General features: G+C 48.1%; 5 protein-coding genes and 1 long non-coding RNA gene across 19 annotated transcripts in view; 4 read left to right on the top strand and 2 right to left on the bottom strand.

Moving 5' to 3' along the window:
* The window catches only part of L3MBTL2 (L3MBTL histone methyl-lysine binding protein 2), a 17,620-nt gene extending 1,247 nt beyond the window's left edge, over positions 1-16,373 (top strand). The window contains exons 2-17 of one of the 2 annotated variants that reach the window (XM_076337183.1): positions 478-745; positions 991-1,124; positions 1,492-1,615; positions 2,616-2,695; positions 3,607-3,724; positions 4,075-4,209; positions 4,914-5,002; positions 6,659-6,890; positions 7,629-7,708; positions 8,308-8,412; positions 9,619-9,766; positions 10,653-10,735; positions 12,571-12,805; positions 13,577-13,642; positions 14,587-14,709; positions 15,575-16,373. In XM_076337183.1, coding sequence (XP_076193298.1) covers positions 478-745; positions 991-1,124; positions 1,492-1,615; positions 2,616-2,695; positions 3,607-3,724; positions 4,075-4,209; positions 4,914-5,002; positions 6,659-6,890; positions 7,629-7,708; positions 8,308-8,412; positions 9,619-9,766; positions 10,653-10,735; positions 12,571-12,805; positions 13,577-13,642; positions 14,587-14,709; positions 15,575-15,684 — 2,130 coding nt within the window. In that variant the 3' untranslated portion in view covers positions 15,685-16,373. The remainder of the gene's footprint in view (positions 1-477; positions 746-990; positions 1,125-1,491; positions 1,616-2,615; positions 2,696-3,606; positions 3,725-4,074; positions 4,210-4,913; positions 5,003-6,658; positions 6,891-7,628; positions 7,709-8,307; positions 8,413-9,618; positions 9,767-10,652; positions 10,736-12,570; positions 12,806-13,576; positions 13,643-14,586; positions 14,710-15,574) is intronic. The other variant, XM_076337194.1, reaches the window with a different exon arrangement.
* A 1,861-nt stretch (positions 16,374-18,234) lies between these two features.
* CHADL (chondroadherin like) lies at positions 18,235-21,598 on the bottom strand. Its single transcript, XM_076328703.1, has 4 exons — positions 21,440-21,598; positions 19,688-21,349; positions 18,809-18,975; positions 18,235-18,460 (listed from the first exon to the last, which is right to left on the bottom strand). The coding sequence occupies exons 1-4, from the start codon at positions 21,596-21,598 to the stop codon at positions 18,235-18,237; spliced, it is 2,214 nt and encodes a 737-aa protein (XP_076184818.1).
* Positions 21,599-27,245: 5,647 nt separating this feature from the next.
* Positions 27,246-49,363, bottom strand: RANGAP1 (Ran GTPase activating protein 1). Its single transcript, XM_076337168.1, has 17 exons — positions 49,291-49,363; positions 48,439-48,476; positions 46,700-46,837; positions 45,318-45,445; positions 44,326-44,385; positions 43,466-43,645; positions 42,022-42,156; positions 40,665-40,823; positions 40,362-40,475; positions 38,725-38,824; positions 37,903-37,987; positions 37,330-37,486; positions 36,719-36,832; positions 36,270-36,372; positions 35,434-35,522; positions 32,659-32,780; positions 27,246-28,140 (listed from the first exon to the last, which is right to left on the bottom strand). Exons 3-17 carry the CDS (start codon positions 46,809-46,811, stop codon positions 28,071-28,073), a joined length of 1,728 nt encoding a protein of 575 aa, XP_076193283.1. The 5' UTR covers positions 46,812-46,837; positions 48,439-48,476; positions 49,291-49,363; the 3' UTR covers positions 27,246-28,070.
* Positions 49,364-53,010: 3,647 nt separating this feature from the next.
* ZC3H7B (zinc finger CCCH-type containing 7B) lies at positions 53,011-104,140 on the top strand. Of its 10 annotated transcripts, none has more exons than XM_076337075.1 (23): positions 53,011-53,436; positions 59,911-59,971; positions 61,889-61,922; positions 62,303-62,500; positions 63,391-63,549; positions 67,495-67,575; positions 69,135-69,194; positions 70,599-70,641; positions 74,727-74,992; positions 75,905-76,253; positions 77,221-77,330; positions 78,015-78,177; positions 78,264-78,425; positions 79,279-79,484; positions 83,001-83,101; positions 83,797-83,978; positions 87,744-87,829; positions 93,400-93,533; positions 94,809-94,914; positions 96,332-96,440; positions 98,163-98,296; positions 99,100-99,263; positions 100,052-104,140. In XM_076337075.1, exons 2-23 carry the CDS (start codon positions 59,919-59,921, stop codon positions 100,242-100,244), a joined length of 3,093 nt encoding a protein of 1,030 aa, XP_076193190.1. In that variant the 5' UTR covers positions 53,011-53,436; positions 59,911-59,918; the 3' UTR covers positions 100,245-104,140. The 10 variants fall into 10 exon arrangements, with proteins under 10 accessions (XP_076193190.1, XP_076193270.1, XP_076193206.1 ...); XM_076337155.1 differs by having other exon boundaries at positions 53,012-53,436; positions 69,138-69,194; positions 74,727-74,986; positions 77,224-77,330; XM_076337091.1 differs by having other exon boundaries at positions 53,012-53,436; positions 69,138-69,194.
* Positions 104,141-104,640: 500 nt separating this feature from the next.
* Positions 104,641-108,910, top strand: LOC143155742 (uncharacterized). The gene is made up of 3 exons (XR_012994465.1): positions 104,641-104,707; positions 107,472-107,590; positions 108,542-108,910. It is a non-coding gene; the product is annotated as an uncharacterized LOC143155742 (long non-coding RNA).
* A 4,231-nt stretch (positions 108,911-113,141) lies between these two features.
* On the top strand, positions 113,142-136,493 carry TEF (TEF transcription factor, PAR bZIP family member). 4 transcript variants are annotated; one of them, XM_076337045.1, is made up of 5 exons: positions 113,144-113,382; positions 124,282-124,608; positions 126,080-126,300; positions 126,958-127,169; positions 129,143-136,493. In XM_076337045.1, exons 1-5 carry the CDS (start codon positions 113,280-113,282, stop codon positions 129,162-129,164), a joined length of 885 nt encoding a protein of 294 aa, XP_076193160.1. In that variant the 5' UTR covers positions 113,144-113,279; the 3' UTR covers positions 129,165-136,493. The 4 variants fall into 4 exon arrangements, with proteins under 4 accessions (XP_076193168.1, XP_076193160.1, XP_076193152.1 ...); XM_076337037.1 differs by lacking the exon at positions 113,144-113,382 and adding an exon at positions 118,214-118,400; XM_076337062.1 differs by lacking the exon at positions 113,144-113,382 and adding an exon at positions 120,519-120,618.
* The last annotated feature ends 1,682 nt before the right edge of the window (positions 136,494-138,175 follow it).

Raw genomic sequence — 138,175 nt, 5'->3', positions numbered from 1 at the left:
TTGTCCTGTTGACATCCAGGCTGTACTGGTCTTGTGAGCTATGGTGGCCAGAGTGTGCAGCTTTGTGCTCTGCACTGGAAGTTTGTGGTGACTTTAATGTTGATGGTGTTTGCACTGCTGTGCAGTTGTTGGGAGAGACAGTGCCTGGAAGGACACAGTCTCCTCTGTCTTCGTCAGCACGGCAGTGTAGTTCCCTGTATTCTTTCCGTGTTCCTCAAACTTTTTTCTACGTAACTGCAGCTCCGTGGCTGTTCATTTGCTTTTAGGAAGCAGAATGCAGCCTGTAAAGGGCTCTGCTGCAGGGAGGATAGCTTCCCTGCTAGGGAATCAGACTCCTGCCTTTGGGGTTGTTAAGTGGACTCCTTGCTCACCTCGAGGCCTCTCCCCATTCCTGGAGGCCCCCCAGCTGTGAAGGCAGGCTTGTTGTGGGGTGTGGTGTAAAATCTCTGTTTTAAAGCAGACTGGCTCTTTTTTCAGTTGGTGTCTACTTTCTGCCACAAGACTTCATCTTTGGAGCGGATGGAGGAGGGAGGCGATGACGATGAGGAGGATGATGAATTGGACATCTTTGGGGGTTATGACAGCTTCCGGAGCTACAACAGCAGCATGGGCAGCGACAGCAGCTCCTGTCTGGATGAGTCTAGTGATGATGAGGTGGCAGACCGGGAAGCTGGAGAGCTTCCGACCTCTCCTGTGCACCAGCCGTCCACAGGCCGGCTCACAGAGGACAGCGGCTCCGAGCCAGGTACTGCACTGCCTGCCTGTTCTACCTAAAGCATGTGTGTGACGGAAAGAACAAGGGCTAGGGGAGCCAAAGGATGTATGACTGCACCTTTAGTATGCTTTGGGAGCAGCACTGGATTGAGACTGCATTTTCTAGGCTGTGTGGGGGAGCTGCTATGTGTAATGAGGGTTACCTGGGCTCAGCTCTGTCCTTGTAGTGCCTCGACATTGCCAACTGCTCACGTTTTTGTGCCTTCCTTCTCTCAGCTGTGTGCGAGATGTGTGGGATTGTGGGCACCAGGGAGGCTTTCTTCTCTAAGACCAAACGTTTCTGCAGCGTCTCCTGTTCCAGAAGCTACTCCTCAAACTCCAAGAAGGCCAGCATCCTGGCCAGACTGCAGGTGAGTCAAAACCCTTCCTTCTTCCAAAACCCTTCCTTCTTCCCTGGGGATGGAGCAGAATGTGCGTGTATGCAGGGGTGCATGGTTGCTCTCTAGTTAAAGATCAGACTGCCATTACCAGTGGCTTGTTCTTCCTGCCTGAAGTCCACAGAGAACGCATGCCAGCTGAAAGGTGGTGCTCCCTAGAAGCTGCGGAAGGACACATCGATATTTTATCTGCTGTTTCTTCTTGTTCCTGTGAGCATTAGTAAAAATTGTAGTGACCTGAAAATCGCCCCAAGGAAGAGATGCATGCCCTGCTGGCCATTTGCAGGGACTGGCTTCCTCTCCTGTGCCACTACTGTTCCTAATGTTCCTTCTTTTGCAGGGGAAGCCACCAACGAAGAAAGCTAAAGTCCTGCACAAGGCAGCCTGGTCAGCCAAGATTGGGGCCTTCCTCCATTCACAGGGCACAGGGCAGCTGGCAGATGGGACACTGACAGGCCAGGATGGTGAGTGTAGGAGGCGTGAAGAGAAGCAGCTATTAGAGCCACAGAAATGGGGACACCTGGAGGGCTGTAAGGTCTACAGTCTACGCTTCCTCTTCTCTGGTACACTGTCTTGTACTGAAAGGATGTGTGTGGATCACTCTGACACAGGCTGGCAGAATACGTCTCTCCCTGCCAGTGCTAACAGAGCCCTGGTGGGTTCCTGCCCATCCGCTGTCGCAGCCTCATCCTTGCTCCTGGTGCAACTTGGCCTGGAGCATAAGCTCTGTAGTCACAGTCCCATGAGGTGCTGACTTCTGTTGGCAAAGTTGACTTAAAGGTATCCTGCTGCTCCCAGCTGTTCGCTGCCTAATTGCCTGTGGAGTTATATTTAACCTGAGTCACTCACTGATCAACTTGACGAACAACCAGTCACTGTAGCTGAAGGAGTAGCAAGCTGCTCTGTTAGGGCAAAAGTGAGCCCCAGGGGGTGGCAGCAGGAATTGATCCCTGAGCAGACTGCTGCTGGAGCAGAGCTGTAGCCTTGGATCAGGAGTGACTGTGGGATTAATATCCCAGTGCTTCACTCTGATTTTCCTAGCACCCTCTGGGGAAGCAAGCGCTGCTGATACGACCCTGCAGTGTTGCTGCTGAGAGGCAGAGCTGCTAAGTGGTTTAGCGCTGACAGGATACAGCCTCCACTCTCCCTGGAGTGCTTGAGCCCTGGGCTGGATTTGACCCCTTTTTTTGCCCCTCCTGCCGCCCCTTCCCCAAAAGCAAGTGACAGCAAGGATTGATTAATAATATATTGTGCCTCTTGCGGGGGCTGGTTCCTGTGCACTCGTAGGATCTAGTTCCCCACCAGGGAAAATGCACTGGAACGCAGAGTCCCTGTGTGCTGAGGCAGAGGGCTCTGTCCCAGAGCAGGCCACAATGTGGCTGCAAGCTATAGTCCAGAGTTATCTGAGCACTCTGTGCCTTTTCTATATCTCACCTGATTTTCTTGTCTCATGTCTGCTTGTAGCACTCGTCCTGGGCTTTGACTGGGGAAAGTATCTGCAGGAGCACGGCTTCAAGGCAGCTCCTGTCAGCTGCTTCAAACATGTGAGTTCTTCTTTGCTGTGCCTCGCAGTGCGCAGGCATGGGGGCTCTCCTGTACTCCTGTGACAAGCGGTGGGGAGAGACCTGGGGAGCTGGTTATTAAGCCCTAGCTGATGCAAGGAAAGAAGTTGGGGCCTCTTAGCTAAGAATGGGAGTCCCGCAGAGGGACCTGGAGTTTTGGGGAAGGAAGCAGAGAGGGACTTGGTAGAAGCACTGCTGGTGGTGATGGCCCAGTGCTGGCTGGGGACAGAATTAATTCTGAGTGGGGGGTATAGTGGAAAGCTCCCAGTTGCCTTTGCAGTTTGTGTGGGTGAGCACAGCCCAGGGTGATGTGCAGGGAGGAACTCAGCTTATGTGGGCCTGGCAGTAGCTGCCCCTCCAGCGTGTCTGGTTCCTGTCATGCTGATTTGCAATCCTTGTGGGCCAAGTAGCCGAGGCAGATATGTGGAAGAATGGCAGTTCTTAGGTATTATAGCAGCCCCAGCCTCTCTGTGTATTAAGACTCACTTGTTATGTTCCTTTTGAGTTGTGATCTGTGATAATACTAACAAAATTTTGTTTTTATTGAGGATAGGTCAGGAAGACACGGCAGTTTGATGGTTAGGGATTTTGATACCAGAGAGGAATGGCAGCAGCTACTTTGGGATAATAGGACAGCTGGCATTGAAATAGTTAAGTGTTGCTATACAATATTCTGCCTTTTGGGATCCTCTGTGAACACCCCAGTGAGATGCTGGGACAGTTCGGTTGCATTTCAAACTGTTGGCACATATAGGAAGGGTGAGGCATGCAAACCTGGGCCTAAGGTGAAAGTGTAGCTGCCTAAAACATATCTCTCAAAGCTAGAACGAGGGCCTGAGCCCTGCTCTAACTGTCAACGTCCCTTTCCCAACATGGCTGCCTCAATCCTTCAGGTGCCACTCTTTGATCAGTGGGATGATGTGGTGAAAGGTATGAAAGTGGAAGTGCTGAACAGTGATGCCGTGCTCCCCAGCCGCGTGTACTGGATTGCATCTGTCATCCAGACTGTAGGTATGTCTCCAATGTAATTCCCAACAGCTGGGGATGGCTAACCTCTGAGGGAAGCTTTAGAGAGCCCAGTGTAGCTGGTCAAGTAAAACATCAGCTCTTTGGAGCTCTGCAACTGCTGAGAGATTTTGGAACAGGAAATACCATGGTGCAGGGGTGGGAGGAAACCAGCATCTGGTTGCTGGGCTCTTTGCAAGGACGGTTCTGCCTCCAGGATGGCTGGAGAAGCTCTGATAACCTATGCAGAGCTCTGAAGGCCATGCTGTGGGGACTAAGCCTGTGGTGCCCAACAGAGAGAGGAGAAATTCTTGGCCTCTAATGCCTTTCTCTGGTTGTCTGCTCTGTCCTGGCAGGGTACAGGGCCCTTCTGCGATATGAGGGCTTTGAGAATGATGCTGGCCATGACTTCTGGTGCAATTTGGGCACAGTGGATATTCACCCCATAGGCTGGTGCGCCATCAACAGCAAAATCCTGGTACCACCACAAAGTGAGTGTGGGGCGAGAGGGGTCAGCACGTGCCTGGGCATGGGGGAGCCTTGGTTTATACTCAGCATAGTGGGACAGGTGCTCCCACTGTACGTGGGACCACAGCTCCATTTGTGCTCTGAGTTACAAGGAACAGTTAGTTCTTTGGGAAGCTGGAGACTGCTTGGACTGCTCCCTCTGTGTCTCCTTGTGGTTGACCCTGGGGGTGCTGGATGCAGAGCTGGTGTCAGACCTATGGACAGAGGCTAATGCAGGTGGCTGTTCCTCCTTCTGACTCACACGGTGGCTAGGCTTAACCTTTGGGAGAACTTTTTGGTCCTACATCCTGGACAGTGTCTCTGGGGAGCGCACTGGATCCAGTCACTGCTCAGCTAGCAGTTAGGAGAGGGATGCCAGTTTAGCAGAATTCCAGCAAGCTGAGGTTTGCTTGGTATGACTTGCATGTTCTTGCTCTAATACCACTTCCACATCTAGAGCAGTGGAGTTGGGTGTCTGCTTGGCCCAGTCCATTCTGTAATGGTGATCCCTTGCAGCCAGTTGTGGGGGCGAGCTTGCAGAACAGGGTCTGCCTGAGAGCAGGTACAGGATCTGAATGTGAAGAAGGCCTTTTAGTGCAGATGGACTCTTGGAGAGGAAGAAAGGTGTAGTGTGGTGCTGTAATTCCTTCAGTCATAAAGATGTGCTTTTTCCCCTGTGCGTATCTAGCTATCCATGCCAAGTACACTGACTGGAGAAGTTACCTCATGAAAAAACTGGTTGGAGCCAGGACCATCCCAGTGGATTTCCACATCAAGGTAAATGTGGGAGGCTGTCATTTTATGTGTGGAAATGAAGCCGAAGCCAAGACGTGTGCGCAACATGTCTCTTCTGGTTCTGATCTGTGCAACTCCTCTGTGTGTCCCCTCGAAACCTGGGCAGGACAGGGGCAGTGAGACACCTGTCATGATGCTGTAGGTAATGGCACAGCCCCTATGCCCTGTCAGCACAACTGTTTCTCCTTTGGGTCATAGATGGGCTTTAAAAGCTGCTGTCACGTCAACCTCTGCTGGAAAATACTGGGGTTGAGTTTGTTTTTTTGCTGGAGGGAGAGGCCAATGCAGCTCCAACCTGGCCTTTCCCTGCCCTGTTTCAGTGCTGGGGAATGGCTCTGAGAGTCAAAAACCTTTGCCTTCAGCATTGGTAGCACAGCAGTCTGTGGGGATTGAGAGGGGTGCAGGCTCCCTCAAAATGCATGGAAGTAGCGGTGCCGTGGCCTTGCCAGCTTTATAGCTCTTGTGGTTGTTTTGTGTAGCCTGCACTGAGGTTAGACCTTGTCAGGGAGAAGAGACTCTTTTGTCACTGGTAACTTTGTAAACCACAGATAAGGAAGACAGTCCCAGAGGCAGCTGGCAGGGAAGGCAGGTGATGGGTTTTCCTGTGTGTGAGGTAATTGGTGACACAGAGCTGGAGACCTTGATGTAGCTGGTGTTTCCCTTGTTGCTTCTCAGAAAGTTGAGAGGATGTTCGTAGCTAGGCCACAGCTTGTAGCTGAGAGCTCATGCCATGGAAGGGAAGTGGTAGAGGGAAACAGATGTTGTCAGTAGCTTTCTCCCCCCAGCATCTCCACTCCCACCTAATGAACAGGAGGTGGAAGGGGAAAATCGTCCCTTAAAAGTTCTTCTGGATTCAGATGTAGGCTATTTTGGATGTCTGCGTCTGTTTTGAGCTGTGGCTCTTAGTTGCTGTACAGCATTCTGGGATCTCCAGTGCCAAAATGTCAGGTGTCCTATAAACACCTTTGGGTATTTGTGGATGAGTAGGACTAGGCTGTATCAGCAAACTGAAGGTCTCTCAAAAAAAAAAAAAAAAAAAAAAAAAAAATCAGAAGGCAGCCAGTGGCTCTTTTCATGTGCCTGCACCTTTGGGTCAGTCTGCAGAGTAACTCTGGCATTGGAGGTGGAGTTGGCAGATAGATCATCATGTTGCTCAACCTCTGATCAGAATAAAAAGAGCCTGATCTCTTTTGAAGTCAACTGAAAATCCTGTTGCCCTTTGAGAAGCTACACCTCTAACTGCTTCCAGCCTTGAAACCCTTATGGTCTCTTTCATGACAAAAAGGCACGCAATTCCTACTCAGTTCCTGCTGAACAGAATTGACATCTGTTTCTCACACTCAGAACATTCACACAAGGTACTGGCTGAGCACGGCTGCTGGGCAAGGGTGGGGGTAGCTGTTACAGGCCCACAGGACAGGGGAGACTTAGGGTGCATGTGCCGAACTGTGCTGGCATGTGTGGGGCTGGCAGCTCCCTATCCTTCCATGCATCCCTTCCCAGAGGTGTCTCCCAGTCAGCTTTGGGCAGTGTAGGGGGTTGGCCTGCATGTCTGTGGGGAAAGCTGTTCTCTGAAGTGTTTGGATAAGGAAAACATCAACTGCGATTGATCTCACCTCCTCTGTTGGTTGTTGCCAGATGGCAGAGAGCATGAAGTACCCGTTCCGGCAGGGCATGCGGGTGGAGGTGGTGGATAAGAACCATGTGTCCCGGACGCGCATGGCAGTGGTGGACACGGTGATTGGGGGCAGACTGAGACTCCTCTATGAGGACGGCGACAGCGATGATGACTTCTGGTGCCACATGTGGAGTCCCCTCATCCATCCTGTGGGCTGGTCACGGAGAGTGGGCCACAGCATGAAGAAGACAGGTAGGGATCAGGCCACCACAAGCATCTTTTAATTTGCTATGAGATGCCTGGGCCCTGCTGTTGACACCAGTCTTGACATGCGGGGAGCCAGGCAGCTGCCTCAGGACCTGACAGATAAGGTCTGCGCAGTTGTGTTGTCTGCTTTTCCCCCACATAGATAAAAGCCCAGCGATCTGCTGCCACAGGTTGGGACGGGGGAGTGTAGGGTTTCTTACCTGAAGCAGGTAGTCTATCCCCACAGTGTGAGAATGCAGAGTCTGCAACATCACAGGTGTTTCTAGTCTTTTTGAGGAAATTCATGCTGGCTTCTGTAAGACAGGATGCTGTCAGATTGTGTTTTTTCTGGACTTTACAGAGAGGAATTCTTGATCAGCTTAGACTGGCATAAAAAACAAGACCTGCTGATCCTTTTGATTGTGTCTCCCTTCCTTGCTGCCTCTCCCTGGTGATTACAGCTGCATGTAGAGGTGTTATCACTGGTGTTATCACTAGCGCTCAGAAAGATCATCCATCTGCTTTTAAGCAAGCCCTGCATCACAGCCCATGTTATGGAAAGGTGTAGAGGGACTGACCTGTTTGGGGTTTGTTTTTTTTTTTTTTTTTTATTACTCTTGTCATGGTCTCTGATCTAGCTCTTATAGCTGCTAAGCTCTCACCAGATAATTAATAGCCAGTGTGTTTTCTTACTGCAGTTGCTGCAGGTTTCTTACCTCTCTTTGTTTCTTCCATTCCTCACAGAAGAAAAACGCAGTGACATGGCAAACCATCCCACCTTCCGGAAGATTTACTGTGATGCTGTCCCCTATCTGTTTAAGAAGGTAGGACGCTTCTGCCTTTCTGTGTTGGCCACAGCAAAGGAAGCAATGATACCACTTCCTTCCTTGGGTATATATGCTGCTGTGTGGGTTGTTGAGGATGGCTCGTTTGTCTCTTACAGCTATAGGGCAGTAAGGTGTTTGGGGTGTCAAGGCTGTGGTTGGGCACAGGCAGGTCAAAATAGAAAGATGGAAGAACTAAAAGACAATGACAGATTGAGGTACTCAATTGAAGGGCGAGCAGTTGCTTGGAACTTTGAGTTGGAGAGGGAAGATGATTGCATGGGAGAGACCGGTTCAGACAAGAGGCTGGATCATACTGGTAAGGACTGAGATGAGAAGAAGGCTTGCTTTGCTGTGGAGCAGTGGCTGAGTGCTGGGCCTGGCTCTCTGACCAGAGGCTTGGCAGGAGATTGCTGACACAAACACAGCATTGGTTTGGCTGCCTCTTCGTATTTCTTGTCATTTTTCTTCTTTCCCCTCCCAGCTTGGGTTGAGCCAAGTAAAGAAGCTCTAATCCTGTTTGCACTTGGTGTGGCTGGTGTCGGGATGGGGCTGTCCCATATGCCTGACAGCACATAGTATACCAGAGTCTCCCTTAGGTACGAGCTGTCTATGCTGAAGGTGGATGGTTTGAGGAAGGCATGAAACTGGAGGCCATTGACCCCCTGAATCTGGGCAACATTTGTGTGGCCACTGTTTGCAAGGTAAGTTCAGTGGGCAGAAGGGGGTCTACTGTGTTTACCTGAGATAACCCAGTCTCTCCTCAGGCCTTTGCAAATGACTAAGACTGGGTAGGATTTTGCATGAGGGAGAGGAGAGGGCTGTTGAGAGAGGCAACTGGTGTGTGGAGGGAATTGGGGCATTACCTCAGAGGTCTGAGAAGCTGATGAGACCAGCAGTTGTCCACATGTGCCTAAGTGGACAGCATGAAGATGAGCATGCTTGGTCTGCAAGCTAACTGTCCAGTGTGTGTGACTGGCAACCACCCTTCCTTCACCCTTAGGCATGCAGTAGGGAAGACTTGTTCTCCAGTTCTTGGAGTGCATAAAGAGAGGCCTCTGTATTGCTGCCCTGAGGAGAGAAAGGAGAGGGGAAGAGTTGTGGGGTGACCTCTGTGTGGGGAATGGGGTCTATCTGTATGGGCAGCATTTACTGGTGTAGGAAGCTGAGGATGGATGTGTCTCCTGCAATCTCTCTTGATGAGGTGGTAGTGACTCCTGTGCTAGTGGTGGGAAGTAAATTGCTTGGTCAGGTTTCCTCAGTGAGGTGTGTTGCATGTCCTAAAGCATAGCATCGACTTGGGCTTTTCTTGCTCCCTCAAGAAGCTGGTTGCCCTCGTGGAACCCGATCAGAGGACTTTGACACTTGGGGTTTGGCAGGGGGATGCTAGGAAAGCTCTTTGTGTCTGTAAAATGTTCCCTTCAGCCTTTGCTTGAAAATGTGAAGAGGTTGGGGCAGACATGCCTATCGCATTTGGTAGGCACCAATTACCAGTGAGTGACAGGATGGGACAAGTCTTGTTGCTGTTCAGGAAGTGGCAAATCTGAAGGTGGTGCCCTTCCCTTCTGCCCAGTAACAAATTCATGACCTGGCTGGTGTAGAGGGTCTCTGGGCTGCCAATAAAGTCTGTTTCTGAGGGAGAACAGAGCTCCTGACCGTTTATGGCTGAGTCCTTTTCACAAGGCTGTTAGTGTTGGTCCCAGTCCTGCAGAAATTGCTGCTTTGGGGATTAGCTTGTGTTGACTAACATATCAGGAGAAGCTACTGCATGCCCTGGAGCATATAACATTGCATTTTACTATCTAGTGGCAATTGTGATCCATCTGCGGGGACTCTTAGGAGGATCCTTTGAGAGGAGAGGCTTTAGAGCAAGTGAAGCTCTACACTCATGCCCTTCACTCCCATCTCAGGTCCTCTTGGACGGGTATCTCATGATCAGCATTGATGGAGCCACGTCTGCTGATGGCTCTGACTGGTTCTGCTATCATGCCTCCTCACACGCCATCTTCCCTGTCAACTTCTGTCAGAAGAACAGCATCGATCTGACCCCTCCAAAAGGTGAGATTTGGACTCTGCCCTGTGGTACAAACCTGCATGCAGAATCTGCTGGGCTGTGCTTTTCTGAGGGGTGTCAGGTTCAGATGAATCAAAACCACAAGGTGCCAATCTACCTGTTTTTCAGGGAGATAGGGCTGGTTCAGAGAACCAGTCCATTTGAGCTCTGGCAATATACCAAGTCTTGGTACTTTATGTTCCTTCTTTATGGAAGGAAGTGACATCTCCAGAAGGCATTAATGGCATGGTGGTTAGCTCCTGGTGGATCAGTGGGAGAGGTGTATGATCCCCAGACTGAACAGAATCAAAGGTTTAAAGGACAAGGAGGGTGGAAGGGATAAATAGAGCCATTGCTGCATGACTCGGTGCTTAAGTGGCAGGAGTCACCTCTATTCTTCTTGTATGAATAAATCTGAGACCAATATTTCTGCAAAATCCTGAGAGGCAATCACCCTAAGAGGGTTTTAGTACCTCATCTGGCCGTACCCAAAAAGGCCTGCTCTGAATTTCTGTGTTGCAGCACTTTTGTGCAGTGCTATTCTGTCTTCCTTTGATATTCCTGCTGGTGGGAGAAAGATTAGTCTTAGTGGTGTGTTTTGAACATACTTCTTCCTGCGTGCTGCTTCTCCTCACCTTTTTCTGTGGTCTGGATATGTCACTGGCACAGGTGTTCAGAGTTGCAGCTTGCACTTTTCAGTATTTGCCCGCTGGAGGGGGGTGCTGGACTGCCATGGAATCTGTGCACTAGATTTATGTCAAAGATCAGGCTGGTTAATGAAACTGTTTTGCAACCAGTTGCTATGCCTCCTTCATGCCTATTCTGCCTTTTCTCCCAGCTGGTCTGCCCAGTGACTGCCTTTTTCCCGCTGACCATTTCTTCCTGTTGCAGGGCAAGATGCACAGACTTTCAACTGGGAAAGTTACCTGGAAAAGACTAAATCAAGACCTGTTCCAGCACGGCTCTTCAACACAGTGAGTGCTGCCAGGAAGAAGAGGTGTAGGGATCCTTGCAGTCAGCAAGGAGGAGCAAAAGAGCTCTGGCTGTCACAGAACGGTTAGGTGGAAGGGACCTCTAGAGGTCATCTTGTCTAACACCCCTGCTCAAGCAGGGTCACCTAGAGCTGGTTGCCCAGGACCATGTCTTTTGAATATCTCCACGGATGGAGACTCTACAACCTCTCTGGGCAACCTCTGCCAGTGCTCAGACACCCTCACAGTAAAAAGTGTTTCCTGATGTTCAGAGGGAATCTCCTGTGTTTCAGTTTGTGCCCATTGCCTCTGGCCCTGTCCCTGGGCACCACTGAGAAGAGCCTGGCTCCATCTTTGTAACCTCCCTTCGGATATTCACATACATCGATAAGATCCCCCTGAACCTTCTCTTCTCCAGGCTGAACAGTCCCAGCTCTCTCAGCTTCTCCTCATATAAAAGATGCTCTAGTCCCCTCATCATCTTTGTGGCCCTTTGCTGGACTCTTTCTAGTATGTCCATGTCTCTCTCCTACTGGGGAGCCCAGACCTAGACACAGCACTCCAGGTGTGGCCTCACCAGTGCCGAGTAGAGGGGAAGGATCACCTCCCTTGATCTGCTGGGAACATTCCTCCTAATGCAGCCGAGGATACCATTAACGTTCTTTGTCCCAAGGGCACATTGCTGGCTCATGTTCAACTTGGTGTTCACCAGGACTTCCAGGTCCTTTTCTGCCATGCTGCTTTCCAGCCTCTCAGCCCCCAGCATGTGCTGGTGCCTGGAGTTGTTCCTCCCCATGTGCAGGACTTTACATTTCCTTTTGTTTAACTGCATGAGGTTCCTGTCAGACCATTTCTTCAGCTTGTCAAGGTCCCTTTGGATGGCAACACAACCCTCTATTTTATCAGTCTTTCCTCCCAGTTTTGTATCCAGCAAACTTGCTGAGTTTGACAATACACTCTGTCATGTCATCCAGATAATTAATGAAGACGTTGAACAGGGTTGGACACAGTATTGACCCACTGCTGATTACTGGCCTCCAGTTCAACTTCATGCCACTAATCACCACCCTCTGGGCCCAGCCACTCAGCCAGTTTTCAATCCACCTCACTGTCACCTCACCCAGCCCATACTTCCATCAGCTTCTCTATGAGGATCTTATGGGAGACAGTGTCAAAAGCCTTCCTGAAGTCAGGGTAGATGATATCCAGTGTCTCTACTGGGCTGCTCTTTGCTTCCAGTCAGCACTTCTAAGGAGAGCCCAATGCACGAAAGTGTGTGCTCTCCAAGTAAAGCCCCTGTTTGGCTGCTTGGGACCAGCAGTGTCATGCCTTTGTGGATGTAATGATACCTTGGTCCCTCTGAGCATGACCTGTGATTCTCTAGTGTTTCCAGGAGCTCCAGGCTTCTGGTGGGTTCTGCACTGCTTATTGCCTGTGGACATGTGGCTGGCACTTGGGTGGAGGGGGTCTGCTTTGCATCAGCAAAAGTGCTGCAGCACCTGGGCCTGTGCCGATCTTTCTGATTTCCCAGGGCTATCTCAGGTTAATGGGGTTGATTGGGTGTCCCTTAACTGCTGCCTGCTGCTTCCCTGAGGTCAGGATCTTGTTTCTAAAGGCTGGGCTGAGATTCACTAAGGACACAGCTGACCTTGGATCTATTCATGTGTGCCCCCTTCTGTTACATGACTGGTTGGTTCTGTTGCGTGACTGTGGGCTTGTTCTCTCTCTGCTTGCTTTAAGCTGGAGGCAAGCCTGTTCTAGGCTGCTGGTGGCCGGCTGTGGGTTTGGACTGGGTGCAATGGCCTTGGGTTTTCTTTTTTCATTTTTTCTGCACCCAGGACTGCCCAAACCACGGCTTCAAGGCAGGCATGAAGGTGGAAGCAGTGGACCTGATGGAGCCCCGGCTCATCTGCGTGGCCACGGTGAAGCGTGTAGTTCACCGTCTCCTTAGCATCCATTTTGATGGCTGGGACAACGAGTATGACCAGTGGGTGGACTGCGAGTCTCCAGACATTTATCCTGTGGGGTGGTGTGAGCTGACAGGCTACCAGCTTCAACCACCTGTTGTTCCAGGTGAGTGAAGATTTGACCGTGGTTTCTAACGCTAGAGGCAAAGGTTTCCTTCCTCTTGCTCTGTGAGTGGCTCCTCCTTTTTGGGCCTTGTAGGGAGGAGAAAATTGCCTCCTTGATTTGCGCTAGCTACCATAAGTCTCCCTCTGCTGCCACACATTCTAGCAGCTGGCAGAGGGAGGAGTCTGTGGTGGGGAGAAAACAGCCTGAGATTTGAGGTTGGCTCTATTTTCCCTCTGTTCCCCCACCTGCACGCCAACAGAGAATTGCTCCTGATGAAGTCGGGTAGAGTTCCAGGTGGTCCTATCCTGCACAGCTCCCTTTTACTAAGCGTACCTACAACCTCAGCCAGGTAGCAGGGGGAGCTCGGCCCCTGCTCCCTTTTCTCATCAATTCTCTGACTTTGTCTGTAAAAGGTAAGAGCATCCCTCTCAAGAGTTTATTCCTTCCCGTGTTGCAGGGAGGCCACTGCCTCGCCTTTGCAGATGTTTTCCTTCTTATCCCAAGCTACAAATCTTGTTTCTTTACTGCCCCTGCCAAATCTCTACTGGGCCTCTCTCCCCTATGCTGCCCCAGCCTGCCACCCTGGGCCCTCGCCTGGAAGCACAGACAGCAACTGCGCTAGAGCCTTGCTTTCCCCTCAGCTGGTTGTCTCGGGAAGAGGGCGTTGGCTCGGGGGGACGGGTGTATCTTGTTTCTCGCTTATGTCACTTCATCCCAGTTACCTACTGGTTATGGGACTTGGCTTTCGTTTCCCTCTCGTCTCCATGACAGAGCCCACAACTCCCGTGAAGGCCAAGGAGGTGCCCAAGAAGAAGAAGAAACCCTATGGAAAGAAGAGTGAGTGATGTTTGATTAGTGCCCTCCCGCTCGCTCGCAGGCTGGGCCCAGTTAGAGGAACCCTGTCCATGTCCCGTCAGAGCAGGAGAGAGGCCTTGTCTTGCTGTGGATGCCCTCAGGCAGCTGTGGGTTGACAACACAGCTTCATCCTTCTTAACTGCCCCCATTGCTTAAGAGAGCAGAGAGCTGTGTGTGTGGGAAGGATCTGTTTTGCAGTCTGTTTTCTGTTGGCCGAGGTATAGATGGCGCTTGCTTCCAGGCGTGAGGTTGTGCTGCTTTCCCCACTGTGTCCGTGGTCGGAGGGAGATTGTTTGCTGCAGCTGGAGGGTAGCTGGAGAGCAACCCTGCCTGCTTTGTGCTGAGGGAAAGAAGGCCTTAAGATGGCTGAAGAGGCCAGTAGTGGGGCTGGACCATGTTATTGTTTCATCTTGTCGTTGTTGTCGTCATTGTTGCAGTAGCTGTGGCAAATCATGTGTAGAAAGGCAAGAAATTCCTTCCTGGGGGGTGGAGAGGAAAGGACAACTAAAGAATATAAAGACGTTCAACCTAAATAAAAACGTCAGCTAAAAATGAAAACACTAATGCTACAGTGTCCATGCCTTGGAGCCACCATGCCCATTGCCTAGGACTAGACCCAGACAGGTAAGCAAAGCTGACTCTAGACTGATTCCAACAGGACCCGCTCCTCGGAAGTTAAGCACACGCTGAAGTGCCTTGCCTTTAATGAAGGAGAACACGGAGGAGCGTATTTTGAGATGATGACTATAGAGTTTTTCTCCAGTAGGCCATTTCTGTTGAGTAACCAGTTGGCAGCTAATGACCATGTAGCTTGCTGGTCAGTTGTGCTGGTCCCTGGCCTGTGGTTTCTCAGTGGAGCAGGGTTGCTGATTTTCCAGGGGAAAAGAAACACACTTTTCCCCATGCTCTGTTATTTCTTTGTTAAGGAAAAAAGTTGCCTGCCAAAACCCGCAACATCAAGCAGACTGTCAAGAAGCCTTCCACCGCGAAGACGAAACGAGAAGCAAAAGCTGCCAGCAAGGCTTTGCCAGAGCCAGCACCTGATGAGAGTAAGGGAGTGAGTTACTCTACCCAGCAGCCACATGCAACTCTCTCGCGTACGCCCTGCATGCCACCGGCCGTCACGAGGCCTGTGCTGCCTCTTGGCTGTTAAGTCATGGGTGCCCCCAGGCAGGGAAAGGCAGTACGTGACAAATGCCCTTCTCCACTCCTCCAGAGACAGAGAGAGTGGAAGAAAGCCTTTGCCGGCTTTCCCTGGGAGGTTTTGCCTCCTGAGGTTTGGTGACACCAGTATAGCTGGGTATGTTGATACTGCTGATGCCTGCTGAGGGCCTGGCTGCCCTGCTGAGCAGTCTGGTTGTGTGAGATCAGTTAGGGAGGAGAGTCAAGATGGACATGTCAAAAGTGTGCTGTCACATCCCGGTCCCTATAAGGGCTGTCACAGCATGTGCACACAGCCCATCGTGCTGAGGACCAAGAGGTGTGGTGACCAGAAGAGCATCTAGCAGCTGGATCACCTGCCAACCCTAGTGGGTGTTGGGGAAGAGGGTGGGCGAGGTGCTTTGTGCACGTGGGGATGGAACCTCATGAAGTTCCCCATTGCTCACAAAGGTTTAGTGTCCCCTGTGTGGACCCAGGCAGGCAGAGAATGGACCACACTGGCTTTTCCTCCCTCAGCCGTAGGAGAAGCTGTTCTTGGGAGCAGGTAGCTGAATGCTGCCAGGTTTTAGTCCCATCCTGATTGCTGCTGTGACCATGGATAGATTTGTGCCGGCAAGACAGGGCTGGAAACCTGGGGCATTTTGAGTGTCTGCATGAACAGAGCTGGTTGTGGGGTGCTACAGGTAGAGCAAGGCAGCATGGGTTGATTTTACTTACTTATTTTTTCCCCTCTCTCTTTCTGTCTTTTGCTAGTCATTGCCGTGCAGGTAAAGGAAGAAACCATCGACCCCTCGATAGTAGAGTTTGGAGCCACAGAGCTTCCCGTTCCTGTCAGCAGCATAAAGCAGGAGGTCACAGACTGATCGTGGAGTACCCCTTAGCTGCCCACAGCAGCCTGCGCTTCACCTTGTGGCTCTTTGGGGAAGGTCCTGGCAACGGACCTTTTTGAGGCAGACCACCCTGCAACATCACAACTCTGCTTTCCTGGTGTGCAAGAAAATTTCCCCCAGACTTGTAATTTTAAGCCCTGGGAAACGGACTCCAGAAAGGCTGCAGGCGTGCTGAGGAGCATGACCAGGATGGCTGCTGGGGTTGTGTGTGCCTGGCTTTGAAGGCACCTTTCCGAGCAGGAGCTCCCAACGGGGAAAGAGGCTGCCAGGGAATGAAGGGGCAGTTTGGGTTCCCAGCCATGGCTGGAGGTGGTGAGCTGTGCTCTGAGAATGGTGTGCAGGTCACATGCATCAGGAAATCGGCTGCCCTCGTAGGACATCGGTGCTGTGCTCCCTGGTCTAGGCCCTGCAACCCCCCAAGAAAGTCAGGACAGGAAGAGTGGAAAGAGGTGGAAAAAAAAAAACCACCAAAAAGGGGTGATGGTGCCTCTTGAGGGAGCAAGAGACCTTTTCGAGTGTCATCATTGCTTGCTTTTGAGCCCAGAATTGCAGAGGACATGGTGCACAGTTTGACTTTTTAATTTTTTAGCAGTCCTACTGTAAATTTGATCTACAATCTGTACCCTAAAGCCCTGTGAATTAAACTTGAGGAAGAGGCCAAAGGCTTGTGTATTGTTTTACGGGTCACCAAAATACCAGGGTTAGCCAAGATGGGGAGGAGAAGAGGGCTGTAAGTGGGTGGGTATAAGTAAACAGTGTTCTGGGTGTTGTTTTGAGGCATGCAATAGGGTTTTTCTGTGCACTCACCCCTGTCTACTTGCCAGTTCTGCGTAAGGGCTGAATATCACAAGAATGCAATAGATAACTTAAGGTGGGGGGTGCCATTTCCAGTTTTAGGGCAAAACTTAACATTCCTCTCTTTCCCCAGACTGGCCATCAAAGCTCAGGACAGAAATCGTAAAGGTCAGTATGGCAACAGTGATGAAAAACAGTTTTAAATCTCCTGTAGCCAGTTCCTGTGAACTTTCTGCAGGCGAGGAAGTGCCCTGCCTGTCAGTGCCACTGCGGGGCCCAGCCGGCTGTAGGGCGAGTGCCTTGTCAGGCCCTACAGGGAAATGGTGGCTGCCCAGGACACCACTTTGGCCACGAAATGGCTGCCTTGGCCATGCTCCCTTCAAGCTTCCAGGCCAGAGCTTGTGATGCCAAAATAGTTCCTGCTTTGCACAGTGGTTCATGACAAAAAAAAAAAAAAAAAAAAAAGTTGGCAAGCTGTCTAGAAAACCCTGGGGAGAGACTGGGAGTAATTAACGCGGTCTTCCTCTCTTCCCTTCTAAAGAGGCAAATGGAGCCTTTAACTGGAGCGGGAAGAAAAGGCCGTTGGGGAGCAATGAAACACAAGCAGAAGTGTGGAGGGTCTGTCAAACTGGGCAGGAGAGCTGTGCCATCTCGGCCCATCCCTAACTGACCCCGGGGAGGGCCCTGGGCTCCTGGGGAAACCATGATGGGGTGAGTGCGGCGGGGGGTGTGGGATTTTTATTGAAGGCACGTAAGGGGGTTCCCCTGCCCACCTGCCTGTGTCTGCTTGCCCGTCCTGGCAGCTCTGCCCATCACCAGCTTGCAATAGATGTCTTAATGTGGGAGGATCCCATTTCAGGGCAAAGCCACTGCGTTTCTCTCTTCCCCTCCCTCCCGGGCTGCCACCTTTCCCCAGCCTTGTCGAACAGCTGGGCTTGTAGGGCCACCTGTCTTTATAGGATGGTAATTTCCAAATGCCTTTGGCTTTCTTCCTCCTGTTTTTTTGCTGTAACAGTTCCATGCCCCACATGGTCATTTAACAGCTAGAAGTGTTTACCTTTTAAAGCCTTCCCAATTCGAACAAACTTCTGACTTTAAAAAGAAGAATCGCCTTGTGTTCCCCCCGGGCTGCTGTGGGGAATAGGTTGGGTACATCGCTTATGAATGGGATGTGGGAACCACCGATCAAATTTTGCAGGAAATAGAAAGCTTTTGATCTGCTTAAGTTTTAATTCTGAGGAGCTGCTGGGAATTCAGGCAATGTTTTCACTGATGATAATTAAGTTTTCTGCTCTAAGATTTGAGCCAGTGTAGAATCTTGCGTCGGTGCTGTTTGCAGTCCTGCTCAGGGCTCCTTAATTGTTTCTGAAGCTGTGAAAGCACAACGCTCTTAAAAACAAAAACAAACTTGTGGATTCCAGCTTTTCTGTGTGGCTGAAGGGAAGGTTGGGAAGAAAAAGTAAGTATTTGGCTTTGTTGTTCGAGTCATCAAAGTGCGTTGCAAACACTACGGAAGCTTTTTGCACTAGTTCTTTCCAGGGTAATGTGCCTCTGTGTGTCCTGCAAAAGCAAACCCCGCATCTTTGGCAAATTGGCATCACTCTGGTGGCACCAGGCTCTCTCCTTTGCACCTTGTGCAATATCCACGTCGCTGCGGTGGGGACAAATCCAGCAAAACTGCTCTCACCAGACTGTAGGTACGGCCTTGTTGTGTCCTGCACATGTTTCCTAAGCTCTGCTCTTCTTGAAGCCTCTGGCTGGTGATTTTCCTGATCTCTTTTTCTTGCTGGGCTTGCTTGCAGCCTTGGTCTTGTTAGGACTGGTTCCCCCAGCCTTGCCTCGGCCCCAGCCAGGGCAGGTTTGGAAAGTGGTGGAAAGCTTCACCTTCAGCCCCCGGGCTTCTGCAGGGGACCCACAGGTGGCCCCTATGCGGAGGTTGAGTTTGTCGATCCACCTGGAAACGTGGCAGGAGATCAGGGAAAGGAACGGGACGGGGCGAAGGGAGGGGCAAAACTCCATGCCCATGAGTGGGCACGGGTCACTTCAAAGCCAGGCCAGGTTGCTCAGGGCCTCGCCTGGAGGAGCTGTGAATATCTGAGTATCTGCCCACCCCAGCTTGTGGCCGCTTTCCCTAGACCAGGAAAGCCCAGGCTACTTCCATCGTTGCACATAGGCATGTGCTCCATCTCCATCACTGTGGGAGAAGACCTGAAATGGCCAGTGTGCCATGGGCTCTGGCGTGGCAGGGTCCAGCTGTCCCCCGGGTTGTCCCCTGGGGCTGTGCCCCCCTCATGGCACTCACCTGCGCAGAGGAAGGAGCTGGCAGTCGCAGTGGAAAGGCACATCCCTCAGGTTGAGGATATCCAGCCCCGTGAAGTTGCTCATGTCGGGGATGTGGCTCATTTTGTTGCTCTCCAGGTAGAGGCTTCTGATCCTGGGACCAAGGCCAGTGAAGGCACCGGGGGAAATCTGCAACGAAGCGAGGGTGAGTCGGGGGGTCCTGACGGAGGCAGGGGAGCAAATCTCTGCCCTTGCACTGATAATCAGCCTGAGGGGCTGAGAGAGCCTGTCCTGAACCTGGTGGCCCAGTGAAAGAGCTGTTTTAAACAGCAGCACATGTGCTTGGGGACTGTTAATTAACTCAACCCGTTTCAGTCACGTTTTGGGACTCACTAGACCCTGCTCAGTCTTCCTGGGAAGAAGGTGACGCGCAGGAGGTCTTAGAGTGATCCCTGGGCGCTGTTAAAGGTGGATGGTCCTTATGAGAGGTGCTAACACTGCTTTCTTTAGAGGATGGAGGAATTCAGGGTAATAGCAGTGAAAAGTCCCACAGGACAGCTTGTAGTAAGAGCAGGAGAAATACGGCCAGGGCTGGGGGAAGGGGGTGGTTTGGGGAATGGACTGGACCCCACTGAAACTGGGTGTCTTTAAGGACCAGGGGGAGCAAGCCTGTCCTGGGGCAGCTGGGGGATAGGTTTGAGCGAGACAACACTCCAGCCAAGCCCAAGGTAACGTCTCTTTCTGGCCAGGCTACGGAGCATCTCCTGAAGCCTTGGGAGTTCGGGGACATCCATTCAGAAGGCCCTGTGGAGGCCACCAGCCCTGGGTGCTGGAATGAGATGGGACCTATGGCTGTGCCCTGCAGTGCCCCTGCCCCTCGGAGGTCCCCAACCATGCGCACCTGCTCCAGGCCCATGTTGTCCAGGTAGAGGTGCTGCAGGCTGGAGGCCACCGGCAGGAAGGCACTGTCCCCCACGCGCTTGATGGGGTTTCGGGACAGCTTCAGCTCGCTCAGGGCAGGCAGGCCCCACAGGGATGCTGTGGGCACCTCTGCCAGGTGGTTTCCCTCCAGGTGCAGCTTCTCCAGCATCTTGGCAGGAGCCAGGGCGGTGGGGGCGATGCGCCCGATGGCGTTCCCAGCAAGGTAGAGCCAGCGCAGCCCTCCGGCCCCAGCCAGGTCGCCCTCTGCCAGCTCCCTGATGGCGTTGTGCTGCAGGTGGAGGGAGATGAGGTTGGGCAGGAGCTGGAAGGCACCCGTGGGCAGGCGGGCGAAGGCGTTGCGGTCCAGGTCAAGGTAGGCCAGCTGCGGGGCCCCTTCGAAGGCAGTGGCCGCCAAGGTGGAGAGGCGGTTGTCGGTGAGGTAGAGGTAGACCAGGCTCTCCAGCCCCCGCAGCGCCCCAGGGCGCAGCGCCCTAATGCTGCAGCTCTGCAGGTGGAGGGACACCAGCTCCTTCAGGCCAGGGAAGGCGCCCGGCGGCACCGTCCCAAAGGCATTTCGGCGCAGGTCGAGGAGGCGGGTGTCCCTGGGGAAGCCCCAGGGGATCTTCCGCAGGTCCTTGTTCTCACAGGACCCGTGCCGGAAATCGGGGGAGCAGGCGCATCCCTGGGGGCACTGCCCACTGCCGGCCGCCCTCGGCTGCTCTGGCGGCGTGACAGGGCTGGGGGGCAGCCGGGGGTGGCCACATCTCATCTCGGGGGGCCTCAGGGAGTCAAGGGGCCGGCCACGGAGGGCAGGGGGTGCGGCACAGGCCCCTTCCACCTGCACCCGTGCCCTTGCCAGCCAGTCGTGGAAGGGGCGCAGGAGGCAGGAGCAGAGCAGGGGGTTCCCGGCCAGGCTGACCCTCACCAGCCCCCTGGCCCCAGCCAGGGGCGGCAGCCCCCGCAGCTGGTTTTCGTGGAGGTCCAGTGTGCGCAGCTGGGGGCTGTGGGCAAAGGCATTGGGCGCCACATCCTGGAGGGCAGTATGGTCCAGGGAGAGGTGCTTCAGGGAGGCCATGGCCAGGGCCTCCTCGGCCACGTAGGTGATGGGGTTGTGGCCCAGGTCCAGCCGGGTGACCCCATCCAGCCTGGCCAGGGCCTCGCTGGGCAGTGCCTGCAGCTCATTGTGGTCCAGGCTCAGCCTGCGCAGGGCGGGCAGGGCAGTGAAGGCCTCGCTGCCCAGCACATGGAGGGCATTATGGGACAGCCGGAGCCACCTGAGGACCTGCAGACCCTGGAAGACCATGTCTGGGAGGTAAACCAAGGCGTTCGCCCTCAGGTCGAGGACAGTGAGGGACCCCAGATGGCCAAAAGCACCCGGCTGGATCTCCTCGATGCGGTTCCCCTCCAGGATGAGCTGCTGGAGAGAGGACAGCCCATCCAGGGACTCCTGGTAGAGGAGGGCTATGCTGTTGGAGGCCAGGTTGAGGTAGACCAGCCTCCCCAGCCCCCGGAAAGCACCTTCCTCCAGCCTCTCCACCTTGCAGCGCTGCAGGTCCAAGTGCGTGAGGTACGGGGTGGCGAGGAAGGCTCCCACGGGGATGACCGTGAAGCTGTTGCCCTGAAGGTCCAGTTTTTTGGTGAGCTGTCAGTCACACAAGTAAACACTGAGTTACCCCAGGGCTGCCATCCCTACCTCCTCTTCCCCCAATCCCCTGCCTGTCCCTTTACCCACCTGTGGGATGGTGCTGGGGATGGCCATCAGGTTCCCGTTGAGGCAGAGGACGTGGGCACGGAGGTTGTCGCAGACACAGGGTGTGGGGCAGCGGGTGGCAGCTGTCCCCTCCAGTGCCAGGGCTGCCACAAGCAGGAGAAGCGCCCAGGACAGCCTCATGGCAGAGAGCACCTGCAGCCAAGGAGAGATGGCAGTGAGGCCAGGAGAGGGGCCAAGCTCCCATGCACCCCCACTGGGTGCCATGGGGGCCGTTGCTGTGAACTAGTGGGGCAGGTCTCACCATCTCTTGCTCTCACACCGTGATTTTACAGGTTATAAATGAGGAAGAGAGCGGAAGAAGGAGAAAAGAAATATTTAAGAATGAAAAGTGAAGGTCACTTGGAAAGAGCTTTTACACTGGTTATCTAAACTCCCTGAGGGAGGTTTGGGAGGACCTGCGAGGGGCTTGGCAGGAGCACAGGGTCACTCGTGGGGAGCTGGCTTGGAGCAGCCCCCCCCCCCCCCCCTTTTCTTCTTATAACACTAGCATAAAATTGTCTTGATCTATACAGAGTATCAATATCAATAACTGAGGCCTGTTTTTTTGTAAGACAAGCAGGTATAGCTATCCAGGGGATGTGATCACACTGGCTTTCTGAGCTGCCACCTTTCTTTTAATTGCAAATGTCCCATCTCTGCCACCCTGGTCACGTCCCAGCTCTAAGCCTCCTACCCTGCAAGCTCCCTGCTTCCCCCTGCCCCCCTCCCCCCCCCCCCAAAGCTATTCATAGCTGGTTTTGGAATAGATCTCCACTGTTTAGCTGCAGGAAGGACGGGTTGGTTTTGGCTGGGCAGGAGCGAGCCCCTGGGGTGGAGGTGCCAGAGAGGGGCCAAGGCTGGGGCGACCACAGAGAGGGTGGCGGGGCTGCAGATATGACCAATACACCCCCCACACACACACCCCCCACACACCCCCAAGCTCTGGGAGCAGCAGCAGTGGGGTCTGCAAGGCTCAAACCCGTGGAGCCACGGTGGTGCCCATCCCCTTGCCCACCATGGCTCATCATCTCCCCCATGGTCCCATGCCCCAACTCTGCCCTCCCACTGCCACTACAGCCAGCCCTGCCTCGGCCCCCCCCTCCCGCCAGGGTCACCCGCCCTCCTGCGCAGCCACCAGCGAGTGCCACCAACATGATGCCCCCAGCTCAGCCCCCATCCTGTGCCTGGGCACCATCCTGCCACCCCCTCCCACACACCGCGGGGGGGGGGGGAGGTCACGCACCCGGGGGCTGGGGTACCTGCTCCTCAAGAGATGGTAAAAAAAGAGGGGAAAGCGTGTCCCCCCCGTCCAGCGGCTGCCAAGCTCCTGCGCCGGTGTTTGCTCTCCTCGCAGAAGCAAGAGCTGAATGGGCCCCGTTGTGTTGCTTTCCCAGCAGCACTCACCGGACGGAGCCAGAAACAGGGGAGGAGGAGAAGCTGGGGGGGGGGGAGGGGGGGGGGGAAGGAAGGGTAGAGCACCCCTGGAGAGAGGGCAGTGACCCAGACATCGCCTCCCCCTCGCCTCGCAGGGGGCCAGGAGCACCGGCGCTGGGGAGCCAAAGCCTGACATGTCACAGCGCCAGCCCGGCCAGAGCCCGTGTGGGATTTGCACTGTTTCCCAGGCTCTGCCTTTCCTTCCCTGGCTGTGTAAGTCAGCCACAGGAGCTATGGAGGTGCAGGGCAAAGAGGTGACATACAGCCAAAATTGTACTGGTGGCAGTAAGCCTAAGCAAAAGGAAAGAGGCAGCTGGCAAGCCGGGCTGCAGGGCTGTACTGCATTTACAGCCCCCAGTTCTCCTAATTTTGCTTTTCTGCTTGTTTCAAAGAGGTCAGGGGTGGCAGTGCCTGTGTGAAACATCATTTGCTTGCAAGCGGCCATGGACGACTTCATTTTTCCTCCCCGACTCCGTCATTTCCTTTTTTCAGCTCTATGTTTTGCTTTCCTAGGGAACACTAGCAGATCTGTAGCCTGACAAAAATCTGGAAGATTTGATACAAATGTGTCTCTCTCTCTCTCCCCTTCAAGCCCTTCCCCTGTGCAGCAAGCTCAGCTGCCAGAACTAGTACGTCCCGTCCCGGTGCCACCTGTGTGTAATGGACACGCTGGCCAGGGTTCGCAAGCCTCCCCACAGCCGGATGGCCAAAGCCTCCTCGGCCGCCGTCTTGGGCCAGCATCCCCTCCGTCCCCGCAGGCTCCCGGGGTGCTTAGCGCTCTGAGACATGGGGTGAGCGCCCGACTGCACCAATGCGGAGAGGGAGGGCAGCTCGGGGGAGCAGCGGCTCTGATGCTCGTCCCCGCTCTGCTGTGCAGGGAGGACCATTGGGATGTAGGTCTCGAGGGGATGAACCTGACCCAGGGTTGGCAGGAGTCGCCCTGGGGAGCGCGCTGCCTGCACTAAACCACCAAGACCCATTTTGGGTTCATGGCTGGCTGACCAACCCCCCCCCCCCGCCCTCCTCCCCCCAGCATCGACTTTGGGGTGAGCTGGGGAGCAGCCCCAAAATTAAGCAGCTGGGAGCCAGGTGGTTGCATTTGCTTCCAACCTGGGGTCTCCACTGCTGCCCTCCACTTTCTCCTGGTCACCTGCAGCCTTTCTCCCTGCACACAACAGGAGGAAGCCCCTGGCTCAGGCTTGGCTCCCTCATGGGCTGCAGTCGGGAGGAGGAAAGTGCCCGTAGAGCCTCGCTGAGCTGGCCTAAGTCATGTTCAGGCATGGGTGATGATGCTCCCATTAGGATGCTTCGGGTTGGGGGTTGTGACAGCAGCATCGGGCTGCGGGGAGGCAATCTGATGGGCACTGGGAAATGACTGCGGCCGAGAGGGTTTTGTCCCACGCGCTGGTCCTGAGCGAGGGGTTCTTGAGGGTCCCTGCTCCCGGCACACGGCCAGCAGCCCTAAGGCTGAGCAACATTTGCTCCTCAGCACAGCCCCATCCCCTCTCGCTGGGCCCTGAGCACTGCTGTGATCCCTGAAGTGGGAGCGAGCTGATGCCAGGCTGGGGGGGGGGGGCTGGCAGCAACCCCATGGCTCTGTCAGCAGCAGGAGGAAAGTGGGGTTTTGCTCGGGAACGTGAGCAGGGCCTCAGGGACAACCAGGTGAAGACGGGCCCTCATGCCCCCCGAGTTGTTCCTGCTCTGTCTAGCAGTGCAGCCTGTCCTCGTTGCCCGCTGACCCCCCCCTCCCCCCCCCCCCCCCCCTCCCCCCCCCCCCTCCCCATGCCACCACAGAGCGGGCCCTGCAGCACCACCTCTTTCCTGTACTGGGGGCTGGCTTCTTCCTGGATCTGCCAGACATCACTGCTCTCCATCTGAGGAGCAGCAGGGTGGAGGAGCTCTGGCCAGGGATTTTCGGGAGCCTAGGGGGGACCTTGACCACCTCCACCTGAAGTACAACCTCCACCGCCCCACTGCTGGCCACCCTGCACTTCAGTGGCATCCCCATCCACCAGCTGATATGGAGCCACCGGCCACGACCCCCCCAGTCCTGGCCACTGTCCAGCCTGCCCTGCTCCCCACTGCCCAGCCCACTACCCCCTCCCCAAACCCTGCCTGTCTGACTGCGTGGGCAGCAACACCTCCCTCGTGTTGGCCTGGGCTCTGACGGGGGACCATGGGGAGGTCAAGACGCAGTAGCAGGTGCCCAGGCACTAACGCATCTGCCCTTTCCCCAGCCTCCCCACAGGCTTATTAGTTTGTTAATTTACCTAGCAACGATCTCGCAGTCTTTGGCATCTACTGAGGCTACAGGGAGGCAGCCAGACTTTGCTCTCTCCGGTGGGGCATGGGGCATGGGACATGAGGGCAGCACACTTGAATTTCCACTTGGTGGGGTTTAACCCACCTCTGCCAAGCCAGATACTTTTGCTTGCCATTAAAGAAAAATGTTTCACCTTTGCCTGCAAGGAGCCTGATCCCATTACTACCTCTACAGGGATTCACTGCTCTCAGATCCCCCCAAAACTGCCCCACGCAGCCAGAGCACTTCATCCCCACTGCTTTGCTGGACTAATGAAGTTCAAATTAAAAATACTTCCAACAACTGTGATGCTTTTGGGGTGAGATGGTTGCACAAGACAGGCTGAAGCAGCACTGGAATGACCCCACATTCCTCCAGGGCACCGCTGGGAAACAGTCATCCTCTGGCAGTAACTTCTAATGGAAACCAGAATTAGCAATTCCCATCCTATATTTTTTTTCCCCTAATCCTGAGGCATAAGCCAATTTTAAGGGACTTCTGACTCCATGTCCTACCTTGAAGCAAATCTGTCGTCTGCAGAGACTTTTACTGCTACCCTCACACGTACCTTTTTCCTATAGACATCTAATCTTGACACCGAATACCAGGACCAGGAAAATCCTGTTTCTAAATGTTATTTGCTTTTTAAGGAAACTTAGGGATTAACATCTCATACTTATTCTGCTACTATGGCTTGGCTACTCAAAGCTTCCTGCACAGGTTCTCCCCACGACCCGGCCCTCAGGCCTTTGCGCAAGAAGCAGCATCCCTCTGACCTTCGCAGGCTCTGTCGGACAGCCTTGCACACACAACACGCTCCATGGGACCCGCTGCAGATGTCCTCCTGCAGAGGTTAACCCCTTGGCTTGGTCTCTACATCTCTGTTCCGCATCACGTTCCTTTTCTCCACGACCCTCCTCCAGGGCAGGGGGGCCTGAAGAGCAGCAAGAGGGCAGGGAGCTCCAAGGAAAGGTTCAAGACTGACAGAAAATACAGATTCTTTTATGTCTCAATTTTGCCCTCAAGCTTGTGGCAAAACTTAACAGATTTGCTTTTGCAACAGACAGCTGAAGGAACAGGATGGGATGAGGTGAAGGAGGCAGGGCTTGGCTTGCAGTGATTGAGGCTCCTTCTGTAGGTGCAGGTACCTTCACTCAGTTGATTTTACCAATTTGGACATAGAGGAGTTTCAGCTTCAGTCACAGAAACTGGGAGAAAAACGCATTTTGCTCTTAGCCTTAGGGCAGCCTTTTTTAATGAGGGGACACTGCTCTTACGTGAAGGCCAGCACCTCCCTTGCCAGGGTGACGAGAGACACTGCTTTCCTGACCCTGCTGGATCATAGCCACACAAAACTTCCCCCAGCCACCCGTTTCACCAGTGGTTGCCTCAAACAGGCCCACAACTTGGGGGAATTTAAGCAGAGAGTGCATGCAAGTAGATCTTGCACATACCACACACTCTATTTCAATCCAGTGCCCCAAGCCCTGTTTTCTGTCCATGCTGCCTGCACACCCTGTGAGTTAACACCAGCTTTTCCTGCATTTAGGCCAAGCACATGCCCCCTGGCAGCTGTGGTACACGTTGCCTCTCACAAGGAAGGGACAGCTAACTCCATTTCCTTGACTTCTTCCTGGCACTGGCCCTATTTATACTGCATGTCAATTGCAAGGTCGGGTAAGTGAGGGTGAATAGTCTCCTCCAACTGAGAACAGAGAGGGAAGGAACAACTCTTTGCTACCTGAAGAGAAAGAGATGTGTTGACTCTCAGAGGCTTGAAAGAAGAGGGAGCAGGACCAGCCCGTGAGCTTGCATGCTCAGGAGTGGTACAGGTAGGTACCACAAACGTGTAGGCACATGGACAATCCTCCATACAGAGATTGAGGGGCATCTGCTGCTACTCCTTCAGTGCAAGAAAAAAGCACAGCCCTACCTGAGGACGATCAGCACAGCCCTAATTCTTCATGCTCTTACACATGCTCAGCTTTCAAACATGTGAACAGTGCACACAGTCCCAGTGTTTTGTCAAAGGGAGAAGAAAGGGAACACGTATTCCACAGGGATTTCATGTATTGTATTCATTTCCAAACCAAGCCTATTTAATTAGGAAGAGAAGGGAAAGGGACAGGGAAAGGGCAGGAAGAGGGAACAACACAGGCGATGGCAAAAAAAAATTTACAATAAAAATATGCTTGCTCCCTTAAGCAACGGCCACCAGGGTCAGCCACACTACACAAATATTCCAAGCCACAGCAGCAGGGGAGTAGTATATTAAAATACAAATCAGCCACACACTGCCTTCGACAAATGGACTTGAAAGAAGAAACAAAGGGGAGCACACCTTGCCACTCTGACCCAGCAGCAGCAGAAGGGGGTCAAGCACTCCCCCAGCCTGGAGAAGCAGGGGCAGCAGCGTAGCCTCCCTCCCGCACAGTGCTGAATGCTATCAGGCAGGAGTCACAGTCCAATAAAATAAAATAAAATGCACAACTGGATTGATCCTGATGAGAGCACTTCTGGGCCTTGTGTTAGTATTGGCACGCCCTTGCCAATGCAACCGAAGTAGAGGACTCTTCTTTTTAATTCATGCAGAGCTCAGAGCAGCACTGACTTATTCTAGTATAAGCACCTGCCCTGCAGACCAGGGAGTCACGTCATGAGGAGTAGAAAAAAAATTCAGCAGGATTTGTCCAAGTTTATGAAAGCAGAAGGAAGGACAGGCCTCCTACAGGGGAGGGAAAAAACCCAAAAAAAAAAAAAAGAAAGGACAGCATGTCTGTATGGGCTCTGGGATCCTCTCCCACTACGCAGCTCTGAGTTCTCTGCTGACAACAGTCCTATGAGGAGGGAAGGGCACAGCAGCACATCTCTTGTCTCTTACAGCTGGTGGAGGGTTTGTAAGAGCATGTGGCAAGCAAATGAACAGGAGTCAAGAGCACGGTTTGGTCTGTGGAGAGAGGAGAGAAAGATTAAAAATGCTAAATTTAAGAACTGCTTTGTATCTGACTTTGAATGAGCAAATAAACACTATTTCAAACGCACTGGGCTTGCGTGCCCAGAAATCTACATCTTTTCCTCTTGGTCATCTCTTCTGAAACCATTCCCCAACCTCTGCACAGATCACTGCTTCCCATCAGAGCTTGCTGTTGAAAATTCTCTCTCCTGTTGCTGAACCCAAGTCAGGAAGACAATGGCCAAGAATCAGAACATTTATTTCCACAGGTACAAAAATCAGCAGCCGACTGTTGATCTCTGCAGCCCAGTGTCTCACTTTGGGTAGCAGAAGTGTGTGTGGGTGGAAGCCCCTTTCCCTCCCAGCAATGGAATTTTCCATATAGATTCACCGTTTAGGGCCCCAAAACACAGAAGACAAGCCTGCTCGTACTCAAATCTTTTCTCACCCAGTCATCTGCTCCTTGACCCAATGGTGACTTTGGTCTCAGGGCTTAAGTCTTTAAAAGAGGCCCTCCCCGCCCCTGAGGTCAAGTAACACCTGACTGCCTTTGCTCGGCCACCTTTCTGGGGGCCTTACAAATAGCCCACAGAACCTGCAGACCATCGGCTGAAAGCACCTGGCACAGAGATTGCAATAGCGAGGTCTACCTCACGCAGAATAACCTGCTCCTTGAAACTAGATAATGGAACCACAGTCACACCAGGGTTAACGTGGGGCTAAATCTCCCTAACCTTCGCATCACCTCCCAGCAAAGTATATTTCTGTTTCCACAGGCCAGCTGTTCTCTAAGCATCACTGAAACTTCTAGCAGTTTCTATCCATCCATTAGGGAATTTCCTCCAAAGAATTTTAATCCAACGTTTTCCACTGTTCTGAGAATGGAAATCATTAATTTTACCATTCTCCTACACCAAGACAGCAAAATACCCTTAATAGCAGCGAGGTTTACTCAATTTGGGAAAGAAGGGGGAGCTGAGATAAAGATGGGAGTATCTAGATAGGAGCAAAAAATTCATCCTGGCTTTATAGTACACGGGTAATAGCTGCAGAGGTTGTTTGGTATAGGTCTCCATGTATGCTATGGTTTAACAGAACCACATCCTGGAGAAGAGTTAACCCCTTCTAACCCCGCAAGAGCCATTCAATGCCCCACACTGAACAGACAGGACACAATTACAACTTGCAGTTTATCTTCAAAGTGGCTGGGTGAGGTATTTCAGTCGTCATCTTTGGAAGACCCAGCCCTGTTTGCAATGAGCAGGCTGATTTTGTCTAGGCAGCTCCCCATTTTTGGAAATAGAGAACCTGAACTGGCTGATGTTGATCACAGCCAACCTCCCTCACAGCCTCCACTCCTAGCACCAAGCCTCTAACACTAAGAGCCTCCTTACTTGCTGTGGAGTTAAACTGCCTGCCACTCTGTGCTAGAGACTGTTGAAAGAGGCCAGTGATATGATCCAATCCTGCAGCAAAGAGCAGAAAAAAAAAAAAAAAACCCCAAACAAACAAAAAACCCCACCACCACCTCCAGCAAGACACAAACAGGCAGGCAGGCATCTACATACTGGCAGTGTTTCCACCTCAAGCCTTATGGAAAAGCACATGAGGATTCACAGCACCCTCTTGCGTCCAGAAAAAGAAAATAAGGACTGACAGCAGCAGAGTAAGATGGATGCTGCTTACAGTCCATATCCATAATTTTATTATTATTTTTTAATGGAGAACACTACCTACATCATCACAAATTGTCTCAAAAGAAAGGAGGAGAATGACTACTCCAGAAGTAAGCCCCCTGCAGCGAAAGGCAGCAGAGCTCTAGCCTAGGCAGCTACAAGTACTTTACAGCTCTAGAAGCCCAAAGGGGCTAACTACAATCCTAAAGGACAAAACTAGAAAATATCACAAAAATGCACACCAGTTTGCTTCAAATGAAGGACTCATGGGCTTGACAGAGCAGAAGTAGATTTGTTGCAGAAACAGAGCCCAAGTGAGCTCTGCAGCTTACTAGGTTAACCAGTTAGAGGTTTGATTTAAGATTAGGATGTGATTTTGTTCTGACTGAATTCCAAGGAAAGACAAGGGGTGCAGGTTAATTGAGAAGCTGTTTTAACTGGACTTTGTGGTTCTTGAACTGCTCTTGTTCTCTCCAGGCAACTGTAAAGGATTTAATAGTTGTTCTCCTTGTTCTCTTAGGGAAAGCATTTTAAGAAATATATTTATAAAACAAAGGTATATTTCTTTTATATAGTATTGACTTCATTATGCTGCACAGGACATAAGTTTCCCTGTGATAATATCACACCTTGCAACAGAGGGGTTTGCAAATCAGAGAAAGCTTCAGCTCCAAGAATTTCACAGCACCCCGGACACTCTGCAGGCTTGGCGTTAGCACCCTTACATACCGAAGGCAGGCAGACAGATCTGCCTTCTACTGTGAGAGGCTCTTGGCTCTCGCACAACTTATACAGGACCTCTGAGCAATCTCACACTTTCAGAAAGAGACTTTCCCCTCTGGTAATTGTAGTGAAGTGTTGGCTATGGTTTCAATGGCATTGATGGATTCATTAAGGCCAGAATTTTACTCTTATTTTGTCACATACAGCATCATCTACAGATGAAAAATATTTATTGGTATTTTGCAGGCCTGGAGCCTGGGAGAGGCCTACTTACACACATACAGGGAGAGCGGGACAAGTGTCTTTTGTGAGCAAATTTGTTTAGAAGGACACGTCAAGTTGAGTTATGAGGCTACTCTAGGCACTGGAACCTGACAGAAGCAATTAGAAGGGTCAAATGCACTGAACCAGAGTCCCCTTTTCTGTATTCCCAGCTTCAAGTGATTTAAATCCTCTGTTTGAAGGGCTGGGGCTGATAGACACTAAGTGGTACTTGTTTTGATCAAGCTGGGTCTCTGCATAACTAGTGCCTGATGAAGTAAGCCATTATTTTCTCCACCCTTTTATTTTAGGGCTGGTATCGGATCCTTACGCTGTACATATCTACTTGATCAACAAGCAAGATCCCAGGCACAGGCAGCAGTATAGGAAACAGCAGAAATCCAGTGATCTGTCTGGACAACTTCACATGGCAAGTCCTGATACTTCTTGCTTAAACTTATAATGATTGAGTTGGAGGTATATTTGTTCAGTTGGTAAAGCATATGGTCATTGGCTTGTAACTGCCTAATTCTTAGCCTGATCAAGCCAAAGAGAGGAGACAGCAGACAAACTGTTCCACCAGAAAGGCCTCTAGGTTAGCATTTGCACATGTGTAAACAAGCTAGTTACGTAGTTTTATTTTCCAAAACTGACCTTAGCATGGTTGCTTGCTGGACGCATACCACTGCTACACATCAGCTTTGACGGCTTCAGCCACACCAACGCTTGGAAAAATTCTCCCCTATCACAACTGGCCTGCTTCCAATCCCAGTAGAACTAAGAAAAGACTGACTACCAATATTTGATTGCATCCCTATCGCCCATGTTTCCTACTGACCACAAGTATTTGATGCCTCTGCCTTTCATCAGCAAGAGATCCTAAGCGTCTGAATATTTCCCATACCATGAAAATCAGGAAGGCTTAAGCCTCATTCTGGAACCCGTTAAAAAGCTGCTCTCGCCCTACATGGCACGTGGCCCATGCTGAGCCAAACAGCCACCAAGCTCCAAATGGATTTCAGACCTCTGCTGGTTTTGCCTAAAGTGACAATTTTGGACTGTTTCTCCTCTTGACTGCTGAAGAGTAGTATTTAATCTTTCCTCTCTTGAGGGAAGGTCTATTTGGTGTGTTTTTTCTAAGTTTTATCAATGCTGAAGTTCACACTGATTTAATTCAGAAGAGATATGGCTTCCACAGCTGTTGCATTTACTATGCTTTAAGACATTAAAGAAACTAAAGCTGGTGAGGGCAGGGGTTGATTCTATACCTATACTAGAAGTAACAACATTAAAAAGAAGCAGGCAGTAGAAGCAGCTTCTTCAACATTTACGCTCCCAATTTAGTTCTCAAAAAAATCACTAATCTTGTTGCTGTCACAGTAGGCAGTTTCATTTAGAAACAAATTCAGGCTTTGTGCTTTGCAGTGTTTTGATCTGCTGGTGTTCAGTGTTACACAGCATGACAATTCAGGTAGAGCTCTGCTGACCCTCATACTCAGAAGGATGATTTCAGTGTACTCATAGTTCATTCAAGCAGTGGCTAGAAACCCAGCAGGTTTCCTTAAGCTCAAAACAGCTCTTCTGTGACTGGCATTAGCAGTTTCTGCTTCACAGCCAGTTAGTTGCAAAGCCAGCTTTCCACTATTTCTTCTTTAGGATCAAGATTTTTTTACTCTCAACCCTGCATACTGGAGTAAGCAAGATAAAAGTAGAGGCCCATTAAACTATTAATCCTTAATTTCAGAACAGACGTTTAGTGGGTTTTAACAGAACAGCTTGCATGTAGCTATTAACCCTCGAACAGTTTCACTGGCTCCCATGGAGAAGACTGCATGGCCAGTACAATACTTACTTTGTGACAAAAGCTGAGAGAACTGGGGCCAGGGATTTTGGGAAATAATCCTGCTGGACCATATGGTTCAAGGTCATAAGAATACCATAGAGGCTTGGGACAGCTTTGATCTTCTCTTCACTCTGAGAAAAGGACAAAAAGATGAAGTCAGACATAAGACAATCACTATTTTGGATTAGATATCCACTGTAGTTCACAGAGGCAATGAATTCTCTGTTGAATGAAGTGCTCCCATGCACTGTAGGAGAGAAAGCTGGTCACTAGATTAAATGCAATGTTCCTCAAGACAAAGGTAGACAATTCCATAGCCTCCCAGCACCAGCATCTGAAAAAAAGCAGCATCAAGAACATTGTAGTCCCTATCAATTGACAGCAGTAGTAATGGGGAAAGGGAAATAATGAACTTGCAAGTGAAACAGCCAAATCTTCTCAGAGGCCCTGTGCCAAAGTGTTCTCTTAAGGAATTCCACCAGACTTCAATTAATAAAGAATTCAGTTGCCTTAATTACATAATTTTTTCTTGTATTATTCTGTAGCTCATTTTTATACCATCTCCAGTTCTTCAGCAGGCTTCCTCCAGAACTTGATGCAGTATTCCCAGAACCGGTCTCACAATTATGTACAAGATAAAGCTAATAGTCATCCCCCTGCTCACATGATGCACAAGTTATTCTTCCTCCTAACGTGATGCTAACCTAACTGTCCCAACTCTTACATTGTTTTCATTTATTTCTCCACTGCCATTTCAACTAAAGCCCTTCATTCTGTAGACAGGGTCTAGACCTGTGTTCCTAGGTGTATGACCTTGGAGTTCATGGTGCCAAGAATATCTGTTGCTCATGTGCTTCCAGCTATGTGGTACAGAAAATGATGGAAGCTGCTCCCTCTCCACATATGCCTAATTAATCAGCAGTCCTCTATATCACAGATGACAATCAGCTGGCTGATCCTCAAGGGCTTTATTATGCCACTTCCTGGCCTGAAAGAGTTCTTCTGGTGCACAAGCCTGTGCTTTGCGCCTCATGCATATTTGTTGTTTTCTGTATGGGTAAGAGGTAGGTGGTAGTCCCCGAAACAAGCATTCTGCAGAACAAAAAGCCACCTCTGGTTCTGTTGACCTGTCTGAGAAGTGAGCAGCTCAGCGTTGGTCCAATGTCCAATGAACACAGGGAAAGGCTAAACTGATTCTTAGGAAACTGATCCTGCACCTGGGTCGGAGCAACCCCCGGTATCAATACAGGCTGGGGGATGAAGGGATTGAGAGCAGCCCTGCCGAGAAGGACTTGGGGGTACTGGTGGATGAAAAGCTGGACATGAGCCAGCAATGTGCGCTCACAGCCCAGAAGGCCAATCGTATCCTGGGCTGCATCAAAAGCAGTGCGGCCAGCAGGTCAAGAGGTGATTCTGCCCCTCTACTCTGCTCTGGTGAGACCCCACCTGGAGTACTGCGTCCAGCCATGGAACCCTCAGCATAAGACAGACATGGGCCTGTTGGAGCGGGTCCAGAGAAGGGTCACGAAAATGACCAGGGGGATGGAACACCTCTCCTACGGAGAAAGGCTGAGAGAGTTGGGGTTGTTCAGCCTAGAGAAGAGAAGGCTTCAGGGAGACCTTATTGCAGCCTATCAGTACTTAAAGGGGGCTTATAAGAAAGATGGCGGCAGACTTTTTAGCAGGGCCTGTTGCGACAGGACAAGGGGGAATGGCTTTAAACTAAAGGGGGGTAGATATAGACTAGATATAAGGAAGACATTTTTTACGCTGAGGGTGGTGAAACACTGGAACAGGTTGCCCAGAGAGGTGGTGGATGCCCCATCCCCGGAAACATTCAAGGTCAGGTTGGACGGGGCTCTGAGCAACCTGATCTAGTTGAAGATGTCCCTGCCCACGGCAGGGGGTGTTGGACTAGATGACTTTTAGAGGTCCCTTCCAACCCAAACTACTCTATGATTCTATTCTATAAGATGTATCCAAGCATGTCAACAGCTGTCTGTACCCCAAGCTGGATATTACCAGAAGGAAATCCATAAACCTAATTAAGACCAGGCTGCTATAACATAGATTATGGCTATTCTGTGGTTTAGAATTGTCTTGGTCCAAGTTTCCATTCTCAGCTTCTAGGTCATGAGGCAGTGAGAAACATTAACCCTTGTAGCACAAGTAGGCAAAGGTGCTTCTTACGTTTGCAGACAGAACCTCTCCCCAGTCATCTCACTGAAAGTAAAGCTACAGGTATTCTAATGCAATTTGTAGGTTTCCTACTGCCCCTCCATCTTTTCTCACAAGGAAGTTTAATCCCTGTAACTACATATTTAACACTAGTATTTGGCAGATACTTCAAAGCATGAAGTTGAATGCTACTGATCTAGCATGAGTAGTTGGATATATGTTTTTGAGCCACGCTATTAAGAAATGCCTGAAAGGACCACATTAACTAATAATATTGTAGATTAGACTCCTGGACATGGCTTTTTATAGACACCATAGTCCAGCGGCAGCACTATTTCCTTACCTGACCCTCCCTACCTTTAGGGGATGACTGAGAATGCAGAGCCCATTAAGCAGAAAAGGGACAAAGAGCTGACACCTCCTTCATCCTAACGCAACCTTGCAATTTGCAATTTCTGCTGGACCTGCAGACTTCCATTGTCCCTGGGCATCAGGCATGCACAGGCACCCAGCTGCTTCCATGGCAACATAATTACCCAAAACCCAGCCAGTCTGGTCTTCAACAGCCTAAACAGACCATAACTTAACTCTTTCCTGCTTCCTCACCTTAAGTAGCCCCATGTGGATCAAGAGGCTTGTGATGAATGCATCTGAATTAAATGTGGCAGAAGTGAAGGCTTTTCTCATCAAGGCATCTAAAAAGAAATAAATGCATCATATTAAACAATACAGAAAGGGATGCTGTTACAGATTTTAAGATCAAGATTGATCATACAGGACCTCAGGGGATATCAGCTGTTAAAGGAGTTTGGGGAGGTAATATCTGCTAAGATTCCAGCTGTCTCTGCAGGGACTAGGTATAACCTCTGAAACAGCAAGACAGATAAAACCCAGTCCTTAGGTATAAGGCTTGATACGAAGGAAGAGGAAAAAACACCCAACCAACCGACAACAAAAAAAATGAAAAAAAACCCAAAATTCACATATTGCCAAGCTTCAGATGTAATTTGACCTCAGTCCTATGCATCACAAAATGCTCTACTCAATGCATTTGAACATGCCTGCTATATGCATACATGTATATAAATATGATCAGATGAAGTAGAGCAGCAAGAGTTAGAGCCTTAAAATTTTGAAGGCCAGCAAGAATTCACCTTTCATTTGAAACCAAAAGGAATGAGAACACAATGAGAAAACTTGTTCAACTGTTTTCCCTCGGGACCAATATTCTGGAAGCACAAGATACGCTAAGTTCAGAACGAATCTCTACTTTCACTCCATACAACAGCATGGCACAGCTTGGCACTTTGTTATCTGGGGTTTCCTGCTGCAAGGGACAAAACAGTCCAATGGCCTGGCCCACAGGGGCCTTCCTCTGCATCACACTGGTGTCCTTGACACTGAAGCAGGTCACACCATGAAGTGGAGAAAGGCCCAGTCACCTGTTGTTTCATGCACTGCTGTTTTCACTGGAGCTTCATCTTTGAAGACCGAGGATATCCTTAGGAGAGTTGTAACTACTTTCTCTACATCAGATGTATCTGTCTGAAAGATAAGAAAAAAAAAATCAGGGGCCATTCAGTTCACTGCTCACCAGCTACAGAAGATGGGTCTCTGCTAGGGCTGTGACAAAATTACAGCCTTCAGCTGACTGACATCGGTTTTGCCTTGGCAATATCACAAGGCATAAGCAACACTGTGAAACAAAGTTACTCTATGTAGAAGCTCTGGTGCCAGTATAAGCGTTAACTGCATCATCTGCTTCCGTGAGGTTCCTCAGGATCACTGGGGAGAAGATGCAAATCTAAGTCTCAAGAGAGAAAGTTACCACCTCTGGGGATTAAATGATTCTGAGAGAGAATCAAGCACAGAAGACCACCGGCTCACCTACCTGCTGAGCTATCAGCACAGAGCACTTTGGTCCTAGTCGCAGCAGCTTCTCTGGTGATGGGAAAGCAAGGAACGTGGCAATGTCCACAGGAGGAGACGGCACTGGAGTTGAATCCTGAAACAGGCAGAATCCATCTCAAGTCTATTCTTGGAAGTAAATAAATTGGTTCAGCAGCAAAGGCACATAGGACAGGTCAGGACACAGGTACATCAGGTCAGGATTTGTTCTATTTGAAAACTATTTGAGGCTGGAATGAGCCCAGAGTTGGAATAGCCAGAATATGCTAGCACAACTACATGGCTTTGCATGTACAAGGTTCCCACCATTTTCTGAACATGGGAAGACTTTTTCTACCCATGTTTGTTACAACTGCTACTCATCTTCTCCCTCCATGCATGTGTGCACATGCACACTTTAACAAAACATGTTTCCAAGTCATCCATTTTCTTTATTTCCTGCATGTTATCTCCCTGACTGTTACTACAGTGCCAGCCCACGCAGGAATGTGAATGCCTGCCAGCACTCCAAGTTCAGACTCACTCCAGATCTCATTTCTTCTTTTACTCTCCCTCCAGCTGAGGAAACAGGAATACATCTGGAAGTAAGCTTACCTGTGAATCAATTATCTTCTTAGGAGTCAGTGACTCCTGTTCTCCCTGTCCTCTCTCCTTCAGCTGTTGCTGTTCTTCCTCCTCCTCCTCTTCCTCCTCCTCCTCATCTTCATCCTCCTCCTCCTCTTCATCCTCCTCCTCCTCCCCTTCATCATCACTAAGGTTTGAAAGTTACATATTACATTAACTACACACTTGCAATTCCTGTACACTGCAACTCAAAACATTTTTTCAAGAACAAAAAAGCAGCTTCCCCTCAAGTCCTACGGCAAGAAGTACATCTCCATCTACAACAGATTAAGAGGACACTCAGGCTTCAGTCGCCTAGTTGACAATGGCAAGCAAAGAGCGAGGAACGCAATCAACAACTAAGACTAAGACAAGTCCATCGATGAAAACGAGACATAAGGCTTATCCTGCTTATGGAATCCCCTAATGGTGCTCCACACTGCACACTGAAACCAACTTCTGTCTGCAATGTTACAGTTCTTTGTTTTAAAACAGATAGGTGAATGAAAGCATTGATGAAAATTGTCAGAAAATTTCTGATTTAAACTCTGGTACCCCGCCTACCTCAAAGATCCCAGCACAGCTGCCATATTGAAGCCTTCAAGGATCTCCTGGAGTTGCTCACATCCCTCTTCTCCCAGACAGTTACCTAGGTTGATAGGGGAAAGGGATTAGACTTAACAGATGCACACAAGTTTGTTCTTGAGGATTTCGCTATAGATTCTTGTTTACCTCTTATTTCTGAAATTGAAGAGGTATCAGTCATTTCTACACACCTTAGAGGTAGCAATGCAGCCCTCAGTTATCAGAATCAAACAGTTGTTAAACAAGTTTCAGCAGCATTACACAATGATTGGAGACAAACAAACCCCATAATTTTTCAGAGTGTCTTTGAGAGACTTCCTGCTAGTTTTATAAACAGCTCTTGTTCTCAGTGATTCTAAAACAAGGACACCCGGCACAGTACCACTGAAATGCAGTGACCCAAGGTATGAACAGCAAAAGCTGACACTGGTCAAACTTCTCCCACTCTTCTGCAGAGATGTGCACAGAGCTTTTTGTTTGCAAGTATGAAATATCTGAGATCACAATGAACAATTAAAGTTTTACTGAAAACAGGTATAGGTATCAATTTAATCTTTCCACCTTACGAGATGTACTGAAACTGCTTAACTTCAACAATTAACTGAGTTTATCGCTTAAGAAAACTTTCAGAATATAACTGCATCCTGTCCTGAGGTCATCCAAGTTCAATTACTCTCAGAGTACCATTTTTTTAAATGCTGACAATTGCAAGACTAGAACATACCATACTGTCAACATTCTTCCTACCGGTTTCTAGTTGGGATCAGACTAGACATACTTTGATCTAGCAAACTTACATACCATTGAGATCCAACTTCTCCAACTCTGCCTTATCTTCAATAGCTTCAGCAACAGTCAGAGCAGCATCTCGTTTGATCTCACAGAAGGACAAATTCAGTTCCTAAGAAGCAGAAGGACATTTGTTTGCAGAATTCCTATTAACATCTCTCATCTCCATAAGCTTCACGTGCTCACAAGTGTTCTGGAAAGAACCTCATTTGAAGAGACTCTTAGCAAAAAAAAGTATTTTTAATTGGAAATAAAACCTGACAGATACTCCTACTTCATATACCTAAAAGGGGCATTTTGAAACATACTATTGTTAAGGGCAAGCACTACTGAGGTAACCACTTTACTAGAATAGCCACAGAGACCAGACCATCCTGACTGCTCACTTAAAAGGTAGCAGACATTTCAGTCCCTAGCAATCAGCTGACTGGAGATCTTCACTTATTCAAGAGTCACAAGAGCATTCGGGAATTCACACACCAGTAAGTCTTACTGAAGAAGGGTAGCTACTACACTAAACGGACGGCACATTTGCTTTGGAACACTTATATTGCAAGTTAAGGCCTTCAAAAGACAAACTATGAGTGGTACTACTTCTGATAAACACAGCCAGCAGAGAAACTGTGGACAGACTACTAAGAGTAAAGTTATTCAACAGCCAGGCACCACTCCCCACCATTCCACGTTGTGCTCAATCCTTTCCTGAGAAGAGATTTAATATTAACAGCAAAAGGGAAGCAGTCCTTGAACAGAATGAATCAACTACGATTGCTTCATGCTACCCTCCCTTAACCACTTCTGCTCTAGAAAAAAGGTTTTAACTTCTGGCTGTTGATCTCAATACCTCCATCAGAATCCTTACTTTTTTCCTGAGAGACTTAGACATAAGTTTCAGCAGAACCAGCAGAAGCCTGAGCAAAGGATCTCACACCACAAAGCACCTACTTCTTTCTGTACCAGGTTCATATACGTAAATAAATACTAGCACTCAGCTGAATTTTTGGCTTTGACTGTAAGCTTGCAAGATTAGGAATTATGTGTTCAGCATCTGTCCTGGTGCAGTTGTGACCCATGGCAGGTGTTTCTAGAGATTCTAGTTTACTTACATTACTGACTGGACTTAGGCCTGTCTAGAATGTTGTCAAATGCAAGTCCTGTGCAAATACTGATGTAGAAGGCTGTGGTATTGCCAAAAACCTAAAAATATTTGGACCTTTGATACATGCCCTAACAAAGAAAAAGCATTAACTGTGTGAACTCTGAAATGCTGAAGAGATTACAAGCTGTTCATGAAGAGGAATGTCTCAGTCCCTGCTCATGACCCTCTGAGAGGTTCTAAAAGCAGGTACTTCCATTATCAGATTTCTTGAATAGCACATGCTGAGTTGAACCAACAGCTTCAAAAACATCAAGCGGAGTCTAAACAGATCACTGGTACACCTCCATGTAGAATAGCTTTAGCTGGATGTAGTGATCCCAGTGATCTACAATAAAGCTTATTGCTTTTGAGTTGTGAGCACAGAGCCTGCACTGAAGTGAATCCCACTTTAAAATAATCGGTAGTGGTGTGAGAACGGACAGAAAAACTGGAAATGGGAAACTAGGCATTTTCTAAAGAGATTCAAAGCTGAACAGCAAGACGACAATACCTTTAATTTATGAAGCCCTTCTTTAACAGCATCAGCAATAGCAACAGCACCCTTCGAACGCACCAGGCAGTCTCCAAAGTTGATCACTTCAATCTGCCGAAGCGCCTTCAGCGTCTGCAAGACAGCACAAATTTGAAAGTACAGACATGCAAGTAAATGAACGTCCTATCATTCCTGGAAGGTCATCTTTCCCCCCGCAGCACGGCATGTGGCTCCACCAACACAGATGTGCTAATGCTAACTATATTTGAGGAGACTGGGAGGCAGAAGACAAACCCAAAGCAACTGCTTAGAACAACTCACCTCTGCCATGGCCACAGCTCCTTTCTCTGTGAAGGTGTTGTCATTCAAGTTTATAACCTTAAGCAGTGGGTTGATAGCAAAGGCCTGGGCCAGTGCCGTGATGCCAGGATGGTTAATTCCATTCTGTGGCATATGGACCTCTTCTAGAGTCCCAATGATCTGGAAAAGGATGCAGATGAAAAAAAAGCTGTTAGGAGACATACTTCAACTGAAGAGTACAGTGCTCCACTTCTTAGGATTTGCTTAAAATTGTTTTCCTCCAAGTCAAAACTCCATTAGTTCTTCTACATAGAATTATTTACCAGTAATTTTGTCACAAATCTAAGTGAAATTGCAGGCTCATGGCAAGTGTCAGATTAACACAAAGCCCTGATTCTAAGAGTTCCAAGTAGCATCCTCCTAGCGAGCCTGCTCCAGATACCTTAAAACAAGAGTTCTTCACCTGTGGTTCAACAACACTGAAACAGACCAAGCAACATCACCGGATACGGTATTTTTCTAATTAAGATCTATGTTTTGCCCTGACTGCAGAAGCAAACCTGTAAGAAAATTAGTATGAACACTGTTTATGGACTAAACAGCATGTCACAAAACACAGTAATGAATCCCATTTTGGTAGTGTCATTCAGTCTGAATTCCTCATGAATCACTCTGTTATGTGCCTCTCAAGTATTTAAGAAGTCTTATTTTTGCCATGATCACTGATTAGTCAAAATCACATCCAGACAGCTCTTTACAAAAAGAACAACTTATAATCTGCAATATCATTGTTAATATATCTCACAATACACATTATAATCCAGAAGTCACTTTTAGCAGCAATGGAGGAAAGAAAAGGGAGTTGGTGACCCCAACCACAATGAATTCTCTTCCTCCAACAAAAGTGCAAGTTGGCCAGTGACAGCTAGAGAAAGCTAGGCAGCATTTAGAGCCCTCACAGGATGATACTAGTGAAAACACTAGGTTGCTTTTGCCAGATGATTGAACATGTAGGCAAAGAAGCACTCAAGAGGTCAGCTGGTACAGCTACCCCAGTGCCAGGTAACCTCCACTAGCACAGAGGGAGGAGAAGGAATAGGACTACTATTAAATTACTCAGGAGATGCCCTCAAGCAACTACTTTACACAGCCACTAGTTATGTGTTTGGAAACTTAGGTCACAGAAACATTCAGTCATCAATTCTGATTGCACTTGTTGAAGACTCCAGTTTCAGCAGCAAACATCACTACTTTAGTGAACCAACAACCAGCCACTGCCTCCAAGCTGAGGCAAGCTCTGTGTGCATTATCTTTAACATTAGCACTTAAGCACGCCTCGCTCCAATTTGCTGTCAAGAAGCTCTGGTTTGGTACTTACCCCAAAGGCTTCAGCCAGGGCAGTGGCACCATCATTCTCCAGACGGTTTCTACCAGCCACAAATATTTTCAAAGCAAGAGGCTTGCCCTGGGCACTTGATTTCCTGTGACACTCTTTCAGAGCAGCTGCCAATATCTAAAGATAAAACAAGCAGTTTATACTACCTCAGCATCTCATTCTGAAGGAATCCAAGTGTGTTTCATATATCCAGCTCGCAAGAAGTACTTTGATCGCCACTGAAATGTACCTGCTTCTACAGTAGGGCGTACAATAAAACTGTCTGTAACTACAACACTTGCACACTACAGTCTTAGGCCAGAAGTGATAGTTTTGCAACACTAGAACACATTGACCCCATGAAGAACATTTGATTCTTAAACAGGCAAACATATAGGGTCTTAGTGATAACGACAGTTAGTCCCAGTTTTCTGCTTCATCCAACAGGCATCCCTTCAGTGCTAGGCCTGGTAATACTGTTCTCTCAAATCCAAGGCTACTAGCTCTCTTGACATGGAATCTAATGTTTAGGATAGAACTGTTTTCCTATCCTGGAAAAACAGATGAGCTTTTCATACTTCAGAAATTTATCCATGAAAACATGTAGAGGGAAGGGATCTTGAGACTGGAGAAATGGGCCAACAAGAATCTCATTAAGTTTAAAGGGAAATGCGAAGTCCTGCAAATGGGGAGGAATCACCCCATGTACCAGCATAAGCTGGGGGTCAACTGGTGGCAAAATAGCTTGGCAGAAAAGAACCTGGGGGTCCTAGTGAGTGAGAAGTTGACTATGAGCTAGCAATATGTGCTTGCAGCAAAGAACGTCTACTGGGCTGCCTTGGGAAAAGCATTGTCAGCAGGTCAAGGGAAGTGATCAGTCTCCTCTACTCAGCCCTGTGAAATGCATCTGAGTATGGTGTCCAGTTCCAGGCTCCTACATGGACAAACTGGGGTGAGTCCAGCAAAGAGCCCCAAGGATGATTAAGGAATTGGAGGATCTTACATACTGGAAGAGTGCTGAGAGCTGGGATTGTAAAGGCTGGAGAAGAGAAGGCTCTGGGGGAGATCTTATCCATGTGTAAGAACAGCCAGAATAACAGGATGGGGGGAGAAGGTGGCATAAAGAAGGCAGAGCCAGACACAAATGCACACAAACCAATGCAGAGAAAATTCCATTTAAACACAAAAACCGCTTTTTTACTGTGAGGGTTGTTAAACACTGGGATAGACTATCCAGGGAGCCTGTGAAGTCTCCATCCTTTGAGATATTCAAAACCTGACTAGACACAGCCCTGAGCAACCTGGTCTAGTTGCCCTGAGTAGGGAAGCTGAACTAGACAATCACCAAAGAACCCTTCCAACCTCAACCATTCTGTGATTCTGTGTAGGGCAGTCTGAAGCCAAGTCCTGGCTCTGACCTCATTCCCAAAAAGGAGACAACCCTTACCTTGCCACCACCAATGCCCATGCCACAGTTATTGAGCTTGAGTTCCTGTAGGGTGTAGCATGCAGGGCTCTTCAGCAGTGCCTCAAAGCCACGCACACCGTCTGGCCCAAAGGCATTGTCACTCAGGTCTAGCTCCACCAGCTGGGCTCCAGCAGTGATGAGTGCATCCCCCAAAGAGATCTGTAAAGAAACAGATGGCAGTGGGAGGGAGGGAGGGAGGGAGTGGATTGACTTTTAGTGACAGCATCACTGCAGTGGCTAGGTATGACAGTGATGATACAAAAAATTTCCACTTCAAAGACATTCAGCAAAGCTGCATGGGGAAATAAAACTTTACAGCTAAAGCCAGAGAAGAAGTTGTGCAAATTAAGCTAAAGAAAACTATAAGGCAGTTACCAAGAAGTTATCCCATCCCTTTAGGTCAAATACACATTTTTCAAAGTGAGTTCCCCCCTCTACACTGCTAAAAGAAATAATTGTTTTCATTCTGTTGAGTTTATCATGTTCTTGCTTCACAGGACTTAAGGAGGTGGGGAGCTCTGTAATGCTCTTGGAAGAGATGGCCATATGCTTTTACTTAGAAAGCTTAATTCCCATTCTATCATCTATGGGATCATGAGGATGTTTTCCCCAGTGACAAGCTTCTTCACTAGCATGGACTTGCATTTGGCCTTTTATCAACTCTTCTCCACCTCATACAGAAGGAGCAAAAAAGAATCACTCACCTATTCTGAGACACTTAGTGTTAACAGCGTAGAGAAAGATCAGCTCTGTGCTAAAAAACATACTCCCACAAAAAGCATGACAGGTGAGAAAAAAAGTTATGTTAGTCAGAAGTCTCAGATCTAGTTTTTACTTACCAATGCAGGAGGGATCTCAGACCTTAGTCTCCCTGTGAACATGTCACTCCAATGACACCTCTAAAATAAGAGCCATACAGATAGAAACCATTAAAAATATTTAGGACAACACAGTTGTACAGAGGTTTATACATACAAGTTGCATGACATCACTCCGGACAGCTTAATACTGTCTGCCTTCCCTTGGACTTGTCATTTGATTGTACTAAAGAGCTACGAGAACTAACGTTACAATTACTTGCAAGGACATAAAGCCACTGAAATGTACATTGTAAATAACGTTATACAAGAATTCTTGCTTGCATTCAGGCTGGAATTCGTTTCTGCTGAGAAAATTACCACGGGAAAAAGCAGCAGGAAACTGAAGGATACATTAGAAATGCAGATTTTACTAAGGTATGGAGCACAACAATCTGAACTTGCTTGAAAAGCCACGCTTGGGTGATTAACCTGAATCAATGTTTCATGCTCCTCTCCTGCAAAGGACAGTGGCTCTAGCAGCACAGCATCCTCCTAACATTAGACTAGAACAGTAGTAGGGAAACATAGCTTGGATACAGAAAAACCTCCTGGTGCATTTCCTCCATTATTTCTTCCCTATTCAGGCATTCTCTGAAGATTCATTCTTCAGAAGATCTGATCATTCTCCAGAAGATATGACCCAGCTTTTCCATTAGAACTTAAGTTTTGTTGCCTCAGTTCTTTGTTTACAGATGCTGCCTCTGCAGAGAGGCTCTTCCTTGCAGACCTTCCCAGCTTTACGATTGGAAGCCTTCTGAACAGGAACAGTTAGGAATGCAGAAAGTGCTCCCATTATCCCAAAGTCCCCAAGCTCTGCCATATTTTCATATGGTTGTTCTTCCTACTGGAAGAACCACCAAGCAAGCTTTGGGGCTAACTCAAGGCAGGCTACTGCAGGAAGAGCATAGACAGGCCTTCAGTATTTCTACATGACTTCTTCCCCTTCACCACCACCCACTTGAGGATCTCACCTTGAGCTCTGATTTCTTCTCCAAGGCTTTGGCAATGACCTTTGCTGCCTCCACACCCACTGTGTTGCCTTCCAGGCGCAAGGCTTCCAGGCCATCAAATTCCTCAATTTGCTTGATCACTCCTTCAGCTGCAAAAAGCAGATAGTCTAGTTGGCCTTTTAACTATCATCTTAGGTACCACAGTAACACTGATGCAGCAATACTTGCTCAATTCTACCCTTAGCGAAAACAGCTGAACAACATTATCTGAAAGAATCCTGAAACAGCAATGGGAACAGAGCTAAAGTATCAGGTCACTAGAGAGAACATTCTCCATTCCCCTCCCTGCCTTCTCATAATTTATTTCTAGTTCTATTCTCTGATAGCCATCCTCCTATTTGTAAAAGTAAGTTTCCTTACTTCCTAAGTAAGATTCCTCTGCCATTCAGCACATGGTTTAGAAGCTAGAGTGTATGTGCCTACAAAGATGCAAGGACTAAGCTAAAAGTTGGTGGGAATTGGTGCCACATCAACAGGCAGAAGCTCCCACTGACTGGCAAAAGTAGATGCCTGTTTAACAAACGTGTCAGGGTGGAACAATTTAACTCTAGAGTTACCCTATGCAAGACACAGGAGCAGGCTGCAGGCTCTCTCCTGTCAATGGGCACTTGTTACCATTCCCAAGCTCCAAAGCCTTTCCCCACAAGTTCAGTGGCTTTGCACTACTAAAATGGCATATAAAAAAAGGCATCACCTTTGGAATCGGTAAAAAAGCTACGCACTATAGCAAATAACCTCTCTAAAGAACGTGCTGTTTCTTGGTGTGGCAGAAATGTTGATCTAAGAATATATACATATTCTCCAGATATTTACTACATTAGCAGCCACTGCAAGACATTTGTAATCGGGAAACACACATACACCAGCAAGAGAGAGATTCCAGAAAAAAAACCAACAGGAGTCTAACAAATTGGTCAGAATTTGGGAAGAAACTGGACTATTGCAGCAGACTAACATATCAGCCCATTCCTCTGTGCAGGTCTTTGAAGTACCTACTTGTTCCAAGAGCTGTCATCCACTTGCTTACTGTTTCTAAAAGGAGCACTGACTTCTAACGCACAGTGACTGTCAAAAGCACTTGGAGAGAACACCAAGAAAACAAGAATTACACACCAGGGAGCCAAACCCCAATTCCGACAGCTGTAGCACTGCCAGGGCACCAGGTCAAAGCAGGGTACAAGAAGGGAAGGAAACATCTCTATCAGAAACAGCTGTAGCTGAATGACCCTTGCATCACAGCTAATATTATGACAACTTGTCCGTGCAGGATTGGCAGGAGGTTTACCACAAGACTTTAGAATTTCAGGGAGACACTTCCCAAACACAAGGGTATTTTCTCTTACCATCTTCAGCTGTATTGAGTTTAAGGCTCTGGCCTTTGAAGCTCAACTGTCCGCCACCCACTTTGGTTTTGGCAAGTGACTCCGCAAGCTTAGTGATGTCTTCCGATGCCATTTTTCTGCTTTTCCAAATGTTAAGAGCTGTCAATTAAAAGAAATTGTCAACATAAAAAAAGCAAACTACAATACATAATCTGTATGAATAATCATATTTATTTGAACACTAATGTGTTTTTTGTTCCTGAGATATCGAATTGAGTTTTCAGTGTCATTAGTGTTTTCCCCATAGCTTACTTATGGCAGCTAGGCTAGATTAATATTCCAAAACCAGCCAGTGAGATGGTGTTGATTCTTCCAATACTGACAAGACTTGGGTTTTGATGGAGTTGTTACACTTCATAAATAACCAGTAGCTAAAATTATGGATTAAGGCCACATTAAGACATTACTCTTTGCGCAACACACTTACAATTAAAATGTAACATTGCTCTCTCCCCAAACCCCATCCTTTAATTATACATGCTGCACATTTCCCCTGTTCTCCAAAGCAAGCTAGAAAGAACACAACCGTTTTTCCTTTTCAATGATATCCCCAGTAGTGCCCATGTCAGCACAGTTCTAGAACTACCGAGTTGCTGAAAACATCATGTGTGTTGCATACAAAACTCTCTCTCAGGTTTGCGGGTTCTCTTTCCTTTCGGATGTCCCACACAGATTTATCACACACATTAAACAGGATGATCTTACACTGATGACGGATTAGCGAACATTTTGCCTTGAGGCACAAGTTTGAAGCTAGCCATGCCTAGTAGCATCTGCATACCATTATTTAATAAATATCAACCACTGCGTGAAGTAACTGACCTCCATTCATTCAGCAGGATAAACGGAGCATGTTTCTTTTCCCAGCTGCTCCGCTGGGATAAAAGACTACACACAACTAGTGCTTAGAAGCAACATACTTATAAAACAGACTTCTGGTGTCAGAAGGGATGAAGGTTCATTCCCACAACAGAAAACTGGTTCCCTTCCATTCTTGTCTGAGTTAGAAGTGGCCCCACACTCTTGCAGCTCTTTGAGCTCAACAGCACTGGTTTTAACCCCCCCCCAAATGAAAGTTGTACATACATCCTTTTCTCCTGATACCTAGCTGTGAAGTATTTGCCTTCAGCTTCCCCATAGTACGGCTTCTCTTCAGCTTTCATTAACTTTAGTATTGCTTTTGGACACGGGGAAGAAAAACATCCCCAAGGTTGATCAACATCACTTTTCTAGGATGACTGTCCTCTCAAGTAGGCGCTGCCAGTAGAAAGATGCTCACATAACTTACTCCACCCCTACCAGGCCAGACAGACACTAGACTGATGGACATTCCCAACCTCTGCCAATCCAACACCGAGAAGGAAGAAAGAGAGGATATTCTCCAACCTGTGAAGGCTTTACTACACAGGAACAAAAGTTAGGATCCAAAGAAGTCAGTCTGTTCACCTAGTTAAATTATTAACTTTACTTTTAAATACCTCATCACCCTACTGTTTTAAAAAAGAGTTCTGTTCTACTATGATGCTCTTCTGTACTCTACAGGTGTACTCACTCCCTTTGCTTCTCTGTCCCTTAAATCCCCTTTTACTTTCCTCACCTCACACACAGGCTACTTCCTAATTTCAACATACAACTTCTTCATCACATCCTGGAGCATGTTTTATCGCAAGCATGTCAGCCACACCCAGTTGTCAACCTACCAGAGGTCTCTTCACCGCTAGTTCTTCTGCAGAGAAAGCTTTAAAATATAAAATGGAAGAGTTAGTATGTTTGGCAAATAAAACCAAGATCTGGAAATGCCTAAAAAGAGGTTTCCTCATCACTTAAAGGCTGTATGAAGCTGTACGCTTCCCGATGGTCAAAAAAGTTAGTTCAGCCGAATGCTTTAATCACAACACTTTGTCCACACCAGCAGAGAGCACACCGGCTACCTGCTCTGCTATCCTAAGGAGGGGCCTGCTCTGCTCTCCCGGCAACGGGGGGCCCAGCACCCGGCTCCCGGGAGCGCTGGGTGACAGCCCAAGGTTACCCTCCGGCCAGCCCCTGACAGCCTCCCGCCGCCGCTTTCCCCCGATGCCGGCTGAGGGCTCCTCTCCTCCGCCGAGGAAGCTGCCGAGCGGCGGCCACGCCGCCACCTGCTCTCCGCGGCGGCCCCCGTGACACCACCGCGCCCCGGCCCCACGTAACGAGCCCCACCGCCCCGGGAGACGGCGCCGATGCCCCCCTTCCCGCCCCACGCGCGGGCGGCCCCCGCCGTGCCGCCTGGCGCGCGGGGAGAGCGGGGGCGTGGAGCGGGCTCCCGTGGCGGGCACGCGTGACCTGCACCCACGAGTGGGTACCCTCGCCTCCGCGTGGGAGGGGCGCGCGTGGGAGCGCCGCGAGGCGTTCCCTTCCCGCCCCCCCGCGCGAGGAGCCGGGGCGGCGGCGGGGGGGTGTGTGTGGGGGTGTTAGTCTGCGGGATCGCCTCACCTGACGCACACCCCCCCCCTCCCCCGGCCACCAACGGCGGCGGCGGCGGCTGCCGCCTCGCCTCGCCTCGCCTCTCTCCTCACCTCCGCGCCGCGAGGGATCCGGCGCCGCCGTCCGCCGCTGGCTGCCGGGTGAGGCGATCGAGTGGCGCCGGCCCGAGCCCTCACGCCGCCGCCGGGGACGATGGGGGAGGGGCAGGCGGGGGAGGCGGAGGATTTGAAAGCCGGCAGTTTTGCTCTCCCCTCCGGGATTGGCTGCGCGGCGTGACGTCACAGGGACGGCCCCCCCTCCGCCCCGCGCCGGGTGCCGGCGGCCGGCGTGCCGCAGCCGGCCGGCCTCGCCGCGCCGCGCGTGGGCGGGGCTACGGGGCCCGCGCGGCGCCGCCGGCCGCGGGGCACGCCGGGACGTGTAGTCCTGCGGGGGGGGGGTAACCCGGCATGCCTCGCGCGGAGTCACCCTGCGGGGAGGCGGCCTGGGCCTGGGCCTGGGCCTGGGCCTGGGCCGGGCCCTCTCCTACCCGCGTGCCGCGGTGCGAGTGAGGCCGTGTGATACCGGCCCTTGTCCTTGCCCTCGGCCACCTCCGCTCCTGCCTCTCCAGAGCGCGGGCGCCGAGGCGCGGCAGCCGTGCCACCGGTCTCAGAGGGCTGAGTGGATCTGCAGTGTGCGCCCAAGCCCCTTTCACAACAGGCCTTCAGGGAAGATGTCGCCGCAGGAGCTGAGTTGCTCTGCAGGCTTCCCACATGCCCACGGATGAGGCACGAGCGCCTTTTTCTGAGAACCCTCATTTAGATAATGTCTCTGCAGATCTCATCTTTGTATTTCTGTCTTATTGTCAAACCTTTCTGCTAAGGAAAGCGTTTCATCCAGGAGTGCGGTCATTCCTACTTAAGGATGCAAAAAGCATTGGTTTGCTTGACGGCTTCCTGTGCACGTTGTGTGTGGCATTTTCCTCTTGAGAACAGAAATAAAGGTACATCTGATGGGACAAGGTGCGCTGTGTGTAAACCTGCTTGCTGCTGCAGTGTGTTTGCACAGGTCCTCTCGACACAAGCCCTTCTGTCCGAGTTGCAACTGACAGGCACGGACGTAGGTACCATTTCAGGTGGCAGCCGCAGACAGCTGGTGAGCTCAGCATTGAGGTGGGTAATAGGCTGGATTTATTCTGCCATTTGGTCCCAAAACATAAGAGGCATTTTTCATTCTCTCACAATTCTTCCAACTGTGGTTTTAAGAAACAATATCAAATGCTTATATGGACCCAAGAAAAGAATGTCAGTAACTGGCAATGCTGGGTGACCTGGGAGACTGCGTTGAGGTTGAAGGGCATGGCAGACCTTCTTCGTTCTGGGGGAATACAAAAAGCAATTATGTTTCTTTATGGAGCATGACAGCTGACAGAATAAAAGCCATAAACAGGTACAGCAGCCGCATAGAAAACTTGAGCAAAAGCTAACTCATAAGTAATAAGAGGAATTTCTCTTGCAACTGAAGAAAATTAAGAAGCTGAGGCGCTGACTAGATTACAGTTGTATGAGAGAAGCATAAAGCTGCCAGAAAACATAGAGCAGATGAGGGAACAAATTAGTGTGTTCTCAAGAAGGAGCTTGAACTTGGAAAATATAAGCAAGGAATTTGGCACTTGCTCGTAGTTCCTCACGATCTTTAGCAATAAACAGGATCATACCAAATACATCTGATTCCCTTCTCTGTTGTTTTCCCAAATATTGGCTAGTTACCTGGGCCAGAGGGGCGAGAATAAAGTCTTTAACTGTGGATGCAGCTATATTGGAATGAAGGTGTACTGTGCCATTGTAGCATAGATCCATAGATCATTCTCCCTAAAAGAACAGCTTTACAAATCAAAGTAATTTTTACGACACTGTAACTAGTTCGTAGCAGGGATTGGCGGCGTTTTGACTCCGCTGACCGCCTGCACACGAGACCTCGATAACCATGCTTGCAAATTGTGAAAATCATCATGTTAATCACTAAGGAAAGATGTTATTTCATGAGAGGAGCGGTACATGCTGGACCATGACCTTGCAGGACACATCCCAGTCTTACAGGCAAAAGAAATTGGGCTGGAGGGAAGTATAACATGACGTTCCGTTGGGAAATGCAGTCTTGAAAATGAATGTTCTTGAATTAAAAAATAGTGCTTATTCCAGCATAACTCTTGATTGTGTGTAGATTTTGGTTTTGTTCCTCTTTCTCCTCAGCTCCTCCTAAGCCCTCTTCTTCTCATCCAGCTGCGATGTCTTGCCTTTCAGAGGTGCTGCAGGGTTGGAGGCGTCCTGGGCTCTGCGACTCGTTTGATGCTTAATGGCTCCGTGACGCTGCCCTCCCAATGTGATCTGGCATGTCAGGTCTCCCCGTGCTTACTTTCCCCCAGCAGGCCTGCTCCACCTTTCTTCTGCCCAAAGCCACCCCTCGACAGGGGGGGCTTTTAATGTACATTTTGCCCAGCAGCTTCTACAGTGGAGGCCCAGCTTGGTTAGACTCTACTTACTGTCACGGTGTCATTGCCTAAAAATAAGAGGTAACAAATCTGCTGAAGAGATAATAAAAATAAACATTGTCTTATTCATGAATAACAGCAATCTTTGGATCATAATGAATATCTAAAAAAAAGTGCATTGTGATTAACTATTGTGAAGAGCGTAAGACAGTGTTCTCCAGCGTCATATGGTACATTATACAATTCACAGCCTATATTTCATAAATTATCAGTTTATTGTGTTGACAGAGCTGCCAGAAGCCAATCCTACTCAATATAATAAAGTTGTTCCTTTTCTGATCAACTTGTTTTAAATATTAAACAAGTTTAGTACGCTTCAGATGATACCTTCTACCTGCCTCTGAATCTTGTCGGAGTTGCTTAGCTGCAAAGCACCAAGTGACGCTCTTTTGTGTCACTGTAAATAGAGAAGCGAGACACTGAGGATTAAACATGTCACTGACTACATTGGAAAAGAGGTGATAATTTAAACCAGTGTCAGTCTGGAAATGGCGATCTGACGGTAGACAGAACCCTTTAGGGAGAGGAAAACCTATCCTACCAGGGAGGCTGGACCGGGAGCTGAGCATAAAACTCATTTCAGAGGGTTATTTGAAGTTAATGGTAGTGCAGCTGGGCAGGGATGGATCAACCCCTGTCGAAGGCAGTCTGTGTACCTCTGTCTTCGCAACCATTTCCCGCGATAGAATAACGTGTGCTGCTGGGCCCCCGCTTCCCACCAGCAACTCTGTTCCTGGGGCTCTGCCGGCATGGGCTGCTGTGGAGATTCAGTCCACTTTCTGGAAATATTGAGGGATTTGGGATGAAAACAAGCCAAAAATCTGGTTCCAAAAAAGTGCTTAAACTCATATGTGTATAAATAAATACAAAAATATATATGCATGTACATATATATCATATATGTATATTGTATAATACACAATAGTATATAATGTAATAATATGTTATATATACATACGCTGCGTATTCCTTTCCACCCAAAGATTTATGTCTTCAGAAGATCTTATTTACAGGGAACCCCTTCAGCAGTGCGGGGTGGAATAAGTAAGGTCTGTCTGGAATAGATAATTGCTCTGGCATAAGCAATGGCTCTGGCCCCCTTCCAGCAAACGTATATGGGTGGGCAAAAGGGTCACTGCTTCACGTATGTGATAATCCCATGGGGGGGTCTCGTAATTCAGTTCATTGCTGCGCTTCGCATGCATGCGATCACTCTGCAGAGGCAGCTTTCCTTTCTTTTGGGGTGTATGTCATGTATCAGCAAAGACAACCAGGAAGAAGGAAAATGTTGCATTAAAATAAGAACGGAACCTCGACTGCTTAAGCGCTTTACGTTTTTTTTTTTTTTTAAGCCTAGTTCACCTTAAAGAATCTCAAAACCAACCACAAGGGAAAGATCTGTGAATTTTTGTAATGGAAAGCGGTAGCCTCTAGGGCCCAGAAGATATGCAGGGAGGCATTTTCTCTTGCTGGTGCAGCTGAGAGCGAGCGAGCGAGCGAGACCTGGAAATGAAAGTAAAGAGATCAGGAGGCACATGGAGGGAGCTGCAGGGGCAGCCGATCCAGAAGCAGAATGCTGCCTTCTATAATTAAATAGCACTTACTATTATTATTACTTCTAGTAATAATACATTAATAATATCTCTAGTAATACAATACCATTTATCAAGGAAAGTTTATACATAGTGTGGGGGGAAAAACCCAAGGAGAGGTGAGTCCTTTATTATTATTTTGGGGGGATTATTTTTGTCTTAAACCAATTCTGTATGTATGTGTGTTTGTGTATGTAGAAAGGGGTGGACTTGAGAAAAAAGAAAATCTGGATGTTGCTTCATTAGAGAGTAAAGGTTTCAGATAGTAACTGCATGGATTAAACGTTGTGTAATTGCAAATTAAAAAAAAAAAAGTGGTGAAAAATAATATGGGCGAGATTTTGAAGCTAACCCCCTCTTCCGCCAAAAATGTGGGGTTTGCAAAAAAATAATTGTCAGAGATCCTAATCCCACCCCCTGGAAAAAATGTGGTAGTAGTCTAAAAGTAGATAGCTAGGAGAAAAGCCCCTGGGTTTATATGAAAAACTTAGTATTAATTGCGTTTGTGCCTGTTTGTGGTTTGTAGGTTTGAGAGCTGTGTTCAGATCCGTATTTAGGCTGCAGTTTCCCCCTCTTGTTTGGTATAAACCCCATGAAGCAGCAGAGAAGCCCTTGTGGAATAGCTTTTCAGATGCACCTTCTGTAGGGGCTTGTAAAGTTTATCAAATAAGAAGGTTGTGGGATTTTTTTTATTCTCTTTCTTCTTTTTTTTTCCAAATTCTTTAATGCTTTAGACAGTTTCCGGGTGGCAGGGGAGGTTATCTTTTTTTTTTTTTTTTTTTTAAAAGTCGCCTCCCAGACTCCTGGAGATGTGTGATTTTTATTTAAGCGGATGGGGGGTAGGGAAGAAGGAAGAGTATGTTTTGATTTGTTTTCCTTTTCCCGGGGAAGCCTGGATATCTCCTGCCGCGGGAAACCCCTCCCAGCAGGACCGGGGTGGGGGGGATGCCGGGGTGCCGGCGCCCGGCCGAGCCGCGGGGGTGCGGGAGGCGCCGCCAGCCCCTCTCCGCCCTGGCCGGCCGAGATGGCGCTTTTGTCCGCGGCGGCCGCTAGGCAAGGCCGGGGATCGGCGGCCTAGTGCTGGGGTGGGGGGAGGAGGCGAGCGGGGGATCCCGCTCCACCCGTGTGGGAACCGGCCCCGGGATTTAATTTTTAAAGCGAGGCAGGGGAGGGCGACCTGGCTGGGCACGAAACCAAGAGCAAGTGGCCGAGGGATGGGCAGTGTCACCCCACTGCCCCCTCCTCACACCCCGGGCCACACTGCAGTGCCCCTTGGGCAGGGCCCGGAGGGCTGGGGCAGGAGGAAGGGTGGCCCACAATACATGGGGGTGTTACGTGTGGCGTGGCCTGCAGTAAACAGTGTTATGCATGGGGTGTGAGACTGGAGGGAGCGGAAAATGGGGTGATGGGGCCCTGGGTGGCCTCTTGAGGCTTTGGCCGCTATCTCCATCCTCTTCCCAGGGAAACATCTGGTTGATGGTTTTATTTTCAACTGGGGGTGAGGGGTTCATTGCTGCCTCACCCCGCATTTGCTGGAGATATTGCTGGGTGAAGCTGGTGGCACGCCGATGCCAGCTGCCCCGATGGTGCTGTGGGGCAGGAGCGGGACTAGTGGGGTGCCAGGGTGTGGGAGAGCAGCCATGGAGGTACCTTGGGGTGGCAGGCACATGGAGGGACACAGTCGTCAGACCCAGTGGGCACAGCAAGGTGCTGGGGACCCCGAGAGCTGTCGGCTGTGAGAAGTGTTCAAACCCAGGGAGAAGGGCATGGCAGAGAGCAGCCACAGGAGCGAGTTGGGAGCCCGTGTTTGTGGTGGGCTGTGCGGCTTGTCCTCTGCTTGACGTGAGTCCAGTTACCTGTTCTGCTGCACCACTGAGGTGGCCAAACTGCAGCCAGTGAAAGACTCCATGTTGCAGAGTAGTGCATCCTGGAGCCTTTTGCCTGGAGGAGAGTGCACACAGCTTGTGGCTGAGCTCCTGTCTCAGCTCTACAACCTGCCACTTGCATCTCAGTGCACTTTATTTCTGGCTGAAATGTTATAGTCAAAGCCTGGAAGTCAGTCAAGTGTGAACTCATTGCCATCCCAGAAATATAGTATGAAAAACTTTGCCCAAATTCAGCTCTGGCAGGGTTGGGAATAACATCCAGTCCTTGATAAGGTAAATTCAAGTCTTTCCGTTCATCTTGTAGTGTCTCGTAGAGTGAATCTACCCAGTTTGTGATTGAGTCACCCTGTTTACTGGCTCGTGCTTCCTTCTGAAGGCAAGAAAACCATTTTGCCTATCTGCAGTATTTTATTTCTGTCTGGCAAATAGTTTGAACTCATTGACAAACTATGAATAAAGTCTTCTCTAGATGCTGGACCAGAGAGGATAAACATCTCTGGACTGAAAGGATAAGAGCTTTGTAGTGGGGTTATAAATACTCTGGATTCGAATTCTGCGGGTGATTTGAGCAGACAAGTCTGGACAGACAGATTTGGTGGGGGAAAAAAAAAGGATGCTTAGGCACTCTGCTTCATGAAATGTTTTCTGCTGTGTTTCTAAAAATATTTAAAAGACTGAGAAAACAAAAGCTAAACAGGCTCCGTGCTTAAAATTAATTATGCATCAGCTGTGGTATGGTGTGCAACAGAACTGAAGTGTTGCACGTATGGGTGGCTCGCTGTGTCTTGGGTTTGCTGGCGTAATGGGTGTGCAGCTTGGTCCGAGGGTCGAATGAGACATGGTGAAGAGGCTGGGATGACAAGAGGAGACAGAAGTGACCTGAGTTTGCTGGGGAGGTGGCAGGGGAGGAGGTGTGAGGAGCAAAAGGAGGAGTCCAAATGGTAGCCTCCAGCAGTGATGGGGCAGGCAGGACGGGGGAGAGGTCTGCCACATGTGGAGGAGGGTGCTGGTGTGGAGTCAGATTGAAAGGGAAAGGTGGTTGTTCCTGAGAGATGTGAAAGAAGTTGTTAGGGCAGCAGCCTGTGGTGTGCATTTTGAGGGTGTTGCTATGAGGAGATGAGTCTTATGTGCAAAGTCATGACATAAGCGTGAAGGCATGACGGAGCTTTAGCAGAGGAAGCTGGTCACCCACTTGCAAGGCGAGAGGAATGTGGGGCAGTATCAGGGAACAACAGTCTAGAGGGGAGATCAGGACTGCAGTTTATGTCTAAAGAAGGCAATGGAGGGTCTTGGGTTGGAGAATGTTCACTGTGGAAGATGAGGGTAGTACTGCAGAGATTAAACAGCATGCAGGGCACAGAGGGGGTTTTTTAATGAGGATTTTGTAGCAAGGGTCAAAACTGTAGCTGGGTATTGTGGGACTTACAGAGATGCAGTAGGTTGGTCAGCCATGCACATGAAGCAAGGATGGAGATATGCATGTTAGATGTGGTGGCAATGGTGGTGAGGAGAGAAGAAACAGAAGGGGAGCTCAAGGATGCAAGAGGAGTTGGATAACTCTAGGAAGGAGGAATTCTGGAGCCTTTCCCTGTAGTCCTTTGGCTCCACTCCAGCTTTTGGTCAGTAATGTTTGAATGCCCTCCTCTGTGGGCAGGCAACAGTAACCAGTTCTCATTGTAACACATGCCCACATCTTGCTGTGTAGGATGTTTTAGCAGTGGGGTCAGGGTAGCTATGAGAACAGGTAACTGATCTCTTCTTTGCTCCTTGCAGTAGTCTTTTAAGAGCTGAGCTCAAAAGCAGAGGTTGAAGTAGGCTGTGCGTTTCAGAAGCTTTTCAAGGTGATGATCTGTTTTGTGGATATACACAATTGTGAAGGTGTGCCACAGCATTTTTGGAGTGCAGCCATTGACTTTGTGATGACCAGCCAGTGTTCAGCTGCTCTCCCCATAGTTGCCAACAATCTCCCTTTTCATCAGATCCGTGGGCTGCCACTTCACTTCCCTGACTTCTGTTCTCTCCAGTGTGGCTCATGTCAGGGAGCAGCAAGAGCAGGGCTGCTCCTCCAGGGAGGGCAACCTAGGAGCCAAAGGTGATGACAGCCACGAGCAGTGTCCTCATTAACTAGGGTACAGTGCCACCATATCTGAACAGGGCAGGCAGAACAAGATGCTGATAGCAGGGGTCCATCAACAGTCCCAGGGAAGATGAGGTGGTTAATTGGGTCCAGGGTGTACCCAGCAAGTCCAGCAGCAGAAGATGGTGCCAGAGACAGGACTGGAGACAAGCTGCCTACAGTGTAGGTCCAAGGTTTGTCCAGGAGATACAACTGAGGACAGGTGCACCTACAGTGTGGCTCAGATGAGGCAGTATGCCTGGACCTGAACTTAAATGGAGCTCCTGGACCGTGGGCAGAGGGTGCGTGGGTGGGGGTCTGAGGTGAGGCTGTTTGGGGCATTGAAAGCCTGTTAGTGCACTCAGGGTCCAGACAGCTAGAAATTCCTCCTTCCTCCCTGTCCTTTCTCCCATCAGCCTTTGTGAGGGTCCCCTTGACCTTTTAACTCCTCTTCTCCCCCACCAATTTATCTCTTGTAATTTCCTGTGGTGGCTCTTTCCTCACCCTTGTCTCTGATGGCCCTCACACTTCTCCCCTACAGTGCTCTGGGGTTGTTCTGTCCTCTTTTGTGGCTTTCGCTGCTGTCTGTGTGGAAATGGTTCCTACTGCTCCTCTTCACCTTGACTGTTCTCTCTTACTTCTTCTGTCTTTGCAGAATTTCATGCAAGGAGAAATGTAAAATAAACGGACTCTATCTCTTTTTCTACTCCTCAAGCCTGTCTGCCTGTAGCATTAGTGATCATATTAACCTCACAGTCTCCTTGTTAAATTTCCTTCTTTCTTCCTGATTGCTCGTTATCCAGGTTATTTATAAATCATTCCAGGTCTTCTGTTGGTGTTGTACTGAAGTCTACCTGCTCTTCTCCATCACTTCTGTTAAAAGCCTTTATAGAGATGCTGATCATCACTCACCTTGTCTGTTGGCTTTCCCTTTCTTGCTGCGCTGCCCATCCTGTTCCAAATGCAGCTGCTTAAAATCTTCTACCTGCTGCTCGGACCAGATTGCTCTCAGATTTAATGTCTGATGACTTACAAACTGTACAGTGTCACTTTCAAGCTCTTGCTTCCTTCTGCTACCGCTTCTTTCTGGTCTTTCTCTCGCTCCTGCCCTTCCCCCTTCCCCCAATTCTCCTTCTTGGTAAAGGGCAGGTATTGATTCTTCTACATTTTGCATGGCACAGAGCACAATCAATAAGGGCTTGCTCAGTTGTCAGGATTGATTTTCATGTACCTTAAAGGTCCCTTCACCCTGTGCCAGGCTGAACGTGCCACAGATACTGTAAGATACCTTAGAATGGTAGGGATGGTCTTAATGTAAAACGAAGCTGGGCGGTAATGCTTTCCAAGCTGTTGTAGTGTAAAGTTAGAGAAATTACTTTTTTTTTTCTTGTAATCTCTTCAGAGGTGATCCCAGGCTGGGAGGGCGCAGTGTCTTCAGCTCCATCTCATCTCGGTGTTTCTGTGCTTGCTGCCTTTGTCCCCAAGTTACCATTCCTCAAATGCTGAGCATTGTTTGTGATCACAGCTGGTTGATGGCAAGGCTGGGAAATTTGCTGTCACCAGAAACTCTATTTTGCCACAAAGTGCCATCCCTTCTCCCCTTCTTTATTCTTTTCTTGTGTGGCAGACCTGTGTACCTTGGGGAGAGGTCAGAAAGGAGCCATTCCAAGATTTGCTCCCAAAACACAGGGAATGAAGCTCATGTATCTAATGGTGTGATTCAAACCCATTTTAGTTGAGAAAAGGGACATCACTCCAAAATGGCTCCATCATACTCCTTACTTGTCTGCACTCGCAGAGACCCAGACTGGATTTGGTCAAACCTAGACAAGTTACTGTGCCCATTTGTGTCCCTGACTAGGCGGGGATAACTCTCTCTTGAGTCTTCCTCAGGCGCTGACCACCTCAATTTAAAACACTGCAGGATGGGGCCTTGTCCCCTCTTCGAAGGAGTGTTCCCAAGTCTCTGCTACTCTTGCCTGCTGATTTTCAGCATGAAATTCCCATTGCTTAGATTCATCACTGTTCTTTTATGTGGACCACGGCAAGCAACTCCATCTCCTTCCTTTGCGTGTCTCTCTGTGATATGCCTCCAGACACCTTACGTAGATCACTTGTTTCGTATGCCATGAGGTAAACCCAGATAAACAGTGTTCAGAATTGCTTATCGTGGGAGGGTCCCAGCACAAATTCCTGAAATGACTCCCAGTGCAGGGGAAATGTTGATTATTTTTTTTTCCTTTCTTGATTGTTTTTTTTTTTTCCTTTCTTAGAAGGCAGTCACGATCACAGTTGGTTCCCATTGCTTTAATTACCGGCAGTCTAAGTAGAGAGCTCAAATTGAAGTAATTCTTCTTTGCCCATGTATCTTGCCAGTGGCATGTGAGAGAAAGCAGATACTTGGTACTGAGCTGTTTGCCGTCCTGTGTCTGCTGTGTGGATAAATCATGGACTTCGGCGTTCAGGGGATCTGGTCTGGAACATTTTGTTAGTAGTAAATTCAGGCACACACAAAATACTGTGCTGCTTAATTGCCAGCAAGACCTATAATGACTCATTTTGTGTTGTTTTTTTTTTTTCTTCCTCTGCAGCGACTATAATGGAGAGACAGAAGAGAAAACAAGAAATAGAGAAAGGACTTCAGTTCATTCAGTAAGTGGACAACCTCATTGTTTCCTGTGGCTTTGGAGGCGGTTGTCTTCGTATCAAGGATTGCAGGAACTGAGTTCCTCCTATTCAGCACTTTGGGGCTGCTGCATGGGAAAGAGATATTGGTCCTGAGGATTTTCACTGTGGTTCTTCAGGGTGCTTTTTGTCCTGCCTTCTCTCTAAACTTGAAATTGTGTAATTTTAATTTCCTTGGGTTTTGTCCTCCACTGCAGTTCTAGGATGATCTTTATAGTCAGCATAATGCAAATAGTACTTGGACCTTCTACTTTTATCTTCAGTGTGAAGATCTCAAAGTGCTCTCTCAACAAGGTTATCCCACCTTTCTTAGGAAGGGAGATAGTGTTTCTGTTTTGTAGGTGGGCAAAGCAGGGTAAATGACTTGCCAGGTGCCCCATATAGTGCCTATAGCAGAAATAGATGACCTGGGCTCTTTTACAGTTGCCAGCCTGGTAGATGCCTCAGGTCACTCTTCTGTGAATATCATGTGGACTTCTAGAGCTTGAGGTGGTTGCTTGTGTGGTAGCTACAAGTCCAAGTGCTTCCTTATAAAGTACAGTAGTTTTTTTTCCCTCCAGTGTTTGAGTTAGCAAAGGCCTCAGGCTCAGTTCCAGGTTTCATGGTCAGTAAGGAAGCAGCAAGACTGTAATCAGATTGTTTTGGGTTTTTTTTAAGGTCTGCTTTGAGTCCTGCAGTTATTATGGCTGAAATCTGTGCATCTACAATAGGAAAAAAAGCCAAATCTTTCATGTTACATATTTATATCCTGTGGCATGGCAATCATATTTTTGCCCCAGACTGAGAGTAAATAGGGCTGATAACCCAGTTTCAGAGAGGCAATTGTGAGGTTTATTTATTAGAAAGAAAATAATTTAGAAATATGGGGTGTTGTTCATGCTTCTGGAGTGTATCTTAAACTCCGAACCAGGGGCAGTGTCATTTGTCAGCTTGTTTTGATGTGAAAGAGGGGTAGTCCGATTTTATAAACAGCATGAATGTTTCTTACAAAGCCAAGGCATTTCCTGTAGTTAATTTTAAGGAGCAGATGATGATTAGATTAGATGAAATCTAAAAAAAGTTTATTCTCTGACCAATAAGATCATGTATATGATGTTGTATTTCAAAGGTGAGGAGGGCCATGAAAGGTGCTAAGGATTTCTCTAGAGCCTGTTGTCTTCTCCTTGAAGAGATAAAGTAAATACATGTGGACCAAACCTGGATGACCTGGGTGGTCTGATTTGAAGAATGGAACCTTTCATCTAAGTCTCAGTGCTGTTGTGGGGTCGGTGTTATCCACACAAGCACTGCCAGTTTTGTGGCACAGCCTGGCAGCCTTGGCCAAGACAGCTGGAGTTAAATGGCCTCCAAAAGCTGCATTTTCTCCTTTCCTTTTGTGGTGTAGGCCTAAAGGCGTGTGGCTAAGTTAATGCAGAGGAAAGTGATTGCATTTATCACTGTATGTCTTTAGTCACACAGAGGATTTGAGGAGGTCTTGGAGTGCCAGTCTGGTGCCTCTCATTAGAGCCAGATGCACTTAAAATACACTTATATTCTCCATGACAATCTCTCATGGGACTTTCTCAAAGATGGTGGTTTTTTTAGGTGGCTGGCTGAAGGCACATTACAGAGGATCATGTATGCGCAGAAAATAGCTGAGAATAAGATTCCTCTAGTTTCAAAACCCTTTGGGATCTGATCATCTCTTGACACCACTGTGGCCATCACTGAGCACAGTGCTCCCTAATCATGTTCTCTTTGCCCCAGCTGCCTTTAAAGTGATAAACTGTTCAGCAACTCACTGAGATCATCAACACAGGACCAGAAAGATGGTTTCTTCATCAGACAAAAGCCTGTGTTTGTATGGATGCCTGTTTCATGAGAATTTTCTCTTCTTTTTTTCAGGTCCACATTACCCCTAAGCCAAGAAGATTATGAGGTAATGACGAATTTGTTTTCTGAAGTTGGGAACTCTTTGATTAGCAAGATTTGTTCTGTTGCACAGCCGTTAGTTTACATACCAAAAGGGAGAGTGTGGGATGGTCTGTCACAATTTGTCTGTAACTTAAAGCTTTAAGGTTCTGACAATGACAACTTTCAAGAAAAGGAGAAGACACTTGAGTGTTCAAGAAGCAAGGAGGTTTGACTGGATTATTCTCCTCTACCAAAAGACTGATATTTTACAGGAGGGTGGGAAGGCAGGAGAATCTTAATGGGCAGGAAGCTTGCTAAAACATATAGAAAGGAACGGGAAATTGGGAAACATCTCCTGTCTCTGAATATCCACTTCAGTCTATTTGCTGTCTCCCTGCTGCCCAGGCCTTTTTGCAGAAGCTGGTGAGAAACTTGTTTGCAGAGGGCAATGATTTGTTCCGAGAGAAGGATTTCAAGCTTTCACTGGTACAGTATGTAGAAGGGCTGAATGTGGCAGATTACGCAGCCTCCGATGAGGTGACCATCCCAAAGGAACTCCTGTGCAAGCTGCATGTCAACCGAGCTGCCTGCTACTTCGCCATGGTGAGCACCTTCCCAAGTCACCCCCAGGGGCCAGGGAGGACATCATGGTTGCAGTACCATGCAATTGGAAAAGATATCAAGAGGGGTTTCAATTGATTTTGTCCGCTCCCTCCTCCAACACTGGAGGAGACGATGACACACAGAAAACTGGTATCTCCCCACTATCGCACTGTGTCTTGCGAGACCAGAGGAAGGATGTGAAGGAGAGGGGGCCAGGCCTAAGGTACTGAGAATGCAGTTCTGGTCCACATTGGTGAGGAGTTAGTACAATCTGGAGATTGGAAAAAGCCAGTGCCTTCCAGTACTGACTGAGTATTTCTCTGCCAACACTGTTTGAGTATTGCTCTGGAGGCTCCTGCCTCCTCAATTGAGGCACTGGAAGACAGTGAGAAGGCTTTGGGTCTTGGCAGAACTTTCAGCACATACATGGAAAAGGATTCTGCAGTACTCAGGCTTTAAAAGGCTGCGTGCTTCCATTTTCCTAAGGAATCTAACAGCTTTCCTTTATGGCACAACCCCAGAGCAGGTCCATCCTGTTCATAATGAGGCTGAGTCCCATGAAAAAAATTAGCAAGCAGTCACATAATTAAAGACTGTCAAATGTCACATGCCCAAGGTATGGGGGTAGACAAGATAAGGTTGCTCAAGCAGCCTTAATTCTGGCATTCACTGACTTTGAAGTGTTTTGAGTTTTGCAAGACTTGACAAAATGTTCTAGTACTGTTGGTTTTGTGTGTTTGTACACTGGTCTGTGTGTGAGTTAATATATGTATTTCCAACTGCCTTTTATGTTCCTATTTTCTGCTGAGAGATAAAACATTTGCATTCACATAGAAGGAGGGGTTAGTCTCCTGTGCCTCAGCTGACTCGAGGTGGTTTCTTGCATGTAGGGGTTGTATGAGAAGGCACTGGAAGACAGCGAGAAGGCTTTAAGTCTTGACAAGGAGAATATCCGAGCGCTCTTCCGGAAAGCCCGCTCCCTAAATGAACTTGGAAGACACAAAGAAGCATATGAGTGCAATAGCCGATGCTTGCTGTCCCTCCCACATGTAAGTTTTTCACATACGACTCATCTTGATTTCTGTGGCTCACCACCTTCCTCCTCCGTAACATGCTTAGTGTGAGGCCAGAGGATAGTGGAAGAGGAAGCTTGGCTGTTCCTGGGAACATGCTTATGCCCAGAAATTCTGGCTCTCTGGCTCGAAGAAGATGTTTGACCTCACGTTTCTTCAGTGCAAGTCACCCACTACAGACAGTGCCAGCCAGAGACACCAGTTAGTGACAGCAAGTTTGGTGGCCTATTTGTGGAGAGCAAAACCCTACCCTAACAAAATGTGAACTAAGGCCATGAGATTGTTTTAATTAGCTGGTTTTATATGTCTTAATGGGAGTAACTAGGAGCATGGGACAAATAGGAACTGGAGCACTGGAAGGAAAACATGTATACTTTTCCTGGTTTAGATAAAAATGTCTCATGTTTTGCTTACTGATTGCTAAGGCAAGCTGATAAAGCTTTTTATTTCTTGTCGGACATGCGAAGGTGTCCTTGATATCACGTCATAGTTATTTTTATGTTCACAGGTGTGTAAATTTTTGCATTCAGAGGGGACTATCTGCATATACTAGGCCCTAGATATTTTCCTGACAATGCTTTTGTTGAGAGTCCTTTTAGGCCAAATATTGAACAGGAAACCAGACTGTGATTAGATAGATTCTAGTGAGCACTGGTTGTCTTTGCTAAATTTGGTTCTGATCCATCACAGTAATACTATTACAAGAAAAATGCATCTCCTTCAGCAGGAGAAGTTAATTTTCCTTTATTAGTAGTATTACAGAAGCAATCTTTGAAAGCCTTGTTAGCAGTTAGTTATTCCTTTTGTATAGCTTGTAAATTCTAGTTTATTTGACTTGGCAGAACAGGGTGACCAAAACACATTAAAGGTATCATGTTAGGGGACTTCCAAAGAACTGCTTTTTAAACAAACCCTTTTATAAACAAAAGCATCTAATGTATGTGTTCGTGTAAAGCCATATCTGGCTATATTTCACATTGCAGTTGAGCCACTTAATTGAATTTATTTTTTAACCATATACTTATGTTTACATATCTCCCATTATTATCATTACAATCATCGTGGTCTACAAACACTTTATCAAACTTCTCTGTGGCAGGAAAGTTCAGCCTTACAAACTCCATATCGAGTGATCTGCATTCCCTATTCTATACAATTCAGTCTTGTAAATTAACATACCCCATTGCCTTGTTACCTGATTAACAGAAATCATAAGCCTTCTCTGCATCAAAGACAAGTCATGCTATCCATCGTCTCACTCTTGTTTCCATTACACCAGCTGCTAAGCCTCTGGAGCACACGGGTACTTCCAGCTTGCATTGCTGTAACAGCTGAGAACTTTGTTGTGGTCAAAGCAGAGCATGTGTTAAAACTTACGGTGATGAAGGTTCTGCCACTCAGTTAACTCACTGTCTAGCAGAGTTAACTTGTGTCTGGGTGCAGATACTCAGTGCTGATAGTTTGCAGAGGTTCACAGCATGGTGACATTGATAATCCTCTGTGGTATGCTTTTTTTGGTATGGCATGGGTTGTTTTAGGATGTTGGAGGAGAGCATATTGCATGCCCTTGTTGAGCATCCCCTCATTTAGGTGGGAGGTAGTAAGCACCTGAGGGTGGCATTTGGCTGAGGGAAGGGAAAGCTAAAGGAAGATCTTGGGGGTGACAAAAAGCAAATAACCCCCTACCCCCAAACCTCAGGTCTGCTGACAAAAAGGACAATAATTAACTACATGTTGTTGGGATGGGAAGTGGAGGCAGTCTAGAGAGAAATACATTCTTGATCTTGTCCTGAAATCTGAGAAGACTTCTCGGAGTTACATTGGCATGTGGATTTGGATAGGGTAAACCTGGTATGAGTATGAGATCAATGAAATGACGTCAGAGGTCTTTCTGGTGAGTTTTCCACAGGGAGCAAGAAAATGGCAGACTTCAGAAGACACCTGAGAGAGTGTTTGGAAAGGCAGAATCACCAGAGGCAAACAGAGCAGTGAAAATGTGATCGATGTTAGAAAGATCTGAGAGGTGGAAGAGAGTGAGGAAGGAGCAGTGACCATGAGATTTGACCAAGAAGAGATCTCTGGAGGGTGCGGGGACAGTTTCAGGAGAAGGTACATCCTGAAGGGGTGTAAGATGGAGAGAGAAGAGGAAATGGACAAGATAGATTTTGTTTTCACTGAGTTCAGAGAAGCGACAAGACCAATGTTGAGGGTGTGGGGAAGCAAGTACAGTCAAAAAGCGGCACTCCAAATTGAAAGGAAAAGTTACTGATACTGCGGGCTGGAAGAACTAGAGGCTAGTGAGGGCTTGAAAGGGAAAGGATGAACTTGCAGGGAGAAGGAGGTTGGAAAGACCGGCATGGCAAGTAGAAGACAGCAAGCTTCAAGGTTGGAGATGAGGGAGGAGATGTTGGGACATTAAGGAGGGATATCACAATAGTTTGGGCAGATATTTTTTTCTTCTTTGAAGAAACTGTTAAAAGTACTCCAGTATTTTTGAAAACAGGGAGAGAGAGGAAAGCAGAAGGAAAGAGTTGCTGGTGATAAATAAGTGAAGAAGGTTGTGGCAGGTTGTTAGTCCAGGCAGAACTGGAGAGGATGGAGCAGGGGAATGGAGCGTGGCCCAGAACTTTGACTAAAGCCCACGATGATGTGTGAGTGGGCCTGGGCAGTGGGCAGGGAGGATGGTTAATGGCATGCAGCAGGGAAAGCAGAAGGATCTGCTTGACTAAGCTGAGGCTGTTTAACCAGAGCCAGAGATGGTGAAAATGCCTTGTAGCTAGTAAGTTGGAAACTGAGACTTGGTTTCAGCTTTAAAAACAAACAAGCAAGCAAAACAGGCTAGTGAATACTGTCTGCATATCAAAACTGATTATTAGCTCTGTGGCTGGCAGAGAGGGAAAGTATACAGGCTGTGCATGCGGGAAGGCATGCAGGCTCCTTTTTCCCAGACATGGGGACCTTGTGGAAGCTGTATCAGCCCCCAGCACAGGGGCTGCTAGCAGCTAGCCTTGGCAGCTCCTTCAGCCATCTTGCCAGCGGGACTCTGTGAACCCTGCTTTTGGAGAGTGGGTGCTTTCTTGGAAGCAGGCATTTGATTCGGATTTTCTGCAGCATCGAAAGAGTGTGGGGGGAGGTCCTGGTGCAACCTCAGTATCTCAGCAGGACTGAATGACAAGAGTACTGTCGTGGTTTAACCTCAGCCGGCAACTGAGCACCACACAGCCACTCGCTCACTCTTCCCCCCGCCCCCATGGGATGGGGGAGAGAATTGGAAGAGTAAAGAAAACTCGTGGGTTGAGATAAGAACAGTTTAGTAGTTGAAATAAAATAAAATACTACTACTACTACTAATGATGATAAAAGAATATACAAAGCAAGCGATGCACAATGCAATTGCTCACCACCTGCCGACCGATGCCCAGCCAGTCCCCAGGTAGTGGCCCCCCCGGCCAGCTTTCCCCCAGTTTATATTCTGAGCATGACGTCACATGGTATGGAATATCCCTTCGGCCGGTTTGGGTCAGCCGTCCTGGCTGTGCCCCCTCCCAGCTTCTTGTGCACCTCCAGCCTTCTCAGTCGGTAGAGCATGGGAAGCTGAAAAGTCCTTGACTGGTGTCAGCACTACTTAGCAACAACTAAAACATCAGTGTGTTATCAACATTATTCTCATACTAAATCCAAAACACAGCACTGTACCAGCTACTAGGAAGAAAATTAACTCTATCCCTGCCGAAACCAGGACAAGCACTTAGGTCTGCATGGACTCCCCTAGGGCTGCTCTGGCAATTGTCCGCCTGCTGCTGTCTACAAGTGAGGCTTCTTGGCACAGCCCAGTGTGGATAACCGCATTCTTGTTTATTTCATTGTGTGTGCCGCAAAGACAAAACTGAAAGTGTCCTGCCAATGTTTTTTTTTCTGCAGGATGAAAGCGTCACACAGCTGGGACAGGAGCTTGCTCAGAAGCTGGGTCTGAGGGTTCGAAAAGCATACAAAAGACCTCAGGTATGACTTTTTTTTTCTTAGAGACTATTCTTTGGCTCTTTCAGATTTACTTTTGCAGAAGTGGTAGGTGTTGCTCTGCGGCTATAGAAACACGTACACTACCCTGTGATCCCTCCAGAGACCGCTGGCTACCTTCTTTGTCCTGACTCTCTGACTCACTTTGCCTTGATCCATTTCTAACCCCATTGCTGCGCTGTATCTACTGCCAGGATGTTTCCTGTGTCCCCAGCTAAGCTGGGCAGAGCTGGGCTGTGCTGCAGGAGAGGCTTCCAATGCACTGCGAGCCTGTGATTTTGGGAGGAGAGGGACATGTGGCCTGATCACAAATGAGGTTTTGCATTGCACTCCTTTCCCTGTTATGGGATGAGAAGGGTGGGATCCTCTGCTGCATCAGAGGCATGTCTGGTTTTGTAGTGCAATGGGTCGTGAGGGGCTCTTGCCCCACATCTAGGCATACACCTTCTTCATGGTGGGGCAAAGGCTTGTGCTTTGGGAAATTGACAAGTACACATCTGGTCAGGTGCTAGGAAAGAAGGCAGCAAAAAGCAAATCGTGGGTCAAATAAATTGACCCCAGTGTCTGAATCCGTAACTGGCTCTACAAGAAAGTGCTGCCGTAACTGGAGTACTGTTGGTACTTAAATGTATACCCTGGGATGGAGCTAGAGGGCGTTAGGCCACTGCTACCACTCTTGGATAAAGCTGCCTCGCTCACGTAAAATCCCAGGATGCGTTTTCAGGAGTAGGGAACATTAGCTAGTAGTCGAGGCTTACATTTGCATCCTCAGCCCCGTGTGCAGTGGTGTGTTAAACAGCCAGTATGTTCCACCTCCAGAGGGGCACCTTTGCAGTATGCGGTGAAGTGATTGGTGGGCATCCAGTTTGCAGAGAGCTTTTCAAGTGAATTTGGCTGTAGCATCTTATTCCTCTCCCTGACCAACGTCACATGTGTGATTGGCCTACCCCTCAAAAAACCGTTGGCGTTGTAGCAGCTCTCAACCCTCCGAAATGATTCTGTCTCAAAGAAAGGGAAGTTTTCTGCAGAAATATTTTTTGTAGCTGCTCACTGTGTTGGCCTTGCCACCTTTTTGCTGCTGTCATGTTACTCAGCTGTGATGGGCTTAAACCACCTGTATGTTAGAAAAAAAAAAAATTAAAAAACTCTAAAATGATTTTTGTTATTTGAAATTTAGTGATTACTATTTTGATAACACCTTGCTATCTCTTGTGTTGACTGCCAGCTTTCATTCTAGTGCTGTAATGCCTTCCCAAAGTAGGAATTTCTTAATGAAAAGACAAAAACTTCTGTTCCTCAGGGAAGTTTTTTGTTTCCTGATTGTGTGTAGGATGTTGGGTGTTTTGCACTGAGGTGTCCAGAACAAATATATGTCCCTTTCAGTGTTCAGAAAACTGTACCCTTGTGTCACAGTGGTATGGCTTTTGGGGTGGCTTTTATTTTATGGGCAGTGCCTGGAAGGAAACCGTATTGTAACCCAGCTTTACCTAGTTTACAAGCATTGATGGGCTGTCTCTGTTCTAAGACCTCTCTCTTCCTTGCAGCAGGAATTGGAAACATTCTCACTACTCAGTAATGGCACATCAATCAATTTGTCAAACCAGGTAGAGTTTGCATCCTGTGGTTCTTACTGTTAGTGGATTGTGCTACTAGAATGCTTCACGGTTTTATTTACATGCAAATTTATGCTGTCTTTTAGGATTTAAATGTATTAATTAGTGTTTTCTGCTTTTAAGGAATATGGCCAAGGAAATTAATTTATTTGAAAATATTTCTAGTGACAACATTTTTGATGTAATTAGATCACTGAAGATGGTTATTTTTCTTAGTTATTGTGAATGTTTGCTTTCTCTTGCATTTTAAATAAGTTTCAGTTTTCAAGTTTTTATGTAGTTATGGCAACGCTAAGTAAAAATCAGAAGGTGCAACTGCTAAAGAAACATACAAAATCAAATTGTGTGATGTACTGAGCAAGGTACATACACAGTTTATGTATTCTTCGTATTGTCCTGTCACCTGGGAGATCCAGCTTGGGCAGGGCACTGTACAAATACTAAGCTAAAATATAAGAAATCACTGATTTTCTTGTTCCACCACTGGCCAAAAAAACCCTCAAACACTTGCTGGTTTTACAGGCTATTTGGTACTTTCACACTACTCCTTAAAGCAAACAAACTGTAAAACTGTAAAAATTGACATTTTGTACAAGATGGGATACTAAAGAATTAGTTTACCTCCCACCGTTCAGTGTCTTGCCTTCACATCTTTCTAGGACAGTCAGTCAGCTTTCTTTAATAGCTGTGCCTAGTTTTTAATTGGAAAATCTTTCCTTTTGCAAGAAATTAAAATAGTGCAAAAACTAGAAGTTGCAAAAACTATTGCAGTAGATGCAGTATCTCAAAAGTAATGCTTTACTTGTGCCTTTTTAAGTTTAAGCTGAAGGCACATGTACTTATTTCTGTTTATGTTTCTGTAAAATATGGGCTCATTTTATTCCTTGCCTAGAGCTCCAAGTCAGCAGTTGTCTTGGCAGAAACCTTCTCCTGTTTTGAGTTTGCTGTAAAAGTTTGTGGTTGTTAGATTGCAAAATATGTGAACTAAGAAAAGGAACGTTGTGTAAGATCAGGCTAATCAGATCTCACGCTGCATGGGGCTGACCGATTGATGTGTCCTGGGACCTGGGACACAGCGTTCTCATTCACACATGAAAAACCCTATTCTATGTACAGATTTGCTCACACGGTTGCATATTATGCAGGGCTGGTATACCTTTGCAGCAACAGGTTTTGTCCACTGCTGGAGGTAAAAATGAATAGGCTCTTTGGATTAATGGCCTCTTAAGGTTCGTAGGTTTTACTGCTCTTGCACTGAAAGAGGCCATAAAGGATAAGAAAGGGCCAGATGCATTTAGGGGTAGTAAAGGGTCTCATCTGTGAAGTGTGAATATCTTTTTAAAGATGAATTTCTGGTGATATTTTTCTCTACCCTTTCCTACACCCTCTTTGCAGACCACTTCCAATGGATTGGGTTCGATAGATGACATCGAAACAGGTAAAGACATTTCTCTTCTCTGATTTTTGTGGCTTTGGTAAGGCATCTGAGCAGGCTGGCAGGCCTGAGAGGTTCATCGTCTTAATTTGTGTCTCTTCTGCACACTCCTGGCTTTGGTAACTAGAAGGAAGAAAAGATGGTGGGAAGCAGGAGTGTTTTTCCTGCGGAAAAGCTTTTTGTCCAGGCCCAGTGAAGGACATATCTGGGAATTAAAATGGTCTGCTGAGGTACACAGCCCTCTCCAGTTGTGCTTTCTTAAAGCTGGGCTTGGCAAAGCTTCTGGAACTCTGCTCCCAGCCACAACAGTCCAGATAAAGTGAAGTTAAGGTTGTAGGAGGCTGTTTGCGCTCTGAGCGCATATGGTCCTCCAAGATGTTGAGGTGGAGGAAATGAAAACAAAGGGAGTTGGGAGGGACCCAGGGAGAGCCATGTTCAGGGTTAGGCACCCAGGAGGAGCAGAAGGAGGGCCACGGGGTTGCTTTTCTCATGCCGGGAAACAAGTGACCTTAACTCTGCCCCTGTAGAAAGGCTTTCTACGTGCTTTGCCCTTTGTTGTGTGCTGGAGCATTGAACTCGTGCCTCTGAGCACATCAGTCTTTGTTCCTTTGAAAGGTAGCTGTGTGTGTGAAGGTAAGTGTGAAGACTTAACACTGCAAGTAGCAATTGCTCTTTTTATAGAAAGAAACTAATTTCGCTATTAGGGTGCTTTGGTGTCTATTTTGGAAAACATGTTAGTTCTCTGTTGAATGCCATTTCAGTAACTGAATGCTACGTGCAATCATGAGACCCAGTTCTGTGAATTAAGGAGGGTTTTTCACATTACCTTTCTGTGCTAAAATGAACTGGACTCCTACTGCAGAGTAAAGAGTGACTGCATTCAGTAAGCTCTTTATCTAATCAGGATTTGGTGTAAGAGCAGCATGCCATGTTTGCTGCAGTTCAGGCAGCAACCTTTACTGCTAGGAGATCTTTTCAAAAGTGCTGAAATTACATGTTATCCCATTGCCCCGAGAGTGGTGTGCCACCAGGAGGGCTGTGGGTGCTGGGTACCTCAAGAGTTTCAGATTCAAAGCTTTTTTAGCAAGGTTTCTTTGTTGTTGGTTTTTGTTGTTGTTTTGTTTTGTTTTTAAGATGCAAACTCCTGAAGTCCCTTCCCCCATGCTTTGCTTGAAGTCATCTGATTAACTCAGCCCTGCTCTGCACAGATCATGGCTCAGATCTGGCTCAGCGTGGCCTTTGGCCAGCTAATGCACTAGGGAACCACTGCTGTTTGGGGAAGCGGAGCTGGAAGCGGGGCTTTTAAAAGCACTGTACTTGCCCCTCTGGGAGAGGCAGGTGTATGGCCAGGGAAGCTACCAGGTGGAGGGCATGGTACGAGGGACTTGGTTGTTCGGGGGAGCGGATGGACAAGACCCTCATTGAGCTTATAATAATAATACGTGGGGCTTAGTGTCATGGCAGTGGCAGAAATCAGAGGGAGGCAGGTGTGTGCCCGTGAGCTGCTCGTCGAAGAAGGCAGGTTTATTTTTTTAAGATGGAGCAAACATTAGGTGAATGCAGGAGATACATGAGCTTTCTGGAAGGACAGTACATGAGATATGGGTATGGTGGCTGGTAAGTGAGGTCAGCAGACGGGGTCTCCTGAGGAAAGCAGGAATGGGAAAGGAGGGATAGGGGAAAAGATTGTACAGAGGGGGATGGGAGGAAGTGGCTGAAGGAATGACAGGATTTGGGTGGTCAGGGAGAGGGGAGCAGACATCTCCCCTCTGCCCCGTGCAAGTAGTGGAACCTATTGGTCCCTGCTCTTTTCCTCGCCCTTCACATACAGGGCCCCCCACAGCTCAGTGTATTGTTCTCTGCCTTCTGGTTGTGCATTCAGCTTTTCAGGGTTTTGGGCCTCTTAAGGTGTGTGAGGGCCTCTTTCCTCTGCTTCCCAGTCCAAGTAGGAACCGGAGTGTCTCATTCATTCCTCAGAGAAGGTCTGAACTTCTGGATCCTTTGGGGCCCTGTCATTGTGAACCCTTTAACTCCCCCTGCATGTGTCCCCAGCCCTTCCAGCGTGTCCTGAACTTCTTGTTGGCCCCTGGAGGGATCTTGGCAGTACTCCAGATTTAAACGTCTGAAAAATGGGAAGGCACAAGCCGTCCCTTTGTACTGAGGGAAATCTGGCCGAGCTATCAGCAATGAGGCCAGCACCGAGGGAACCTGGATGGCTGGCTCCCGAGTGCAGGTGGGGGGCCTGCACCAAAGGGAGATGAGCTGAGAGAAGTCATTGCAAAGGGGGCATGGGGTTGGAGCGAGCCTGATCTGAGGGGCAGCTGCAAAACTAAGGACATTTACAGCCTTCCTTTGAGCTGCTGCCTGTGGGGAATGTGTCCAGCTGCAGCACTTGAAAACCTGTGTTGGATCCCCTAAGGTACAACAGTACCCCTAAGGTACTACCATTCGATCGCATGAATGAGGTTGTGGAGAGGGACCTGTGTCTGTCCCTTGCTGCCTCCCCCTGCTTTCCATGCCTTTTGTCATGGCTCAGCCTCTGGTGCCTTGCACATCGACCTCAGCTGTGGTCCATCGACGTGGACCACTCACAACAAATGCTGGAGGAAAGGTTGCAGGGAGTGGTGGTGTGCTCCTGGTAGGGTTAGAGATAAGGGGGCCTGCGTGTGTGTGTCGTCTCTGCTGTTGTTTTGTTCAGTACTTGGGGGTTTGCAGGAGTTGCTGATCTGCTGAGCTCTCTAAGAAGGGTATCAACACAGTCCTCAGTCAGTGAACGTGCGGTGTAGAGGATAGCAACATGGCTCACTCACCCAGTCCCAGTTAGAAAGGGATGGCTGAGTGAGCAGAGCTTGTACAGACAGGATGCAGCATTTCTCACTGGATCAAGATTTGTGTCTTGGAAGCTTGTCTAGTTTCTTTCCTGTTCTTATTAGTCTTTCTAATAAAAGCTATTGTCTCTCCTTCCAAACTTTGCCTTGCCTATAGCCTTAGACCGTCGTAGCTACAGTGCAGCCACTGCTATGTGGATGGATAAGGTAGCATCTTTGTCTTATTTCTTTTCTTTTATTCCAGGACATCTGCACAGGGGCAGAATTAAGGTAGTTTGGGTGCTTGGTTTGAGAACTGCAAATGTAATGTTGCATTTTCTGAATTTCTAACATTTGAACTTCTTTTTTTTTTTAACCTGTAATTTTTTTGAGAATAAAATGCTCTTCTGTGAAGAATATGTGCTTGTAACCTTAACTTCACTTAACAGAGGTTTATATTGCATGATGGGAACATCTTACCATTTCAGTAATGTACTGGAGAGGCAAGGAAGCCTTAGGGAAAATCACTGTCTCTCTCCTGCCCTGACCCTGGCTCACACAAGTTCCCAAGGGGATGTTTGCTGCTGAGGTGTTGAGGGGAAGTGTGGGCAGCAACCTCCCACCTGCAGGCATCAGGAAGCACTCGAGAGCAGGGAATTTACTTGGGTAAAGACAGCTGAGTGAGTCTGATGGGGGCACATTGTTAGCACAACCTGGTCTGAGCACCCGATCTCCGACTCTCTTCCCAGCAGGACCTTGGTTTTTTTGTCTTCTGCCATTTAGGATGCTTGAGGTTCTAGAGAGAGGGTGTGAGTAAGCAAGCTTTCAGCTGGGATATTGAAGCTCCAAGGAGTAGAGAAGGCAGTGATCTCTGCCAAATGCATTAGTGAGGAACATTAAAGAAAACACCAGATGGTATGTTATAGGGAAATTGGATTATGTGCCCCTGGCCTTTAGTCCTGGCCGCAGTGAATTCAGTAACTGCTCAGCCACAGGTTTTGTGTTGTTCCTGGTTACTGTACATGCTTGCCATATCCTGACAGTCAGTCTGGGCACTGACCCTTAGAGCGTATTTCAGCTATTGGTGAGCCGTTGGAGACTGGGAACAAAAATGAAAGAGCAAGAACTCTTCAGACCAGAGCCCCTCCCCTTGGAAAATAGGCATACTTGGTTTTTGTGATTTGATGGAGTTGTACAATATTGTTTTTGCCAGGCTGTGCTCTGCTTGCCCCCTGCAAGAGGCTCTCCTGGGTGACTGGCTCTGTTTCTCCCTCATCACAGACTGCTCTATGGACCTGCAGTGCCTCCCAGCTCCTGTGGCCACCTCCATCCCTGTGAGCGAGGGGCTGGCCTCTTTGCCCTCTGACTCAGATGCAAAGGGCTTGCCTACCTCGCTGCCTGCTGCCAGCTTGCTCCCATCTCCAGACTGTGTGTCCCTGCCAGTGCCCGAGAGCGTGGAGGACTTCACAGATGGGGACATCATTGGGGAAGAACTGGACTCCCTCCTGGACTCCCTCGCCGAAGGGTCGCCGTACCCTCTAGTAAGAGTGGGTGCTGCATGGGTCCCCTGCTTCTTGTTCCAAATAGGTCCTTGGAGCATGTGGATATGCGTGCTGCCTCTCTCTCTCTTTCTGTCACTCTTTCCTCCTAGCTCTTCCTCTGGCAAAACTCATTCATTCCTTCCTTTATTTGTGCAACCGGCTTGTGAGTATCTAAAGAGCCTGCCTCCAAGCCTGCTTTGCTGTGTGCAACTTCATGGAGCTGCCCCTCAAAAGGTACCCAAGACAGCCTTCCCCTGCCATCACCTTCCCCCTGGCCTCTGGTGTCCATGGAGTTGAAGCAGGCCTGAGGGTAGAAATGAGTGTGCTGAAGCAGGAATGATGGATGTATTTTATACAGTGGGCATGCTCTAATCTCCTTGTACTTTGTGCAGGCTGCATTCAGCCTAAGCTCTTTGAACAGCTCTGGGAGCTGTAGAGGCAACCTGTATTCATACTTATGTTGGATTTTAGTTGCCAGTGCTGCTGATGTTATGCGAGCCAACTTGGGTCTGGAAGTGGTATAATCATATTCATGCAGGATGCCTCTCGAGCCAAGAAACTCTGCTGAGAGGTGCCATGGGTAATGGTTGTTACTCTGACCTCGGCGCTGTGTGTACTTAGCTGCACTGTTTCTCGACCTGAGCTGCTTTAAGTGCCCGGCGCAAGGTTCTGCCTTGCAGACTGATGAGCTCAGGTAGCCCAACACCTCCGCAGGGACCTTGGTCCAGACTGTGTGCAGTGTAGATAGATTGGAAGGTCTGTGGGAAGTCTGCAGGCGGATGGAGCTGCTGGGTATCCTTTTGCTTCAGATAATACACCATGCACTTGAGTGGGAGCCTGTTGCTCTCTGTGTTCACTCATTCTCTGCTCCTTGTTCCTAATGTGCTGTTTATCCTCGCCCTTCCTGATTCCCCAAAGTCTTTGGTCCAGGGCACCATTCCTACCAACCTGCCAACGGAGATGCCTCAGCTGATCCCTGTGTTTCCGGGGGGAACTCCGCTGCTGCCCCCAGTTGTGACAGCCAGCATCCCTGTCTCCACCCCGCTGCCACCTGCCTCCTTCGGCCTGGTGATGGATCCCACCAAGCAGCTCTCCTCGTCCTCTGTCCTGGATGCCTTCGAGGCCCCGCCGGGAGGAAGTGGCGGTTCCACCTTAGATTCTCTGGATTCTCTGGATCTGCTCCCCTACACAGACTCACGGCTTGATGCCCTGGACTCCTTCGGGACAAGCAGAGCATCACTGGATGCCTTGGATTCCTTTGCCATTGGTAGGTGCGGGGCTGATGGGGTTTTGTGTTGCTTTACTTGTGAATGCATGCCAAAATTATTTCCTTCAGTGCTGAGGACATCTGTCATACAGCTCTGTCTGCCGGTGCTGCAGAATGGGAGTACAAACATAAAATGTCTTGGACAGAGCAGCTGAATATGTCTAGCTCAGGAGTAATGAGAAAGGCTATAGGTGTGTGTAATCCCAGATAACCAGTATGTGCATGGTGTGAAATCTCAGAGGAGAAAGGAACACAAAGGTGTATAATGATGAGCAATGAGATTTAAACCTGGCTTGGTGTTCAGGACACCTCCCTTGGCAGAATTTGCTAGGCTATAACATGATTCCTCCACCCTCCCCAATGACACTCTGACATTTTGGACCAAATGAGCAAAATCCTGGTGACTGTTTTAGATGATATAGGACCTTGTTGCGCTGGGCAGAATGGTAGAGGCCAAGGTGGGTCTCTCCCATCTCTGGATTCAGGGCAGTGAGTGTCCTGTTGAATGGGGCACTGCACTCTCATGTCACAAGGAGCAAAGTTGTGGAGGATGGTGGGCAAAGAGTAGGTCCCCTCCTGTCCCAGGAGGGAAGGCAGGCTTCTTCTTGGCTAATGTGTCCCCAGTATTGCAGCAAAAGTATTTTGAGAAGAGCAGAGATTGTCCAGTCAGCACTTCAACACTCAGGTTCACCTCAACATTGGGCTATCTTGGAGCGCCACCTTGGGAATGCCAGTGCTCAGCAACATAGAGTTGGGTTCAGTAGGGTTTGGGGAACAAGAAAGCCTTTCCTGGAGTTCTTCCAAGACTTAGACAGGTTGTTTTGGGAAAAAGTACTGAAATGTTATGAAATAAATAAAACAACTGGATTTAATAAGCATTTGTTTGTCTTTTTGTGAGTGGAACTGCCTCTGAAAGTGAAATGATTGTTTTTGTTTTGTGGGGCTTTTTTCCCCTTCTTTTGCCCAGAAGAAACTAGCCCTCAGGAACTGCGACACCCACCTGGCAGCCAAAAACCATCCCCCGTGGTGAGTGAGCCGCTCCCCCGTGCTGATGTCCCAAGGTGCTCTGGAGCCAAGGTAGTAGTGACTTGGGTGATGTAGATAATTTGGGTCCCTCTTCTTAACCTGCCCCAGTGAGTGTTGCCTCCCATGTTGTGGCAAGGCAGGTAAAGATTTCCCCAGAGTCAGTATGAAGATGTTTGTTCCATCTGTCTCCAGTCTTGGAGGAAAAGAGGAGGATTATCTATGGTTAGCAAGCTTAGAACAAGAATTACTGGCGTCCTGTTCCTCCAGGAACATCCTGCTATCCCTGTTACTTCAATGTGGAGCTAAGTCTGTCCTCAGATTAATCTGCTCCCTGAAGACTCACTGACAAGTGGTTTGTTTTTTCCCCAGGTTGGGATAGGGTTGATTTAAGTCTTGAATCTTATTAATCTGAGTCTTCAAATGCAGAGTTAGTCATGATGGAAGGAATGGGAAGGAGTGAGGGGGGCATTTTGTTCTGTGGCTCATGATAGAAAACTGAGGTCCCTTACCAAGAGAGAAAGAGGCCCATCTTTGAAGTGAACATACCATGCTGTTTGTTATCTTTGAAAAGGTTGCGTGCAGCTCTTTTGGAAGTGTAGTTTCAGATGTGAACATTTTGATGAGAGAGAAAATGAGGAAGGTTTTTGAGAGACTGGAATGGGGCAAGGAATTAGAGAGGTTTCTTACCCATGTGGTTGCAGAGCTGGGAAGAGAGGTATGTGTGTTTTCGCTCAGGTCAACCTTGGTGGAGTAAGTCACCCAGCTGTGCCCAAGGTCACCGAGCACCTGCTGTCCCAGCCGGAACCAGTAATGCCCAACACAGCCCTGCTGGTGAAGAACCCCCTGGCATCTACTCACGTCTTCAAACAAGCCTGTCATATCTGCTACCCCAAAACAGGTGATGCGTTTGCTCTGCCACCCAGAGCGCTGGCCCAGGCTAGGGTTTGCCTTTCCCTGGGCTGATGGGGTTATTCTTTCCTGCAGGGCCCAAAGCTGGTGATTACACCTATCGGGAAGGCTTGGAGCACAAGTGCAAGCGGGACATCCTGCTGGGCAGGCTGAAGAACTCGGAAGACAAGACCTGGAAGAGGATCCGTCCTCGCCCAACCAAAACCAACTTTGTAGGATCCTATTACCTGTGCAAAGGTGATCTGGAGGGGATAGGGCTGTCGGTGGCTGGGAAGGGGCTGTACGGTGTGTGCCAGGGGAGGCTGGGAGGGGACTTCCAGTTGGTATCACCTGCTGTCTTTGGGGTCTTTCTGTCCCATCAGTAGCCCATGGACCGGGAGGCTCAGTACAATGAAAGGCAATGAGCTCCCATGCTGTGGAGAGCAGGCAGCTTTTAAAGTGGTGGAGCAGAAGAGTTGCAGAGGCATAGTGAGGTGCTGTGCACAGCCAAGCGCTCAGAGCTGCCCTGTTGACATGGACTTTGCTAAGAACCTGCCTCCTGTACATGTGCCTGCAATAGTCCCACCCCACCCAGCAGCCCCATGGCAGGGCTGTGGTTCTGCCTAGGAAAAAGCTCTCTCTGCCTGCTCCTTTGCTCCAGCCCATCCCTCCGTACGTGCAGGCAATGTGACCGGACTGGTCACTGAGGCAGTGTCATTACAAAGTACCTCATGAGGTGGGGGATTGCAAGAGCCAGGATAACAGGGCTCCTTAGTGCTTGGCCGCTAGGAGAACTTAATCTGGATTGGCTTTAAAAGAGGTTGGTTAAATCGTGGTCTGTCCCTGGCCAGGCACTGAATTAAAGCAGGCCTCCATTTTGAGATGGTTTCCACAACAGATTGTCACCATTCAGTAGTTTGCATTAACTTTCCTGAATGTCTTGGTATAGACAAACTTGGGGGGAGATGTCTTTTATTTTTTCTTTAACTCTGTGTTTTCTTGCTTTCAGCTCCTTGTGAGGTGTGGGCAGTGGGAGGAGACAAGAGAGAGTTTAGTTTCTGACTGGGCCGCCCTCCCTGTGTGGTGGTGTGTGCTGTTTGTTGCTTTGTAGATATGCTTAACAAGCAGGACTGTAAGTACGGGGATAACTGCACCTTCGCGTACCACCAGGAAGAGATCGACGTGTGGACGGAGGAGAGGAAGGGGACCCTCAACCGTGACCTCCTCTTTGACCCGCTAGGTGGGATCAAGCAGAGCAGCCTCACCATCGCCAAGCTTCTCAAGGAACATCAGGGCATCTTCACCTTCCTCTGTGAGGTACAGAGCTGGCGGGAGGGAGCAGGCAACCTTCATCGTCTCCTCAGTATGTATATGGACCATTGATATGTTGATAGTTGCCATCACAGAAACATGGTGGGATGACTCGCACAACTGGAGTGCTGCAATGGATGGCTATAAACTCTTCAGAAGGGATAGGCAAGGAAGGAGAGGCGGTGGGGTAGCCCTGTATCTTAGGGAGTGTTTTGACTGTCTAGAGCTTAATGATGGTGACGATAGGGTTGAATGATAGGTTGTTTATGGGTAAGAATCGGGGGGAAGGCCAACAAGGCAGATGTCATGGTGGGAGTCTGTTACAGACCACCCAACCAGGATGAAGAGGCAGATGAAATATTCTATAAGCAGCTGGGAGAAGTCTCACAATCACTAGCCCTTGTTCTCGTGGGGGACTTCAACTTACCAGATGTCTGCTGGAAATACAATACAGCAGAGAGGAAACAGTCTAGGAGGTTCCTGAAGTATGTGGAAGACAACTTCCTGACACAGCTGGTGAGTGAGCCAGGGAAGGCACCCCACTGGACCTGTTGTTTGCGAACAGAGAAGGACTTGTGGGTGATGTGGTGGTTGGAGGCTGTCTTGGGCACAGCGATCACTAAATGACAGAGTTTTCGATTCTTGGAGAAGTAAGGAGTAGGGTCAGCAGAACGGCCACCTTGGACTTCCGGAGGGCAGACTTTGGTCTGTTTAGGAGCCTGGTTGACAGAGTCCCTTGGGAGGCAGTCCTGAAGGGCAAAGGAGTCCAGGAAGGCTGGACCTTCTTCAAGAAGGAAATCTTAAAGGCGCAGGAGCAGGCTGTCCCCATGTGCTGAAAGATGAGCCAGCGGAGAAAAAGACCAGCCTGGCTGAACAGAGAGCTTTGGCTGGAACTCAGGAAAAAAGGAGAGTTTATGACCTTTGGAAGAAGGGACAGGCAACTCAGGAGGACTACAAGGATGTTGTGAGGTTATGCAGGGAGACAATTAGAAGGACCAAAGCCCAACTAGAACTTAATCTGGCTACTGCTGTAAAAGACAATAAAAAACGTTTCTATAAATACATTAGCAACAAAAGGAGGGCCAAGGAGAAGCTCCATCCTTTACTGGATGTGGGGGGAAACATAGCAACAAAGGATGAGGAAAAGGATGAGGTACTTAATGCCTTCTTTGCCTCAGTCTTTAATAGTAAGACCAGTTGTTCTCCGGGTACCCAGCCCCCTGAGCTGGAAGACGGGAACAGGGAGCAGAATGAAGCCCCCATAATCCAAGGGGAAATGGTTAGCGACCTGCTACACCACTTAGACACACACAAGTCTATGGGGCTGGATGGGATCCAGCCAAGGTTACTGGGGGAGCTAGCAGAAGTGCTCACCAAGCCACTCTCCATCATTTATCAGTAGTCCTGGCTAACCGGGGAGGTCCCAGTTGACTGGAGGTTAGCAAGTGTGACACCCATCTACAAGAAGGGCCAGAAGGAGGATCCAGGGAACTACAGGCCTGTCAGTCTGACCTTGGTGCTGGGGAGGGTTATGGAGCAGATCATCTTGAGTACCATCACGTGGCACATACGGGACAACCAGGTGATCAGGCCCAGCCAGCATGGGTTCATGAAAGGCAGGTCCTGCTTGACCAACCTGATCTCCTTCTATGACAAGGTGACCCGCTTAGTGGATGAGGGAAAGGCTGTGGATGTTGTCTACTTAGACTTTAGTAAAGCCTTTGACACTGTTTCCGTCAGCATTCTCCTGGAGAAACTGGCTGCTCATGGCTTGGACAGGTGTACTGTTTGCTAAAAAACTGGCTGGATGGCCGGGCCCAAAGAGTTGTGGTGAATGGAGTTAAATCCAGTTGGTGGATGGTCACAAGTGGTGTTCCCCAGGGCTCAGTATTGGGGCCAGTTCTGTTTCTTACCTTTATCAGTGATCTGGACGAGGGGATCGAGTGCACCCTCAGTAAATTTGCAGACAACACCAAGTTGGGCGGGAGTGTTGATCTGCTCAAGGGTGGGAAGGCTCTGCAGAGGGACCTGGACAGGCTGGATCGATGGGCCGAGGCCAACTGTATGAGATTCAACAAGGCCAAGTGCCGGGTCCTGCCCTTGGGTCACAACGACCCCATGCAGCACTACAGGCTTGGGGAAGAGTGGCTGGAAAGCTGCCTGTCAGAAAAGGACCTGGGGGTGTTGGTCAGCAGCCGGCTGAACATGAGCCGGCAGTGTGCCCAGGTGGCCAAGAAGGCCAATGGCATCCTGGCCTGTATCAGAAATAGTGTGGCCAACAGGAGTAGGGAAGTGATTGTGCCCCTGTACTCGGCACTGGTGAGGCCGCACCTCGACTACTGTGTTCGGTTTTGGGCCCCTCACTACAAGAAGGACATTGAGGTGCTGGAGTGTGTCCAAAGAAGAGCAAGGAAGCTGGTGAAGGGTCTAGAGCACAGGTCTTATAAGGAGCGGCTGAGGGAACTGGGGTTGTTTAGCCTGGAGAAAAGGAGGCTCAGGGGAGACCTCATCGCTCTCTACAACTACCTGAAAGGAGGTTGTAGCAAGGTGGGTGTCGGTCTCTTCTCCCAAGTAGCAAGTGATAAGACAAGAGGAAATGGCCTCAAGTTGTGCCAGGGAAGGTTTAGATTGGATATTAGGAAAAATTTCTTTACTGCAAGAGTGGTGAAACATTGGAACAGGCTGCCCAGGGAAGTGGTGGAGTCCCCATCCCTGGAGGTATTTAAAAGACGTGTAGATGTGGTGCTTAGGGATATGATTTAGTGGTGGACTTGGCAGTGCTAGGTTAACGGTTGGACTGGATGATCTTAAAGGTCTTTTCCAACCTAAATGATTCTATGATTCTGTATGTCCCAGCCAGTGCCCTGCTCCCAGAAGGGCAGTGAGCAGTGGATGCAGCTGTGTAGGAGAAAAGAGAGGTAGTTTTCCTCCTTAGCCCTGCAGCTGAACCAGGTGCACACAGCCTCATGGGATCACCTGTCTCTTCCTCTGTCTTGAGATGTTGCTTTGAATTGTAATTTAGCCCCAGCTACTTTAGAAATCAGAACCCCGTAATGCAACAAATTCCCACTTGATGTCTGTGCTGAGCCACTGAGTCAGTTAGTTAAGGATTGGCTCGTACCATCTTGATACTCTGCAGCAGAGAGTTCCCCACACTGGCAGTGGTATATGTAAAGGGACATGTTCTTTGCTGTGAACTGGCTGTTCTTTTATTTCTCCCCATCGTTTCCCCCTTGTTCTTGCTCTGTTGGCTAACTGGGAAAGAATATGTGGCTCTGACCAAAATGTTTCCAACCACAATGGAAAATACTGTTAAGAATAAGCCAAAAAATGTTGTCCGGAAGCCTTTCCAAAAGTTCGCTTGCTTTATTTTAAAGCACTACCACAAAGTTTTCATTAGGCTTCTTTTAACTTTGAACATTAGAATAGGCTGGCTCTGGTTCTTCTTCCCCTTCCAAGTGAAATGGCTCTGATTCACTGCTCTCTAAGATTTTCCCAGTATGCTAATTCTTCTCTTCTCAGATTTGCTTTGACAGCAAACCTCGGATTATCAGCAAAGGGACCAAGGACACGCCATCTGTCTGCTCCAACCTTTCTGCCAAACACAGTTTCCATGACAACAAGTGAGTGAACATTTTTTGTGCTGGTGGGAGCAATCTCTCACAAGTCCAGCCAGTTTAACTCCAGGGCCCTGGTTTCTTTCTTTCTTTCCTCCCCGTAGGTTCCAATCATAGGGCAGATCAAAGCATGATAAATATCACTGTGTGCTTCACCCTGAGTGTTTGCTCCTGGTGCTGAGGGATTTCAGGCATCAGCAAATCCCTTTGGAGTCAGCCTAAGTTTTCCATTGACTTAATTTGCCTTTCAGTTTGGCCTTTACATAAAGGTCAAACCAAAGATCCTCCAGCTCAGGATCCTGCCTCTGACTGGCTGGTAATGAACGTTTAGGAAAACAAGTATAAGAAACATGTCAAGTACACAGTAATACAACGCCTTCTGGTTCCTGGCAACCTGAGACTTAGGGACTTGCTGAGCCGGAGGAGTTGGTATTTTTGCCGCATATTTTGAAATGTGTCTGATCTCTGAATTTAAGCAGAGCATCACCCATGGGCTGAGGAGATCGAAAATACCTACCTAGGTTGAAAATACCTACCTGGGAGGGCAGGGGTTTGGTTTTCCTAGTGGGAGTCTGCCTCTCCCAGAGTTGATTTTCCGTGTCCTTTGCCTGCCCAGTCAAATGTCTGAAAGTCACATGTAAGGAGGAGGGGGGTGAAGATTTGATCCTCTGGTGCTTCATATTTCTCCGGACTGGCTGCAGGTGTCTGGTCCACATTGTGCGTTCCACCTCCCTGAAATACTCCAAGATCCGCCAGTTCCAGGAGCACTTCCAGTTTGATGTGTGCCGACATGAGGTGCGTTATGGCTGCCTGCGCGAGGACAGCTGCCACTTTGCTCATAGTTTCATCGAGCTCAAGGTCTGGTTGCTGCAGCAATATTCAGGTGAGCGTGGCTTGGTGCAGGACTGGTGATGTGTACACCCGAGTTTCCTCCAGTGTACCTGGGGCCAGTTGAGAGGGGAAGAGTGTGATTTGGGAGTACTGAGAAGTTGTCACTGACTTGTGCATATACTTACTCTGTCTCCTCAGGGACACAGAAAAGAGGGCCAAGGTGTTCTGTGAGATGATTTGGCCCTTGTCCCTTTACATGTGCTACTGTAATTTGCAGACCAGGAAGCCTTTGCCTTGGGACCAGCTGCAGAAGTTGAAATGATTATTAGGTAGGGCTGAATCCCCAGAGACGTTTCGGTGCTTAAATCCTGTGCAAGACCCTAAATAGCAATTGGGCTCCTGAGCGAGCATCTGGTACAGTGAGAATGGCAGCATGGGCAGGTGACAAAGCAGTTATATAAAGTAAGGCTGTGCATCTCCACTTTCTCTAAACAAATTCACCAACAGTGGGAAATGACAAGATACTTGGTGTTTCCCAAAAAGGCTTTGATGACATACCTCTGAAGAGGCTATTGCAGAAATTATATTCAGGTCACTCATATAATGACACTACCACATCTGGCACTCTCAGTCCTCTCTCTCTCTCCCCGACATGTTGGAGGGTTTCTCTTGCTGCTCTCCTGTTAACCAAGTAGATGCTGGTCCACCCACAGTGCTACCTACATCTTTTTTCACCACATCGTCTTGTTTAGTGCAGGACTTGGCCCGGTAATGGGAGTACTTCAGAGAGGAAACACGTTACAGATGTTTCTCACCATTCTTTGATGTAATTGGGGGCAACTTCTTTAATTTATTGTTCAAATGCCTGTCGCTGTTGTTCACTGCAGTCCTTGGCCTTGGCTTGACTCATGAGGGACCGTGATGAACAAGTAGCACACTGTGGCAAATGACATCTTTTATTCTTCCTGTTTGGCCTCACTTACTTGTGGCCACAGGAAATTAAAAAATTACACCACCAGAGTTTCTAAGACAGCATGTTGCCTGTGAGCCATAGGCCACCATTGCTGCCCTACATGCTTATGATACTGCCTGTAGTACTCTGGGCACTCTAATATTCAAAGACCTTGCTCTTTTCTCCACCCCATGGTTGGTTTATTTTTGTCAGTGGTTTTTTTTTCAGAAAAAGTTTCTTTGCTCCCTCCTTCCCTCCCTCCCTATTCCTTCCTCTTCAGCCTGTAGAAGAAATGGTTAGATTGATTTTTGCTTCTTGCCTTCTTTACTTGAAGAAGTGATTTCCAAAGGGGAAGCTGAGGAGATGAAACAAGCCATGAGTTTAGCTGCAGAGGTGGTGAGTAAGCCTTGTGCTTATTCCCATCTTTCCAACAATGAGAGAACCATCATCTTTTGGGTTTTTTTTCTGCAGGGCTGTATATATGAGCCTGCTTTCCTTGTGAGTTTGCCTTCCTGGAGTGGTAGTTTATTACCTCTCTTAAGTGTAGCCCTCATTATGGAAACAGAGATGAAAGGTATTTGTTGCCATTCTCTGGGAATGCTTTAGCTTTGGAGCAGACAGTTTGATTTGGGCACCATTTGCTCGGCAAGAACAAGAAAGAGGCTTCATAGCAGCTTGCATTTGAAACCAGTGGGCTGTTGCATTTCACAGCCATTTGAGCTTTTACAGAGCTTATGGCTTTATTCATGGGGATAAAGGATTGTATTAGTGGAGTAAAGGTTGCCAAGATCTGAAAATGTGGACAGGCAGGACTGTTTTCTTGTTCACTGTGGCTTTTCACAGGCATATCTTGCTATCTTCTTCCATCAGTGGAAATCACAGAGTCTTTGTCCTCCTAATGATGTTGCAAAAGATGCTGAAATGTTATAAGTAATCAACACATGGGCCTTTTGGTTCCCAGATCATCTCTTTGGGACAGTTCATGGTTTGGAGAGCTGGTGTATTGGAAAACATCCTTTCATGTTTGGGAGGTTTTTTTTTCCCAAACACCACACTTCTAGACCGTCTTGTTGAGTTAGTTCAGGTTTCTGGGACTGGAAAAAACAGTCACTTGTTAAGAACTTCATTTGAAATTCAGTCTTCTGACAAGAGCTGTATATGCTTCTCCCATTGGTTCTGCACCCCGAGGATCACAGTGCAGGTGTGCAGAATGGAGAAGATGGGAGCTGCTTCAGCACTTTCTCTGCCAGGTCCAGTGCAGCACATCAACTTTTTGCTGTGGTTTTCTCAGCTTTGTAGTTTTTGTCCCCAAAGTACAGATCAGTGTTGTATCCAGCCCTGGATTACTTGGACATGGAAGAGGGAGTTGCAGTTTTTCTAACTCTACACAGTTTCTTCTGGGATTAATGGTTAAGAAGGAGAAAATCCACAAACAGCTCTGATCTGGGAGTAGTACCAGCTATGCAGCAGCTGCCATTTTGGAGGCCTGAGCAAATGTTCTTGAAGAATAGTAAAGTTCCCTGAATGCTTTTCATCCTGTCCAAACCCTGTACAAACAGCAGTATTGTTGCCTGGCAGGGAGCTGGACAGCTGAAATCACAGATGGGGAAACTGAGGTCAGGAATGCCGTGTCTTACCCAAGTTACAGCCTAAGCTGAGATGAAAACTTGTGTTTGCTGGCCCTGAAGTTCTGGAACATGCCAGATCCCAGATCAAAGATTGTGTCCATGTGGCATGCCTGGGGAACACCTCACTTCAATGATAAAAGCTGCAGGCAAAAGCAAAGCAAGCAATTTTGCAGCCTCTCTGTGCTGGGGGTGCTGCATCAACGCCATCCTCAGCACCCCACTTGTTACAGTCAGCTGGCTGTTGTAAGATACTTGCTTCAGTTTCTTTTGGCAGCTATGTCGGATCTTTATAGCGCTTAAATAACATGGCTTTTCTGTAACAGAGTCCTCACATTGACAAGACAGTTCCTACTCTTACATACTTTTCTCTTGCTGATTAGTTCTCTGAGAATCGTAGCGCCCATCTAGCTGGTTGATGCTGGCCTGGGCTGTTCCCTCGCCACTTGAGTTGATCAGAAGCTAATTCCTTAGATAAGGTCTGACCAACCCTTTTTCTTGTTGTCTGATGTTGCATTTCTGATTCCTGAAGCCTTGCAGAACTTTCCTTGCTGGTTACATACTAGCAGCTGTTCCTTGGTTGGTTTTGCACTTTGGGTCTTTCCTTGCTACCTTGGTTGCACTTGGTGTTTGTCTGTGTTGAATTTCAACTTTCCTTTCCGCCTATTGATTGATGGGCAGCCCCCACGACTTGAAGTGTGTAACAGGCTAATTAATTCCAGCAGGGATTAGGTGAGACTTCTGGGGTCTTGGAGATGCTAGATGTCTCAGTGGGATATCTGTGATCTTCCAAGCTAGTGGCAAAAACTCCAATATACAGTAGATCAATAGTAACAAAGCACTGTCTTCAGGGCCTTGGGTCGGATCTGTTGACATGGTGTTGGGGACAGTCTTGGTCAAGGTCTTGACCCCTAGTCAAAAATCATCATCTTGGAGGCAGCATCTGGGTCCTTTGCAAACAGCCTGAGCAGAATGCCAGGTCTGAATGAGCCCAGGATACCGAACTCTTCCCCTTTTGTTTGGCTTGTGTGGAGAGAAGAGCTTCCTTAGCCTGTGCTTAAACATGTTCTGTGGTGGGTCCCTTCACAACCCATGTCCTGACATTACCAGTGGGACCGTTGGGAGCTGTCAGCCGCACAGGGGTTCCTAAGCCCCAAAGTAGGAAGTCCTGCAACCCCTCCCTCCTTCTTTTCTCTTGGCCAAAGCAGGGTAGCTCAGTCCTGCCTCCTTTTGTTCCCAGGAATGACCCACGAAGATATCGTGCAGGAGTCAAAGAAGTACTGGCAGCAGATGGAGGCACATGCCAGCAAACCAGCCAACAGCATGGTAAGTAAGGTGCATCTAGGGCTTGCAGACTGGTTTTGCTCCCAACTGTTCCAGCACTTTCTCTCTTTTCCTCCCACTGCTGTGCCTGACAGGTCCCAGGCAGACCAGGCTGCCCATTGAGAAGGAGGACAGCTGAGAGCTTTCCTGGCTGCAGTGCTAGTGATGAGCTTTGTGCCTTGTTTTGCAGCATTGTTATCTGCTCTGTTCAGTGGTGGGGTGAAGCCTCCAGAGCAGGGAGGGCAATGCGCAGAGAATGGTGCTTCCTGTGACACCTTGCTAGTGAAATCGGGAGACTTCGGGGACCGTGGCCACACAGAGTGGGGACCAAAGGTGTCCTGCTGCCCTGTAGTGGCCAAGGGACGATACAGCAGTTCGAAGGACTGTAAGAAATGACTCATGACCCACAGGACTGCTCTAAATGCAGGAGTGGGTGGAACTTGCAGCTCAGGTGCTGTTGAGGCTGGGCAGAGATCTTGGTGGCGCTTTGCCAGGAGGAGGCTGTGAGCTTTGCCTCTCTTTGTGCCACTAGTCTCTCAGTGTGGGAGAAGGTGCCTCTGGCTGCACCTTCCAGCACTGCCAAGAGCTTTCTCTGGAGAGGTGTGTTAAAGGCAAAGGGCACCTCTTTGTTTGCTTTCTTCCAACCTGTTGGCTACGGGTGTCACTGCCTTATCCTCTTTTTTCCCCAAGGGGGTGTTCTGTAGTGTAGGAGCAGAGCCCACCCAGTGAGGACGATTCCCAGCCCACCCCTGAGGTTGAACTAAAGCAGTTTTGCCATTAGAACAGGGAGTTTTTTGTTCTTTAATTACTTTCAGAAGATATGTCTGATGAGATGAGAAACTTCATGCCTCATAGCAAGCTCTGAGGCATAGGAGCAATTCTGTCCCCCGCAAAATGGTGGGGAAAGTGGTGTGAATCCTTTTTGTTCCCACTTGACAGCTTTCTTTCCCCTTGTGGAGGCCTGAGCTTGCCACCCCTTGGCCTGTGCCTTACTGTCAGAGCAAGGGTGCTTCACCTTTGTCTGGGACCTCTCACCCAGGAGTCCCTCTGCAGAGACCAGCACTGAGTGCAGCCTGTGAGCACCTTGCGGAGGAGGTGTTTTATAGGAAGGGGAACTGAGTCACTCACGTGGTGTGTAGCTGCTTTTTTTGGCTAGGTTACGGGCCAGCAGAAGTGTTCTGAAGGCTGTAGGGCACTGGTGCTGGGGAAAAGCAGGTCTGACAGGCATGGGTTAGCCCAGCAGGAAACATGCAGGTGACTGCACTGATGCTTGCAGTGGACTCTGTGTCCACCTATGTACTGGTTATGCTGCATGAGATGGAGTCATCTTTGAGGAGATGCTCAGCAACATACCTGTGCGGCCTGTTCTGCTGTTGTGGTCTGAAATGGTTGGGGGAGGGGAAAGAGAAGCAGCAGTCCAGAGTAACTAAGGTCTCTAGTTCCCAAAGCCGTCTGACTCGCTTAAGGAATATGTTCTAGCCTCTCAGGAAGCTGAGAGGACAGGTTTCTACAGCCTGTATTATATGAGAAGTGAGCCTGAATGATCTGAATGGTCCCTGCAGACAGAGCTGGCTATGATCTCTTTCTACCTGGTGTGGGGACAGAGGCAGCTGCCTGCATCTCCACAGTGGAGGAAACTAAGTGTGAATTTGCAGCAGTTGGTGACAGTACTTGGATTTATATCAGCAATCCCTGTCCCATGGAGAGTGAAGTCTAGTGACTGGTTCTGTCCTGCCTTCTGTGAATCTGCCTGCATTTTCCAGAAAGCTCTGTCTTGACATTCTCTGTGCATAATCTGGGGATAAAAAAAGATAGATGGACAGCTGTTTTCCTGTAAGCCTTGCAGCTTCAAATTCACCTTTGTCTGGAGGTGCTGCTGTTGGAAGAACAAGTTGTTCAGCGAGCATGGTGAGAGCGAGTCCTCTGAAGCACGTGGGATCTGGATGCTGAGAGAGGGTTTCGTTTCTGGCTGTTGGGGCTTGCAGGGGGCAAAGGATCAGGAAGAGAAACACCAGCACCTGCTACATCAGCTGTCAGGGGATGGGCAGAGCGCTGCAGTTTCTGGGCCCTGTGGGCAGTGTTAGGGCTGATGGCCAATGGCAAAGTCTGGGTGTGCCCCACAAATGCCTGTTGCAGAGCTGGACCGCACCGTCCACCCTTCCAGGGCATCATTTTGTGTGGAGACGAAGCAGCAGCCTTGTTGGTACAGTCAGAAAGTGCCCACCAGCGGCACCATCAGTTGTCTGTAGGGATTGGCAGCCTGGCACTGGCACTGTGCAGGGAGACAGTCAAGTTGGTCAGATGGATGTGTTTGCAATAGCAAACCGTGGCTGTGGCATCAGCACGTACTCAGCCAGAGGGCTGTGCTCCGGGATGAGACACTGGCTTGCTGCCGAAGACCCCGGGGGCAGGACTAACGTATCTGTTGAGAGGTGTTTACTTTTGCCATTATTTTCTCTCGTCCAAGCAGGCTAACATGACTCAGAGTTTTCTCAGCGTCCTTCCAGCTTTCCAAGTTGGCTGCCTGGCAAAGACAACTTCCCAGGAGTGCTATAAAAGCAGACCCCTCCTTCCCACCATCCCGTGTGATCCACACTCACCCCGGCGCCCTCTGGTCAGCGGAAGCAAAGTCGCTCCCAGGGATTTTGCTGCAATTTTGTCACAGCTGCCAGTTGGACTCAGTCGCTGGGGCTATCCAGTTGTGGAGAAAAGAGGCAGGCAGCATACAAGGACTCAGCAGCTGTGATGATGCAGGTCAGGAGACTTAGCAACAAGTGGAAGATGAAGATACACTGCTTGCTAAACACCTGCCAGGGGTCTTGCACTTGGCCCCACAAATTTGGCCCCATGGAGGCTGCTGTAGGAGTAAACCCAGTGGCTGCAGGTGGAAGAGGCAGTCAGCAGGAAACTGTTGTAGGTAGCTGGGTGTCCTCAACTGCCATCGTATCCCTAGGAATTGAGGGGTTTTAGCCCTCTGTTTTTCTGGTTTTCGAGGGCTATTCTGTTTTACCTTACTAGCCAGCTGCAGGACCCCCATAAAAACTGGCCTCAGAATTAGCAATTTAAGCATGGAGAGGAAAGGAAAGTCTCTAATAAAGGGGTGCTTGCACCTAAGTACAGCTCACTCGTTTAGGTGGCTGAGTAACCTGGGCTCTTCGTATAGTCCCCCGAGGCATGTGGCTCCTTCAGAGAGCATTTCAGTATTGTTGAGAGGGGTTCCTGAAGTTGTGAGACACGAGTGGCCGTGCAGGGGCTGTTGCTTTCTGCAAAGCCTGAAGTGGAGAGTTGTCGTGCCAAAGACTTTTATTTATTTGGTTGCCATGGTGCATAGCTAACACTATATTGTCTGGCTTCATAGCAAAGGGGTGGTGCCGCAGCCCGAGGCACTTTTGACTGGCTTCATCTATTAGAGCCTCATGTGATACTAATTTCCACACTGTTGATTATCAGCAGCCTGCTAGGTATGTGTCTTGCCTTTACAAATACAGTCATGTAGCAGCAACAACAGCAGCTTTGATTTTTCACTTGGCTTATAATCCCCTGGGAGCATACATGCCCACTGGATTGACCAGCAGTTTGCATGACGCTGATCAAGAAATGCACAGGGCTTCTTTTGGTTAAGAATTTGTGGAAAAAGCAGCCCAGATCACCAGAATTACCTGAGACACATTTTCTTTATCTCTGATCTATTGTGCCTTCTGGAGCCACTTGATTTTTCATTTTGCTGGGTCAGTAGATTTGAGCCAAGCTTCCTCGCTGTGCTGAGAGATCTGTCCCTGGAGGATTATATGGCAGATAGCATTGGGCTGATAAAAGGGAATATGCCAGCAGTGCCATTTTGTTACCTTAGGCCTATAGGTTTGGTGGGTCAGTGGCGAGCTGTAGTGTAATTTTCTTTGGAGACAAGTGGAGATTAAAAATACTGTTCAAAGGCCACACGTCTGAGAGGGAGGCACCTTACTGCCTTCTGTGATATCCCAGGTCTCAATGCTGCTCATCCCGCAGCCGGCCACTTTGATGTGTACTTGGTGGTCACCAGCACTGGTGAAAGCTGACAGATGAACGCGTCACATGCCGGATGCCACCAGAGGGGCTGTCCTGCAGGCAAGTGGGCCAGAATCGCTGCTGCTTTTCAAGAGAGATGGTGGTTCTCTGGAAGGGTCCTTTTGCTGGGACATCCAGAGCAGTGATGGCCCCTTGTAGTTAGCACAGGCAAAGGTCAGCTCTCTGGTCAGCTTTTCACAGCGATGGAGGACCCTTTGTATGTCATCTCTGCTTCTCCAAAAGACTGGGTCTGGAGGATGCAGAGTGGTAGTTGATAGCTTATGTGGTGTTTCCTGGGAGATGCTTTGATTCTGCACCACCTGGGCTTGCTGTTTTCCCTTTGCCAAGGGATGCACATAGGGTCCATGCTACTGCTAATCGATTGCTGGCAGAAGCCTCCTCCTCGGGGACATGGTTTGCCTGTCTGCTCGTTATTAGCTGCTCAGGGTTAGAAGTCGAGGCATGGCAGCTGGGATGGGCAGCAGCCCATGTGGTTAGCAATGTTAGTATGTGGTTAGCAGTCAGGGAGCTGTTTTACTGGTACATGACCTTTGTGCTTCACAGTCGGCTCGATGACCAGGGTGTTCTTTCAGGTTCTTGCTTGTACCCTCACATACTGCTGTGCCCAGGGCCACTGGCGTCCAGTCAGGTTTGCTCTTTGGTTTGGAAATGGAGACACCAGCCTCATGTCTTCCAGTGGTGGTACAAAATGTAAATGGCTTTCTAGAGATTTGCTCAGAAAATGCGAGGCAGTGGTGATATGGGACTGGCTCCATTTTTTTTCCCCTCCACAATCTGTTAGTCATAATCCCAAAAGAGCCTTCTCAAGGAGACAGAAGACCAATGAAGTTAAGTGACTGAGGGTATGAAATATGTGCATTGACAGTTGTACCTCTTTCTAGAGATCATGATTAACTGCCTGTGAGGCCTGGTGCAAAGGAACTGTGAGGGATGGAAACCTGCCCAGAAATGACTTTGAATGGTATTAACAAGAGGACCCAGCTCTGACTTCAGTGTTTCAAATGCTAGACGTGACATGAGCTTCTTGGTCCAAAAGTGGGAGTGGTGGGTCCTGTGCTGTGGCACAGCCTGGCCTCCTCCCAAGGGGGCTCTCTCGGCTGTGCGACTGAGCTCTCTCCATGGATAGCGAGGGGGACGTGGATTGCCCTCCCTGCGGGGAAGCGGGGATTAAGCGCCGGGGCAGGTCTCGCAAAACTTGTCCGTACATGGAGATACGCTGCAGGGGTTTTGCAGCCAGGCCTGGTCAGTGCTCGAAGCTGCCAGGCTGGCTGTGCTTTTGGCCCGACGTCGAAGCCCAGGAAATCATGCTGAAGCAAGCAGTGTTTTTGCACCTGTCTGGTATCTCAACGGGTCGCCAGCTAACATTGGCAAAGGAGAGCTGGGCTGTCTCTGATTTAATCTGGCTTGTCACTGGCACGCAGGCGTGTGGGGAACCGCCAGTGTCTCCGTGGCAGTTTGGGGGGTGCATTTTGGCTCTGTTTGCCTGAGGTTGTGGTTCTCTTCCCCAGGCTTCTCCGCGGGCTCCCACGTCAAGCACCTTTGACCTCCAGATGAAATTTGTGTGTGGCCAGTGCTGGAGGAATGGGCAGCTGGTGGAGCCAGATAAAGACCTCAAGTACTGTAGTGCCAAAGCCCGCCACTGGTGAGCAATGCAACCTTCTCTTTCCCCCACACCTCCTCAAGGGCAGGAATTTCTTGTCTTACCTTCTCCAGGGCTTCATTTGGCCTCTTTGGAAGAGGCTGTAAGGTTTCCTAGCAGCCTCTCGCTGCTCGGGGTGTTTGTCACTACTGCAAGCATTGCAGATAGCTGTTTTCCAGTTTCCAGCTCTCTTCTTTACTGTTTGTATTTGCTGCCAGCATTGTGCAGACTGTTACTCCTGGTGCATGCAGTCCAGCTCCCACAATTCCCTTTTTTCCCAGTTGCTATAATTTTTTCTTAGCAAGGTCACTGAGATAGTTCTCCTCTGCACTTGTTTATACTCCTAGCTGTTTGCAGATGTCTGTCAGGTCACTATTAGCAATGATTCCAGGTATTCTGCTTCCTTTTAAATTAGTTTCCTTGGCTCTTTCATTGCTTTGGTTGCTCTTCTCTGAAGCATGTCTTGTCTGTTTGCACCTTCTGGCTCCTTGGGGCCTGTGAGGATGCTCGGTGTGATAGGAGAGGAGTATTAGCTGGGAAGGCACCACTGGATCATGGAAACTGTGGCACCTCTCACCCAGGCAGCCTGGCAGGATAGGGTGGAAGGGTTTATAGGACTTCACTGCCCATAACACAAGCCACAAAGGCACAGTCCAGCATCCTATTGCAAATGTAAGACCTTTGATGAAAAAGAGACAGAAACAGCAGTTGCTGGAGGAAGTGATCAGGTGAGGATCACTTCCTGGAACGGGAAGGATAACACCTCTTTGTGCAGCTGCTGAATAGAGCTGGGGGTTTTGCCCAGGCTATCTCCTGGTGATCGTTTGCTGGAGCTGCAGGAGAATTAATACTTCCTGGCACCTGTTTGTAAGACAGTGCTTGTAATGGCTTGTATTTCTACTGCACCTTTCAAACAGAAAATATTCCCAAATGTTTTTCATGGATCTGATTGCACAAGAATTGGCTGTGTCGAAGGGTGGAATGCAGCTGTTTAGTAATACATGGTGATGCCATGTGAGACTTGGGGGAGACTTTTGTGGCTTTATGAGAAGAGATACCCCAGGAAATATGTGATAAGTACAGGGAGAAATCCTCCTAAAACATCCTTCTTGTGGCTTCTGTGTCACAGATGTGCATGTCTAGGAGTAGCCAGATAGTGGCAGGGACAAGTTGGACAGGATAATCTGGTCGTCTCTCAATATTTAAGGGTCTCTGGGGGAAACAAAACCTTGTTCTGCTCTTCCTTTTGCCTCTCTTGATTTATTCTCTCTTCTTCAGTTGGACGAAGGAACGTCGTGTCCTGCTGGTGATGTCCAAAGCAAAGAAGAAGTGGGTGTCTGTCCGACCACTGCCTTCCATCCGCAACTTCCCACAGCAATATGATGTAAGCCCCACACCCCCGCACGGCCAGATGCCCCTTCCCCTTCCCTCCCAGCATGGTGTAGTGCTTTGAGGGATGGTCCCTTGTAGACCTGGCAGGGAAGCGGGCACGTGTTGGCTGAGGTGGGAGGCAAGGACAGACTGAGGGCAGCAATATCTCAAACGCATCCAGCAAAAGGGCGGAGCAGAAAAAGGAGCAGCACCCATTTAAACCACTCTACACACGTATGCGAGTTTCTGACATTGCTGTTAATGCAGTCACTGTCTCAAGAAGTGGCTGGCACAGGGTTTAGAAATGAGATTTAAGTCTCCCCTTAGGTCAGGGTTTCTCAGTGTGGGTGAGAGGCGAGACAGAGTGCTTGGGAGAAGCCTATCCCTGCCTTTGCTGTGGCTGTGCTGACGTAGATTGTGAAACTTGCTCACAGTGTGTTTTGAAAGCACAACTAAGAACTCCACTAAAAAGACAGGTGCTGTGAGGAAAACTACAGATATCCAACCTCTAACCCCAGCCCCAAATATGGTGACTGATAATTTCTCTCTCCCTCTCCTTTCCTTTCTCCCTGAAAGGAGAAAGCTCCTCTCCCTCCTACCCTATGGGATCTGCTGCCTCTTAGTCCATGGGCAGGCGCAAGGCCACATGTAAGGCCTTGAGCGCTCTTCAGTTGCAGGCCAGTTGCTAGAAGCTGGGGAGGGGAGCAAGAGTTATTTACAGCTGCTGCAGTAGGAGATGAGGCCAGCAGGTGAGTCACAGGTCGTGCAGCAAAGGCAAGTTGCCATATGAATGTGTGCTTCACCTGAGCTCCCACCCAGGCCCCGCCAGAGAGGAACAACGTTGTCTCTTCCCCGCAGTTTGTGTGGGCCAGCTGGTCTCCACACTGCTGTCCTCCTCTGGTGGCAGGACTGGGGGAGAAGGGACAATCAGTAAATATGATGCCTGGAAAGCTTCTTGTTTTCTCTGGCAATGATGCTGTTGGTAGTTGTGAGGTAAAGTTGTGCGCGCTAGTGTGGTCTAAGCAACCTGTAAGGCCACTCTTCACCTGCTTGGAGATGGCTGGAGAGTGAGTCACCTTTGGGGACCAACAACGTGACCAGCAGGAGACACTGTTGGGTGGATCAGGTTGCTCCCTGCTGTCTCCCCCAGGGCCAGCGTTAAGCGTACCTGCACTCGCTCGCCTATGGAAATGGCAACAAGAGAGAGACCAGGTGCTGAACTGAGCTGCTTGCATGTTTATAGAGAAGTCTTTACCTTTCATGTCATCAGGAGCTTGAGGAAAAGAAGCATGAGTTAATGACGTATGAAGTGTCCTGTTTGCAACCTCTCCTGTGTGCAATTTAATGTCCCAGCTGGTTTTTTGAACCCACTTTCCTCTCTAGCAAGGAGTGCTTGTGCAGATGCTAAATTTTGCTCTGTCTTTTAACAGTTGTGTATCCATGCACAAAATGGAAGGAAATGCCAGTATGTGGGCAACTGCTCCTTCGCCCACAGCCCTGAGGAGAGAGACATGTGGACCTTCATGAAGGAAAACAAAAGTGAGTGTGGGAAACATAGGCCAGAGAGTCTGGGGAGAGGGAGGAAGACATTTGGGCAATGTCCATCTCAACAGAGATGGAGCTGGACAGAGCTGGTACCATGAGCTTAGGTGGGATCATGGGGCAGGTCTGTCTACAGTAATTTAGAGCTGCTCTTTTCTTAAACGTGCATGTATATCTTGAGTCCCTCGCTCTGGGACTAGTGCACATTGGTCCCATGTCTTGCACTGCTCCATTGCTGCCCTCCCTTTCTGCAGCTCTTGAATCCACCCTCTGCTGTCCTTCCAGTTGCCTGTACTGTCCCAGGCCTGGCTCCATATGGAGCTCTGCCAAAGCACCAGTCCTGACCTGTAGCTGCTCCTATATCTTTCTTTCTGTCTTGTATCTGCCTTGGCTTTCTTTCCCATTTCTGCTCATATCCCTTGCTCCTGGGCTGCGGCACTCCCTGCTCATGGCATCGTATTCAAAGGGGTGGATTTGAGATCCTGAATGAGAACATCGTTGGGTGGTGCCTTTGTGGAGGAGCTTGTCTGGAATTAATTATGCAGGCTCCCAACTTAGCTTTTGGGGGATAGCTGGGGGGTTGCCCATGTCCTGGCCGGCCACCTCTCTGGCAGCAATCCTTGTTTATTCAGACCAACAGTGAGCTGGGAAAAAAAGACTCTCTTTGCAAGGCCCAGTTGTCCAGGTGCTCACCTAGCTCTGTTGGGAGATGCTGGAAAGCTTGAAGGGTTTCAGGCCTGCCCTGAGTTTGTTTGGTCTTTGTGCTTGGATGGAGGGTCTTTCTCTCTGCTGGGCCAAACGCTGTTATTTGTTACAGTTCAAGTCATTTTGTTGCTGAGGCCTTTAAAGCACATCAGAACAGTCTGGGTGTGTTTGCTCAAGCACGAAGGCAAATCTTCAAATGACAGCGTTCTTTCAGTTTGGGGGAAGTTGCATTCATTATCCCCAATTGCCTTGAGTTCCTCAATTACCCATTTAGTGAGGAGTAAATCACTAACGCATTGCACCTACAGCATCGCATCAGTGTCTGCAAACATTTCTGTTTCCGTAGCTTCTCTCAGGAGCTGATCTTGGAAAGGCGGATGTGCAGTCAAAGCTTACAGCCAAAATTTCCCTTCCCACTAGTGTCCTGAGTGGGTTTTAAACCAAAAGCACCAAGAGACGTTGACTGCACTCCTCTGGGCAGGTTTTGAACTTGGGGCAAGCTATCATTAGGTATTCCTCCCCTCCCCAGTGCTTCCTGTGGCCAGCTTGCTTAAGGGCTCTCCTCCCTCTCAAGTGCTGAGGATGAAGCATAGTCTTAGAGGGAAGGGACAGATCTGAATCCAGCCCCTGCCTTTGCTGTGGCTGGAGTGAGATGTCTGCTGAGGTCAAGCAGAATCAGGCCTGATGGAGAATCACCTCGTGGGGTGAAGTCCACGGAGATCTTGGGGCACCTTCCCTCCTTCCTGAATGCTTTGTATAGCTGCTGTCACAGTTGCCCCTTAACTCATAGAAGACACCTCTCCACATCAGGTGGTGTGAATTTGGTTCCTCTCCCCTGGGTTTTCATCTGAGGAGGTGACATCAGGCCTTGTGAGCACAGGCCTTCAGTCTGACAGCAGCTGCTGCTGTGCAGGAAAGGGGAGGGAAGGGCTGTCCCAGCATTCGTCCTTTTCTCATAGTTTGTGCACGGTGTGGGACATTGTCTGAGTGACTTCATGGGTTGCCTTTGTGCAGTACTAGATATGCAGCAGACCTATGACATGTGGCTAAAGAAACACAATCCTGGGAAGCCTGGAGAGGGGACACCACTCACTTCGCGAGAAGGGGAGAAACAGATCCAGATGCCCACCGACTACGCTGACATCATGGTAATCAGCTGATCTCTTGTCCTTCATCCCTCCTTCTCCTCCTCAGTGCTGATAGCCTGTCCTCTCCTGTGCTCCAGGTGTGAGCTAGCAGGGACCGCATTGCTCTTGTGGGAAAGAGCCCGTGCTAATGTAGGTTAAATGCACAGCTTGGAGCAGCACAGCAAGGGCAGCGCAGATGAGGCGGGAAGGGATTGACTTGGGGTCAGCAAGGCTCTGCATGGCTTTTCTGTTAATCCTCAAGTCAGTAGGAGTCTACCTTAGGTTCCCTTCTGTGTGGCTCAGCCTCTCCCCAGGGTTCCTGCGTGCTCCTGGGAAAGCTGGCAAAGCCATTGCTGGCCTGTCAGAAAAGGGGGAGAAGGTTGGAGAAGAGCTGGGTCTGGAGCGCAGAGGCCTGGGAAAACTAGAGGCAGATGTGCCTCCTCAGTCCAGGGGTGGTGGCTGGTGTAAGGGTTTGCACTCCTGAAGAGTCCTGCATTGCCTGTGCACCTGGGGGCCTTGCAGTCGGACCCCATCTGGGCCGTCAGCAGGGGCAGGGGGACTGTGTCAGTGAACTGAGCTGTCCTGTTCTCTGAGCCCGTTTGAGCTGTAGGTAGACCTCAACAAAGCATCTCCTCTGCTCTCCCTTAGTGGCAGCACAATGCCTTGAAGATGACATGGCAGGGAAGTGTGGGAGGTTGTAGACTGAGCAGAGCTTCCAGGGTGCTCTGGAAGGAGAGGGGGAGAGGCAGTGCCAGCATGGGGAAGGCCGACGGGTGTGACTGTTAATGCACTGACTGGCCCTTTGCCCTGTCTGCACCGGTTAGATGGGCTACCACTGCTGGCTCTGCGGGAAGAACAGCAACAGCAAGAAGCAATGGCAGCAGCACATCCAGTCGGAGAAGCACAAGGAGAAGGTCTTCACCTCGGACAGTGACTCCAGCTGCTGGAGCTACCGCTTCCCCATGGGCGAGTTCCGGCTCTGTGAAAGGTACCGTTGCCTCATCTCCCTCCTGTGCAGCTGCTGCAGGGACAGGGCGACAGGCCCCGGGCCTCCGTCATCCCTCCGCCTTCACCACCACCTACTCCTCCTCTCACAGAGTCCCCAGGGACTTCTGCTTGGAGGAAGAGTGGGACAAGGTGACAGGTTGGGGTGATGGTGAGGCTGCTGTTGGATCCCAGAGGTGCTCAGCCACACTACTGAGTGGTAAAAATACATTTCTGAGCACGTGTCTTTAGAAAATGAGAGCAAGCTTCATGTCTGCACCTGTGCCCTCCATAGCCAGGGTGCTCTCAGCTGCCAGGCTGCTAAACAGTCTGCTTGGCCTGATGCTTGGGGGAATCCCAGGTGCTTTATTAAATGGTTTGAATGTCTCACACCCTCTGAATCAGCACCTTGAAGTGTTTTCAGAAGACTTGTGATGGTTAGAAATGCCGTTTTGGTTAGAGAGAAGGCTGTCTCTCACGGCTGTTACCTGGCATTTCCTCTCTTGTGTGGTGGTTTCTCCTCATCCCTGCTGGTCCAGTTCCAGCTCACGTCGTTTCGTTCTGTTGACTAAATCCCCTCATAGACCTTGCTCTGTTCACTGCTCTGTTTCTGTGCCCAGCCTCCATGTTGCCTTCCCCGGCTGCATGTGGGTTTGTAGGAGAATCGCCTCGCCCTCTCTCGAAAGGAGAGTTTGCAGCATGTTTTGGTGGGCCCCAATGGAGTATCCCAGACAGGGAGCTCAAAACCTTGTCCTGGGGGTGTCCTCCTGATCGTGCTCCTTGTGCTGGCAGGTTCCAGAAGAGCAAGGCCTGCCCTGAAGGAGAGGAGTGTCGCTATGCCCACGGCCAGGACGAGCTGACGGAGTGGCTAGACCGGAGGGAGGTGCTGAAACAGAAACTGGCCAAAGCCCGCAAGGACATGCTGCTCTGCCCCAGGGATGACGACTTCGGGAAATACAACTTCCTATTGCGGGATGGCGTATAGTAAGGGTTGGGAGGGGAGCCTGTCGGCTGGAGAAACACGGGGCGGGTTTTCCAAGAGTGGCAGTAGCAGGGAGAGTGAGATCTGTGTCTCGCAAAGAGAACTTTTTCTTTTCTTTCGTTTTAAGATTATGAGACGATGATTTATTAGTGGTGAATGAAATCGTGAATTTGATTCTCCTTGGCCAGCGAACACCATGCTCACTGAGTTTGTGATCCATCTTCTCTCTCTTCTTTACCACAAATTCTCCTTCCTCTCCATCTTCTTGTTTTCACTATCCTTCATTCAAAGGAATGAATCCAGTACTGGCTGCAAATCGGAGAATTTCTCCTTGTGTTATTCTCCTGCTCTTCAATTCGGAGTGTGGCTGCAGAGGTCTGGAGGACAAAGCTGAGAGAAAGGGGCAGACATCTGGTGAAAAGGTGACCATGAAGTTCATGTGCTCCTTTTCTCAGTGCTGCAGAGCAAGCCCCGCTTACGCTGCTGCAGCTGGCCTGCTCTCCTGGGAGTTCAGTACCAGAAGAATTAGGAACTGGGGTGCAAAAGAAGGAAAACCACTAGATCCGGCTTAAAACATCTTAAAACATCAACTGGTGCCGAGGAGGGTAACAGCCATCTGGTATAAAGGGTGTAGCTAAAAGCAGCAAAGTAATAAAACTGCTTGCAGCAGCAGGAACTGGATTGTAGGTGACTTCAGGCTGTTTCAGCTGACTGTACCCAGAAAGCAAACTGGTGACTCCTCATTAGATGTCTTTCTCAGTGTGCGACAGGTATTCAGGGTGGGTAGTTTTGGGTTGGTTTTTTGGCTGGTGTGACTGGTGCAAGTAAGACCGAAGCCATCTAGAAGGTGTAGTGGAGACTGTGACACACCCTGCGTCACTGTAGTCCATGCAGCAGTATCAGCCAGGAGGAAGGCTGTAACCAAAAGGATCCTGTGTTTCTGTGTTGCCTTGTGTCCTGAAGAGAGGGAGGGAGGTAAGGGGGTTCCCATCTTGCTCTTTAAATGGTGTGTGTTACTGGCTATTTATAGAGCTGCGTTTTTCCCTGCACTGCCAGAAGAACTGGGTGGGGATCCATTTAAAAGGACACCATCGAGCAGCATGGGCGATGCTTTGCTGATGGGAATCCAGCTGGAAGGGCACTTACCAGAACCAGAGGTCCAGCCCCCTCCTTCTCAGAGCCGGGGCAGGGAGCTTGCGGACGCACAGTGCAGCCAGGATGCGACCCAGGGCAGGGACTGCGGTGGAGGGTGAGTGGCACAGTGGGACCCAGCTGTGAGCCTGCTCCTGTCCCACCTGATGTGCACCACGATGGGGGAACCAGTGATGCTGAGCTCTGGGCCAGGATTTTTGGCTTTTATAGTGGCAGCGGTGAGAGGCAGTACTGCTCTGTATGCCAGCCTTGTCCTTTCTGGCGGTCTCATCCTGTAAGCAGTAAACGTGTGTCCTGTCCTGAGCTTCCTTCTCCTTCTCTCTTCTGCAGCCCAGCTTCATGCGTGCATGCATGCATCTACTCAAACACGAACACATCTCCTTCCCAGCCTTTGTGGGGGATGTCTTTTTCATACAGAGCCCTTGGGGCTGGCAGTACTATATCCGTGGTAAATACAATCTGGCCGTGAACTGCTTGGTGCTTTGGCATTGCTGGGTCCCCCTTTTCCCTCCCTGCTCCCATATCCTTGGGGTTCCCAGCTTCAAGAGAGATAGGATGTGGAAATGCAGGAGATGTGGAAATGCAGGAGATGCGGAAATGCAGGAGATGCCAGGGGGGCAGCTGGCATCTTTCTAAACCAGCCTCCTGGTAGGTGCATCAGCTCCACTGGGGTAGTTACGGCCCAGGAGCAGAGTGCGCTGCATGCTGGTCTTGGGTCTTTCCAGTGATATTATGTGCTCCAAGTAAGCTGAATGTGCCTCTGAGCTTGTTTCCCCTCCTTTAAAATGGGGATGGTGGTCACTGGTTTGGTATGAGCTTCCCTTCTTGGCTGTACAGCACCTTGAGATCTGGCCTGAAGGAGGCCAGGACCGTAACATCTGATGATACGCAGATGGCTTACGAGAGATCTGGGAGAACTGGGGAGGGAAGCGGTTGTTTCTACCTCGGCCCATATGTGGGGAGGAGGACGAGATGAGGAAGGGTCCATAGTGCTGTGGGGAAAGAGAGTGACCAACGCAGTATCAGACATGGCAGTTCTTGAGTGGTCAGGTGCTGTATTTTCTCCTCTGCCTTTTGCTGTAGCTGCCCGGATTGTTCCTTCTCCTGGTGCTCCTTGTGCTCAAGTGGTCAACTTTATAAATGGAGAGAGACGGGGGAGGAGGTAGACATCAACTCCTGGGTTATCTTGTTCTGCTCTTCTTGGGCAGAGATGCCAAGGAAGTGAATCTGGATCGGGGAACGTCGGAATGTGGTTTTTATTTTTAAAACAAACCTGCATCTCTAGTGTGACTCTAGCGTTCGCTGCGCTGTGATTTCTCATATGATAACTTGTTTAGGTTACAGTGGGTCGCTGTCCCCTCTCCCCGTCTCTGTGATGAGAGCCGAGCTGCTCAGTGGGGCTTCGGAGGGACGGAGCGGGGCCGAGGCGGGGAGAGGGCAAGCGTGCCTGAGGTGAGGGAGGCCCACGGTCACGGGGCTTGCGTCAAGTATCTCTTTTTGTTTTCCCTGATATGATAACCTGGTCTGTGGTGTTGCAGTACTTTGTCACCAGACTTGTTTTAGTGTGTATATATGTGACCCCTCCCATGAAGCATATATACACAGGTATTAAATATATCGCTCTATATAATACTATATGTGTGTGGTATCGAAGGAATCTTTTAAATGAGGGTAAAGGAAAAGGACTCGGGCCAGGAAACGCAGCATCTCCGGTTTAAATATGAAGACTTTTATTTGGGTTAGGGAAAGGGAAATAACAGAGAGGGGAGGGTTTTATATAGATAGGTATAAATTTTGAGATGGGACAGGTTTCCCTGTTCACATTTTTGAAACCCCCTAGGATGTCCTCGCAGTCCCATCTCAGTGAAAGAGCGTTATACTGCTAACTAGTGAGTAAAGTTTTAATGATAAGGCTTTGCTTATATTATTTAAAGAGACATTGTGAAAGGCAGGAAGCTTCACGCTTGACTTCCCAGGCTCGCTTTATCAAGCCAAGAGGGTTTTCTTCAGCACGTTACGTACTCTCAGCAGAACTGGTCAGTGCTCACGGCTCTACAACAGATCAGACACGAGTTGTAGGGCTGTTTAGTGGTGCATTCACGAGACCCTGTGATAACTCTCTCTTTTCTTCATTTATGTGAGGGAGAGAGAAAATTTTGCAGCGCAGCACCAAATCTGAGGGTTATTAACAAAAGAAGTGACGCTTTAATTTTATAACGTTAGAAGAAAATCTCATATCCTGTAAAATAATTGAACACACATGCTCACACAGAGGAGAGACTTTGATTCAGATCAACTTGTTAAACGCTGAAGGACTTAGTGGAAATCTTTTCCCAAATCCTTTGGTAGGGGCAGGGATTTAAGTGACGCTGGTGTTGGAGTTAACCTGGCCTTTACAGGGGGAAGTAAAAAAACAAAAAATACCCTACTTAGCTTGTATGAAACTGTATGTCAAAAATGGATGGGTTTTAGCAAGTGAAAGGAAAAGATAGCAAGGGGATGCTGCAGTTCTGAGCTGGGTAGTAATGATTTCGAGTCCTTTAATATGTCTTTGTATTAATATAATTTAAGAATACCACGCTTTACTATTAAAAAAGAACTTAGTATCTTTCATAAGGTCTAGTATCAGGATAATAATGTAGATGTTTTAACAACATTTTTGGTTTTGTTCTTAAATAAAAAACAAACTTGCTTCTTTTAGCCTTTGTAATAGAAAATAAAAGTGTGCACTTTAAACCCTCTCCTGATACAGTGTATGTTTGCATTTTTCAAATAGCCCGCAAAGGCTTTTCATCTTGGTTTCAGGTTTCCCTGCTGCAAGGAGGGAAGCAAAGGGAGGACTGCAAGCATTGGATCGCTTTCACTTTCTCCCATCCTTAAGTATAATCTACTGCTGTTCTTGCTGAGTGGAAGATTGCCTATGTGAGTGTTAACAGATTCTGCAGTTCTTCATCAGACGCGCAGTTCTTGTGAACTTTAAGTGTGTTTAAGGTTTTTTTTTCCCTTTCCTGCAAGCACCAAGAATCTACACGCTCTGCATTAACACACAGTTTCAGGTGTTTGGGTAACCTGTGTTTTGAAACCTCCAGTAATCAGGTCTTGTAATCACCTTCATCTAGAGGTTGTTCCGCTGTGTAGGCTGCTCCGTTCAACTGGGTCAGCCAGTTCTTTCTCCTGCCAGCGGTGCCCCCTGCCAGGGAAAATGCCCTCAGCCCTACCCACCCAGTCACATGCAGCTTGGGCCGTGAGAAGCGTCTGTGCAGATTCCCCCTGACGAGGATGCTGTGTGGTGAAGATCGCACCTGGGGGAAGAGGTCAGTGTGAAAGCATTTATTAATAAAACTGTTTTCTTTATTTTTCAAATCCGTCATGATGCAGATTAATCTGGATTCTTGATGAAGCCAAAACTGGAGATGCAGCAAAGACAAGGGAGTCCCATGGAGGCACCCTGCTACTGCTGTTTAAACTGGTAGAGTGACCAGAAGGTCACATCCAGCGAGACCTGAGGAGAGGAGACTTGCTACACATCTCCCCAGTGTGCCTGGATACAGACACGAGGACTCATGTCCTTCTAGTCATAGGAGGAGAGGTCTGAATACAAGCTTGTAGTGCAGAGGGAATGAGGAGACCGGTGCACTCTTAAGGTGCATCTATTGAGTACATGCAATGTGAGAGGCGTTAGTTTTACCCTCCAAAGATTATTGAGGCCATGCTGGCAAGAGCGAGGGTAGCTTTTCCAGTACAATGGGGACCAAAACTGTCAAATTGCAAGGCAGACAAAGCATGAGGAGAAAAACGACAGTGTTTTCCTTGCAGGTTTGAGCCTCAGCTGTAAACCCCTCCTCACTGGTGTTTCTTCATTGAAGAAAATAAACTTGCATTTTGAAGAGGCAGGGAAGGCAGTGATGACTTCAGTATTCAGATCCTCGTAGGAACTTCAGCAGATAAAAGACAACGGGGAGAGCCCCAGATCAGCCAGGAAGGATCCAGGTCCGATGAAGGATTGAGAGGAGCAGGCGTAGAGACCCCTGAGAGGTGGGAGGAAGGCTTCTTACTAAAGACCTTTAATGCCATCACACAGCAGCCTGGCAGAGGGAGTTTGCCTTGCAAAGAGTGCAAGCTGCAGATGGGATTCCTAAGCAATTCTGTGACTGAGTCTGTCTGCCCACGCTATAGGGAAACATTTCTGGGCAGCGACAGCAGGTGATGCAAATGCTGTCATCACTTTTAATTGTGCTTGCTGCAGCCGCTGCAACCAAGAACAGGGCTGTGTTGCATCGTGCCCTGTGCAAGGAGAGCGGCAGAGAGTTCCTGCCCTGCAGGACCTGTAACCTGCAGAGGCGTGCTGGTCACTGTCTGGGGTGGAGGGCACAGAGGAGGTCACGCTGTAGGGCACTTGGGGGGAAAAACATTGGGCAGAAAGCGATGTCCTAAATAGTAAAAGAGGCCTGGATGGGAGTGGCTGGTGGGAGGGAAGTGGAGGAGGAATGGCTGCAGGAGCACTGGCTGGAGCAGACAGCCGTTAGGTGTGGGGCAGAGGAAGGTGCTGAACAGACTCGGTTGGGTGCCTATGGGGTGGCTCTGGGCAGAGGTCCTGTGGACAGCTAGCTCTTGGGGCTTCCTGGAAAGCCGTGGGCGCTGCCCACGAGGCTGGTGAGGGGTCTGGAGAACAAGCCTTATGAGGAGCGGCTGAGGGAACTGGGGTTGTTTAGCCTGCAGAAAAGGAGGCTGAGGGGAGACCTCATCGCGCTCTACAACTACCTGAAAGGAGGTTGTAGCGAGGTGGGTGTCGGTCTCTTCTCCCAAGTAACAAGCGATAGGACAAGAGGAAATGGCCTCAAGTTGCGCCAGGGGAGGTTTAGATTGGATGTGAGGAAAAATTTCTTTACTGAAAGAGTGGTGAAACATTGGAACAGGCTGCCCAGGGAAGTGGTGGAGTCCCCATCCCTGGAGGTATTTAAAAGACGAGTAGATGAGGCACTTAGGGACGTGGTTTAGTGGGCATGGTGGTGTTGGGTCGACGGTTGGACTCGATGATCTTAGAGGTCTTTTCCAACCTCAATGATTCGATTCTATTCTATGATTCTATGCTCAGGAGCTCTGCGCCATGTCTCATCCAGCCTCGCCCCTTTCTCCCCAGGATAGGAGGGGACAGGACCGGGCCCATCCATTCCCAATAACCTCTCTCCCTTCCCAGCTGGATTGTCCCCTCCCTCTTCTCTGCAGTTCCCCCTCCAGGCAGGAGCAGCAGGTCCTGGTGCCCCCGGGGCAGGGGTGGTGTTTCCTGAAGGCAGATCCAGGTGCAGCAAGGACAAGAGCAGGGATCAGACGAGATGACAGCTCCAGCTGGCTCCTTCCCCGCTGCAACAGTCCTGGCCCTGGCAGCTCCTGAGACTGCCCATTTCAGTGGGTGCTCCTCTCTTCAGTTTAGCTTACGGATGGCAGCACCTCAGAAAACTACTTTTTCGTGAGAGCCTCGGGAGGCACAGACTTAGCAGAAAGTCCCAGGAAATAGGGTTATTCGTTACCATCTGGATTAATCCTCCCAAAAATGACATTTACCCAGGGCTGGGATGGAAATCTCTAAACCCAGATGCCAGAGTAGATTTGGCTCACTTGAAACCGGAAAAATACTCAGTGCTGGAGGTGCTCTTTGGTGTATTTCCCTTGTTCTCTGTGGATTTCCTCTGCCTGCCTTAGCTGTGGGCTTTCAGTAGTGCTGAGGCCCTCCAGGCGGATGGTTGGGAAGGATGAAAAGCTGCATAGTTTCTCTAATTGAATACCAAGGCACGCTCCCCTGTCTGTACCCCAGCAAAGCTGAGGCACAGAGGGAAAGCCCTGCTTCCAAGGGAGTGAGATGGCCTCAGTTTTCCTCAGCCAAACAGCTTGAGGATAACTGCAACACGGCTGGACGCTGCCCCTGGGGGCTATGGTGGGGATTCAATACAGAAGCAATGTTTCAAAAGAAGCTCTCGGCAGGCTGGATCTTCTGTTCGAGACCATTCATATCTTGGCTTTTGAGGATCATCAGCAGCCAAACTGCCCAGGCTTCTCAGAGGATTGGTTGTTTTCTTTCAGCCCACGTGCCTTCCCCAGGCTCAGCTGACTCCTGTATCCGTCCATCAGGCTCTGACCTCTTGGGCCATGATGCTGCAGGATCCCTGCTCCTGCCGGGGGCCACATCGTTCCTGGGAAAGGTGAGTGAGCCTGGGAAAGGATGGCTGAGGGACAGCCAAGGTCCTTACAGCCACCCTCTTTGTTTTGAGAAGGAAGCAGCCGGAGGAGCATGTATCTTCCTTGCTGTCCCACCCAATGGTCTCCCACGGACCCTGGCAGAGGCCCAGCAATCACTGTCCTTGGATTTCCCCATCCCGCTTTAAACGCCTTGGTTTATTGCTGCTCTTGGAACCTCCTGGGCTCTGCCTCCTGCCAAGGCTTGTTTGGAGAGCTCCCAAAGCTGGCTCTGCCCAGGCTCCCAGAGTGTTTCCGGAGCAGGGAAATGCACAAAGGCAGCTCTAGGTGTCCTTCCTGCCCAGGGCAGCACAACTTCTGGTATCCCAAGAGTCTTTCTCATGTTCTCTCCCTGCCTGGCACCTAGTTTTCTGGCAAATGGCACCTCACAGGGGAAGGCCACGTGCGGAGGAGCAGAGCTGCGGTGAGCCTGGCTGCCACGTGAGCACCCGAGAAGGGGGGGATGTCTTGGCAGGGGGGGTGGGGAAGCAAAGCTCATTAGCTTTTTGGCACTCATTTTGGGGAATTAGTTTTTAGAAATCCTTTCGCCTCAGGCGGGAGGTGCAGGCAGTTCCTTCCACTGAGCTGCACCGCTCCCTCAGGGATCCCGACGCTGCTCCTCCACATAGGGAGACAGGCATATATGTACACATATGTATGCATGCAAGACCCTGCCCGGGGAAGGGGCAGCCCTTTCAGAATCAGGAGGGGGACTCAGTGCAAGGCCTCATCAAGCCTGCATGTCTGTGCCCCACGTTGATACCGTCAAAAGTACCTAAAGGGTTGCACACTCGTGTTTCAGGTGCCAGGTGGTCTTTAGCCAACACAGAGCCCCAGTCGCACTTTTACCACCCTCAGCTGTCCACCCTCCCGTGCTGGCTTCATAGCTCCTTCTCCCACCTCCTTTTCTTTTAAAGTAATCTGCTGTGGATGCAGACACACCTGGTCTGGCCACAGCCTTCTCTGCTGCTGCCGTTCTGGGTGTCCTTACAGCTCCGTAGACGTCCGTCACCACCAGCAGCAGCATCTCGACCCCGTAGAAGACAAGGTGCTGGGATGCGGGGCAAGCCTCCTTTCAGAAAGGCCACAGTGAAACTCAGCTGCCAGTCCCTGCCAAGGTGAAAAAAATTCCCTATCGAGCCCAATGCACTATGCAAATAAATAGTTAAATCTGGAAGCTGTCAGTGAAATGTGCATTTGTCCTAGGAGCTAATATAAGAACACAAAAAAATTACAGATGTCTGCAAAGAGGCAGTGACTGACTTCTGGCAAAGGGTTTGCTTGGATAAAAGAAGAAAGAAGACACCACTTACCAAGCTGGTTTTGGTGCAAGAACTAAACCCCATGGGTGGCCTGGAGCCTCCACACAGACCATGAGGAGTAGGTCTGATCTGTGGGACCTGCAACAGAAGACATCCCCATGTGAGGTGATACGGAAATTTCTGAATAATGGCTGTGCTGCTAAGGTGAATGGACTCAGGTGACTGAAAAAAAGAAAGCTGTTTCAAGAGCAGCAGGATTTGTAAAGCTTCTAGAGATTTCTACAGGCTTTTGTCCTTATTTCCAGATACACTTCAGGGGAGTAACCTACCTTGTCTGTCACCACACAGTCCCCTCGGTACTGCTGGCTTCTGCCTGTCCCCTCACTATTGCCTGCCAGGGGCAGCATGTGCTTTGGGGTGTTGGCTGCCAATGCATGTGCCCCAGATCAAACAGAACAAATAACAGCAGGTTTTCCCTCTGAGGAGGCATTAATTCGACTCTCTTCTTCCTAGTTTATCTTTCAAATAGAAAAAGATATTTAAATATATTTATCCCTTTGCCAAGGTGGGTAGCATGTTCTGGGGAGGGAGGAGTGGATGGATGGATAGATAATACTGTTGTGTAAGCTTTGTGTCCTTAGAAAATCAGACAAAAATGTTTTTTATTTTCTAAGAGGACACATTCCATTAGATTATCAAGCCAAGCTTTCATCTCATCGGAGGAAGCTGAGATAACAGAAATTAGTAATAATAACCAATAATGCCTTTCTTTGGTCAAATGTCACTGCTGCTGTGACAGTGTGTCAGGTGTCCTGTGACAGGAAGGTTCCCCACAAGCTGTGCTTTCTGATACATGTAAGAAACAACTAAGTTCCCTCCTGTAATGGTGGCCTCAGAAATCCATGTGCAGCCAGGCGCCACCACCAAGTACAAGACCCACAGCAACAATCTGCAGGTGTTTCTGACTGAGAAGGCACCCAGGCATGCCACCTTCTCTTGTTTTCGGGCCGAGGGTGGCTGCAAGACACCGGCAGGAGGGGAGGCAGTGGAAAGGCAGCTCCAGAAGCAGCGCAGATGTGGCCCTGTGAAGGAGTTGAGGGAGCACTCGTGGGGCTGAGGGAAAGATGGCAACTTGGAGAGATGCACAAAGAACCCCTTGCCCAGCTCCTTGTAATGAACAGGGTTGTATCAGAGGTCTGAATGTCCGAAATGATTCTTTGGGGTCTCAAACTGCCAGGAAGGCTGTACCTACCGATAACACCTGAGCAGCAGTGCTCTGCAGTTCCTGGTGTGCTTTGGGCCTGACAGCAGACCTCTGTAGAGAGATCCCTCTAAAGACAGAAGTAGAATTAGGGAGTTTAAAAGAGACATTTATATGCTCTGGTACCAACAGAAGTACCTGAGCACTGCAGAGAGGCAAAGGGGTTGGGGGGGGGGTGCGGGGGGAAGCAAAGGACAAGAATTTGGTTGTGCTTTAAAAAAAAAGCAACTCTTTGGAATGAAAATTTAAAAGGAGGAAGAGCACAGACCAAGGCAAACTTTGAAGGACCCCCACTCCTCCCCTCCAGACTGTGTGCAGCTGTGGCACTGCTGAACACGCTCCTTGGGCAAATGCGCTGAGGCACCCAGCAAGCACCACTGGGCGGTGTGGGTAGCTACACCGGGAGACCTACAGAAAAGACACTGAAGGTAGCCCTGGCCTCTGCCATTTAAATTGGTGTTCCTGGAGTTTGGTCCTCTCTGTCACGTTAGGTGTCCCCTTCTGTGTGCCACCCACTTAGGGTCAGTGTAAGTTGACTATGGCTGGTTGAGTCTGTGAGAAAATGTGCTGTTAAGGGCTGACTGGGCTTCTGAGTGATGGAGCAGAGCTGCTGAGACCTCCACTAACATGGGATTACAATAATAATAAATAACTATCTGATAGCAGTGCAGCCAGCACAAATGATGCAATCTGTGGCCATGCCTGCAGCTTTCCAGAGCCAACATTTCAACTCCATTCACTAAAGCAGCTCAAGTGCTCTCCATGGCGGGGACACAAGGGCAGGCAGATGCTCCCCACTGCTATGACTCTACTCCATAGTATGGTTTCTGCTTCCCTGGGACTTGAAGTCAGGGCAGTGTTGATGCATCCTCCTAGTGATGTTACCCAAGCTCTTCTCCTGGGCAGGAGCTTGATTTTCAGGGATTATGAATCAAGAAGGACACACAGTGTTGGCAGGAGACTTTGTGGACATGGCAAACACAAGATGAGATATGCGCTCTCAGATCTCTAGACAAAAACTTATAAACATCCATTGCAGACTAATAATTCAAAATGCTAAGTGACAATTTCCTCTCAATGAACTTCTTCATTTTCTGAAGCCATAAATGTCAGTCAATGGCTGCAGCAGTTGTTGTGAAGTCCTTGGGTGCCTCCAGACACGTGGTCAGATGTTTGTCCAGCTTTCAGGACAAGTTTGAGCCTGGGGCAAAACCAGGAGGTCCAGCTGCACCTGGCATTGGGCAGCTACCACATTCCCAGTCACTTTACCTTGCCATCATTTGATGAGAAGCAGGCCTAGACATATATGACGGTAGCTGTCCCAAACATTAGCGATGCCTGGCAGGATTGAGTGAGCCCACTCCCTTTGCCTTGACCAGCCAGAATGGACTGGAAGATTTTGGGAAAGGACACGGACATCCTGGCTGGCAGGCTGTGCTCCAGGAGAGAGAGATGTGATCGCTTCTCTTGCTCCCAGCAGCCGGAATCCACTGACTTTTGAGAATGTCTGCAGGGTCTGTCTGCTATCTCCAGCTTTGGGTGGGTGGAGGACACCTTAACGGGCTGGGCTTAGTAAGGGACTGTTCTTCCTGCATGGCTTCACCACCGATGGTTATCGCTGGCTGTTTTCTTACATTCTCTCTGGGGAATGGGGGGAGCAAACCACAGGGAAAATCCCAAGAGGTTGTAATGTAGTTGTGTCATAATCAAGAATTCTACCAAAGCATCTACCATGTGATTTCTGAGCCTGATTAGATTGGGATCTAGATCATGAAACTTCCCCAGCTACTTTGAAATTCCCAACCACCCAGCCTGGCTAGGTATTTATTTATTTTTGGTTTCTGTTGGGTTAAATCAAATGCATTTCCTCATGGGACCAAACAGAAACACCATGCTATTGTGGGTGAGGAAAACCCTGTCAGTTTTTAAGACTCTAAATGCTGGGCCAGTGAAATGCTTCACTTTAGGCACAAGAAAAGTCCTAATGACTTCACTCAGGCCACTTCATGCTTAAAGCCATGCATGGTATTGCTGGGCTGTTCCCAAGAGCTGGGACTCACAGACCAGTGTAGGAATACCTGGTTCCTATTGACTCATACTGGTGCTGTAAGGCTGATCCTGGCAAAATGGACAGGAGAGAACTGAGAAATTAAGGCACTTCTGTTCTAATTATCACACCCAGCAAAAGAGAAGACCCCGGCACGTGTAAGATGCTCCTTCCTAAGCCAGATCCCGATAAAGAAGATCAGACCTTTATCCTCCTGTCTCCAATCCATCCCTCCGTGCTAAAAAACTTCACTAACAGGAGCGGAGGGACTTTGCATGCTCAAGATCTTACTTAACCAGCTGTTATCAGAGTATTTGCAGGGTGCATGAACTCTCTTGCCTTACATCACTGCTCCAAGAGGAGGCTGTCAGCTTTCTGATAAAACTCTGTGTCACTTATGAAGAGAAATTCTGCATTTTGGGGATGATGAACACTTGATAAGAAAGATGGCTTATGCTGTTATCAATATTGACTTAGGAGGGACACGCAGTAAGTGTTGCATCATATGCAAATATTGTCACTCTCCGCATCTCAGAGAGCTGAAAAGTTAGCAGGCAGATGCAGACAGCGTGTGTATCTCCGTGGGGCAGCTCGGAGCCCCCAGAGCCCTTCAGAGGATCCCTTTGCTGTTGCATTTGCAGCCATGTGTGCCCCTGACAGCGCTTGCTTGCTTGCTTTTTTTTTCCCCCCCAACGTGTATATTTGTTATAACACCTTGGAAAGGAAAAGGGTGCTGCCTTTGCAAAGTTAGATAACTGGCCCAGTTCTTTGCTGCCGGATTGGCTGGGAGAGGCCCTGTAAAACCACGCTGGCCAGCTGCCCGGCCCAGCCCTATGAGGCTGCAAGCTATTTCCACAATTGGCCACTTCAGAGTGGGAGAGGGGGCGGTGAAGACAGCTGGGCAAACTGCATCTCCGCCAGGCTGCTTCCCTTCCTCCTTGTTTTTTCTCAGCAGGAGTGGTTTGGCAAGCCTGCTCCGGGTGCCTCCGAGCCCTTCTCGCAACGCCCAGGTGAGTGGGGGGTAGCGTTGGCAGCCAGGCACCTGGCCCTCCCTTAGCCGTGCTAGCTCATTCCCAGGACAGGACATGTCAAGCTGCAACAGCCCCAGGGGCCCCGCTGCCCTGGACTTTCCGGAAGTCCTGAAGTCCCTGCTGGAGTACTCCTTACCCTGGACCAACAAGATGACAGGTAGGATTGAGGGAACGCGTGCTGGGGTTTCTGTTTTGATTTCTCCTTCCCATCCTTAAGTTGCGAGGTGAGAAGGGGGCAGAAGATCTTGTTTGCTGCAAGCCCTTCAAGGGTGTGTTTCCCCCAAGTGTCCAAGTCAGACGGGGAGTTCTGGCACTGAGCATGTTGTGCAGCTAGGAGGAAAAACGGCAGCAATGGATTGATTACAAAATCAGTCAAGAGTGCTGAGCTCTTGATCCTTTTAATCTCTGCACTCAGCTACTTCTTGGAAACCCTCAAAGCTTTGTGCACAAAGAAGGCTTGGGCACAAATCTCCGTGCTCACATAGGAGCGACTTCCAGGATTGCCATCCAGGTTAATAACTGCTGAGCCTCCAGACACTGCCTCTTCCTGGACGCAGACTGTCCGGGGAGCCTGGCCCGCGTGGGGCAGGCTGACTCCGTGCAAACTTTGTGTTTGATGCTGCAGTTGTTTATTAGTGGAAAGCTGGGGTGGGGAACACAGCAAATGTTGTGTTTTCTTTGCAAGAGCGCTTCTGTACTCCTAGGTTTTCCCACTCTCTGTGCAGCATCCTAGAAAACAAATGGAAAGGACCCAGGAGGTTATTTAGTCTGGGCTTCTGCCATGCTGACCACTTCGCTCTTGCTGGACTGATCACTTCTCTATTGCTCGGCATGCTTCAAGTGCCCATCGCACAACTTGGGGACTCTCTGGTTTTGGATAGGATGCCACACGCCCTTGGCAAGCTGCTTTTTGGTTGTTGTGTTTTAATGTTGGCTGCTGGGTGCTGGGGAGGTGTGTGGGAACACCTCGGCTCAACAAGCTCATGTCTAGGCACGAGTGACTTGAACTCACAGAAACAAACATGCACTGAGCTTGCTCTTCTGTAGGGAGTTGCTACCAGGACACGCAGACGGCTCTGCAGTCTTGAGGGGCAGTGTGATCCAGGAGGTGGGAGCAGAAAAGCCGGATGCACAATGTGGAGTGGGATCCTGCTCTCGCTCCGAGGTCAACAGGAGAAAAGGCTGCTGCTGCAGCAGTAAAGCATTCATGGCAGGAAATGCGGCTGCCTACACCTGCTGGAACACAGCGAGCCCTGTGGCACCCACACAGCTCCCTGTGGGAAACGGGTTAATAGGGCAAGGGGAGCTGCTGTACCCCCTCAGGGGCTGATTTTGTCATGTTGCTCCGCTGCGCCCACCTGTGAGCTGGCTCTCTCCTTTGCTGAGACTTTGCCCGCTAACGGGTGTGTTTACATATCACACAGTATGAAGCTGTGTGTGGGGACCAGGGCATGTTTTCTGAGCTGACTGATACCCAGGTAGAAAGCAGACCTGGCTGGGAGGAGGCAGTAACGGCCAAGGGAGGCTCACGTGGCACAGAGCCTTGCTGTGGCTAAGCTGAAGTTTGGCTGCCTCTCTGGGATCTCTGGTCTCCACATCCAAGTGGATTGAATTAATCCAAGGGAGGAGCGCTGGCAGGATTTATCTGTTTGGCAAGAGTTGGAGTGGGGGGGTAGAAGGGGGATCAATGATTTGCAGAGGGAATAATTTAGTCTTAACTCAATGTGGCTTATTTGGCAGCTGAGGGTGCTGTTCTGTGGCAGCTTTCTTCCGCAGCCCCAGGACCACCCTGCCTCTCAGCATCACCTCCCGTAACCCTTAGAATTGTCCTTATTATGCCACTTCCCTCCCCAGGCCAGTGTTCCTGTCATGGTCCTCTTCCCACAGAGCTCAGTTCTCTCCTTCTGGGTCTCCATACCTACACACCAGTCGTCTGGATTTGCTGGGTCTCAGGCCTCTGTCTGAAATGTGTTCTGCTATTCAAACCTCCCAGTGGGGCTTGTTGTACGTGTCCCCCCACACTCTGTGCCTAGTGCTGGGCTGCTTCTTGCATGCCTCCCTGCATCATCTGTCCCTGACAAGACTCTCAGCAGTAACAGCCAAGGCCACTGCATTCCTCTCCTCACATCTCATTGTCCTCCTCTCTTCCTTCTCAGCTGCAGAGCAAAAGAGAAATTGTAAAAATCCAGGCAGATCCCAGCTTAACCAAGAAGGTACAGCTGATGGTGCAGTGCCCACTTTCTGCTGGCAGTGGCTTGAGCCCCTAATCCCCATAGGCGGCAAGGAAAAGCTCTCAGAGCAACCTCCCTCCTAGCTGGCAGGGCAGGGCTGATGCCCAAGCAGGGTGCTGTGAGAGGGAACCCACAGGAATGCTCCCCAGGAACTCACTCCTGCCTTCAGGCCGAGCAGCTAACACTGTACAGGCTAAACCCTCTCCAAGCAAAGTCACAACCCAGTGGTGGTGCAGAGTAAACCTTAGCGCTGTGGAGCTTGGGTGGAAATGTGCTGGAGGAAGAATATGGTCGATCTAAAAGCAAAAGCCCTGGAGTAAAGGCTGCTGAGTGGGTTTAATAACCTCCATTCATATGGACATTACCCAGCAAAGGAGTTGCCATTGAGATCTGCAGGGGGGATGCTCACAGAGCCTGTTCCTTGAAGGAGCGCTGTACAGTACTGAGACACAGCATCATCCCCAGGGGCCTCCAGCATCAACAACAATGGAACAAAGTGACCATGAGAGCCGTAACTGAATGGGAAGCCTGTGGCCTGCCCCGCTTTGGCTACGTCCCCTTGCCCTGTTCCTAGAAGATGGCCCTTCCTGGCCTCACTAGGTTGTGTTCTCTATCATCTACCACCTACCACTAGCTATTTCCCAGGCAAAAGCATCGCTGCGAGCCCACTGCCCCTTGCTGAGCTATGTGTGCTGCCTCTGTTATGTGTGGTCTGACATCTGTGTTTCATTGCCCTGTGTGAAGTGGCATCTCCCTTTCACGCATGTGCTTTTTTCTTCATCCAGCTGAGCTTGGCAAGGCAGAGGGAGTCTGCAGAGGGCAGTCAGCAGCCCTGGAACATGCTGGGCAGCGGAGCATGACCTGTTCTGCCTGCTTCTTGCAGCTGGATTTATCAGCCTTGATAAACACTGCATTAACACGCGCTGTTCCAGCCTGTATTAACAAGGTGGCCCTTTCCCAGCTCCCCGTCGGGCAGCACGCGTGCAGGAGTTGTGTCAGGAGTCCTACCCCTGTCCACTGCGAAGCAGGCAGCAGATTCCTATGCAAGAGAAGTAGCTGGCAGGTAGGGCAGCTCCCTGTCTGCCCAGGTTGGATGGAGACGTCCCCTGGTCCTCGTTGCAGCAGGGCAACGGAGGAAAGCACCAACCCCACGCGACTTCCAATCTGTTGCTTTTCCTGGGATGCATGGGGAGGATTTCAGACCTGATTTTGTATCGCAAAGACCATCAGGGTTTATTAGCAAGGGTCAGGTCAAATTGTGCCTTGCCACCAAAATGGTATGTCCGAGGTTTGTGGAGGGGCAGCTGAACCAAGCAGATGCCTGAGTGTCTACCCAGAAGGAAGAGGTCCCTTTTCTGCTGGCACTTAGGGGGACATCTCCACCCTGGCACCTGTGGCTCTGTTGGGTGTGGATGGGGCCATCCCAGGGAGGTTGCGCACCCTTTCCTTTCCCCACTCACAGCGCTATGCAGTAGGTTTACTGCAGCCGGCCCTTCTGCAGCAAGAGGCAACAACTGCTGATAGGAGAAGCCTGTGGCTGTAGCATCTGTCACTTCTGCAAGCTTATTCATTGTGCAGGAGAAGCTCCTCAGTATCCACCTGTGCTTTTGGGGATGAACTTGGCAACATTTGCTCCCTTTGTATGTTCAGAAGCTTAAATCCCAGCACGGCATCCCTATTGCTGGAACAGGGGGACTGGTTGGGGAATCACAAGGAATTGCTTGTGATTGTGAAAACTTGGGAGAGACCCCCTCTCCAACTGCCCAGCCATGCCAGCAGCCGCAGTGAAGTCCTCCTCCCTGCTAACATTATATAGGGCACGCCGCTGCAGCTGCTGCTGGCATGATGTAGGACAGAGGGGGATTACATCCAGGTCATGTGGGAAAGGTGATCTCGGGATCCTCAACGAGGATATTTAAGGACCGGCTGGAGCGCTGGCACCCGCGGCGGTTCGGGAGCGGCGGGTTCCTGCCTTGCCTCCCGACGGCCGCCGCGGTTACGCGACCTCCGAGCCCGGGCCCACCGCCCTCCCGCGCCGCGCCAGCTGCCCTGGCGGTCGAGCCCAGCCGGACCGTGGCCGGGGCCGGGGCTGCGGCAGCAGAGAGCAGCCCGCTGCTGAGAAGGGGCTCGTAAGCGCCGCGCAGCACGCGCCGCGGGCACGGCCCCTCAGCCGGTAACGGTCGCCTCAGGGAGCGGCGAGGGAGGGCCTCCCGCGCAGGCGCAGAGGCGGCGCCCCCCCCCGCCCAGGAGGCGAGTGGCGGGCGCGCGCCCCGCGGCAGAGCGCTGCTGCTCCTCCGCCCACGCGCGCCCTTCCTTCCCCCCCACCCCGCCTTCGGGAGCAGCTGGCGGTGACGCAGCGCCCGGAGGAGTGGTGGGGGGCGGGGCACGGCATGCTAATGAGTCGCTGGAGCCTGCCCCTGCACGTGCCCCGGCGGGCGGGGGGCGCGTGCCCGCGCCGGCCACAGAGGGGCGGGGAGGGCGGGGCCTGCCCTCGCGGGTCCGCCCCCCAAGCGGCGCGGGCCAATCCTCGGGGCGGGGGGGGCGGGGCGGGGCGCGGCGGCTGGGGGGGGCGAGGCCGCGGCGCTCATGAATACTGAAACACGCGCGAGGTGTCAGCCGGATGCGCATGCGCCGTCGGCCTCTCGCGCGCCGTCGGCTCCGTGCTCGTCGTTGCCGACGGGTCCCGGGGAGCTGTCGCAGCCTCGCGCCGGGCGCTGCGGCCGCTGGCGACCGTTGACAGCCCGCGCGCCCGCCCGCCAGCTCGCGGGGAGTATGCCCGGCCGCGCCGCGCACCAGGAGGCGGCGGCGGCGGGAGGACCAGAGCCCACTGCAGCCGGGGGGAGCGCGGGGGCCGCCGCGCAGCAGGAGCAGCGGGGCCTGGCGGGCGCCTTCCCGCTGGTGCTGAAGAAGCTGATGGAGAACCCGCCGCGGGAGGCGCGCCTGGGTGAGCGCGGGAGCGCGCGCGGGAGCGGCGGGAGCGCGCGACACCCTCCTGCTTTCCTCCCCCCCTCCGCCGTCTTCCCGCCCCGTGCCTCGGAGGGCGGGACCCGCCGGGCCACGGTGGGACTGGCTGCGGTGTGCGCGGGGGGAGCACCCGCGGGAGAGGCCGCACGCCCGGGCCTGGCGTCCTCCCCCGGTACGCCCCGCGCCCCTTCCCTCCGCCCCTCCGGCCGGCTGTGCCAAGTGCCGGCAGCACGGGTTCCCGGCCCGCCGGGCTGGGCAGGAAGGGCTCGGCCTCACGGGGCGGCCGCCGGGCCCGCTGGCCCGGAGCCGGGGCGGCTCGGGGCCTCAGAGGCGCAGGGCAGCGGTGGCTACCCCGCGGGCCGAGCGTCCCCGGCGAGTCGGTGCGACTGGAAAATTCAGCTGCTGCGATCGCGCTTTCGGGTGTATTTAGGTGTCTGCGCTGGGCAAAATAAAATGATGCTTCGAGGGTACGAGGGGTTAGGTAGAAGTCAGGACGTGACACGCTGGTTTTATTCTCTTAGCTGTCTGAAGCCTCCCCTACCTTTAGACACACAGTTGGAGGCAGCAATGAACAGGTTCGAGCCTTCCTTGACCTTAATTGCTGAAAAGTTGTGTGACGACACGCGTAAACAGCAAATCTCCTCAGATTAGGTTTGGTGATAATCTGTAAGGGTATAACTGACTGCCTGTGCATGCAATCCTGTATAGGCTGGAGGTGTCTCTCTCCCACTGATTATGCAGACAGTAGCTGTGTAAATAACAGTGCTGGTGCTTATAGTCTTCACTGCTGATGGCACACTTTTTTTTTTAACTTTTTTTTTTTTCACCTGGCAGTATTTTTGCTTTTATGAGTATCAGTTTGATTTTGAGGAAGGCTAAGGTCTATCTGCACCGCTGTAATGGCCAGTGTACTGGTGTATAATAAAATAAATCCCTACATCTAGGAATTTTGAGCTTGAGAATCATTTTTGGAACATCAGACAATATCCAGGTAGACCACAGCGCGAGCAAGGTTGGCAAAGATTGTTCCCAGTGAGGATCCTAGTTAAGATCCATTTACTTTGTATGTCTAACATTGCACAATACTGTGTAAATGTATCCATCTTGTGATTCTGGTAAATATTTTTTCTCCTTTCTGTTAAAAAAAAAAAAGTCAGCCTCTGACAGAGGTTTTAGTTATGTTGCTATGGTGCAGGATGCTGCAGTACATAGAATCTTGAATCTACAACATTATGGGATTTCTTAAGATATTTCTTCACCCAATCCTTTTTAAAGGGGATAGTGCCAGCAGGAGCAATTTAAGGTCATGTGTGGAAACTATGATGGTAGCTGACTGGGATATGGCGACTTTGTCTTAGGGGTGGTTTTCTAGTCCAGGATCATGTGATCTAGCCTATGGAGATGTAACATTTTAAAATTAATATGATTTTGAGATAGTGCATTTTTCTAAAATTAGAAACATTTGATACGTTTCCGTTTACTAGATGACCCATTTCCAGCTTGGGAGGGTGTTCAGCTTGATTCTCTAAAGCTTGCTAGTGAGTCCATTGCATCTTGATTACCCCTCTCCATTCATGCTGTGATGAAGTTCAGATTGTTCTCATTCTTAAAATTTCTCCATAGGTTTCCTTAGTCCACCTCATACTGTTTCACTTCACGCTTTGTGAAACTTGTTGCTTTCTGTTTATTTTGATCTCTGATGCTTTTCTTTGCATATTTACAAGACAAAAGGAAGAGCGCCTTCTGTGTTAGCAGGTAGTTACTCTTAATTTTAGAAAAGACTTGTCAGTAGAATTGTGACTCAACTGACTTCAGAGGATCCTTGTTTATTTTCTGTTCCTTTACAGTATAGTGACACAGCCAAAATGTTAAATAATTACTAATTTACTTAATACAGCGGTGTGTTTTCAGCAAGCTTTCTGAGAAAAGACCCTATGCCTTTTGTCTGGAATGCCTGTTGACAAAAATAGAATTTTCTCTCTTATTCTGCGAGAAACGGTATCAACTAGCTGCAGTGTCCATTTATAGCCTCCACAAGCTACCTATGGGTTTTCCAACTGCTGTAGGTAATTTGACTACCCAGTAAGCAAGCAGGCTTTCTAATCCTTCTGAGCAACAGAGGAGGACATCCAGTTCCAACTGAATGCCATCATCTTGAATGCCCTGCCATATACCAAGTATATCTGACCGGCTTTGCTGTAAGTTGTTGTCATGTACGTTGTAGGGATTAAATAAATAAAAATAATAATCTCTTTATAAAAAAGTCCTGTGGGGTAAGGGAAGAGAGTTAATATTCTCGAGCAGGAGTGTAGGTCTCTCCTATTAATAATGAGCTGCTGCATACTCTCCAAAGGATGCCTTAATCACTAGTTGTGTGCTGCTGTGGCCGGAGGCGTGCCTCACCGGACATCACAGTAATGGGCATCGGGAATACAGAACCCTATAACCTGTCTTGTTCCATTGTCACAAGTGGGACTAAAGGTTTATGGAGCAATCAGCCTTAGTCTGTATAGTGTTTTCAGTATAATTTGACAATATTTTTTGATGAACGAGGGGAACTTTGTCAAAGAAGTGTTTGTTCTGTTTGTGGCTGGGATAGCACTTGACAGTTGCGGCCAAAATGTCTTTTGCTCTGGGTTTGGTTTGTTTGTTGGGGTTTTTCTGAGGAAAATCCAGGATGTGGAATAAACCTTTCTCCAGGCTGCTGCTTTTGGCTAAAACAGCAGTATTTCTAACAGTTCAAGAACTGGAATGCTCTGCCTAAATTACTTAGCAAAAACTAGTGACCTCTCTGTTAACAGCAGATGTACAGCCTAGTTAATATGTCACAGTAGCAGAATGAGGGGGCTAAATTGGACATGAGCTATCAGCTGCAGAAGTACAGTCCAGATTTATCAGGGTGACCTTGAATCACTGCAAATGGAGCCTCTCAGGATACTGCAGCTCTGCTGTCAGGTAATACCTGTTTACACTATAAATATCTTCAGGGAATTAAAGTTTCAGGTCTCTGTGCTGGGGCAGGCGGAAACTTACCCCTCAAGATGCAAGAAGTTAATTAGTGTTTCATTAGATATTGTGCACCCAGCAGGATGTTATGCAGCAGAAATAACGATTAAATGAATTGAAAGAAAGCCAGTGGGAAAATGTCAATGCAAAAATGATCATACAACAGTTTTATCTTTTTACGTATCACGTTTGAAATACATGGGCACCCAATATGCATGTTAATTTCTGCTATTTTAATTTGCTTCAGATCTTGCTGTTAGAAGCTGGGGGGGGGGGGAGGAGAGAGAGGCAGCGTAGCTAAACAAAGACAGCACTGGAGGCCCAGTGCTTGTCCAGTTGTCAACGTGTAGCAAAAGGAAAAAAAGTCAGATGGTCTTCTCATGTGAAGAAAGGATCTAATCTGGTGTGAGCCAGGGACAATAGCAAGAGGAAGTTGGAGGGACCACAGTCATCTTTTCAGGTTACTGAAGTACAGCAGGATGATGGTGCACATCTAAAAGGCATTAAAAGATGCAAGGAGAGCCACATATGCCAGCAGTATGGTCTTTTTGGCATCTACCTTCTGAAAAATATTTTAAAGCCTTATGTTTAATCTATTAATCATTTAAGGTTTCTTTTCTCCTCTGTTGGAGATGTTGTATTAGATGTTGCAAAACAAAAGCACTGCTGGCCTGTGTTAAAACAGGCATAACTTATTATGGAATACTATTGTTCTCAAGAGTAAAGAATGTTGGGGTTTTTTTTTTTTTTCTTTTTAGTTGATGTTTTGACTCAGCATTCACAAGTTTTTTTATTATGTTGATTAAAAAATAAAGTGATTTGCAAAGAATTCATTATTGTCGCTTGCATTCGTTTTGGTGATGTCTTTACTAGGATATCGTCCACAACCCTCAATGCAAATCTGGGTTTGGTTGTGCAGGGCACTATGCAAACCTTATGGAAATACACAATCCCTCATTCACAAGTTGGATATAAAATGGCGATTCCAATTTGGTGGGGTGTGCTTTGGTAGTAAGTGAAATCATACTTATATGTGAAGTAGAGTAGACACTGTTTCTTTTCTAGCTTCAAGTAGGAGCTGTTTAGAAACATTCAGGTTATTTGGATCATGACTGTTAACCTGCACATTTGCTTTGCCCAAGTAAAGGGTAGGAAAGTTGCAAAACTCCCCTGCAAAAAGGAGTTTATAGCAGGGATAGGAGTTTGGAGATGGCAGTTCAGAGGCAGCAGTGTGAAGTGGCAAGGGGGAAGGCCAAAAGCTGCAAGATCTTGTTAACAAAGCTCAGGTCCAGGAGCCACTGGTCTGAATTTAACATGTTCTTTAGGTACTTGCTCTTAGTCCGAAGTTGGTGGCTGGTGAATATTTTCTCAGCTGTTTAGTTTAAAATCGGTATCTTCTTTTGTATAAAATGTTCAGAGTACAGTAGGTTAAAATGATAATTTACTTTGTATGGCAGCACTGTTCTTTAAGCCATAAAAAGCTCTTTCAGTCTCAGTTCCACACCAGCTAAGGCAACAGCGGAAGGAATGCCAGTTCTATCAGAATAGGTTTTATATAAATAGGCTTTTCTGATTTAGAGCAGAGTTTCACCCCCAATCCCACCCCCGATAAAGAAAAGTACTCCTTTAGCATATTGTAGCCAGTCTAGAAAACCCTAATGCCAAAGATTTGTGCATTTTGTCAGGTTAACCTGTGTGAGTACTAGAGATCCAAACTGGTCCAATGTAAGTCCCTGGAGTCCTTGTTCCATTGCACTGAATATTTGTCAGCTTCCGTGGTAAGAACCAATCTGCAGTTGGTTAGAATACAACTGGTGACCGTTCCTTTTGACGGCAGCGCTGGCTCGATGCTGGTAGTGCTAGCACTGCTTCTGCAATGCTTCAGTGCTGGTAGAACTGCATGGCTACATGGAGAACGGGATCAGGAAAATTACTTGGATTTTTTTTTTTCTTTTCTGCCAGCTTATTTTTATCTCTTAAATTATGTAATTATTCCATAACTTGATTTTTCTGCTTGGATTCTGTCCCAGACAATTGTTAAGATTCAGTAGCTATGGGGAACATAGAAACAGCCTTTTTTTTTTTTTTTTTTTAATATGTGCACTGTAGCATAGTAAATGGAGAAAATTTCATCAGTTTTTTGTGGCTTGGGGATGGGGTGTGGGAGTATGCCTTATTAGACATCTCCCCAAAGAATGAAAATTGTATGTAGGTACTTTGAGCTATCTATAGCGAACAGCATTTGGAGCTATTGCTTTGTGTGGATATGCTGAGTCATTTCAGAAAGAAATGCTTCTAAAATACTGAGCAATAGACGTCTAGGTCTCTGGTGTCCTATGGACCTTTTGACTAATTTTCAAATGTAATCTGAAAACCCATATTCCCTTCTTGTTTGTATCTAGATTATTCTTCTGCACCTTCTTTCTTTGTGCACAGAATAAACTACTCTGCTTCCTCGGAGTTTTCTTAATGGCTTCGCATGTAATCCTACTTATGGACAGTCACTTTCGCCGTCTTCCAAGATGAGTCTGTGAAAAACAGGCTATTTTGCAGTGACTAGTTAATAAGCTAGATGCAGTATTATATCACACTTCGGTAAGTTATCACAGCAAAGATGCTCGTCTTCAAGGCTACTCAAGTGTCTGTGGTCCAGCCGTCACAGGGAGTCAGAGCACTCCGTACTGAGTTACACATGAATGTATGAATGTTGCCTTTCAACATCTGATTTTTCAGATCATGTCATGAGGCAGAACTATAGCTTACTGAATTTCCTTTCTTTGGGATTTTGTTAGACTCTTAAACCTTGAGTCTCTCCTGTGTTGCAGCTTGTACAGTGACCTACTTGTATCTTTCAGATAAAGAGAAGGAGAAGATAAAGCTTGAGGAAGATGAGACAGCAGCTGCTAGCACTATGGCAGTCTCGGCTTCCCTTATGCCGCCCATTTGGGACAAAACTATTCCTTATGATGGCGAGTCTTTCCACCTGGAGTACATGGATCTGGATGAGTTCCTGCTGGAGAATGGAATTCCTTCCAGCCCTACTCACCTGGATTTGAACCAGAATCCACTCTTGCCTGTGGCTGAGCTGGAAGGAAAGGAGTCTGCCAGTGCTTCCACTGGTTCTCCTGCATCATCCTCTTCCACTGCAGTTTACCAGCAATCTGAAGCAGCCTCCAGCACAGGTAGATGGAATAATACGGGGCTCTGAGGGACTTTTGTTGTTCTCGTATTAAAAAGTGCCTCTGTAGATCAAAGAGGAGACATGCTAACCTGTCAGTGTTAGCTGTGGCAGGTTAAGTAGCACAAACATGCTCAATGTAGAGCCTTAGTCCATGTGTCAATTCACGAAGATGCTGCCTCTCTTCTTCTTCCCCTCTCCCCCTCCTGGAAAAAATTAGTGTGTCTCAGTGTGCAGTCTGTTTCTCTTTTGAAATTAGAAGAGCTGAAATACCGACATAAAGTATTTGCTTTCTTGATATTGCTAATCTAGTGAAAAGCTGGACATGTTGAGAAAATAGTTTCTCAGGTTATTTTACAACAGATTTGATAGTTTGTGAGAAGTCATTTGTGCTGCCTTGGTGGCTTGGTCTGCTTGGGTGAACTTATGCTAACTTAATGTACCTCATATAACAATGCTTAACAGAAAAACAATTAAGCAATCTCTTCATGCTAGCCTGTGAAATGTGAGAACAGACACTTGGAAAAGGTGTGTTAATGGTGCAGTTCTGTGGTGCTTTGAAGTGGGAATGGAGGAACAAAGAAACAAAACTGTACTTCAGTGGTACTAGGAAACTTCTACTCTTCATTTGTAGTATGGAGATGTTATTAAAGAATTTAGCAGCTCAATTTGCTCTGCATTTGGAGTTTAAACATGATAGCCGCTAAACTTTCACAGTACTATTTTTATGAGCAGACTTTACAGAAAGCATTTTGCTCAGGGCCTCTTCTGTGAATCTGTGAGAGAAAGGCAAAATGTGGAACTCCTTCGATAAGACATAGGATGTGGCTTTTTTCTAGGTGGTATATGAAAAAACTTATTCATTGATCACTACTTCAGATTGCACTGACATTTGCAATTCATGTGTATGAAGTTTGTAAACAATAGATAAATATGACAAAGCTCATATGAACACTATGAGCATCAGACAATCTGTTGGGACGTTTGTTTCCATGTGGTGAAGAAGTAGAATACTGTTGCGTTTGTAACAAACTCACCTTTATCTAGTCCTTTGTTTGGAAATATAATTGTCTGACCTTTGAAGGACCCAAGGACCGGGCTCTTCAGGCAGGCTTGTTTCCATAAGGCTTTCTGTGGCACAAAACTCAGGCTGGTACAAGTTTCTCATTTCTCACTGCTGTGGAAGGCACTTCCTAAGTATGCAAAGCACACAGTTTTTGCTGAGGAAGTGTTAAGTCTTGTCCTGCATCTCTCTACTCATGTCTGTTAGTCTGGCATATCTTCCTAGAGTTTGTATTACAAACTGGACTGTGTAGCTTCTCTCTGTACCAGCAGCTGTACAGCACCAAGCACACCTTAGGGAAATACCAAATAATACTATTAAATACTGCCCACAGTAAGGCAACCCCAGTTGGCTTCTTAGTTAATTCTCTTCATCCTGCTGAATGTATTGTAACTTCTCCTGTTGTTGCCAGAGTCCCCACCACAAAATGAGAGAAATACTCCCAGCCCCATTGATCCTGACTGCGTAGAAGTTGAGGTGAACTTTAACCCTGACCCTGCTGACTTAGTGCTGTCCAGCGTGCCTGGTGGTGAGCTCTTCAATCCTCGCAAGCACAAGTTTACTGAAGAGGACCTGAAACCACAACCAATGATTAAAAAAGCCAAGAAGGTTTTTGTCCCAGATGAGCAAAAGGTAACAGATTTATTGCTGCAAACTTCTCTAGGCCTTGATCAAAGTTTCCGACTCTTTGCCCAAACACTTTGACATATAAAGCTAATGCGCTATACCTACATGATTGGGCAGAAGCACTGCCAAGAATAGAATTGGCAAGTCAACTGCTGTTTTGCTGGTTTGGTATCATGAGATAATTACTGTGCAGGAGCAACTTACCATGCTATACACAGAAATTAGAAGAACTGTCAAGTCACATCCTCATCAACTGCACTTTTGAAGGCCATTGTATATATTTGCCCAGCATTATGTCTGATCCAGCTTTAAGCAGCCCAGACAACAGAACAGGTTGTTTTCTGTGGAAGTTCATGCCTGAATTGAAACAAAGTAAAGGGAGCATTTCAGCTGGACAGCTTCTTAGTAGCCAAGTCTCTTAATCTCCCTAGTTCTAGCAGTGCACTTGGTTTATCCTAAAACAAGACTCGTGTAAGGATGAAATCCTACAGTACTGTGTTGCCTGCATTTTGGTGTCTGAGCTCTGCAAACCAATGAAGGAGATTCTTCAATGTAGCAGTCAGTGTAAATGTCATTATACGACAAAGAGGTGTCTACTTGATACAGTTGTCGGGTTGGCATCTCTTTTTTTTTTTTTTTTTTTTTTTTCCTTTTTTGCTACAGGATGAAAAATATTGGACAAGGCGAAAGAAGAACAATGTGGCAGCAAAGCGTTCCCGTGATGCTCGGCGATTAAAGGAGAATCAGATCACAATTCGGGCAGCCTTTCTTGAGAAAGAGAATACGGCCCTGAGGACGGAGGTTGCAGAGCTGCGCAAGGAAGTGGGACGATGCAAGAACATTGTTTCTAAATACGAGACCAGATACGGACCCTTGTAAGCACACCCCTTTTCCTTGTTAGGGCTCCTTGTTTTAGCCTCTTAGACTTCTCTGCCTTCTGTAGAGACTCCCAGAAATAAAGTTTGTGGAGGCTTTGCCATTTTGCATCTACACACAAAAAAAAACCCCAAACCCTGTTTCTGTGCACAACTTGTTCAGGCCCTTTCCTGATCATTGTGTTGCCCAAAATCTTAGTGTCCATATTTACAGCTTTTTGGTTTTAACACTGATAGACTATTTTCTGATGTCATACAGTAGAACAGATTCACCTGTCTGGAGGAATAGATGTGGATCCCTCCTGACTGGACAGGGCTTTTGCTATCTGTTCTAATCTCAATTTTAAGTGGAGAAAGAGCCTAGGAGACTCTCCTTGCTTTTTTCTTTTTTTTGTTTTCTTTTTTTTTTTTCTTTTTAAACTCCTGCCCTTTTCTCCCTCTTTTTTGTTTTCTTCCCCCCCCCCCCCGAGTCAAATTGTAAAACATAATTTTAAGATATAAGTAGATGTTGCTGGGCAGCATCATGGAATTATTTCCTCTCCCATTCAGAGGCACTAGAAAGTACCTATTGTATAGAACTCCTGTTCCTGTTGAAGAGGAATAGGGGAACCTTTAGGACAGGAAGAGAGGAAAATATTCAATCTTTTATAAAAACTGAGATATCTCGAGGTTAATGCACAAGTGTTATGCAGACCAGAGTCAGTGCAGTGTTGATAAAAATACTGCTCAAACATCTTGGTAGGTTCTAATCCTGAATAACTTCCAGAAACCAAGGAGAGAGAACAGTAGGGGATCTCTCACTTTACAGATATGGACAAATAATTTGCTGTGAGTTTTAGGCTGTATTTCTACCACCACCCCTTCTTTTTTTCCTTAGAGGGACTTCTCTCTTGAACTGCTGATAAAGCAGTATGTTACACTTAACTGAGAAGTAAGGGAGATTTAGAAAAAGAGGTCTGGCTTGTTAGGCTGAACCTTGAGGCCCACCTGTTAAGGAACTGCCAGTACCTTATGCTTTGGAAGAAAGCTTTTTTTTTTTTTTTTGCAAAAGCAAAAAAGCTTTTGCTTTTTTTTTTTTTTTAAGTAACAGACAAACAAGCCACTGTTACTTTACTGCACCTTACCTGTTGTACAAGAGCTTGAGAAGGAGTTTTGGTCCTTTGCCTTGTGAACACTCTGAGGAACAAGCTACACCCACTCTAAAAATGAACAGTTTACCTCACTGTCTCCTGTGTAGCAGCATATCTGGTCTCTCCATGCCTGCTGGTTCTCTCTCCAGCATGTTTCCTGTTAGAAAATTAGCACACAAGACTTGCCCTCTTGGAAGTAATCCATTCTCAGCACCAAGCGCTGCTTCAACAGTACGTGGTGTTAAAAGAAAAATGTTATGTGTGATGTTGGGACCTTCTACATGACCTACAACTGCAAGAACCAGAAGCTTTAACAAAAGTATATGTCTAGAAGTCCTCTTAACAAGAGAAGCTATCTTAAGATAGTGGCTGTGTCAGAACTCTTAGGCTATACTTCCCTAATATTTATATTAGGGAGTAAATGTGGGATATAAGATGTTTAGGCTAGTTGCCAGTTCCCTATTGAAATCTGAAAAGTATATTAAAAAAGCATTGGGGTTTCTTTTCTATACTAAAGACTTCATGCCTAGCTTGTCTTTTAAATGTAATGTGGAAATTGGTATGAGTTTAGACCAATTGTGTGTTGACTTCTTAAGGAAGTGGAGAAGCAGGCTCATCCAGAACACTTAAAGTAAATGTATGCTTTGAACTATCTCCCCCTCTGTTATGCTCTTAATTTGTAGAGTGTCTCTTCATGAAGTGTTGGTCTAATTACTTTCAGACATACTAAAAATTGTCACCCTTTCAGCAGGGGTTTTTCTTTCACAGGGTGGTGTGTGGTGGTGATGGTGGGAAGTATGTTATAAATAAATTGTCACACTTAACACTTTGCTTTGTTTAAAGTGACTTATCTGATTCCGAGTGATGCAACTTTAAAGACTTTTAAAAACAAAGAAACTAAAAAGCACACATGAATCGCCAGTCTTCAGAGTGAGCAGTGAAATCTGAGGTGTCCCAACACAAACAACTGATGATGACCCTGCCTTCCTGCTTGCCTGCAAGTACCCCATCTGAACTACCCAGGGCTGGGCATGATGAAAAGTGCAAAGTCTCCTTAATTCTGTATATGGCTTTCTTATCTGTCTTTCTCACTGTAACTATGAACTACAATAAGCTTACTTGTCGGGGTTTTGTCAAGACACTCGAAGTTCATGTCTCAAAGTCTGTTGATAGCCTGTGTGAATAGTGACTCCTTGTTTTGGCACAAAATGGGAAGAAAATGAAAGTGTCTGTATATATTAAGAACTGCTATATCTTAAGACTTTTTTCCCTGCAGTACAATGAATTTTATTTAATACTGCAGCTCACTTCTGGTACAGTGTAGCATCTTGTGGAGTACTGTGAGTGCAGAATTGAAGGACGCCAGGAAAACAGCAGTCTGTGATGTGTGAGACTTCCAGTGCAGAAAAGTAGAGCAGATGTATTGAAACAATCCAGAAAGCACCACAGCGTGCCATACAAAGAGTAGTAATAAATCTCTATCAAATGACCCATGTAATGGTAAAACACTTTGGTTGCTTTCCTGCTCCACGGCTACACTGCTGTAACCTGCCTTTTCCTTTGTTTCTTTTATGAGGCTCACTTTCTTTTATGGTATCTTGCTGAAACAAGATCTATTCTTCTGCTAACAATTTAGCAATCGTGGAAAAGGTGCTAGTCTGAGCTGCTGATCCCCGTGTCTTTTGGCAGTCTGAAACTACCAAATGAGTATTAGCTCCAGCAAAACAATGGCTGTAAGCTGCCATATTACATTTTTCTGTCTCTTGACTACATGAGAACTGTGGTGGCGAAAGAGTACTTTGTTCATCTGTTTTATAAAACAGAAACAGCCAGTGATTTCCCACAGTTACAATGGGCAGCTTAAGTATCGAGACCCTTGTGCTGGTGTGGGTGAGTAGATGAAATCTTGGACAGATTGCAGGGATGTTTATTGTGTGTAGAAGATGAAAGAAGTAGGTGGAAGTTCCTTTGTAAGAGTTTCATCAGCATAACAAGAATCTACTCTTATATTGAGGAAGCTTAAGAGCGAAATTTGTGTGGGAAGAAAAAGAGTACTTAATTTCTGGGAAAGTAGCAGAGGGCCATGCTTGTAGCCAAAATGGATCTTGTAAGACAGTAGTTTATTTATGCCTGGAGATTGATAAACAGCATACACCTCAAGAAAAATAATCTTGAAAGCTTTCAGAAGCACAAGTGCTGAAATTACGAGGCACAACTAGTTACCAGCAAAGCTCGACACTATCATGTTGAACAAGTATTTTGACTTTGCATTTACCCAAGAGATTCCACCCCTAGTTTCAGAGCAAAAAGGCAAAGAGAAAAAGGTGCAAAGAAGCAGCTAATGTTGTAAACTTCATTTAAAAAAAACCAAAAAACAATAAAAATCTCAAAACCTAGAATTCATAACCATTTTTTTGAAGGCATAACCTTTGTAAAGACCGTATACATTAAATGCAGTTATTGACCTATTATTTTTAATGGACCATGTTCTGAAGTCAAGAAAGTGCTCTTAACATTTTGCTGGTTACAAAAGTATAATTATGAGTGTATTATTATAATTTGGGATTCTAAAGCTCTGAGATAATCTTGGGGTATTCTCTTCAAACAGATGAATAGTTTAGCTCCATGTTGCTGAAATGTCAGCATATATCTCTATCTGTATCAAGTATTGGTGATTTGGACTGATATTTGATATTTTTGGTATGTGCTGTTTTTTGTTGTTTTATTTTGGTGATAAAGGCCAAACCACGGATTTAAAAAAAAAAAAAAACACAACAAAAACAAACAAAAAAAACCCCAACCACACACATCCAAAAAACCCAAACAACCAACCCTGACAGCATGTAAATGTAGCAACTCTTTTTGCATTTATAACTTCTAAATTTTCACTTAGCTTGAATGGCTGCTCTTGAAAGTCATGCTTCCTGTTTAAATCACAAAGCTAAAGGGTATTGTAACTGGGCAAGGAGTTGCTAGTCCTTCATCTGGGTCTTGATGTCTTACTGCTTTAGGAATATCTTTTAAATACTTACATATTGTATACAGGATTTGGTTTTTCAGTATGTCATGCTATTTTAACAGCAAAATATTCAGTCAGTGAGAATAGTATGTGCAATTCTGTTAGCTTTTTCTGTTGTATTAAAAGCTTACACAATGGAAACTAACAGTGAATGTTCACTAGATCTTTCTTTCAGAGAAGACTGTTAGCAAACTCTTGTGCTTCCCTGTAGGACGGTGCAAATTTGCACATTCTGTGATTCATATGTCTACGGGTTGCAAAACTGGAAAATTGCACTTGAGGGTGAGTGCAGCTTAACTTTTGTAGTTGGAGAATTTTTTTTGTTAAGAAGCAACATCTTCAAAGATAGATGAGAAGGTAGTAACTATTTAAAGGAGTGTAAGTATTGCCAGACAAAAAATTATGTGCAATGCTGAATTCCTTTCTCAGTTTTTGCGGTCTCAGGAAGTTAAGCTTACTGCTTCAGAGCTCTCTGCTCCTCTCGGAACAATTAACTATATATAATCTTGTTTCTTTGACTAGGATGACAATCCTATCCATAAGTGATAACTTGGGTACGTTTTCATAGTGGTCATAAGACCAATATTCTTTTAGCTCAGTTTGAACGTTAAAAGATGCTGAATTGACTCTGTTAGAGTCTGAAATTCTCTAACCTTGGAACATACTCTGTAGAGGCCATAAGTGTGCCTGATGCCAATGTACCCCATTCCAGCCATAAAGGGACCATCTCCAAGGGGAGAGAATAAAGGGAGTGCACCTTTCAGCATCACTGCAGGGACTGCCAGTAAAGGGAGCAGTTTTTGACACAGCTGTACATTCATTAGGAAGTGGATTGACACCAAATGGCCATTTCACAGTACTAACTTTGAAAATACATGAACTGTTGATGAGATTTGTGGGCAATGAGTGTTGTCTTATTCTACAGAAGAGACAGGCTTTGAATAAATGATGCGCAACATTTAATACAGTATTGCTTTCATACATGGTCTTCTAATCTACACACAGTTCTATCTCCTTATAATAATGCATTTTTGTATTTAAAAATTCCCTAGAAGCTTAATCTTTCACCTGTTGCCAAGATCTGCTCCCACTGAAACCAGTAACAAAGATCTCATTAACTCCCACAGGAAAAAGTCTTTACTCTCACATGGTTATCACAAAGTTTTAGCAAGCACTGGAGTCATGGGTGTCTTTGCTTTACTCTAGAACATTCTGTGTTGGGATCAGGTGGATATAGCTCAGATTGAAGGTGTAATGTTGGTAAACTGGTCCTATCACTTGATCATTTACACAGTTAGTGATAGTTTTTATATTCAGATAATATGAATTCTACTTTTTTTTTTTTTGCCCTGCATGGACAGGGTGGAAAAAGTAGTGTGCTATAAACTTGTGCTGGGATAAGAACTGTGGGTTTGGGTTTTTTTTAAAAAAAAAAAAAAGTTAAATGTAGCTTTTTGCAGTACTTCTAGTAATATTTTCTTTCTTTTCTGACAATTCTCCATTTCCCTGCTGTGTTGCTTGAAAGCCCAAGGTGTTGTAGCTGTAGAAATCACTTTCAGCATTATCTGCAGGACTGCTACTAGTTGCACCAAATTCATTTCAAGTTAGGAGGTGCAGTGGAAGGCCAGCAGCTTTGGGAATACTGTAATAAAACCACTTGTGTGGAAAAATATTTTTGTGTAGACAGCAGAAATAATGGACTCGCACAGAAGAGAATATTGTTGCTTCAGCCTTGTAAGCCTCCTCAGCATAACAGGGCTTTGTTCCTTGTGATCAGATGCCTTCCTTTATAGTGAGAGTGGAGGTATCTTGGACCTTTGTAAAATCCAGATAGGCTTTTGTTCACCCTTACGGCTTTAGCTGCTAAGCACAAGATGAGAAAAGCAAATTTGTCTTAATGCATAAATCTCATATTTTTGGCAACCTACATCTAAATCCATAAACAGCATAAACCACTGGTTAATGCTAGTGTTTTGCCTTTGCAGCAGTACAAGACACTGGCTGGCTTTCTAGATTTTCAGTTAATTACTCTGACCTGTATATCTGCCACTGTAACGTGGTGAAGATAGATAAACTCGCAGTGAAAGACTGGGGAAAAGGTAGAAAGAATAGGCTTAACTAAACTTCTGTGGAGATGCTAACATAACGCTAATTGAGAAATTGCAATGGTTTGATTCATGATAATGCAAATTTGTCATATAGAATGTAATTTGTTAGTTTGATAGCATGCTATCACCTAGTTGAGACACTTTTGGAATGCAAACTTAAAAGTTCAAGCAGCTACAGGAGAAAGGGAATCCTTTGAGGAAGATACATGTATAGATAAACATACAGATACTTGGCAAGGAGAGTAAAGAATGAAAGCAGGAAGAGAAGAGTAATGCAAGAGCATGACCTGAGCCAGATTGCTAAAACTGAAGCCTCACTGTTTACAATTTTAGGACAATTTGGATCCCCTCAGTTTAGCATCATACAGAAGATATGTACTTGTTTAGGTTTTGGGAATCTCCTTTTCTTGATCTCATTTCCACAGTCCAGAAGAAAGTGAAAGGAATATACAGATAGGGAGGAGGGTTTCTGCAGAAAGGCATGAAAAAATAGCTATTGCTTTAACTAAGTGCACTGTTGCACTAGGACTTGACCTGCCGATGTGAACTGATAGTGCTGTGTCGTGAGGAAATTACTATCTGAGGCCCCAATATTTTAAGGCCTCAATTCTGCTGTCATTTCTGCATGGGATGAGCCCTGTATCTGTAGAGAACCATGTGGACTTCACAGGATCTGTTCTTGAATGTGAAGCTCTGCCCAGGCAGTCAGATGCAGAATTGTGTCCTTAACACATGATCAGTTGTAGTTACAAGGCTGTTGGTATGAAGTGTAATTTGGGTGCCTGTTACATAGCCAAAACCCTTGTTACTTCATTTTCCCAACTAAGGCATGAGCGGAAGCCCTTCGCTGTACAATGTCTGTTTAAAAAAAAAAAAAAAAAAAAAAAAAAAAGGTACTTCACATATGTCTAGTAAATTAAGGCATGTGATTTTGGTCTGTGGGTCTCAACAAACTTTGCTTGTGTACCTGCCTGAATGTTTTCTTAGATCTGCAGCTATGTCTCAGTGAGAAGGTATGGTGGGATTTGTTTTCCTGAGGGGGCACAATAGCAGCTCTCATCTGTCACACTGCGGGTGACCGCTTGCTACCGGCCAGGATCATGGATGGATGCATCCTCTGCACTTTTATGTGAAGTTGTCTGAAATATGGTGATTAACATGATTATTGGAATACTGTATTTTGTATAACTTAGAACATGTAAATACACTTTTAAAACTAATCTGTTCTATGAAGTAATAAATAAGTGCTTCCATTGTAATATCTGAATATTGTTAATGCTTTATGTAGCTTGATTTGGGATTATTTTTTTCCTAGAGAACTACAGAAATCAAAACAAAGATTGATGTTGTGGAATGCTAGTCTAGTTGTGACGCTTTCTATCAACAAAAAAATGTTTTAAAAAATAATAATGAGCTACTTAAGCAGAGAAACTGAGAATTTGAGGGAATTGATTCTCTTCTGGTCTGTCTTTACCAGTAGTCACTGATGACATTCATAATTGTACTCTTCCCATCCCATTAGCTGGACAGTTGATTTGTTGTTTTTGAGTAGTATTTGGAAAGTGGCAATATTAAATTATTTGTAAAGCTTAGTGATTGAGGAAAATTAAAGTTTGTGGGGGTTTTTCTTTTTTAAACTATACTCTCTTTTGGCTTAAACAGATCTGTCTTCACCCTTCAGCCAGACTGCAGCAAGTTGCAATGAAACAGTGAGTGACTGTCACTGAAGCTCATTTGTCACCTAGATAGTCTACATCTTTATCAGTTCTTTTATGTACATAGATGACACAGGTATCCTGTTGTGGTGTGGAGAGAGAGAAAGTGATTAATGACTTGAGGTTTTGCTGAGTACGTGTTCACTGGATGCTGCACAGCTGGAACTTTCATCAGCTTTCATGACCTTTTCTATCTTGTGTTAAAAGAGAAAAAAACAGTGGAGTGAGAATTATGAGCAGTCTGTTAGGAAATATGAACACTTGGGTTTTGAGGAGGAGGTGAGATTGATCCATCAGCCTTCATCTAAAGAGATTAGCCTGTGATGACACTTTCTCTAGCCATAATGTAATTTCTTTGTCTTTAATGCCGTACTGGAGCAGCCTCCTCTCTGCCAACAGCTGCGTCTGCAGTGTTCCATAAATGACAAAGCCACAACATCTTTTGTAGTGGGCAGAGATGGTGGCATCTTTTTTTTTTTTTTTTTCCCTTCTTTTTTCCCTCCCCTCTCAGTGTCTCTAGGCTGTAAAATAACTATGAAACAGCTAAGCATATGTGTGAGTTATTCAGAAAACTCTGCTCCTGTAAAGCTTTTTCAGAGACATACAGTTTTTAACTAAATAGTTGGAGGGAACTCCTATCTGCTATATTTGGCCTGAAATTATGTTGCCTCTTGGATAGAAGTATTTTTTTGGCTTCAGATGTGACACTGATCTGTCCCATTCATTCAGTGGGATGGATGATAAATCTGCACAGTATTTATATAAGATACAAATCTGATCTTAGTTTTACTGCATGTTAAGTTCTTTAATCTCTTGGATGTCTACTCCTTGAGGTTGTCTATATAATTCCTGTAAACGTAGCTGCTTTTTGAAGCAGTCCATCAAGTGCATTTGAGATCATCCTGACTGAAAGATTCTATAGAAATGAAAGAGATAATAAAGATTGTAAAGCGGCTGGGTAAAACTGTATTGCCATAAATGGTTTTAATTTATATATGACTCTTTTGTCCCAAACTGCTTATTTTGTACATAAACCTACACACTCCTGGCAGCTGATGGGTGAAAATAAAGGTGCTTCAACAGCAATCTAATGAGGAAAGGGCATTTCACTATTGCAGAGTTGGTATTATTTTATATTTCCATTTATTACACTTTTTTAAATGTATAAACCACAGATTTGAATTCTCAAAGTCTTCAGCTTGGATTTTGTGAGTAGTTTAAATCCTCTCACCTCTCTGCTCGTAACTGGTTTTTAAGAAAAAGAAAAGCTTTTGTTTAAAATGTAAAATTTTGACTGTATTAAATTCTGTTAGTACCCTTCCTTTTTAAGAAATAAAATGTATATTCCACTACACTGAGATCCGGTCATTTTGTTCTCTAGATAGCGTACTGTGTGCTGTACACCTCAGCTGCTAGTATTACACCTGCAATTTGCATTGAAGTTGGTAAACATGAAAGCAGCTGTTCGCCTTTTAGGATTAGGCTCTTGCTGTGCATTTCCCATGTGTTAACTGTTAGGTGTGCTGGTAACAGGTATACAATTCCACGCGTTTATTTTCTGGGTTAATTGATTTCAAAAACTTCGCAAGGTTTTGCATTTGTCTTGTAACGACTCTAGGTTGAGCTCTTTCAGGTAGGGGGAGAAATCCTGACAACCAGTAGTCAGCCACAGGCACTCGGGCCTTGCTTTGTCTGTTACTTTGGGGCTGACAACATCCACAAAATAATCAGAATTTAGTTTTTCATGGGAAGAAGTAAAGTTTAGAGTAAATAAGTTTTGACCATGAGGACAGCTTTCTCCATGCCTTTCCATTTTTTTGACCTAAACCTTGGTTTGTTTTGTTTTAGGGATTTTGTTTGTTTGTTTGTTTTTGGTTTTTTCAAGAGCTGGTAGGTGAAGATCAACCTGGTAAGAAATGTGTATCTTCTATATATTCACTGCATCTGGCTGGAAAGGACAGCTTCCAGAGAAGCCTGCGTTCACTTTCTCTTGCTTCTTACAGTCCATGATATTTCTACCTGAGATGCATGCTCTCAAGGAAAATAAACTAAAACACCAGTGATCTCATCTGGAGTATTTTACCATATCTAGAAACTGCAGGAAGGCAGACTTTGTCGGTTCTTTGCTGTTGTAAAAGGTATCTTGTATGATTAGTGATGGGGGGTGGTAGCAAGGAAATAAAATTCTAAACAGGAAGAAGGGGGGAAAGAGAGGATTTCTCACCCAACTCTGCAGACAGGGCTCTCATCTACATGGACACTTGATGACCGTTTCCTGACATTTGAGGAAGAGGTATCTAGTCCAGGCTACAAGATTTATGAAGACTGGGTTGGCATCTCATCTGGTCATTCAGCAGTATAATTTTGAAACATATGTATGAAGATGACTACCTGCGACCTACCATAATGGATAAAGAAATAAATTCGTATGGTTTTGCAGAAGGAAGAAATGAAGTGTCAATTAATTTGGTTTTCTCTGGCTAAATTCCAGAGCCGTGGCATGATTAGTGACCCAGGCAATTTGTGTATGAAAGCTAAAAGCCTACCTATTTAGAGGGAGGGGCCTGACCTGTACCATGTACTGAAGGCCAAGGGCTTAACATGGCCAAAACAAGGAATCGCAGTAGAAACTGAGTGGATACAAGGATGTGTTGGATGTATCCTTCTGGTGTTACGTGACCTTAACATAGAATCAGTGGAGGATATTTGGTATCTTTTTCCTGTTGTGATGGCAGCTGGCAGCAGCACAACTGTTTATTATACAGTGCCTTCTTTTCAGGGAGCTTGTATGTCCTCTTGGGTGGGTGGGGAGCGAGTTTATAAATGTGCTAACTCTGCACATTGTTACTAGTTTCCTTCAGGAAATTTTGCACCATTACTGATCTGAAAGATGGCAATGGAAAAAATGGCAGCCTCTTACTCAACCTCCTCCCTGTTGTGTGTTGGGGTGATCTGCTGACCTCAGGACTTCAAATGCATTTGAAATCATTTTTGCTCCTCCTGGCTACACCAGATCCGCAAAAGAGAGGGGGAA

The sequence above is a fragment of the Aptenodytes patagonicus genome, chromosome 1 (genome assembly GCF_965638725.1).
Source record: "Aptenodytes patagonicus chromosome 1, bAptPat1.pri.cur, whole genome shotgun sequence".
Lineage (NCBI taxonomy): Eukaryota > Metazoa > Chordata > Aves > Sphenisciformes > Spheniscidae > Aptenodytes > Aptenodytes patagonicus.
Note: the sequence above shows the minus strand (reverse complement) of the source record. Positions and strands in the feature narration are given on the sequence as shown.

Excerpts from the sequence above, each read along its gene's own strand:
- CHADL (XM_076328703.1), bottom strand. The coding sequence starts at position 21,598 with ATGAGGCTGTCCTGGGCGCTTCTCCTGCTTGTGGCAGCCCTGGCACTG. Across the intron at positions 21,350-21,439 it reads TCCCCAGCACCATCCCACAG|CTCACCAAAAAACTGGACCT; the intron begins GTGGGTAAAGGG and ends TGTGACTGACAG. Across the intron at positions 18,461-18,808 it reads CAGCTCCTTCCTCTGCGCAG|GTGGATCGACAAACTCAACC; the intron begins GTGAGTGCCATG and ends CCACGTTTCCAG.
- RANGAP1 (XM_076337168.1), bottom strand. The coding sequence starts at position 46,811 with ATGGCATCGGAAGACATCACTAAGCTTGCGGAGTCACTTGCCAAAACC. Across the intron at positions 45,446-46,699 it reads ACTCAATACAGCTGAAGATG|CTGAAGGAGTGATCAAGCAA; the intron begins GTAAGAGAAAAT and ends TGCTTTTTGCAG. Across the intron at positions 40,476-40,664 it reads GAGCTGTGGCCATGGCAGAG|ACGCTGAAGGCGCTTCGGCA; the intron begins GTGAGTTGTTCT and ends GCTGTCTTGCAG.
- ZC3H7B (XM_076337075.1), top strand. The coding sequence starts at position 59,919 with ATGGAGAGACAGAAGAGAAAACAAGAAATAGAGAAAGGACTTCAGTTC. Across the intron at positions 63,550-67,494 it reads GCTTGCTGTCCCTCCCACAT|GATGAAAGCGTCACACAGCT; the intron begins GTAAGTTTTTCA and ends TTTTTTCTGCAG. Across the intron at positions 94,915-96,331 it reads ACTTCCCACAGCAATATGAT|TTGTGTATCCATGCACAAAA; the intron begins GTAAGCCCCACA and ends GTCTTTTAACAG.
- TEF (XM_076337037.1), top strand. The coding sequence starts at position 118,229 with ATGCCCGGCCGCGCCGCGCACCAGGAGGCGGCGGCGGCGGGAGGACCA. Across the intron at positions 118,401-124,281 it reads GCCGCGGGAGGCGCGCCTGG|ATAAAGAGAAGGAGAAGATA; the intron begins GTGAGCGCGGGA and ends TGTATCTTTCAG. Across the intron at positions 126,301-126,957 it reads TTGTCCCAGATGAGCAAAAG|GATGAAAAATATTGGACAAG; the intron begins GTAACAGATTTA and ends TTTTTGCTACAG.